Here is a 124,271-nt window from a genome sequence, read left to right as displayed (position 1 = left end):
CACGAACAGTTTTCTCCCTGATACTTTCTCAATTTTGTTTAGCTCAAAATATTGCTGTGTAGATGGGTTTGTTACTGCCGAAAATAAGCCAGGAAGACGATGTTACTGGATGGCATTGTCGGACTGTGCACTCCTCACATACGGTCAGGCACATGATTCACCCTGCTTTGTGTGTAGGGCTCTCTCAATGCTCCACGAGCTGGAAAAGCCAGCGGTGCCAAACAGCACGGGAGCAAGGGAGGTTGCAAAGCACCCAGCTGGATGGAGATCAGCAGCAGCAGGCGAAGAGAGGTGGACCAGTTTCCCAGCAGCAATAATTTCCTCCAAGTCAATTAAAATGTCTGTGTTTAAAAAGTGCCTTTTTTTTTCTGCCAATCTTCAGTATAGGATAGAGAAAGCTTTGTGTTTACATAAAGAGGAGGAAAAACAGATAGATAATACACATTGTTTTAAATTGGCATAGAGATAGTAAGTTGATTTTCCTGTCAGGCCCTCCATGAATTATCTCATTAAGATTAACGTAGGCTGAAAACTAAACCACATTTTTCTTAGGGCTGCCTTTTACAGGAAGAGCTTTGCTCCTGTTTATCATACATTTCAGCTAAAATCTATCAATCTGCACTAAAAAAATTAAAGAGTTCTTCTGAGAACCGGGGAAAGGTTTTAGCTAGTAAAGCTTTTTGTCTAATGAACTTTCCAGAAAAAATAAATAGGCTTTGCTTGACCCGGTCAGATTTTAGGGCCACACAATTCAAAACTAAAATATATAATACAGCATTCTTACCCACACACAGAAATCAGAATGAAGACATGGAATTGCAATGAATTAGTAGCCCTCAGTGACTGCAGGTAACAGTCAACTCAATGTTAGTTTATAAGAGATCTACTGTAAAAAAATCAAATTACCAAAGAGGCTTAACTATTTGGCTCCCAATCATATCACATACCCTTTGGAACTATCCAGACATGCCATATTTTCCCTATATTGAGCCAGAATGTGTAATTCAACTTCAAAATCTGCATATTACTAACTTTATCCATACACAGCATGATATACAACTGTTCTTTTGGTTTACATGAATGTAATAGCAACAAGGATGCAGACACAGATCTTTCACTTTGGATTATTTATTACCACGGAAATTGTAAAACCTTTCTTTACCATTTATTTTTGTTTATATTGCTGGTATGCGTATTGCAGGTATTGTAGATGTGTAGCAGTTGCCTAATTGTATCGGTTTTCAGTAGCACATCGTTATATATCTGCATCTATCCTAAGCTCTTCTGTCATGCCTAACTGCTTCTCAAAATTAAGCATGGAAGATGGTTACTGTAGCGTACAGCAGCCAGAGAAGAACAGGTAGCATGTTGTGTTGCTCCTCGGATCCTTTTCAGCAAAGTGAGGGTGAAGTGTTGATGTTGCATGATATGAACTGAATCTATGTCTCCTTGTGAGAGGACAGCTATTGTGTGAGTAAACAGGTAAAGGGGGAAAAAAAGGATTAAGTTTGTTGTTCCTGCAGCTGAAGCTGTCAAAGTCCTTAGGAAAGGGAAAATCTGAAAGAATTGACAACTGTCAGCTCTGCTCACTTTGGGATGACTGACAGCAAGAAAAGAGCTATTATACTGAGATGGGAAACATTTGGGGCTTCTCCAGAACGTATGAAGAGATACATTCTCTGTCCCAACAGTTCATCAGAAATTAATACACTTCTATTACATCTTTCTGAGGTTGCAAAATCCCTCCCTCACACTGCTGTTTAATTGGAATTATTGGTACTGGGGGAACACCTCAGCATGCTGGCAGCCCCAGCCCTTGTTGTGCTATGTGCTAAGAACAGGAAAAACCCAAAAGCAGTCCTGCCCAGTGAGATTGTTTGCACATGGTCAGAAATGTTTCTTAGAAGCATAACATAAACATACAGTTGCATTTTATCAGTATTTTATATTCGGTAAAAATATTCTGAAGCTTAAGGGCTCAGTGCCCACAGATATGCTGGCACACAGATTTCACAAATCTTGTAAAGTCTGTTACTGTGCTGGTGTGTGCATATGCAATAGCCAATTTTTCAAATAGGCAAAAGCATGCACTTGCATATCTGAGCAGCAGGACTGAGCCAAAAGCATGGCAATGAATTATTGGCTGCAAGAAGGTATTGATGCAGTCCAGCAGACCTACACACAGCACAATCATTCAAGAACCAGAGAGGAAGCTGGCACTTATTGTGATTGCACAGACTCATTTCTGCTTCCGTGGATGGATCATTTTCCATAGCAGTGCACACTTCTTCAGGAACAGCTCTAACTTTAGAGTATCTGCTTCCAACAAACTTCTCTCCAGGCTAAACAGACACTTGCTACTCGCATGACAGTGCATGGGGGAGTGATGCTGAGAAAAGAAGACACGCTGTGGCTAACATCTTTGCTTGTCTTGTAAGCGTAATCTGACTAATGTCGGAATGATTCCATCAACATTGTCAGAAATAGGTTTAAGAGCCCTCCAGGTACGTTGCAATCCTTGGCACAGGCAGACTAATGTGAAGTGGATGCCAACTGACCAGAGGTTCTGAGAAGGTACGAAGCAACACTAAGGACCTTGACTTAGGCTGATGACACTGAGTTTTCTTCTGTGTTCTCAACATTTATTTCCCTATTTCAGATGAACTAGAGAATGGAAGAGGCATTGTGGGATACTGGTTTCATGTATTGCACTCAGAAATAAAACCAAAGTAAGTTTGTGTAATACTGGATGAGCTTGTTCACATATTAGTTGTGTTTGAACTAAATCTCTGTGAATCTTTACACAATAATAACCCTGGTTTCTGCAGGACAGATATGTATTACAAAGATCATTAGGAATTGCCACTACCACTTTGCTCAAACAGCAATTATAAATGAGGACATTTGTTTCCCATCAAATCTTTGCTGACCCGTTTTAATACAGATTCCTTTCCTTAAAAGAATGGAAGAAGGCTGATGTTGTCGTGAGCTCCCTGGAATGGTGTTTGAGACATCTTGCTTCAGACTGTGTTTGCCCTCCAAGCTTGTTGTATATTGACTTGCTGAGTCCCTGAATTTCTGTGTTGCCCTGCTTCAAACTATGCAAAGAAGAATGCATGCTCTTACCTATTATTTCTCCTGTATACTTGGATTAGAAGTACTTTGGGCCAGGGGCTAGCTCTTCTATGAACACAGCTCCTGGAGTAACATAACACTACCTGCCAGTGATAATGGAAACAGATCTGTGTCAGTGGAAAGATTCACTGTAAAGGCCCAAACGTTCTTATCCAATGTACAAACCTGCTGAAGTACTGTAGGTGACACCTTCAGGAAAAAATCAAGTGTAAAATAAATACTCTGATACTTTAGCCTCTGTACCCACAAAAAAAAAAAAAAAAGCAGGACTTTTCTCTAACCACACATACTGCCAAACCTCTTCTCCTTTACGTGGGGAGCTCGCTGTTAAAGCAGCTATATTTGAGTGCATTCCTCTGTTTATCCTTTTGTTGTCATTTGTAATAGACAAAACTGACAAGCCTGACTGACATCTGTATGGATTTCATATACATAGCAACAACATGAATGAGAAAATGGCCTCCTGGGAGACTGCTGGGACTCTTGTTCATTATCATTATCACTGTCATGATTCATGTAGATGGTAAGACTCCCAGCTGTATTATCCTCTTTGTGCACTAGGATGCACTTTGCAGCATCTTGTCACCAAACAGTTGTACCAATAATCAGTTTTCCTGTCACCCTCAGAGTTACTGCGGTGTTGTTCTCCCTGATTCCGCATAGGACACCAAGCTGAGCAGAAGGTAGATGATGTGCTCCAAACATCTGCACAAATTCAAGCCAGGACATGATTCAGCCCCACTAACCCAGGCTGCTGTGTCTGGGGAGAATTCAGCTAATCTTACAGCTGCCGTTCAGCCGTTGGCCTTGCAACACCTACCCAAAGTGGCACTATGGTGAAGCAGGAAAAGAAACCAGACCCGTGTCAAAACTGCTTTGTCTCTTCAATTAAAGGTGGCTGCCTTTTTTTTTTTTTTCTGCCCCACACCACAGCAAACTGTACCAGTGTGCAGACCAACTGAAATTCAAGTAGAGAAGGGGAAGAGAGACCTGTGAAAATCTCATTTCTCTTCCAGACTGTTTTTCCTGGACATCCTCGGGGTTACGTTCACTGCAACTGTATTCATGAAAGGGGAAATAGTAATTTCATTGTTAACCTCAAAATGATTTCATGAGGGTTCAGTGAAATGGGTATGTTAAGGCAATTAAAATGTAATGAAAAATGAGGCACCGTTTTCATGACTTACGCCTTTACAAGAATTTGGATAACGATTGCAAAAGGTTAACACACTTTGTATGAATCTGCAGGTATCTGTCAAAGACCAAAAGCAGTGTGAGGATGCAGCGCTGCATGGCAGGGACATCTGCTGGAAGCTTCTCACAGTTGTCTCAGGCTTCGTGGCTCAGCTCTCTGGGGCTACCAAACCTTGGAGCAGCCCGAGCCGCTCCCACTGCCTCCAGCTGGGGAACGGGTTTCTGGCTAACGAAGAATTCATCATGCACCTGTCTGGCAATGGTCAGTCAGTCACTCAACAGGAGCCAGAAATCTTTAAGCTATATGCTGGAATTTAAATGGAAACTTTTGCATCTAAACTGAAGGTTATACTTCTCTTGCAATTGCCTGATATTGAACTGGCTGTCAGAGAAGACTGGGCACTAGTGAAATCTTTCCCAACTGTATACAGCAGGAGAAGATCAATGTTTTAATTAGGGAAAGGAAATATCAGTGAAGTTCTCTGTACATTTGACAATGCGGTTGCACTAAGGCTAAGAATCACAGAATGGTTTGGGTTGGAAGGGACCTTAAAGATGATCTCGTTCCAGCCTACCTGCCGTGAACCTACTTTCACCTAAGTTAAAACTGAAAATGAGGTTTCAGATTTTAGCATCTAAATAAATTGCCTCCTTTCTCATAGAGACATTGAATACATTCTCCACCTAAGAAGTGGATCCAAATCCCTCTCCCCTATCCTCCTTCACAACAGGAAAACACAGTTTGATCACACTGGGATGCTGGGATCACACTGTGCTTTGACCATATCCCAGCACCCTCTGTTAGTTTTAGACATCGGCTTGAAAACGACTGAGATGGTGCAGAAAGCACTCACTCAGCAAACCCTAGAAAGATGAGGCCCTGTTTTGTATGATGGCAGAAAAGAGGATGTTTTGCAAGTTCCCTTTTCTCTAAGTGCGAGGATACAGCTGATGCAAAGCATTCTACAAATGAAAATGAGCTGTATTTGATTCCACGCATACTGAATGCTTGAACTGTGTTTAGCACATCACAGGTCTACGTTTTGAGCGATACTCCCCAGTGTAGCAGGTTTTTTCCTGCAGACACTAGTTCACATCTGATGGGAGACTGTTTTAGAACCAGCCTCTGCTCTTACATTGTAAGAACAAGTCTCTCCCTCAAGCTACTTGCAGACAAAACCATGTTTACCTCAACCTATCAAAGCACCAGGGGAAAACAACAGCCCCTTGAAGGAAATTAATCCCCTAAACTGTTTTGAAATGTTATAAACAGCTTACTACCAGAGTGAATAGATGAATGAATAAGGACAAACAAGCATGTGGCCCAGACCCTTGCAGGGAGTTAGCTGCATGCCCACCTTCCACTCAGTTCTGCGGTGGGTGAGAGTTGAGGTCCTGGTGGGTGGTGGCCAAGGGCCGGCTGATGCTGCACAGCCAACACAGACCCAGCAGCCAAACCAGCAGATAGGAATTTATCTGTTCAGCCCTAATAGCCCACGTCACCACAGCACCTCGCTTACTCTCATGCAGCTACAGCCAGTGAAGCTTTACCGCAATGAAGGGCTTTTTCGAAGGGGTTGTTATGGGTCTGAACTTGCACTGCCCACCCTCAGGCGAGGATGCTCAACGTGGCAGTACGTGCCTTGCCTGCTGTTACAGGAAGTGGCTAAAGCATGTTGTTTCAGGGAAAAAAAAAAAAAAACAAACCAGCCTTTCAGTGTCTGCCCCTAACTACATTTATGTATTCCCCACATGGCAGCCTGTGGGGCAGGGGCGACCCACGGTTTTCCCTTCTCAGCCAAATAAGCCTCTCCCCTCTATTGACCAATATATTTAATTATTCTGTGCAAAATCAAGCTATTTTCTCCAGAAACACTGAATGTTACCTTGTGCTCCTGAACAACCTGCCCCTGGGTATAGCACCCCAAAAAACCAAAGGCATGCTCACTAGGATTAGTTCTGCCAGTTTTGCAGATGCAAGATGAGTCTGGCATCTCTGTGCAGAGTCCAGGAGTATCCATGAGCAGGTCCTGATAGGTCATGGAGAAGATGTGGGGAAAAAACTGGGCACTTCTGGACTTCACCTGAGCATGGGTGCTGAAGATCACGTTCCCTTCAAAAGACTACAGAGTACGCATGGTGGATCCGATCTTCAAACTTCATCAAAGCCAAAAAGAGCTACAGGGAGAAAGATGCTTCTGAAGAAGTTTCTGGTATTATATACCTTTGCTGCAGGGCAGAAAGCATGCTGAGATGCTCTCCTTGATTTGACTCCCAGGCAGGTGGCCTGTGCTGTGTAATTCTGCGGGGAACAGCCAGGCCTCCGGGGAGTAAGAGTCAGGTGGGGAGACCAGGCCTTGAGTGATACATTGAATTCATTAAGCACCTTTGCTTTGAAGAGATAGAATGGAAGCTATACAGGAAAGGGCATTTTAATTCTGTCCTTCAGCAGATCACCAAGTGATCCCACTATCTTTCCAAGTTTTAACCTCAAGGACAAAAAACAGAGCTTGGCCTAACCTTTAGAAAAAGGAAATGAGGGTTTGATTCAGTATTTTTTAAAAAACATGCCTACGTATCTACATTCCACAATGTGATGTTTCAGATGGTTCCTATGTACTAAAGCATCAGGTTGCTATTAACTATCAAAAATTATGAGCAAAATTCAGATTAATTGTATGTCCTGTTTAGCATAAACCTTTTTTTCTCTCCTCACCACCCACTGACATTTGCATAAAATACAAAGTGCTTGCTCTGGAGTTATACAAGCAAAGAAATACTGTAAACAATGATTACAAGTTTCCCCCCACTTAAATAACTTCAGAATAAGTACAATTACAATGGTCCCACTTCAAGACAATTAAAGTATCCAACTCCTATGTATAGAAAAGAAATGAGTTAGAAACATAATTAGAAAACAGTCAGATCATGAGTCATTAAGAAAGCTGAATGGCTTAACATTCTCTTCCCTTACCAAGGAATTTCCACTTTCTCATGCAGAGAATGAACCACATCACTGTTAACTATGTTAACCATAAATGGAGAATGCTTACATATTTTACTGTTAAGTTAAAGCGGTGCTGCGTTTTGCATATAGAAGCAGCTTACAAGAAGTAAGCTCCTGGGAATTACTTTTGGGTTGTGTCTTTCCATCACTTAGGAGAAACAGATGCTAGAGATGGTAACTACAATAGAATTTAGTCTAACTTTTCTTCCACTACGCTATTTGTGTACCAACTATTCATTTATGATCATTTTCTATTTAAAAATATCTCATTTATACTGCATTAAGGAAACACCAGATTCTCACAATTTCTGCCTGAGACAGAAACCTGATCTGCAAGAACCTGAAAATCCGTTACTCCCTAGGAGAGCAGTGCTTAGCAGAGGAACAGGTGATAAGAAGCAAAACCGCATGGTACTTCACATTTTATTTCTTGGATTAGTAACTACTTATTCTCCTCCAGGATGTGTTTGAGGGGCAGGTTTCATCTGCATTCTCCTTACTTGACTAGATGTAAAGTAGGCAATAAGGAAATCTCCCCTCACCATTGATATAAAGAGGTAAAAGCTGCCATGGCTGTCTCACTGTTGAACCATTGCATTCAAAGAGCACTGTGAAGTTGCAAAAATGCACCAGAGCACTTCAGGGAGAGAAGACGAAAAATTTTTACATGGGAGATTGTAACCTTGGTGCAGGACACCCTGCTGCTCTCTCCAGAGACAGGGTAAGAGAGCAGATGAAATGCAAGTACCCTGCTGCAGTGTAATGTGTTGGGCCAAAACCCCTTCCCAGGTCCCAGATGGTCTCGGTCTGCCATGAAAACTGGCACCGAGAGGAAACGTGAAGCCCCTGAGGAAGGGCTTTCCTTGTGGGTGCCCACAGCCATGGCCATTTCACCACAGCACCCGGCGCTGTTCCAAAAGGCCGTGGCCTCAGTAGCCCCATGTTGTGCGATAGTTGGGGCCATCGCTTCACTGTTTCTGCCCCAGGGCTGACAGGGCAGCTGCCCATTTCGCCTTAGCTAAAGGTTGTGGAAGACGAATGCCAGTAATAACCATAAAAAAGAAATAACAATTGCTATAATTATTTTTAAAGGCCAAAGAGTTCTAACGTGCGCTGGTTTCGGCAGTGCCAGATCTACGGTCTCTAACGCCTCACGCCGGCAGCAGGGTGCTGGGGAGGGGGGAGCGGGGGGCGGTGACTGCAGCGGCGCCTGCCCGGGCCGGCCCCCGCGCCACGCCCCTGCCCGGTACCCCGGCTCACCACCGGCCCGTGCCGCAGGCCAGGAGGAGGCTGGAGGCGGGCGGGAAGCCGGGCGCCATTACAGCCCCAGGCCGCCGCAGCGGCGCCCAGCGCGCCCCACACAGCGAAGGCGGCCGCCCGGGCCGAACTACCGCTCCCAGCAGGCACCGCGGCGCTGGTTGCGCATGCGCCTGGCGAGGTGCCGCGCATCCTCCCTCCCTCCCTGCGCCGCCCCGCCCCTGCTTGCCGCCCGCCTCTTCCCTCAGCCCATTGGCTGGCGCTCGCCGGAAGCAGCGCGCCCCGCGCCCCCTGGGAGCTGTGGTTTTCCCGCCGCCGCGGCGCGCCGCTGCGTGTGAGGGGGCGGCCCGGCCCGGAAGCAGCCGTTAGCAGCCGGCGGCCGGCGCTGCTGCGGGCGGCCATGGCCGGGCAGTTGGCGGTGCTGGGTGAGCGCGGACGGTGGCCTAGGGGCCCGGTCCGCCCCTTGGGCGGCTGCGGGGATGTGGTGACCAGGGGGCGGGCGGCGGTGGGGCCGGGAGAGCGCGGGCGAGCGGCCGCCCCGCCGGTGGCGGCACCCGTCTGGCAGGGCCCGGGTGCCTGTTGTCACCTCTCTTGGGGCGGTGGGCGCCGACCGCCAGCGCCTGGGTTCGCTGGGGCTCTCGCAGTCTCTGCCGGCGGCTTTTCAGGCTGGCGCGGCGGCGGCGTTCGCTGCTCGGAAAGCCGGGGCGTGCGGTGGCGTGTTGCTGAGAAACGCCTTAGAAGATTCTCGGCCAGAAGTAAAAGTTCTCTTTCTCGCTATTCCGTTTGAAGCGTACTTGTGACCACCCTTCCTTGCTGGCAAAAAGTTTACCCAGTCTTTGAAATTTAACCTATTTAGATGTCTCTCAGATTTTGCATGTTGGTGCTTGGTTTTCCACTTCCAAGGCATTGCTTTTAGGTAGACTTCTTGGTTTCTTGCTTTGTCGATTATATGTAAAACTAGAAAAACACAAACAACCCGACAAAACCAAAAACCCTGTTCTGCACTTAAACTAGTCTACCCCTTGGTTTCAAAGCACAGAAGAGATTGAGAGGTGTGGGAAGATGCTCTCTGGGGGCTGTGACTGAAATTGGAGTTAGCATGTCTTGCATCTCCTTATTTTTAGACTTCCATTGAAGTTGGACGAGATGTTTGAGTTGGGATTCTGTTATTTCAGTGTGATTCTGTGCAGCCTCATTAACTAGATGTCCCTTAGGGGTTATTCATAGGCAATTCCTCCCAAAATACTAGTTAGCCTATATTTTTGAAAGACCTTGCAGAAAGAAAAAGAATCACAAGGTGGTGATAGTTTGCCTTTGCTGTGCCTCTTGGGCATTTAAAAATCAGTTTAGTGTTTTGTGCCTAAGATTTTTGACTCTTCTGACCACTTTTTATTGAATTAAGAGACCTGAATTTGCAGGTGCCCGATTTTGAAAACTAAGGAAGTAGCTGAACAGGCTTTAGACCCTGAAATAAAACTGCATGAGCTTTAGTGTATAATACTGTGTAATTTGCATTGATTTCGAAGTTCGCAGCAGTAGGTATTCTAACTCTTACTTTTTAAAAATCTGTGTTTCAGGTTCGGCTATTCTGGCTCTCTGGTTAGCTGGCTATCTAGCACAGCAATATTTACCAATGCCTACACCAAAAGTAATTGGCATTGACCTTGGCACAACTTACTGCTCTGTTGGTGTCTTTCTTCCTGGAACAGGGCAGGTGAAGGTTATTGCAGATGAAAATGGGCACAACAGCATACCAAGTATAGTCTCATTCACAGACAGAGGTGTGTATGTAGGATATGATGGCCTAGAACTGGCTGATTCAAATCCTCAGAACACCATATATGATGCAAAACGATTCATTGGCAAAATCTTTACTTCAGAAGAACTAGAAAGTGAAAGTAGCAGGTATCCCTTTAAGGTAAGTAGCCATCTTATTCAGTTCTCTCCAAGCAGTAAGCTATAGGATGCTTGAAACATGTAGTAGGTGACCAGCTTGTCAGACGTTGAGTCATTTGGCTAAATCTGATATGCTTGAAAACTGTAAGAGGTATCCAGAGAAGGGGGGAGGAAATGGTTGTAGAAGTTCTGTTCCTCTGTGTGAGAGCTGATAGTAATTTTCCAGAGGACTCTGTCTTATACTGTGGAATGTGTTTCTGCATAAACTTCCATCTACTTCTATAAAAGTATAAGTTTCAACTTGAAATTCCAACTGAAACTTGACTTCTTTTATAATATTCTAAAAAAAAAAGTCATGTCTTCTCTATCCCAGTGCATTTTTCCTCTAGTATTTTTCTAGTGCTTACTCGACCAGCAGCAGATCTTGAAAGCTGTTTTTTAAAAAAAGTATTGCGTTAGTTTAGCATAGTGCAGTATTTGCTGAAAAGAGACAAATTCTCAGGTACTGCATTCGATCTTTGCTTTCTTTCCTTGTTAAGAGAAGCTGTTCCAGTACCAACCTGTTTACTTCCTTTCAGAAAGAACCACATGTGGGAAGCTTTATCAGCTGGCTAGACCTAGTCGTTAAAAAGCATTAATTTTATCTCTGAGTGTGGTATTGAAGATTACTACGCAGTTGCTAGGTCTTAACTTCTTAATGTCTTGCCTGTGCATAGTGGGTGTCACTACTTTGGGTACACTCACACCTCTTAAGTAGCATGTTTTGTATAATACTTGTGATCAAGGAACAAAAGTGATTTAGGAAGTGGCAAAAGCACATTCATGTTTTTCCAGAATAAACAGACTGTATGCAAATAAAACACTTAGCAGGAGCAGGGGGGGACAGCATAAGAAAAAGACTTCTTACCTCTGGGTTGTGTTGCTTTTTCCTCCTAGATTTTCAACAACAATGGATCAGCTGAATTTTCTGTGATGACTAATAAAACATTTCGTATCACTCCAGAGCACATTGGCTCTCAGCTGCTACTGAAATTGAAAGGAATGGCAGAAGACTCTCTTGGCATCCCCGTTTCAAAGGCGGTCATCTCTGTGCCAGCAGAGTTTGATGAAAGGCAACGGGAATCTACCATTAAGGCAGCTAACCTCGCAGGTGATGTCTTTTTATTCCAGTGTTTTTGTGGGAAACTTTTAGGTCTATTTCACTCACAGCAAAGTCTTTGGGGACGTGATAGAAAACCTTAGAATGGATATTACTTAGTTTTTTTACAGACCATTGACAATTGTGAGGAGCAGCAGAGACCTCTTGGGTAATGACAGGTGCAGCTACTAATGCACAGATTGCTAGAACAACTAAGTTTTACTTCAGGCACAACAATGGTTTCAGTATTCTTTAAATAGAGAGTTTTTACAGAGTACCTTTGGACAGTAATTTAAGGAGAAACAGAACATGTGAAATAAGTCTCCTTAGCAAGGTTTTCCTGGAAGAAATGTGTTTGAGCAAATCATCATACATTACTTTGCCCTGATGCTGAAGCAGTGCTACTTTAGTAGTACTTACCTTAAATAAGGAAAAGAGTTCATTGAGTATTACGGCTTAGAAGACTGTTTTCTTTAGATCTCATGTTTTACTTTGGGTAAATTTGATGGGGGGGGGGGGGAAACAACCCACAAACCAAAACCACCCAGCTAATGGCAAATGTCATTATGATGTGAGAGCTGCAGGTTCTTGAAGTGTACTGACTGTTGCTTTGTATCTTTGCTCTTTGTAGGGCTGCAGATTTTGCGAGTAATCAATGAACCCACAGCTGCAGCTATGGCTTATGGGCTCCACAAAGCTGATGTGTTTAATGTGCTGGTGGTGGATTTGGGTGGAGGAACTTTGGATGTGTCTCTGTTGAACAAGCAGGGAGGGATGTTCCTCACACGAGCTATGGCAGGTGAGAAAAATGCTTTCTTTCCTCAAGGAGGAGGGGGGAAAGGAAAGGTACACCTAAAGTCACTGTTAGAGGGGCTTTTTTTAAAACAGAATGTGTTCCCAGCTGCCTTTCATGCAAAATTAGGTTTGTGACTGGTGTCAGAGATTAAGATAATGTTGTGGTTTAACTCCAGCTGGCAATCGAGCACCATGCAGCTGCTTGCTCCCTCCCCCCTCCCAACCTGGAGGGATGGGGAGGAGAATTGGAAAGGAATGTGAAACTCAAGGGTTGAGATAAGAACAATTTAATAATTTAAACAGAATAAAAAGGAAAGAACAACACTAACAATAATAATAACAGTTACAATGGAAAGGTGGGGAGAAGGATAAAATCCAAAGGAAAAGGGAGAAAGGAAAACAAGTGATGCATAGTATAACTACTCGCCAATGCCCAGCCAGCCCCCAAGCAATGATCCCCCAGCCCCAGCTAACCCCCCAAGTTTATATAATACCAAGCATGATGTCCCGTGGTATGGCATACCTCTTTGGCTGGTTTGTGTCACCTGTCCTGGCTGTGTCCCTTCCCAGTTTCCCGTGCCCCTTCAGCCCTTTTGCTGGCAGGGCCTGAGAAACCAAAAAGTCCTTGACTTAGTGTAAACATTACCCAGCAACAACTAAAACCATCAATGCGTGATCAGCATTGTTCTCACATCAGAGCCAAAGCACAGCACTGTACCAGCTACTAAGAGGAAAGTTAATTCCATCCCAGCTGAAACCAGGACAGATAAGCTTACAGGTTTTGGTTGACTGAAAGGAGTAAGTTGTGGCTTCCTTTTATCTGCGACTGTTAACTTTTGTGCCCACTAGTAAAGTGCTGGTGAGTATTAGAATTACTTTGACTGGACTTTTGGAGTCTGGGAGTGTTACAAATCTTTCTATTGCCATTGTCCAAGCTGGAAATACTTGCCAAATCATTGACATGTGCCTTAGAACATCCTCGCCTTGTGTTTGGCTCCACCTCAGTTGGGCAGGGCTTGGGAACTGTTAACCCAGAGGTAAGTGTTGTGATATGTATGTGCCAGAGTGTTTAATCACCTGACAAAGAGTTCTGGCAGCAATGTTTGGTAAAACTGTAGTGAATATGCAACTGCTTTTCAGATGACCTGGATTCAGACAGGTCTGAGGTGCAGTGCTGTCTGCGTTGCCTTCAGTCAGCAGTTCTGGATGTGAGCTGCTGTGCAGTCCAGTAAGGGCAGAACAGCAAAAAATACTCCAGCAGCTTCATTCTGATTTATCTTGACAGAGGTTCACTAGGTGAATTCCTGTTTTCAGTCAAAACAAAATGGTGGAAACTCTTGAGAGTATTGTTCAACACAGGTGAAAATCTGCAGGGCGTGTTTTTCACTATTGAATGGAAAGCATGAACAATTGTTGGAAAGGTTTTGAAAACATGGTGCAAAAATAATCTTTCAGTTGAGGTTGGTTATATATTATACTTTTTTCCCCTTTCTTTCTGAAGGCTAATACAAGATACACCTGTTAACAGAGCTTGACGTTCACTGCTTGCATTTTATCATTTCCTTCTGCTTTCAGCAGGGTTTATATATATACTTCAGTAGCGTGTAGCTTTTTGTGTGGGTGCATGAAGATGTTGAATAACTTGAAACTGTTAGAACAATAATCCAAATAAAGCTGTACTGCAGGCAGAGAGAGAAATTTGAAACTGGGAATTTTAATTGGAAAAACAATTTGCTGTGAGACATTGCACTTCAGTTACAGGGTTCCAGCTAGAAATGTATCGGTGTTTTCTTCTATAGAGAGTACCTCTGAGTTAACAACCGCTGCTTTTTTTTAGTTCCAGGGAGAAAATGTTAAGGAAGGTGGATTCTGAAATAGTTGTAAATAAAAACCTGGAAATTACTATCCATCATGTGTTTTCCAGCGGACAAGTTACCTCTGCTCTTGCAGTGCTGTGAGCTCTTGGCTGTGCTTATGGTCCTATTATCACTGCTCTGGCCCCTTGAACACAGTCTCCCAGTAAAAAAGACAGTGTGTGCTGCTTTCTGAAGCTTTGAAGGTGATGTGTGTGATGTCTTCTATTCTGATCTTTCAGGTAACAACAAACTTGGAGGACAGGATTTTAATCAGAGGTTGATGCTGTATTTGTATGATCAGCTCCGTCAAACATACGGTTCTCTGCCAACAAGAAAAGAAGAAATACATCGCCTCAGACAGGCTGTGGAAGCAGTTAAATTAAATCTGACTGTTTATGAGGCAGCTACACTAAGGTTGTTGTTGACTATGCCAGAAAGGAAACTTACCAAAGAACTTCCAGAAAGTGAGGTAAAACCAGACACTATGCTAAAAGGCAAGCCTTCACAAAAAACACAAGATCTGAAAAACTTTGGAGACACTTCAAAAGTAGAGAACAACTTTGTCAAAGTTGTGTTTGAAATGGAAATCTCTAGGAAGCTATTTGAGATGTTAAATGAGGATCTTTTTCAGAAGATTCTTGTGCCCATTGAACAAGTTTTGAAGGAAGGCCACCTGCACAAAGCAGAAGTGGATGAAATCGTGTTAGTTGGAGGTTCTACCCGGATTCCTCAAATACGCAAAGTTATTCAGGATTTCTTTGGAAAGGAACCTAACACCTCTGTAGATCCTGATCTAGCAGTTGTAACGGGCGTGGCCATCCAAGCAGGAATTGTCGGTGGGTCCTGGCCTCTTCAAGTCAGTGCTATAGAAATTCCTAATAAGCATTTACGGAAGACTAATTTTAACTGAAAAGAAACTCTTCCCCAATGCATTCCATCTCTCCACACGTGTACTCTGATGGTGTATACCTGTCTGACTGGCAGTGGAGCCTAATTATAGCTGTATTATACTTCTCTTTAAATCTATTCCAGTTTGGTGTCGCTGTATGCATAACTGTTAAAGTTAGATGTTATTTTAAAGGTACAAGTAATTTTTGAAGTTCTGAAGTGTCCTGTATTTGCTTGTAGATTGGACTGTGGATGAAAATGCTAGTGATGACGCACCCATGTTTTCTTGCTAAATTTTGTTAGCAAATCCTGAAGAGGTGTATGTTTAAAATACAAAGGGCATGTCACCAAAGGTTAGGGATAATGTGGTGTGGTACTGTAGATGTTGCCAGGTCCAATGTGTTTACTTGGAAAGAATGTGAAACAGTGTTAACGCACATAGCACTAGCAGTGTTCAGTTTAAATGTATTTATTACGTTGAGTCATTTGAGCATTTAAACACCTTTCTAAAAGGCATGATGCAGCTTGAATGAGATTTAACACATTCACTTGATTCTTCTGCTGTTCATAACAGCATAATGGTATTACTGAGGCTATATGGCAAATTGTCTCATGTTTCAGCCGAACTATATTAAAACTTGTCCCTTGCTAATGTAGAGTTACTCAGTGTGTCTCCAAGGGCTTATTACTTCCTGATCTGGTTTTGATGGTTAACATAAGGTGTTGCTGTCATACCACTGATGTTCTCCACAGAGAACAAGGGCATATTGCCAGTTATTTATACCTCCCCTGCCTTATTTGAAAACTGCAGTAATTTTACGTGTCTTAAAGCCACACCTGTATATCTTTCCTTGAATTTGACCAACATGAATTTCATTCTGTATCTGCAAGCATGTGATGTCTTACCCCTGGAGTACCCAAAACCATGCTGTTCTCAGGGAGGAAGTGTGGGACAGAAGGGACCACCTGGATGAAGTCTAGTTCCTGTAGTCCTAGTACATGAAAATTCACCCAACTACTTCGTACTTCTTAGCTTGTGTCTCTGGTTTAAGTTTTGTCATACCCTCACTCTAAACTGAATGTGGATCAGAGACTGTAGCTGTTCTTTTGGGCAGGCAGCAGCGTGTGTAACTCGGGATTTGAGGTGGAACTTCTTAGGACTTCATTTTAGGCAAATAGTTTGCTACACAGCTATCTGGCAAATGCATGAGGAGGCAAAAATTAATGACCTGAAGGAAAAAAAAAATACTGGTGACGTTCTGCTCTCTTTGGAATGTGAAATCAGTATCTAAAGGTGGGTTGAATTCTTTTCATTGGAGAAACTTCTACACAGATAAAACACTTTATTCAGCTAAGACTGGCTTCATCATCTATCAACCCAGTCTTAGTCGGGTAAGCTCTAGTGACAGGTGGTTCTATGCATTTTCTTGTATTCTCCGGAATAATTTTGTTTGCATTAAGCTTGCCATGATAAAGCATGGGGCTTAAATTTATTACTTAATCTATGACTCTATTAAAGTAGGCTTATTATTCTCCTGGCGGTAGGCCTGACTTACGGTACTGCCAAAGATCAATTGTGCTGATTCAGCTGTTTGTATAGCTATTGTCTAAAGGTATCTTTGAAGTAATCCAATTATAAACATCTTGAATTGGATCATAGTTCCATACAACCATTCTGTCAGCATCGTTTAACTTCGATTCCCAAAATACTACCAACTAATTTCCTCTATTAAACCAAAGGGACTTTTTTTTTTGAGGATTTTTTTTTTTTTCTCTTTGTAACCTCTTTGAAAGTGACCCTGTCTAAGTCTGTGTGGAACTCCAGGAACTACATCTGCATTGAAACAAGTGCCTCTTCAGTGAAATCATGGCTTAATATGCCAAGATATGGTACGGTTCTCGTACGCAGTTGCTGTTTGGGGCAGATGTAAACATGTATTCAACGTATATTCCAGTGTCTTTGGAGTCATTGTGGCCTTTCCTTCTGCCCTGCTGTAAATTTCATCTCAAAGTCTACTGGAGTTACAGTAGATCTTTAGTCTTCATTTTTTTAATGCACTGTGTAAAATGAGAAGACCTGTATAAAAACAGAACCATATCACAGTGAAGTTTAAACTACTGGAGGCTTTTTGCAGTTTTGGGACTGCGGGTAGGAGTGTGGGGAGTAACTTGAAACTTAAAACTCTCAGTGCAAATAAATGAAGTACTTTTTTTCTTTCATATACTCCTTCACTTGGAGGAGTTAAATCTCCTTCAGTGTTAATCTGTCAATTGTAAGGGAAGGGCGAGTTGTTTATCTTAAATATTTCGCGAAAAGGTTATTTATTCAGATTTCTATGCAGATTATTTTTTTAGTAGAAAAATGGCTGCACATTGGGTATTTCACAATGCATCTGTATTTATTAAGTAACTTTTCTGAATTCTGCCATAAAGTTATTTATTTTGTATCTTTTAATTTTAATACTGTATTTTGGCACAAACTGTTGGATTTTAAGATGAGTCCACTGTACTAAGTGGGTATTCCTGCTGTGCACATGTACTGCTTACCAGAAGTCTCTCTTTAAATTGATATTTGAAGGCTGAAATCTTCCTGCAGTCCTTGAAATCTGAGTGTGGTTGCCTGTGGTGGTGGGTGTGTAACAAATTTATTTAGCTAAAGCTTGTTTCACGAGTTAAAATTCTGAAAGTATAAATGTCTCACCAGTTGTATGTTCCTGAATTGTTTCCAAGTGCAGATGTTGAAATGCATTTTATAAATAACATTTTAGAATATTTTTAATAAAAGCAATTTCTGTCCCTTGGACATTTGTTTCAGTTTTGCAGGGAAATACTGTAACGGCACTATTTCCCTGTCTTCCTGAGATGCCTTTGGAGGTTAGAGGATGAGGTTGTAATCCTTTAACTGGTCAGGGGGTTGCTGTACCCTGAAATAACAGTGCTTCTCTGGGAATTGACGCAGAAGTGCTAGGAAGTGGGGTGGAAGAACAGAAAAAAAACCTCTTCAAGCTGCAGTTTGGGGTGGAAGAACAGAACTGTGAAGAAAAACGCGGGTTGGTGCAAGTTCCCACCCCTCCTGTCCTTCCTGTCCTTGTGCCCTGCCTGCTGGATGACAGGATGTGGGGCAGGAACAGAGCCTGCCTTCCTCCTGTTGTCAGCACCTGCAGGATGGATGTGGGGAATGGCTCCCTGCAGGTGCAGTGTGGAGGATGCAGACAGGTTCACGCAGAATATGAGTAAATGTGATGTCTGACAAGTTGCAGGTTGGGAAGCTTGTCCCAGGTAGGTGCCAAATTGTTCTTTGGTATTTCCAGCTGTGAGAGGCTTTCTGCATGTATGTCATCCTGGCATTCAGGCTGGGAAATGTCAGGTCTAGACAGCCTGGATGATGGTGCAGTTTCATAAATTAATCTTTTAGCCTGCACTATGCATGTTCATGGACTACTGCTGCCCAGAAACAGAGCCAGAGAAAATGCTACAGCGCATTTGTGAGCCTCTTGCTTCCCCAGGGCAAAAGCCATGATGATGATCTCGAAGCCTAGTCCAGCCTTCCCCCAAAAGGCAGCCAGGGGCAGAAATGGGGATGGTCCTGTGGGAGAAAGGCGGCATTTCCCTCAAACGTCTTCCCAGTTTCTCCTGTGTTGCTGCCAGGGAAGTGTCAAGCAAGGGCTAGAAGCAGGACTGGGGGAAGTGGTGCCTGAGCAGGTGCTGCCTGTGGGATTTTCGAATGTTGCAGGGAAGTTGAAGCAAAGCATGAGCAGGTTCTGCTCCACGCTTCTCTGTGAAAAGGAAAAACAGTCATCGTGCCCTTCTGCACCTTGTTCTCCCTTTAGACTTTGCCCCAACACCCTGGCTGTCCCACCCTTCCCTTCCTTAACCCCAGCAGCCTAGCTGGAAAAGGAAGGGAAGCAGCAGCTCCTCAAAGGGATGGACAGTTGGGTCCCTCACGCCATCTCCAACCAAGCGGAGCCCACCTGCCCAGGCAGAGGGCTCTCTGAGAACAGCCCCGAGCACTTTCTCAGCAGCCTCAGCAGTCAGCGGCCCCTGGGGGGCATAGTCTTTCCCAGGGGGTGGGTGCCTATGAGTAGCCCCAATGGGACAAGGCTGGGACCTGACCCCAGGGGTTACTGCAAAATTGCCTCTCCCTGCCTACCCTAAGCCTGTTAGGTCATTCACTTTGGTCAGCTGTTGCTGCATGAAAACGTATCGGGAGCACATTATGCTGCCTCTGTCTCTACTGCGCCTCCTTTTCCAAAGTACTGCTATATGGGAGGACTACAGCTTGCAGAACGACCAGGAATGGCTATTTGGGTTTTGCTGACGCTAGTCCACCATTCTATTTTTTCTAAGACTTTGCAATTACTGTCAGCAGCTTTCTCCAACTGTGGTCTGAAGGTAGGACAAAGCTGTACGGCTATGTCAGCCCACCAGTAAGCACAAAAACCCCTCCTCCCCACAAATAATAATAATAATTAAAGTAAAACTTACCGTGCACTAATGCCAGTCCTCAGATTATTTTCTGTGAACTTTGTAAAAGGGATTGGGTTTTGAGGTACTGGAGTCTCCCTCCCTGGGCCTTATGCCTAAAACTTACTAAGCAGTTTAGGAATAGGACTCATTTCGGTCCTTCCCCGTTCCTCTTGTGATACTTCCAGGTAAGGGTGGGTTTGGAGGGGAGCACGAAGGTGGGTGAGGGATGGGGACAAGGTTGGGGGAAGCAGAGCCCCAGGAGAGCCTGCCGGTGGCACTTTGAATGTCACAGGGAAGTTAAATGTTGGTATGGAAAGGGTCTGCTCTGTTGGGAAGATACTGTTGGCCTCACTTGAGGGCATGGGGGAAGAGGAAAATGAGATGAAAAGCAAAAAGCTGTTCTCTCTCCTGAGAAATGTTGTCATACCAGTCTCTTCCAGACTTGGGTTTTATTTTGTTTTTTTTTTAAAGCAGTTGATGGGGATCTTCTCTCAGATTTTGAAGAGAAGATTGCATTGATTGATTTGGTATTAAATTTAAAGGGTTTCAGGGACTATAATAAAAATTAAAATTAATGTTTGTGGCCTATACGGGTTTAGGTATGTTTAACTCGCACTTTCAGCAAATTTACACAACCTGTCCTGCTGCTGTAATTAGCATTGAGGTTTGCATAAGAATCTACAAGCAAAGAGATAGCCGCACCTAACTCCGTTTTTCTGGGATTCATTTACCATGTGATTTTGTAATGCTCAGTTAGATACATAAGATGTGGGTTTCAGTTACTTGAAATAATTTTTTAGTTATTCAGAAATCACAAGGGTGAAAGGAAAATTAACTTAATGTGGCAAATTTATTGCCTCAAGAATTACCTAAGCGTACAGGCAAATATGCGTGTCCTAAAAACCAGCACCAAATGACCTCTGCCTGTATGTCCATACAACAAGCAGTTCTGTTTTTTTTATGAATTTGCAATTATATTAAGAATGTGTTAACTAAATAGGCATAATGTCAGAGCAACCTAAGTACTATTTTTTAATTAAAACCAGTGTGTGAACAGCAAGATTTATTTTTCAGTCTTTACTAGTGCAACACTTAAAATATGCCATGAAAATCACTGCTTCATTATGTTTTCCAGTGCCAATATGATCAAAATATGTGATTTGTATAAAATCAGAAAGACATTTTAAGAAACTTGATCAATATACACAGATAGTAGTTGTAGTAAATAGCAATGCTGTGAGGAGCTTTTGAGTAAGCTAGTTATTTTATATGGAATATCATATATTCCATATAAAATATGTGGACTGCCAGATATTCCTCGAGTGTTTACTGGAGTAAGGAATTCTCATCTTCATTAATAAATCAGTCATTAGTTGTCTTTATGTTCTTATGCCAGCCTCTGCAACCATTTCAGAAAAGGCACCTTTTCGTTGTAACAAATTATGTGGTGTATCATATTCGAGAATCCTTCCTGCATCCAGAACGAGCACTCTACAATGCAAAAGCACAGATTACAGGAAAAGAAAAACCAGCCCTTCACCCATTATTTTCCAGTCCTTATACAGATGTTTGTGGATACTGGGAACTCTTATTTACAAGAAATATCATTGTACTAGGTAATTCGTTGGTTTCTAAAGCTAGGAACTCCTATATTAAAAAAAAAGCCTTTTGAAACTGGCATTTACGCTTAATTGGTAAAAATGCTACAGTGTTGTCCATTTACTCTGAGAATTAAGTGGTCTTAATAGCAGCTTATACCTCTACCTTAGCAGGAAAAATATTAAATTAATTCTATAATTGGAAGGGGAAAACAGAACACAGTTTATCAATAATTAATATTGCTGCTCAAGTCTTTTGTGATACCTTGGATTGTACAGATACAAAGATACTAAGGATAAAAAGTGTAAAATTTAATTTCTGAAAACTGATGTCTTTAAAGGAAGCCCTTTATTTTAAAAATGGCTTAGCAAAACTTACCTCTCTGAATCCATGACTGTATGTAATCTGTGGGCTACAGTTAATACTGTGCAGTTGTAAAACTCTCTTTTGATGGTGGACTGCACCAAATTATCTGTTTCCATGTCAACAGAAGCTGTTGCCTCATCTAGGACCAAGATTTTTGTCTTTCGAAGCAAAGCACGAGCCAGACAGACCAACTGTCTCTGCCCAACACTGTTAAAAAAATTTTGAGGTCAGGTCAGGCACACTGAGGAAGGGGAGAATAATATAAAGTAGAGATTACTGTAGAGCCTACCTGTTCTGTATTTCCTAACAACACTTTAGACTTCTGGAAAGACTAGTGAAATATAATCAGCTCGTTTTAAAGTTTTTATTTCTTATTGCTCAGCATACCAGTAACAGTTAAGGTGTGACTCTTAAACACCTGTGGCTGAGCTCTGTAGCATAAATGCAGTCTTGCCTTCGATTTCTGTAAGCCAGATTGAATGCTAAAACACTTTTTAATACTGTTCACTGTAAAAGTTTGGATACACCTATATGTTAGCTGTGGTGCATGCCTTCTAGAAACTTCCTCCTGAAAATGATCTGTCAAAAAAATTAAAAGTTGATATTCAGTACACTCCATTTAAGACCCGCCCCTTTGCTGCCAAAAACTTCAGTATTTGCCTTCTTGAGCTTAAGAGTCCTTTTATTCCAAATGTAACCTTCCTTACATAACTATGGGTTAATGTTTTACAAGGAAATAATCGGTTGCTTTGCTTAAGCAAATAAAGCAAAGGAATGAGCTTTCTCCAGTTTTGCCTTCTTTCCAGGTTTGGCATTTTTGGAGGTTTGTTTTGTTGTTGGTTTTTTTTTTTAATTTAAATAAACGAGCACTTTTCTATCTAAATCTAATTAGGTGGTGCACAAATCGCTCCCCTCCCTGCTCCTTGATTTACACCTACTTATATACTTGGGCTGCAAATAGTCTGCTTCTTGGCTTCCCATGCAGCACCAGCCATAGACTTTACAGAGATGTGACAAGTTAAGCCACCTCAAAGAAACTCCTACTACCAGAATAATTCTATTTAGAATGATGGGAGAAGTGTCATTTTTACACTGATACTTTCTGAAGTAAATTCTCTGAAGGAACACACAGTTTTACAGTACAGAAAATAACTGCAATAGCACTATCTTGTTTACGTACCTGAGATTTTCACCGCCTTCTGAAATCTCATGAAGAAGCTTCTTTGGGAGTGACTGGACAAAAACCTTTAAGTCACACAGTTCCAGTACCTCCCACAGTTCAAGATCTGAGTGTTTTCCAAGTGGATCCAAATTTGACTGCACTGTCCCAGAAAACAAGATGGGGTCCTAAATAACAGCAGAACATGAGTGCACAATGCCAACACAAACCTAAAACACAATCAGCCATAAATCCTTATGTTATTAACATAGGGAACTGGGACAAATAATTTTGGAAATGAAGCTTTGCGAGGTAAATTGTAACGTTTTGAAGCTGGTGGATGAAAAAAAAAAATATCTTGTGGAGTCTTTGTGTGCTCAGCTCTTCCATAAAGGTGAAATATGAAGAGCAACAGATTTCTTAGGCATTCTCTGTGCTGCCGGGTCTATGGCTGACTTAAAGACCTGCCTGGCACCTGGCAACTGCAAAACCACATGAATTATTACTGTTGTCAGCTTTGCCAAGCACTGGATGCTACATTCATAAGCACTTTTAAGAAAAACTAGCAGGCTATGATTGTAAGTCAAATATTCTTTATTTTGTCCAGGAAAGGTGACATTCAGCAATAAGAACAAAAGCAATTATTGCATAAATAAGCATCACTAGCTTTTGTGCACTGGATACAGCAGAGAATGTCTGGAACGCTAGACGTAGACTAGTAAATGCCAGGATGCATATGGATCACATCTAGTGCTTACAACCGTAGAAACAAGTACTCTAGAAACAAATTAAGTCTAAAACAACTCGTAGAAACAAGTTAAGTCTAAACACCTTTTTTGGATGCACACGAATTTTTTTTTCTTAAAAAGGCGAATTTAAGAAAACAGTACTTGACAACGTACGAATACCTGCACAGATTTATAAATAGAACCAATGTTTCTAGAGGCAGTGAACAGACACCTTGACTAAGTGCAGTCACAGTCACTGTGACCCAATAGTTAGACTGTGAAAGGCCAACACCATTCACTAGCAAGTTCCGTGCAAACAGAACAGCGGTAATTTTGAGGGAGCTAAGCAAACAAAAAGGACTGTATGAGATCTTGTGCATATTCCTCATTTAAACTGCATGTTACTTGCATTTAGAACAGCATCAAAGTAATTTGCAAATCTGTACCTTTCAATATAATTGTTAAAAATCGTTTGTATGAGATACTTTTTCAGATCAGTCAAGTGAATGTGCACACTGAAAGCTCTGGTATCTTGCCATGCCCTTTTTTCTGTCCCAGACTTTTATCTTTGTACAGCTCCATTCTACTGACCTAGGCAGTTCAACCCTCCACACACCACCTATTCTCTTCAAGCTCCAGTCTCCATTTTTCCACCCTTCCAGTTCTAGTTTCCTTCTCTGGTCCCAGCTTGCTAGTCCACTGAACTTTCCTGTACCTCTCTCAACTTAGTTGCATTAATGTGGATCCGACATACTCCGTCCACAGTAAACCAGACCTGCAACTGCAGTTGAGAAAAATACTGTGCAATTTACAAATGTCAGATGTCATCCAGATGTGTAGGGTATCAGCTGCTTAAAACAAGAAAAAGGTAACAGCCAAGCATGTGTGAATTGTTGTGTTTTGAAGTCCTGCAGCATAATCTCATTTGGTTCAGTATTCTCATTTCTGAACCAAAAGTTGTATCAAAACCTGTAAATTTATCATTCCCCTGAGCAAATATATTTCTCAAAGGGAAAGCAGCAAAGGATTTGAAGGAATATATACGCATTTTTTTCTATTCAGCCCATTCTTAGAAAGACCCAGCCTATTCGGTTTTAAATATTAGCCTTGTCTCCATGCTCAGTCTATGGCAGAGACACATAGGAAATATTACCAGGATTAAAGCTCCAGAAAAGCAAGCAAAAAAAACCCCCACAAAACAAAAAACAAACCTTCCTTTGGAAAATATCAGATAAATTTATTAAAAATTATGTTCACATCACCCATGCACAAAAACGGTTTTATGAATGGCACTCAGGGAACTGGCAAAAAGTCTTCAGGTGACCATTAAATTTGTTTTCTAGGTTTTACTTTACGCTAGAGCATTTGAATGTAAATCAGTGTACCAGCATGAACACAATCCTAATGATATGTGAACATTTTTCAGGAAAGCATTATGCCAAAAGTACTGAAGATTAATGTCTAATCAAATAGCTAAGATTCTCGAAAGTTCAATTCTAAAACCTGATAGACCATAACAGACCTATTTTCAAAGATCAGTAAAGTTCTATTGGCGTTTTATGCCTCTGTCTCTTGGTAGCCTGTGGACTTCAGGGTTATAATTTCTCAAAAAAAACCAAACAAGTGTCTTGTGTTAGTACAGGGAAAAAAAAAAAAAAAAGTTATCGCTAAAACACATCTTACCTGTGGAATAATGTTAAGATTTCCACGTAGGTCATGGAGTCCAATAGTTGATATATCGATTCCATCAATAATTATTTTGCCTTGAGATCCCTCTAGAACTCTAAACAAGCAATTTGTGAGTGTTGATTTACCAGCTCCCGTTCTTCCAACAATTCCAACCTGAAACAAAGTATTCTGATGAAGCCTTTAACATTCCAATGTACATATTCTACATGAAAAATTATTAGTGAATTCAGTTTCAACTTCCAGTTCCAAACATCAATTTCTTTGATCAACATACAACCCTATAGGTGGAAACCCACTTTCGGAACACGTGACTGACAATCAGCTCTCCCTCAGAAGCTGTGGAAGCCTACACCTGGTTCCCTGGGAACCCTTTCTGTTTCTCCTCCCTTTTGTCTAGCACTCCTCAGCTCCATCCAAGGACTCTAAACTAGGTCTTGCTTGGTGTTCCTTGATCCCAAACCCAAAATTGATTAGCACTAATCTGGCAGCGTATTTCTCTACATAAATATTCATCACAGTGGACAAGAGGTTTAATTTCAAATTTGGACTTTCCCTAAAACTACCAAATTCATAAAACATTATCTCAGTTTCTTACAGGGATAAAAATGTCTACATAGTAGAGGAAAATACTTTTCCTTTTCTCATTTGTCTTTTCTTTAATGTCTTACCCACTTAACATCTTCCCTGTTCAACATCATCTTGCCATATCTAGTATTGGAGTTTCCTCATATGAAATCTTTTTGAAGTAAAAAGTTGGAAAACAGAATTTTATACCCAGATTTATCTCTTATTATATACAGTACCTTCTCTTTACTCCGTGTCTGAAAAGAAACATCATCCAGTGCTAAACCAAGATCCTTCCTGTACTGAGCCTTGTAGTTAACAAACTCTATTATCCCTCTATCCGGCCACCCTTCTGGTGGCCTTTTTGACATTATCCATGGTTTCTGGAATTAAAATCATTGGTATTTCAGCATATGGCAGTAAAAATGTTACAAATTAATAAAAACATTAGGAAGATTACATATTTCTTTAAAAATCCCAGCAGGTTTAGGATAATTCCAATGCCACGTAATGGAAGGAGAACCTACTTTCATAAACACAACTTGGCAGAAGCACCCTGACTGGGTTTTTGGTTTGGGGTTGTGTCTTTTTTTAACACCTTATACACATTTAAAAAAGTAAACTCTGTGTAACTGGGTAGTTGCTAATAGTATGGTATTTGTTCCATCAATGGACAGGAACTGAGTTTAATCTGATGCCCAATCTCCCAGATATTTAAAATGCATGGGTTTTGAGAAACATTTTGTTTTAAGAAGTAGAGTAGGAGAGAACAGGAAGATGTGGACAAAGGTTAAGAAACATAAACATGGCAGGAGGGTAAAAGAGAATGACAAAGTAGAAAAGCATCTTGTTTCCAAGACAGACCAAGGCTCTCATGCCTCCCTGACATGGGAACTGCTTTCAGAAAAGCATAATAACCAAGGCAAATTGGTTTGAAACAAATATCTCTCCACACATGAGGTGAGTAACATTTAGGGGTCTGCAAGGCTTATCTTCCTCTCTTCCCCTCTTAAAATGTTTCTCTTGGTGGCACGTAGCATAGAGAATTCACCTGAGCTGTAGCTGCATTAGTCTTACTACAAAATCCATTGCTAAGAAGGATGCCAAGAAATTTACTACTCAAAATAGGAATAAAATTGGTATGACTATATATGTAATGAAGAAGCTACATATTACTCTCAACATAAAAAAAATCAGAAAGTATTTAATAACAAATTATAACCTGCTATTACCACTCATCAATATTAAAGTCAGTAATTTTCTATACATATAAATTATGTGTATAGAAATTATGTTCAAGAAGAATGCTCACCATTTCAAGAAAAATGCTCACCTCTTTATCCATTTTTGCAAATTCACAGATTCTTTCAATTGAAACTGCATTGGTCTCGATTTCACACGCTTTACGCACCCAGAAATTTAGACTCTGAATTATCTGGGGAAATAGTTCCGTCAAAGAACATAAAAATTTTACTCTACTAAAATAAAGCATACTGATTTCAAAACTTACCCAGACTTTAATTACCTCATAAGCTGGATGCTTAATCACAGAAGCAAAAAAGTGTACAGAAAATGATGGTACACCAAATGAACTATCTCTTAGAAAATCACTGATCTGAGCATTCCTCTGAGCAGTTCTTGTCTGCTTTCAGACTGCCCAATGGCTACTGTAATTTTCACTAACATAACAGCTCCAGAAATCTGAAACTACTTCAAGATCAACAGAAAGTGCAAGGTAATTGTATGATACGTTGAAAGGAAAAACTTATATGGCTCATATTGTATGTACATTATTGCACGACTCCCATGTAAAGTAAACCAGCAGTACTTAACAAAGAATTTTTAATGAAGATATTTGTCTACCATGTCTACCAAATTTGTCATCTTCAAGCACTGGGAATGCTTACGCACAGAGAATAGGTACCACTCCCGTGGCACCAATTCTGTGGTTAAATATTCCCACTTCTGTAGGAAAAAAGTGAGCCAAAGAATTCTTGGAGTCAACCATTTTGAGATGCTGTATGTAACTAAATAAAGAATGGCGCCAATTTGACATCAGATGAAGCTGAAAAATTGTGCAGTACCTGTGATTGTCATCACCAAGATTAAGATGATATAAAGGAGATTTTTCTATCTCTGGATAATAGAAAATGGAACTTTTGTGATTTGGGGGTGATGTGGTTATGCCACGACAGGTCTATATATTTTTTTGTATTTCTATTCATCAGTATCTCTCAGCTGCGTTTCTGAAGCACTCACCACAGTGAGAATCTGAACACCACTAGACTCCTGAGTATCACAAGAACATAAAACTTGGATGCTTAGCTTCTGTATACATAATGCTTAGGATTTACTTTAACTAGCAACTTACCAGTACAGTTTACCTTACCTCGAGACACATTTCAAATGTGGCTCTCATTTATTACTTTTACAAGGACAACACCCAAGTAAATGATTTTATTAGTAAGCATTCCTACATAACATTTAGTAAGTGAACAAGAACAAGAAATCAAATATGAAGTATGGCTGTGCATGACTAGGCTTCTTATTTGGTTTATCAGAAAACTTAAAACCAAGTCATACTTAAAAATCAAGTTAACTGAGTATGTTTTAATAGTTATTGTTTCATCTAAATTCAAAAGTGGATAATAATTGATGTGAAGCTTCTCAGAATTAATGGAATGCAAAGGAAAACTCTGTTCTGCCCATGGGGTTTAGTGTTGCTGATGCTACTGTGCATATTCACCTACTCAGCCACATTGTATGTATCCTTCTTTTTTCATATGCAATGTGGTAGCAGCAAAAAAAGAAAAACATTACTTACATTTAGAGCATAGGATATCGATAAACCCACTGTAGAAGAACTCACTGTATTTCCAGCCAGTACTACAAACACTGCAGCAAAGAAGACCATTAAATTTCCCAGAAATTCAAGCCTGACAGACAGCCACCTGTATTAAATCAAGGCAAAGAAAAAATGTGAATTACCTACAAAATTTTTGATAGTACAGCAAACATATTGCTAATATAATGACTCTTTGAGATCATTGTATTAGCCATATACTCACTTTACAAAAGAGATAAGTACTATTATTCCCATTTTACAGGTGGACGGGGGAGGGAATATAACATGTCTAGAACTGGCAGCACTGTTAAAAACAAAATGCAGGTGTCTCAACTCCTGGCTAGTGCTCCCTTTACTCTTCATACTGCTTTCCTGCTCTTCCTATCTGGAAAAAAATCTGGTGTATGACTGAAAACCAGATCTGAAAATCTTCACCTTGCTAATCTCTGCCCATAGCTGAACTGAATCACAAAGGAAGGAGAGGAAATGGACGTATTTCCTTAAACGCAAGATTCCACTCTCTAAGACCCGCCCAGTGCCTGTAGGTACAGACACCAGGTTACTTTCACGTGAACTACCAAAATATAAATTCAATTTGTTCGTAAACTTGTAAGAGGAACTGTTAGCTGAAAGTAGTACACTCCATGCTCATGACCTATTGGTAAACATTTTTTTTTAAATTTTTTTCCTGTTCGTTGTTGTTGGTTTTTCGTAACAGTCTCATCCCAGGCAGTTTATGCATATTTTCTATAAACCTGCTAGTTTCTGGTACATAAAGAAGAAACCCTAGTGCTTAGACATAATCTACCCATTCATTACAAAAAGTGGTGGATAAATTGCTCTTGTCCTCCTTTTTCCCAGTGGGTTCCTCTGACTAGAGGTAAACCCTTAGTTGTGGAATTCTACAGAAGAAAGTCTTAGTCACAGATGCAGATCAGCTGTAAAGTACCTGTTTGAGATAACATTGTTGTAGAAGTACACTAAGTTCTCATACACGACATCATTATTTCTTCTAATGAATCTTCCTTGGTGGCCAAACGCTCTAATTGTTGAGCGGCCTGCAAGAGTCTCACTGAAGTGGGAGATCACAGGAGAATGCGATGCTCCTGCTAGTCGTCGAATTTGTCGTGAACTCGCTATGTAGTATCGCTAATAAAACAGTAGAGACAAAACAGACATTTTAAGTTACTACAGTTTCTTTTACCTTTTTTTGTTTAAAATATTTGCCATATGTATTTCCAGTTAAGAAATCTGTTCAGTAATTCCTGCAAATTTTGAATATGAAAAAGTTGAATGTGTCTACACATAAAAAAAGCTATTCACAAACAGTGTAGAAAAAGAAAAATCTGTCTCTTGGGACACACCAATATTTTAGTGCTGACATAACTGAAATATATAAATTACTGGCAAGTTTAAAATAGGAGACTATTACTTCCAAATTCTATAGAAAACGTGCTATAGCACAAGAGGTGTTTAACAACCGACCAAAACTTTTGTGTAAACTTCAAGTTAGAATGTTCTGTTTCCTTCTCAGATGAAATTCAGCCTTTATTTCATTCATTATTAAGGAGATATTATCTGTATTTAAATTATTTAACAGACTGAATCCAGGCACTCTTTTCCTTCCTCTGTATTCTTATTTTAAGAATCTTTTAAGGTCTTTAATCACAGACCACCCTTTGAGCATGAAGAAACAAGAATGCAGCTGTTAGTCTTCCTGAAACATTACTTTTTGGTTTCTCAGTAGTGTAACTGGCACTCTAGACAAAAAACAGCACAGGTAGTTTAGGCGTTATTCTATTTTACATCTGTTGTTTCAGGGTTACCCTTCAACTTTTAATTTTCACTATTATATACAGCGTTTTTTTCAGGTAACTTAATCAAATTTTTCAGTGGGATCTGTATCAATACTGTATCTTCCTAAGAAAAAGGAAAATATAAAGAGAAAACCAGAAGATGTTAAAATTTCCCAAGCATTACAGGATATATTCAAGAAGAGTTCTAATTTCCTTTTAAGAAGCTGAGGATTTTTTTCTGAAAGCAATTTCACGTGTTCTGTATACATATATATATATATATATATATATATATGTATGTATGTATGTATGTTTGGGGTTTGTTTTTTGGTTTTCGCAATAAAGAATAATTTAAGCCGGTATCCTTGATTGTTTTGAACATTTGATCCACATATATTGAGAAATCCTTATAAAAGCTTAATGCACTTACTTGGATAGTAAAATAAATGCATCCCAGGGGAATAACTACCACTATGAATAGTGGTGAGGCAGATGTGATAACCAGAATGGTTCCAATAACATCTAGTGTACAATTTAGCCAAGTTCGTAGGTAGTAATGGAAACGTATGTCCACTATAAATAAGTCCTGTAACGATGCACAGAAGAATCCATATTTTATGTGTAAATTCCACTAAAAACTTCAAGAAAGTATCTTTAAAAATGGAATAAAACTGAAATATCTAGTAGCATCCCCCCTGATTATATCCTAATGAATGTATTCATATATTATTATTTGCCTAAAAATGAAAAAGACATAATAGCTTTTAGACTACTTGTATGTCAGAGAACAGGCTCAGAGTGTGTAAAGTCAAAAAGAGACAGCTCTTGCTATTTTGTTACTCAATATTATTTAGCTTACATAAAGCATATCAGACTGAAAGGAGGCCAGGAATTCAAATCCTAACTCTGTATACTCCTGTTCATAATTCTGGAAGCATATTGATCTATTACTAATCTCTTACTATATGTGGTAAAGCTTTTTCAAACCCAGTTTATAATATATCACTACCAAAGACTAGGGGCTTTAGTGAAACCTAAATCAACTGATCTTTTAGTGTATTATACAACCACTCTTCTATTCTAGAGAGCAGAGCCACCAACAGTCACTGTATTTGAAGTAATCAGTAATGCATCAGTAATGCAACGATCTAATTATGATGAGAGTGGGAAGTATTAAAGTCACAGTGAATAGCACTTGTATGTGTATTAGAGGTTCCAGTTAAAGCCAAAACACCACAAACAGAAAATAACATCCACTTTATGTCTATACACCTCCAAGAACATGAATTTAATGTATTAATTGGTTTTGACAATAACATTTGATTCTGATATACAGTATACTATCTAAGAAAAATACAGGTTGTTTTTTTTTTAAAAAGATCAGGTTTAGGTCTCGTAAACTCATTGCACTGCAGCAACAGTTTTAGAGGAATGGCCTCCTAATAGTCTTGGATAAGGTCTATACAACTACTAATAATATGGTTTGATGGTTTTGTAAGAAAATAGCTTGAGACAGTTTTTTAAGATTTTATGCACTGAAACAGCTTTCTACTGCTAGATACTGCATTCACTTATTTTGATATCTTTAAGTTTTCAACAATACTAAATGGAATTAAATCTGTAGTCACTCAAGCTTCATTCTCATAAAATGGAAAATACGCATGATTTTTCTCCTTCACCTTTGTGAATCTATTGATGATCTGACCAACTGGATTAGTTTCAAAACACTGAAGAGGAAGGTGCAACACGTCATCTAACAGCTGATGATGCAATGTCCGAGAGGCAGACAGGGATCCCTTGGTGAGCACATAAGCACCACAGCAAATGAGAAGACCTTGTGAATGGATAAATTAAAAGACATTATGAATGGTTGGGGAGGGAAAGGAGATGGAACTTGTTTCTGTCACTTTTCTACCACAGTGAGCAATCCAACAGTTGTGCTTCACATCTTAGTTTTACAAATGCACATTTTTGTATTTTGTTGATACATGTGACTATTTCATAAGTATGTTTTTCCTGCAGTTAAGTCTTTCATGTTAGCATGCCATAACACATCAACACTGATTTCCTTCCTCATTGAGATGCCAACATAACTTCATTTGGTTACGCTTTGATATTCCAAAAATTCACAGAAGTATCATAAAATTAAATAGCATTTTCTTCTACATGTCTGTATATTTCTTCTCTCCCCAGGTTAAACTATTATACTGGTTTGCATACAATTCTGTTTATGAAACAACCAGGACTATTTCTTTACTAATACACATTCAGGCAGATTAAACTCAGCAAATGGTGAGAAAACAGTCAAAAATGTTTATCCTTGCCTTGTATGAATCCCAGAAGCCCATAGATGAGAAGTTTATAGTTTTGTGATTGTTTCCACTCTGTAAAATCACTAATTTTGGCTGTTTCTGCAGTCCAGGTGCTCAGCCACAGATTCTGTCCAATGGCTAGTGCATTTTGTGCTAAATAAGCAGCTATGGTGAGCCACATCCATCGCCAGTTGAAGGCTTGGAGGTATTTCAAAACGACTGATATTTTCATCTAAATACATTTTAAAAAAAAGAATATATTTTTTAAAAAGTTACCCTTAAAATCATTATCATTGTAAATACAGATCCAAGTTATATAATGGGAACGGGATAAATCTAAATTATTTTTTAAATAAATCTGACAACTTAGGTATATGAAGACATACTGTAAAAACACTTCCCCTCCCACTACACTCTGCTCTTTAAGGATACATATCATAGGCAAACTTGCTTGTGGTATTTTCCAGTGTCAAGACTTAAAAAAACATACACATGTAGATTATACGAAACAAACAAACAAACAAAACAAACTAATCCCCCCCAAAACCCAAGGAAACAAAAGCGCAATTCCTGGGCAGTTTGTATGAAGCAAATCTTACTCTATTCATCAATGGGACTAGAAACTTTAGACCTGCCACTCTGGGCTGCCGGAGTCAATGACATTAGTGTCAGCAGGAAAAATCTCATCCTTGGTGTAGATGAGGACTAATGGGACCAAACTCAGCTAGGCCACTGGAAAGGCAGAACTTGCAGAAGCAGAATAATGACAGATTCTTGGATTTCATTACAGGGTCTGAAGTGAAATGAGCTGTAGTTGGCACAAACTTTTCTGTCTCTTCTGCAAACTCCTTTTCTCAAGCGTCTATTTCTACCATCTTGCTAGAAACTCACACCTTCTTCCCCCCTTCTTATTTTAATTAAACTACAGCTTCCCAGTAAGTTTTGACCTTCTCCACACTCCTGTTTCACTTGTTCTTTTTCCCTTCCCTAGCAACTGGCACGTTTTTTTAATGGAAACTGCAGAAAGTGTGCTTCTAACATAAAACAATACTGCAGTAGTATTACCATGCAAAATTTCTACTCCCTCCTCCAGTACACAGGTATTTATAAACTTCCTAAAGGTAAGACAGGCAGAATGTTTTTCTAACAGAGGTAAAAGCTTTTTTCATCTTCTTCTTTATGAAATATGCAAACCAGACTGGAGCTAGATGTAATGTGAAAATACAGCCAGTAGCAGATCATCAAAATAGAAAATCTCAGATACCTACTTTAAATTTGATAAAAACCTGTAAAATTTATTTTAAATTCAGTAATGAGATGTCAGGCAACCTTAACAAGAAACAGAAAACTGTAACTGCAAAATAATACATTTATGGGAAAAAAATAAAGTCAAAGCTTTTTCTATTAGTATACTTACGCCACCAGTGGCAACTTTTTCTTTATTGTTAGTGAGTGTTTTCCATTGATCGAAGGAAGAACTGCAAACAAGAAACACTTTCAAGTCTTCTTGTGAATCCTCATACAAAGAATAATCAATTTATTTCTCAGCAAAAATGGTTACTATAAAATCTTGTAATTTTTTCCTATGGAGACACAAACTGTCCTCACGTGTACTGTTTTTCTTGTTATAATAATATTATGGGCAGAAGACACACTAGGTATGACCTTTTCATTTCTTGTATAATTACGTGTAGAGAAAACTGAGCTTGCCCTGCATAAACATCAGCGAGAGATGTAAGACTGCCCTTTTCTGGGCCATGTAAGTGTTGTGTCGTGCAACTTGGCTCTCAGACCTTGTCTGGGCCCAGGATTAGGGCTTATTATTTGACGCTTCCAGTCCTACTACTTTTGGACCAGGGTGGTTAAGCTTAAGTGTCCTGCATTCTCTGAACTTTCTAGGTTGAGTCTCATCTACTTCATCTTTGCACTACCTTACATAACTGCAAATACAGCACTACAGTGCTTTACAAATCCATCTAGGTGGTTATTCACTATTAGAAAGCCCAGAGGTTTTCTTAAAGGTGGATAAAGACAAATCAATATTACAAAGGAAAAACAAAGAGCATAAACAACTTGTTAATATATCAAAAAGTCAGATTTCTGCCAGGGAATTGTGGTTGCATCCACATCAGTGACCTCAGTTGGTCTTCTGAAAGTCCCCTTCATTCCTGCTTAATGTACTTTGGTACACACTGTGAAGCAGCCCATGAACTGGACCTCCTGAACTCATGCAGCACATTAACGAGACTTCTTTTGTATAAAGTGAAAACAATGTGAGCTCCAGATACACGCTCTCAACTGCTAATGGGCATTCAGGCTTAACCCGTGTTTACACAGTGAAGCATAGTGGTGCAGCCTTCAGCACTTTGTGTTGTTCTAGCACTGCATCACTTAAGCAATGGCTAATTTTTTTTTTTTTTTCAAAATACTTACTCTTTATATTTCAGCAGTTCTCTTTGTTGCAGACTCCTGCCCAGCTGGCCCCCTTCTTTTGAAGAAATCACTGTAAGGGGGGGGGGGGGGGGGGGGGGGGGAATAAAAAATGTATTTTCAGTATTATACCACGAGTAAACAGATACAGTACAAGAAGTTAAAAATAAAAAATGGGAACAAATTGATGCATTGCAATAATTTAAATTACGAACACCTTAAGTCGACCTAGTCTTGGAATAAGTACTACACAAGACAGACACACTTATGACCAAATGCTAGAACTGTGAGAGCAGGTAAATCTCCCCCATGAGCCTAGAGTCTCTTTGGAATTCCAGTCTTGCTTAAAGTATTACTATCCCTGTAAATACTAACGTTAGTGTTTATCTCAAAGTATTCTTGGATCATGGCCTGCATTTCTGTTCTTTATGTGTTAATGAAAGGAGTCAATACTTTTTTCTTCCAGGAATGTATTTTTTTCTTCTTTTCATATTTGATGTTATTTTTGTCCACAGACCTGTTAAGACATAGATATGTTTCCTGCGTCCATCTATCCTGCTGAATGTGCCTCTGCTGTATAATTTTGTATCACAACACATTGCATACCATTTCTTCTCTTCATTGCTTTGGTTCCCCTTCCCTCTCTTTATTACGTTTCACGAATAATACATGTTTCCTTACATGGCTACCTCATACCTTCATCCCAACACAGCTAACTCAAGACTGCCCACTGCTTTCTTTTGCAAATTTGCTATTCTGTCTGTCCACTCCCCCCTGTCAAACCCCAGCAAATATTTGAGAGTGCGGGCTCCAGTACAGGGCCTGAATGCACCAGATTGTGCATTGTACTTTCTACAGGCTCAGTTTAGAGGTGCTAAGCTAACTGGAAACCAGCATTATAAACGTCTGCAGATATTCATCTCTCATAGGACTCCTCTGTGTCATGTGGAGAGATTGCTTCTCTCATAATTAAATAACCACAATTAATATCCTCTTGAAGTACTTGATGAAAACAGGTCAAACAGACTGCATTGTCAATGTACGTGTTCCTTTCCTGCAACTCTATAAAGGGCCCGTATTGAATAACTCAGGTACAGAAGCTGAATCCCAATCTATATGAATGATTTGTAAGTATGATTTTTTTAAGGTACTATGCAGTATTTGTTTGTTTATGCTGTCTACCTGTTGGCTGGAAGTATTTCATAAGAGTACTAAAAGGTTTTGGTTTTGCCTTTTTAGCCTACAAATGGACCATATTCTCCTTCCCTGCTGTGCTCAACGATTACAGCAGTCTAAGGTGATGGAAACAGGAACATCCAATATAAATCAGGACATAATCACTGACACGGCAAGATTAATTTGAAATTTCCATAAGTTATTTATTGGGCAATAAATCCTGAGCAGAATCAGGTAACTTTAACAGGTAATTAATACAGTATGTAAAAGAAGCAAACAGCTGCATAAGGCAGTTTTATCACACGTTCATTAGTTGAAAGAGTAAACCATTTGATCTCAAGACATTAAAGCCTGATTTTTTTTATTTTATACCCTATAATTCTATACCAAAACACAGACAGAAATACCCTACATTTTCCAGCAATTACTGTATTCATTTACAGGAAGAAGAGGAGGAATATTTTGACAAGCTTGAATGAAAACTAAAAATACTAAGCAAACACAGTATACAAATTTTCTCACCTTCCACTGGGGTTGTCTTTTCATTTGTATGCTCTGCACTGAAGACTTGAATAAGCTCAGTAAAATTAGCTCTCTTTGAAATTAGTTCTTGGTAGGTCCCCATTTGACTTATTCTGCCCTTTTCCATTACTATTATAAGATCGGTGTGAGGCAGGAGTGTTACGTTATGGGTCACCAATATACGAGTCTGGAACACAATGTACCATATAAATACAAAGAATACAAAGTGTATATTAGAAGCAGACATTATATTATGATAGCTGGAAAGATATGGAATTTTTCTGGGATTTTGCTCATTTATTTGTCTATTATTATTATTATTGTTACTTATTGCCTACTTTATTACATGAATTTTAATTGTTGATTGTAATATCAAACTTTATGCCTATAGCTATTTGCTATGACTTGCACTTATCTGTCTCTTAATGTGTATCTCCTGGTCAGGAATGGTTTAGATTAGGTTGTAAAGATAAGAGGTAGATATTACAGGTTTTAACATACTACATGTAGTTTCATAATCTCAATAACAAAATCTGCTTACAAGTCTACCATCACTAGAGTTCTTGCTTCTGCCAGACACTTATAACCCATGAAGCAGATAAATTAAGAAAAGGGAGAAGCGAGAGAGGGAACGTGAAAGACATTTACTTTATAGTAAGTAACATATTCATAATAATAAGTATTTCATAGTAATACATGTATTTTGTGGGCATCAGCCAGCAGGAATGATTTGTCCTAATTCATGACACTGAGGAGAGATTTTTTACAAGCTGTCTTACTTTCCCATGTGAACAGCTTTTAAACAGGAGAGTCTATTCCTTCTGATTCTACTTCCCCCTAAGAATTTCTTTGTTCAACAAGAATCCTTTCTTTCTATAACCTATACTGGCTATAACCTATTTACTGCAGTGAGGCATCAACAGTGACCATGATCAAGAGTGATCAATATGCAGATCACAGCACTCCTCAAAAGCTGCCAGGAAAGAAAAATGAGCAAATATTATATGAATCTTCCAGGCTCCCAGGTCAGGCCAGCCCTCAATCTTTTTTTTGGTCTGTGCTATGCCTTCACAATAGGCTTCAAATTGGCACAATCAGCTGTGCTTTTTATTTAGCCCCTTTCTTCAGAATGACTTTCATCAACATGCTAGGTAAGAGATGAGCGTTTGCAGAATGACCGGGACCTCTACTGTTGTATTGTACAAAGCAGTTCATCCCCAAATTGAAAGGATGACACCCTACTTCACCTTGCTTTTTAGGAGACCTGAAGGTCCAATTAGCTTCTCAAAAAGGTGTTTCCCAATGTGTACATCCACAGCAGACAGGGTGTCATCCAGAAGATACAAGTCAGCATTGCTGTACACAGCTCTAGCGAGACTCACTCTCTGCTTCTGCCCTCCACTTATATTGACACCCTAAGAAAAGAAAGACAAAATAATCCACATTTAAATATGAAATACTAAAGAAGACCAGTGTATCACACTCAGTTGCATCATTATTTTTTTCAGGTAATCAAAGTAAATTTTATACTAGATATGAAAATAGAAAGGTTAGCATTTGGATTTTCAAGTAATTAGAGCAAAGCCTGGCCTCTGTTGATTAAATTCCCACTCCAGAATGAGCAAATGCAAATACTTTAGAAAACTACAAAATAACTTTTATTTACAGTCATACAGGCATTTTTAGAGTATAAAGGAAACCTGGAGAACAGGACAGGGCTGACTCAAACTTCTGTATAGAGAAGAGCTATTTTAATAATTATAAGAGTTCAGAGCTTGAACAGAAGTTAAGTTCAAAGTAAGTAAGCTAAGTAAGGAGATGGGCTAGATGTATTTGGCTGAGGACTGATTAATCATCAGTGACAATTATAAAATAGATAATATATAAAACCATAAAAGCCATAACTTAACTTATCGCATCATTTCTGACACCTCAAATTCTTACCCTTTCTCCAATCTCTGTTTGGTCTCCATTCAGTAGCTGTTCCAAATCTGGCAGTAAAGCACAAGACTCTAAAACAAGTTTGTAGTACGGCATATTTAGATTTGCACCAAAAAGAATATTTTCCTGTAAACTGTCATTTTGAATCCAAGCTTGCTGAGAAACATATGCCACTGAACCCTGAAAAGAATAGGAAACAATTTTTTTACTTGGGCTTTCTGAACATGAAAAATAGCTTTTAAGAATACATTTTAAATTCCAGCTTTAGCTCAAAGTAACCGGTAATTACCTCCAAAACTTGAGTATTATTAAACAGTTAAAATTTTGACTAAGTCAGATAATAAAACGAATCAGTTGAATATTCCTGTATAACAGCTTTCCTGTACTAATTTAAGAGCACGTACTTTGAATAAAACTAACAAAGCTGGGACATATATTGAGCAAAGTCTTGCAGGAAAGATGTCAGTGACAAAAAGGCATTGGTTGTAAGATTTACATGCAGCAATACAATTTGATTGTGTTTTTACATAACATGCTGTGGAATGTGTCAGTCATTAGAAATTAAGGTTACAGGACAGAAGTGATAATTAGAAATGCTCCTAGATCTTTTCTTCCATTAAGCTACATGACCTGTGAAAATCTATTAATTTTACAACAACAAATTGATAGCACACACTTACTGGGTATATGCCTTCCTTGTTAAGATTCTACACAGTTTATCTTTTTCCTCTTAATTCCTACTCTCAGATTCAGAACACCTCAACTTCATATTCTTCCCCCATCCCCCAAGAGTGACAGAATACTGTACTAGATTTCCATAGGAGTGGATTTTTATTCAACACTTATTTTCAAGGCTGAGACACTTTTAATGTTGCCACATCCACTTGCAACCAGATTAACCCACATTGTGCTTATCCATTGAAATTTATTGGCTCAAACACTGTAGTCGGTTTTCAAATGTTAACTCCCTCCATATCTATAACCTATAAAAAACTTTCCTAAACTCTTTTCTGGGATGGGGACTTTCCCTGCTCTATGTAACTACAAGACAAGTTAAGCTACAGGGTTTCCTATCACCAGGTAAGCCAGCACCTTAATTCCACCTCTGCATAAAGTTCAACTTTTCCCTCTATTTCCATATCCTGTATCTTCTCTACACATAAGCCATTGCAAGAAACATGATCATCTTCTACAACAGTTTATGACTGCTCCAACTGGGTCATGTCTGTACAGCTGTTCAAAACCAGCAACCATTAGATGTTTGGGCTCAATATATGACTTAAACACTCATGATTTTTGCACTGAATTATACAGATTATAAAAAAATGAAAATAGCTTTGTAATCACTTTGGTTGAAAACAAAGAGAAACTGTTACACCGTTAACAAAGTGTCATTGTGTTGCTTTTCTTTGAAGATTTAGGAAGCTGGAGCTACCTTTGCCAGTATTTATACAATCATAAATAGTTGAGGAGGAAAAACTACACTTTCAAATGCAGTTCTGCTTAATTTAGGTATTGACGAGTGGGCAAAGCAGGGCGACACGGACAGACAATCTTACTCTTCTCTGAACTGTTCCTTCAAGTTTCTCCATTTCTCCAAGAACAGCAGAAAGAAAAGATGACTTTCCAGATCCAACCTGTCCCACAACAGCAACTAAAGAGCCTTCAGGAATGCTGACATTCAAGCTGGAAATATTGAGGAAGACAAGTTAGTTATCCTCTCTGTAAACATTCCATCATGTATGGGTTGTGGTCACTGAAGAAAGAGATACTCTATTTTACTCTCAGAATGATGAGAAACTAGTACTTCAGTTTGCATATCTTTTGACTATATACTGTTCGGAAACTTGCAATAATGACTTCAAGTATAAATTTATTTGTCTGCAAGTTAAGAGATTGTGCTTTCATCTGATCATAATAAAAATCAAATGGGAGACAGTCTAACCAATAGGTGGTCTTATTTCTAAGGCCTGCAGTGCATGTTCCATCTTACTCTGACAATCACCTGCTAGACTTCTCACGTAGCATCTACTGTAGTCAATGAGTGATCCCTCTTAAGGGAGAAAATAGCTGTTTGGGTAAATAAAAGCTGCCCTTCGTAATCTGCAGATTTTGCTGTCAAAATAAGTACAATGTGTACTCATAAACTTTACACAAGGAGAGCCACTTGCTGCATCTGCACCTTATGCTATCTGGATCTCAGTGTGTTCTGATTTGAAGGCCCTACGCTAAGATAAGCATAGTTCCTTCAGACTGGAGCTTGGAGAACAGATGAGGTAGAGAAAGACTGTACCCAGAGACTATACCAGACTTTAATGAAGTCTGTATGTGATGCTGAAGACAGCTTATACCTGGGTACTATATTGCAGGCTATGGTGGCTGAGATGTGGACACTTGAATGCCACGTTACGGGAAGTGATCCCCCCAGCCCTGAGAGGAATAAGGTAGATAATGTGGTGAGAGGGTTAGACCAGCTGGGCTGCAACCTCTTCAGCTGCCTTAGCAAAATTTAACAGCTGTAGAGCCCTTATCAAATAGGTTTCTCATTCCACTTGAGAGCTTTGTTACTCCCTCACCTTACTAACCCTCCAATGCGTAGCAGTTTCAGGAGAGCGTAATTTACACCTAAGCAATACCTTGTTAGGTATTGTCAAACAAAAAGAGAGGTTATTTCAGGCAAAAGAGAAAACTGTGAGAAAAGCGGATTTAGTGTTTGTTTCTTCTTTTCAAAGGAAGTCACAGCCCAATTTTAAGATCAGTATTCAACGCAAGGCTGCATAAACTACCTTAGCTTACTTGTCGGCAATATAAAATGCTACAATGGCAAAAAGGCATCTTGGCAGTTAATGCTCCCCAAAATGCAATTCAGGAAACATTGATATTATAGTTAAATCTCCCTTGTGCAAACTGAGAGGACAGGTGGTAGGAAAGGAGGAAGGAAGAGGGAAGAAGAGCACTGGCTTCCCATAGTACTTATGCAGTACTATGACAGGGAACATGCACTTTATGTGGTTCCTCTTGGAGCATCAGGGAGACCAGGTCAGACTTGATCTTCCAAAGCACACACATTTATGTTCTTTTGGCTATGTAACATCATGAACAATTCTGAATCAGAATATAGTAAACCTGAACAAAATCTCTATAGACATCACATTCTGCCAAAGGAGCACATAGAAATAAGTAAGAAACAGCTTACTTTTTTAAGACTGGCAGGCCATTTTTTTCCCAGCGGAAAGAAGCACCAATAAAGCCAACAGCATGATCTGTTTCAGTAAATAAAAAAAAAGCAAAGCGTTGCTAATCCATCCCCTTAATTGAGTTTCTTAGTGATCATCCATATCAAATGATGAGCAATTAAAAATTAATAGTTACTGCTTACTTCCACTGTAGTTTGTATTGACATCCTCAGGGTTAAGATCCTCAGCACACAGAAAATCCTCTAAACGGCTCAGAGAAACTTTGGTCTGCAAGATGAACATATATATACATATATATATTATTTATAACATGTCTGTGCTGCCTAATTTTTTAAATAATACTTTAAAAATTCTAGATATTATGGAAAGATATATTCCTTATCTGAAGATAGACAAAAAAGGTACTTAGGTATTTAAAAATTATTTTCCTTAAAATACTAAACAATCTAAAGTAATAAATGAGTGGTTTTTTTCTTTGAGGATCTACTGCTTGGTAGTTATAAAGTAACAGAGCATGCTTGACATAATTCAGTGTTAGAAGATATAGTTAATCAGTGAATGTCTGGTTCCTTTGACTCAATTAGTTTGTTTTCATAAACCTGTGGTGAAAACATTTTAGGTGGTTTTGTTTTTTTAAAAAAACAGTGCACAGTAACTCTCTCTTCAAATAATGAAGAAAGACAACATTTTCCTGAATGCATCATGAGATGTCCACTACTGTGCTGTGAAAAACTGAGATGAGATTGTGCTAATTTTTAATCTATTAGAAGTAAACCTTAGCAAAAGACAAAGTTTCGATATTACATTATGCTAACCAAAAATGAAATCAAATCAGGAAAAGTATTTGCTTACAGTGGTCCCCTTCCTTACAAAAAACTGATTTGTGTACATGCTGTGACAGAGCACGTTCATGAGCAGCTCATATAATATACCCAATAACAAAGTCTTAAAAGCTAGCAGTTCCCAACTCATATGGTAACCCTACTGGTGCACTATTAGGACTGAAGGTTGTTGATATGGTATCTCAACAGCTCTGCTCCTTTTTTCTCCACTTCCTTCAGTAATGATTTGACAAACACAGTATTGCAGAGTCCACAATAGGTCTTCCCTGCTTGGTACCAAGGGCTCCAATATGTAACAACAGCTGAGTGATTCAAACGTGTGCAGCCCAAATTGTTCATACTTTGTCTTCAGTGTATTATGAAAAAAAGTTGAGAGAGTAGGAGCAGAAGCTGAGACTAGCCTACTGAAGGAAGAATAGTGAGAAACAGAATGCTCACTTTTTTCAAATAAAATAATAATTATACACATAAAATAATAATACAAATGAAGAACAATTATGTGTTCTACCCAATTTTTATTCTACTTAAGAGACTGAGAGACATCCTTTAAACACAGCCTTCACACTTAATCTTTCCATAAAAATACCGTGCAGTTTCATATCAATAAAATGGAACTTAAAAGAATTAAATTACTTAATCACTCCTAGAAATAAATGAAACATGACTTGAGTATAAATATCAGCCTTTTACAGCACTTGTTCATAATATCTCTACCTGGGCTACAGCAGAGATCACAGATGGTAAATCAAACAAAGGCAGTCGCAAAATGTTAAATAATGAAATAGATGTAAAAACTTTAGTTGCTGTTAAAGCATTCTCTCCGTCCAGATGAAAGAAGACTCCAAACGTAGCCAATGAGACCTTTTAAGTAAAAAAAAAAAAAAAAAAAAGAAGAAAAAGATATATCCACAATCAAAATCACATTATAACTACAATTTATACACAGATACTATTTTTGTTTGCATTTGAAAGGTGTGGGATCCCATTTCTGCTCATGTATAAACAGAGACTGTAACTGCTGCACACAGACACTACTGCATAGCTGCAATACTGAGTGTAGGAACACATACTATAATTTTAGTGAGCAAAAAACATGGGTACTGCATTTGACCCAACCAGATATACATGAAACTATATGAATTAACTTTCCCATCTTAGGAACTGATTTCTTCATTTATAAAACACTCAAACATGACGTTTCAGGAAATTCATATTTTTTTTCTCTTGCTATGATATTGGACATGAAATACAACTATTTACTGCAGGTATTTTTATTTTGATCACTGGATATTTTTTTTTTCCCCAAAATCTAGTCAGTAGTCATCAGAGAATAAGATGGGCTCTCACACAACAGGTAGTCAAACCTTCAGACAGAAAATGCTGAATTTAACAACCTGTCCTATGGGGTCTCTTCTGCTTGTTGAGTTTAATAGTCTTAAACTATACTAGGAATCCTAAACTAAACTACTTATAAAGTATAAGGACTCCTATAAGCCCTAAATAACAACTTGATTATTTCACTGCATTTAGTTCAAACTTTGTATTTTTCTTGCTCACTGCTTCAAATATTTCAGTTATTATCAAGGTCATAGACTGAAGGATGGCCTTAATCCTCCCTTTCACTACTCCTAAGGAATATTCCTTTTCACCTCTGTGTGTTAATGACTAGAAGATGCCAGTTTGTGTAAATGAAGTTAATGGCGGTCATTTATCCCTAAAGATTTCAGTTTGATCCATAGAATTATTCAGTTTGGAAAAGACCTTTAGGACAATGAAGTCCAACTGTTACCCTAACACTGTCAAGTCCATGACTAAACCATGTCACTAAGTGCCACAGTTACACATCTTTTAAATACCTCCAGGCATGGTGGCTCCACCACCTCCCTGGGCAGCCTGTTTCAATGCTTGACAACCCTTTCGGTGAAGACATTTTCCCTAATATCCAATCTAAACCTCCCCTGGCACAACTTGAGGCTGTTTCCTCTTGTCCTGTTGCTTGTTACTGGGGAGGAGTCTGACACCCACCTTGCTACAACCTCCTTTCAGGTGGCTGTAGAGAGCAATAAGGTCCCCCCTTGAGCCTCCTCTTATCCAGATTAAATAACCCCAGTTCCACCAGCTGCTCCTCATAAAACACATGCTCCAGACCATTCTCCAGCTTCATTGCCCTTCTCTGGACACACTCCAGCACCTCAGGGTCTTTCTTTAGTGAGAGGCCTAAAACTGAATGCAGGATTCCAGGTGCAGCCTCACCAGAGCTGAGTACAGGGGGACAATCCCTTCCCCAGTCCTGCTGGCCACACTATTTTGGGTACAAGCCAGGCTGCTGTTGGCCTCCTTGGCCCCCTGGGCACACTGCTGGCTCATGCCCAGCCGGCTGTCAACCAGCACCCCCAGGCCCTTTCCCACCAGGCAGCTTCCCAGCCACTCTGCCCCCAGCCTGTAGCGCTGCGTGGGGTGGTTGTGACCCCAGTGCAGGACCCGGCACTGAGCCTTGTTGAACCTCACACAATTAGCCTCAGCCCATTGGTCCAGCCTGTCCAGACCCCTCTGCAGAGCCTCCTGCCCTCCGGCAGATCAACACTCCTGCTCAGCTTGGCGTTGTCTGCAAAATTACTGAGGGTGCACTCGATCCACTCATCCATACAATCAATAAAGATATCAAACAGGACTAGCCCCAGCACTGAGCCCTGGGGAACACCACTTGTGACTGGCCGCTAGTGGATGTAACTCCATTCACCACCACTCTTTGGATTAGCCAGCCAGCCAGCTTTTTACCCAGCATAGAGTACACCCATCCAAGCCATGTCCAGACAGTTTCTGCAGGACAATGCTGTGGAAGACAGTGTCAAAGGCTTTACTAAAGTCTAGGTGAACAAAATCCACAGCCTTTTCATCATCCGTTACGTGGGTCATCTTGTCACAGAAGGAGATCATGTTCGTCTAGCAGGACCTGCCTTTTATAAACCCATGGTGACTGGGCCTGATCTGCTAGTTGTCCTGCACATGACACATGATGGCACTCGGGATGATCTGCTCCCTAACGTTCCCCAGCACCAAGGTCAGGCTGTAGTTTCCCAGATCCTCCTCCGGCCCTTCTTGCAGATTGGCGTCACATTGGCTAATCTGCAGTCTGCTGGGACCTCCCCAGTTAGCCAGGACTGTTGGCAAATGATTGAAGGTGGCTTGGAGAGCACCTCCACTCCCATCCAGTGGGACTTAGACTTATGTCTAAGTGGTGTAGCAGTTCACTAACCATTTCCCCTTGGAGTACGGGGGCTTTATGCTGCTCCTCCATCCCTGCCTTCCAGTTCAGGGGGTGGATATCCTGAGAACCACTGGTCTTACTATTAAAGACTGAAGGAAAAAAGGCATTAAGTACCTCAGCTTTTTCCTCAGCCGTCATCACTATGTTTCCCCCTGCATCCAATAAAAGATGGAGATTCTCCTTAGCCCTCCTTTTGTTGCTAATGTATTTATAGGATAATTTTTTATTGTCCTTTATGGCAGTAGCCAGATTAAGTTCTAGCTGGGCTTTGGGCCTTCTAATTTTCTCCCCACATAACCTCAAGTCATCCTTGTAGTCCTCCTGAGTTGCCTGCCCCTTCTTCCAAAGGTCATAGACTCTACTTTTCCCCTGAGTTCCAGCCAAAGCTCTCTGTTCAGCCAGGCTGGTCTTCTTCCCTGCCAGTTTATCTTTTAGCAAATGGGGATGGACTGCTCCTGTGCCTTTAAGACTTCCTTCTTGAAGAAAGTCCAGCCTTCTTGGACTTCTTTGCCCTTCAGGACTGCCTCCCAAGGGACTCCGTCAACAAGTCTCCTAAACAGGCCAAAGTCTGCTCTCCAAAAGTCCATGGCAGCAGTTCTGCTGACCCTCCTCCTTATTTCTCTGATAATTTCATGGTCAATATGCCTAAAACAGCCTCAAACCATCACATCACCCACAAGTCCTTCTCTGTTCACACCCAACAGGTCCAGCACAGTGCCTTCCATAGCTGTCTCACTCACCCACTGTATCAAGAAGTCAAGCTGAACATTAAGTTATGAGGAACCTCCTAGACTGTTTCTGCTGTGCTATATTTCCAGGGGACATCCAATAAGTTGAAGTCCCCCACAAGAACAAGGGCTAGCAATCACGAGACTTCTCCCAGCTGCTTACAGAATATTTCACCTGCCTCTTCATTTTGGTTGGGTGGTCTATAACAGACTTCCACCATGATATCTGCCTGTTGGCCCCTTCCCCTGATTCTTACATATAAATACTCAACCCTTTCATCACCATCATCAAGCTCTATACAGTCAAAACACTCCCTAACATACAAGGCTATCCCACCGCCTCTTCTTCCTTGCCTATCCCTTCTGATTTTTTATAACCCTTTTAACCCTTCTGATGGTTTATAGCCATCCATTGCAGCACTCCAGTCATGTAAGCCATCCCACCATGCTTCTGTGATTGCAACTATATCACAGTATTTCAGCTGCACAATGGCTTCCAACTCCTGTTTGTTGCCCATGTGGCATGCATTGGTGCAGATGCACTTCACTTGGGTCACCTGTTTTTTGGGGGGAAGCCCTAATTCCCATGTGATCGTTCTCAGGCACTTCCATGGTTTCTAACACATCAATAAACCTTGTGTCTTTGCTGCCACATGGATCTCCATTCCCTACCTCCACTAAGATGGCAGGCTAAAGGCCCTCGCTAGCACACCCTCCCTCAAACGCTGGCGTGTTGAGCCCAGGCTTATCTCTAGTGAGCCTGGGTTTACCCCATTCCCCCTTCAAATCTAGTTTAAAGCTCTATCAATGAGTCCTGCCAGCTCCTGCACAAAGATGCTTTCACCCCTTTGAGACAGTTGTACCCCATTTGTTGCCAGCAGGCCTGGTGTCCTACAGACCAACCCATAATCAAAAAAACCCCAAAATTCTGCTGGTGACACCAGGCTCAGAGCCAGACATTGATCTGCGGGCTCTTCCAGTTTCTTCCCTCATCGTTCCCTGCAACTGGAAGGACAGAGAACACTACTTGTGCTCCTGATCCCTTAACTATTTGTCCCAAAGCCCTGAAGCCTCCATTTACCTTCCAACGGAGTTTAACAGAGGGACTTAAAGATCCAAAAATCTGAATGCATTCCTGATAGAATTCCACTGAAATAAGGCCAGGATGAATTTGGTTCATATTTTTTGGGTTTTTTTTCTTTTTCATGTATTTAGAAGTTTAGTCTTTGAAAAGGGATAGCTAAAAATTACAGATCAAAAGTGCATTTCCTTAAAAAGGAGTATAAAGAAGGTAGGTCATTTCTATGTAATTGAAACAGTGAAATGAGATTCAGGAGCTTTGGATTTGATTCAACTTTCTAACCGAGGTCTTTAAAAGCTTGGTCAATTCATAATCTCTCTCATTCTTCTCCAGTTATATACATACATACTATTAGAACCTAGAGAATTGGAATATATTGTGTTGATTTAATGTTTACTGTGAGGCAACATTTGTGAGCCATTCAGCTACTAAAGCAACAGGAAACATGAGAAATACTCCTGCATAAATGAGTATTTTTATAAAACAAACCATAAAAGGAATACACGTCAATGTTAGCATGGAGTAAGTCGTCAGGTACCCAGACGACTTCAAAACATCCACTTCATGTTCTCTAATGCTCATGAGCTTCCTTTGATATGCGGGTTCCCATGCATAAAGTTTGAGGATCTAGACAATCAAACAAACATATTTCAATAAAACAAAAAAGCAGTAACCATGGTGCAGAAAATAAGCTTAAGCTCCAAATGTCATTTTCGAATATTCAGCAATGCCAAACTACAAAAATTTAGATGTTTTACAAATGAAAGCAAGACCTAAGATAACTCTGAAGTAGGTTGTTCTTATGGAAGATATACTCTAGTCACTCTTTAATTCTTCAGATTTCAACTTGTCACTTATGTATCATAAATGATGAGCTGGTTTATTTCAAAATGGGATAAACAACAAAAAAGCTTTTCTTCTATGCTAAAATTTCACTCTGCTACAGGTTTTCAGACATCTATTAACACATTTTATATTATCATTTAAAATGTGGTAGTAAAATTAATGCATCATGGATACTAAGATTTTCAGATCAACTTAAACCAGTAAATATTTTCCAAAAACACGTTTAAGCACATTATGTTAAAACATCTTCACTTTACATTTTTATCATTATCACTGAAGTATTAGTCATAAAACTTTAGTCTTTTAAATAACTTACTTTCTATCTTTATGTCCTTACAAAAAAACCAGAACACTTATTAATTGTGGCATTACCTTTATTCCATGTAACATTTCACTTAGTAGCTTGACTCGTTGATCTGAATACCTCATTTGGCTTTTCTGCTTAAAAGACAGCAATGTTTTCATTTTAAAATGAGCAAAAAATTTTGGAAAGTAAAGTATGCGGTGAACTGTAGGCAATAAATACTTTTAATGCTATTTTTACCTTGCTGAATAACATACTATCACTGCAGTTATACCTTTTTCAGTTATACATGCAGGGGAAAAAAAAGATAGGATAAAGAATTAAGTACATCTAAATAACATTTTCTCCCTAAAATATCTTAACGAGTGTATTTTAGGTTTTTGTCTTTTTTATTTTTATTAACCTTGAATTAAAATCTTAAGAGGCTTCCAGTACCCAGGGCATTCAGGAATGATAATATGGTTTTAATCTTCAAGCAGGTAAATACAGACTCAACAACAATACAGTATAATACTATATACACACATATATGAATATATACGTAATAGTGTATGAATATAAAACATTGAATACACTTATATGTACATATACAGGAGCTAGGAGGAGAGTTTCCTGTTACTGATTAATACAGTGTTATTGAAAAAAAAACTAATCAAAGAAACGCAGAAAGTCTTCTCCCTGCTACGCTACACTCAGGCTCTTCTGCATCTCACATTTCGAAAATACCAATTAACAACCTCTTTAATGTTTTGAGTCTTATTCATACAAAACAACAAGTTGCAAACTTTTAGACAGAATGATTTTTTTGTGTGTCCTTTGTGTTTCTTCTCTCTCTCATATCACAGTAGGGATCTAAGTGCATATGTAGCTGCTGCACCTCACCGGCAAAAGAGGTGAGAGGTCTTTGAATTTGTTTTGGGTTTTTTTTCCCAATGTCTCTAAACTGTCACAGCCATACAAAAGAACTAATAAGGACCCACAGCCCTCACTGAATGTTGCACCATCAAAGGCAAAATGAAACAGAGACAAATAATTGGCTTCATAGCAGTGCAAAACTTAGGGTTGTAGCTAGATTTTTTACTTTTTCAGTGGAGCTCACAGAAGTTATCAAAGTAACAGGCAATACAGTGCCAAGAGAACTGTAGCATCAGAGAAGCAGAAAAGAAGTAGGAACACATGCAACACCTCTATGGGAATTCCCATCATCTCAGGAGAACGTGCTAAATTTGAGTGAGCAGCTTAACCTGAGTAATAAAAGTGGAAGAGAGCCGTAATTCTAGAAAATCCCTTATTTAATGGAATAACTCATATAATATGGAAAAACATAGCCGTTTCCAAAATTTGAGTTATACAGTAATTCTTACTAATACAAAAGTATTGTTTCGGTATAATGAAAATTTAGCTATCCAACCTAAATACTAGTTTAGCTATCAAACATACGGCTTTCTTACTGCAGTTATGCTTCCCCCCTCAAAAAAAAACAGTTGCAGCTTGGTATTGCTTTTTCATTTTGAGTTTGATTTAGACGTACCAATATTATTTTATACATGCATAACCTAACCCCCCTCCTTCATTCCTCTATTATGACAGCTTATCCTCTCCTTACTATACTTATTTAAATATCTCACCTTCAGATTTTTTACTTTGGCTGCAATCTGTGCATTTACAGGTATAACCAAAAGGAGCAGCGCAACACCTGCCAGGACTGAGGGGCCAAGCTCTTTCCAGAGAAAGACGACAGCCATGACGATCTGAAAAGGCGCCGACCACAACAGGTTGATGTTTACAGTCATCTCCATGAGTTGCTGAGCATCTGCTGACATCAGGTTAACAATTTCCCCAGTCGTATAGTTTTGTCGTGAGGCATTTGCTAAAGTTAAGGCCTGCAACCAGAAAATACAGTGGTCACAAAAATCCACAGTTTTGATGGGTTTAGCCACCCGGGAGAAGCTAAAAGGGCAATAATTAGAGCAAAGCTGAGCTCAGTGAAACACACTTGCAACTCTTTATAGTAAATAAACAGGACAGCTTGGCACAAGAAGGGCTCAGCAAGGCCCAGCTTTGGCCTAGTTTAGAACCTCCCAGTGCAGGAGCCAACAGCAGGCTTCACTGCAACCACGTGTAACCTCAGTGTGGCAGGCAGACAGCACAAGTCTCAAGTGTCTCGGGACTGACACCCAGACAAACACACACGCACACACATGCTCTCCCCTCTCCCTCTGTGTTAGTGCCTCACAGTTCTCCACTGTGTCACCTGCAACTCCTGCATGTGACAGGACAGTGCTGCAGCAACTCATCCGACCACACACCCCACGCGCAAAGCACAAGCTGACGCAGCGTTCACTGCCCAGCTCAGAGAGAGGGAGAAGCTCTGTCTCTACCTTGTGGATGTGAAAGCTGGCCAGAAGCCACGCCCACCCCAACCGCAGCCTCTACTCCCCTGTTCGTGATCTGATGAACTGACACACCTTGATACATAACTTGAGAGAATGAATTCCTTCAACTGATTTGCAATTTACAAGTAAAATTTCATGTACTGGTTCAGAAAATACCTGAGAAGTCTATGTCAAAAGATCAGTTTGACTCTCTTGAGAAAAGAGGCTGTATTTTAAATTAACAAAGATGGTAATTTATTTCAGATTTGTATTATTTTTTTGCTTCCTTAACTTGTGTTTCATAATTAAATACTGCAGTAAAAATACCAGCGTGCCATGTTCGTAACACAGTAAACTAAAGGTGCAGCACGGAGAAACCAGCTTCATCTCATATGCTACATATTAACAATATAGTAAACATTTTTACGTTTTGCAGGTCAGACAGCTACTTTTACATTACTAGCACCTGTATTTCTTGTAGCTGATAATGCTGCCACCTCAGTATACATTGCTAAGGAGGGATAAGTTATGGATAGATTTCTACTATAGCTATCTTAAACATCTGAAGAATAACAAACCTACTGGGTACTCAACTCAACAGAAAACCAGCTTCACTAAAATCAGGTGGAAAATATCGGCCTCCAAAGGAGACAATCCAGCAAGCTTCAGCTTCTCATATTCACTACTAATAGATAGTAAAAACAGTGATCATGTATACCCTTACTTCTTCCCAGACATGCAACCTAGAAAGTTTTGGCAGTTTATTCAGTAAATTTGGACATTAACCCATAATCAAAATAGTAACAGTTCAGTTTCTACATGTATCTCCAATATTATGTCTGTACGGGTGGCTGACAATGTAATTTCAAGATTAGAGTATTACAATAGAAATGCTGCTGAAATTCGGAATTATTATAAATAAATCATAATGAAAATATAAAGTCAATCTGTTAGCCTGACACTGGTGTATAACATCCTGGCTTTTAATCATGCTGGTAAGCGTAATGTCTTTTAACACTGTATGTTTATTTCAGGTTTTGTTTTGAAAAGTAGAAGAATACATTATTACCTTTTTGTAGATGAGGCCAACAACTGCAGTCTTGATTTTGACTGCAGTTAGCATGTTGTTACGCTGATATAACTGATGGAGAAGAGTTTGTGAGAGACCTACAAAAAACAGGGCAATAGCATAGCCATATCCACTCTCATACGAACTTGGACGATTTTCCCTGACCATTATCATTGCTCTGAAAATGAAGGAAAATAAATTTTAAATTCTGTGCATTAAGTCACCAACTGACAATAAGAAGCGCAATAAACTGACATACTGGCAACTTGTTTAATTAAGTCAATTTTGGATCCAGATATGGTGGAAGGTCACAAAGAAATACAATGTTAAAAAAAGGCAGGTCTTATCTTTGTTTTCCAATTTGTTACCTTAGAAACAATTCTCAAACACTATTCTAGACATCAGTGTGCTATTGCTGACTTCACAAGCAATGGAGTACAAATAAAGAATGGCATAAAAGGAAAAGAAAAAAAAAAAAAAAGAGGAAGATATTCATACTTGGAAAGGTTGTAACTACCAACCATGAAAGTTAGAGAGAAAAAAATCTAGAGGAAAATTCTTATTTTTGTGTAAGTAAGAGGTTATCTTAAATAACCAGCAACTATGATGCCTTTAAATGGATTTTATGGGTAACAATTTTTTTCAGGATTACACTGATTCAGGGTATAGTTTGGAGGTTAACAATAATTATGTTCATTAATCTTTTCTTTATAAACACACAGGTATTTAATAAATTCTTAACACCTCTGTGGTAAGCACAGTTTCCATCAACCTTGTTAAATTAACAAATCATGTTACCAACAACATGATAAGAACAGTCACTGCAGTTTTCCATTAAATGCTGAAGGTATAGACTTTATTATATGCTTAAGTGTTGGGTTTTTTTAAATAGATGTGGAAAAATATTGACAAAAAAGCAGGGAAATTAAATATCTTGGTACTCCATTTTTCTTAACATTTGATTTCATATTAAAGTGTATTAAATGCTTAAATACAATACTGTGGAATGGTTTTGCCTCAGTCCGTTGGTTAAGAAATTCCTGATCTCTTTGAGTTTTCCCTCATTAGCACATTTTCAGATAATCACTGGGGCAGGTGGGGTTAGGACAGGGAAATAAAGTCTTTACACATCTAAGCTGTTGTTCAGTTTGGTTTTGATACTGGTAACCCTTTAGCCTTATTATTACTGTTAGTGTCCAAATATAAAGTGAAACACATTAAAAACTTACTTCATTATTTGAGGACTCATGAAAGCCAGAATGTCAGCTGTAACTTTCAGAAATGCAACTTTAATCAATAAAAATTTAAATGTTTGCCATAATGGCAAAATCAAAGATGGTTTATGGAATTTTTTTTTCTTAAATAGCACTCTTTTGATGTAAGAAGCCTGCAAGATTACAAAAATATGTACAGAATTAAGAGAAAAAAATATTTTTTAACTTCACCCACATTTACGAATATAAAATATGTAACGCTAGAGTGTCCATCTAAAGCCATCACTGTACTTATGATCTGAAAAAGCGCGTTTCCTACAGTTAGGAGAAAAGTTTTGGGGTAAGAAACAAAGTCTGGTTTTATTTATCCTGGCTAGCAGTCTTTCAGGAAAGGATAAATATAATTTCTAGGGCTGTCCCAAACACCCATGAAGATACTCAGAAAATAATTTAATCATCAAATGATTATCACAGGTCAAAAAAACTGTGTAGGAAACACAGAGGTAAGCTTCAACATAAATGCGTTATCATTTATAGCAGGTTCACAATAACCCTTCTATTCTTTCAGAGTATTTTCAGTTGTCAAGTAACTATTTTCTCCAGTTTGAATTTATCTTAAACAACTGCAAATTTTTTTGAGTCCTTGTAAGAATAAAGGTAAACTTTCTTAATTACCAGAGTGATGAAGGACAGGATACTGTTTATATATTACTTGCATAATAAAAACAGTATCTGAATTAAAATTATCCGTATTGAAAAACACTTTGGCAAAAGGGTTGTGGTGTGTATACCATCAGTGGAAGAGAGGGCAAATCTATAAATAGCTAAGAAAAACACTGAAAAGATGCAGTAAGGTCAAACTCTGCAGAGCCCTCTTCTTAGTAAGTCATTAAAACCCAAAAACTACACTCTTGCTGGACTCAGAGGTTAGGTCCTCTCTCTTGTGAACTTCCTAACATCACAGAGCTCCTAGTGTACTTTAACTACAACAACAAAAAAATAACCGTGACTGAAACTGTCAAGGATTTACATGAAAATCACACAGGATAAGTCAAGCAAACCCCCCCAGATATCTGTAAAACTTAATATTGTTAAAATTAAAGAAAACTGAAGCCTGTTTTGTGCGTTCTGTAAGCCAGTTTCTACTGACAAGGAAGCTGAAATACAGATGCAAAGGTAAGACATGGGGAAACAGACAAGTTTAGAGAGAAATTAGTTGGACAAATGATAATTAATCACCAAAGTAAAAGTCATGGTAGACTCTCTATCAGTTGAAGTGTTAAAATGTAACCAGATATCTTTCTAAGAGGTAAGTTTGAACATAAACAATTTAGAAAAATCCTATAGCCACACTAGAGATCACTGATCACAACTCTGAGTGGCCTTTGTGATACACAAAACGTAGGCTGTTTAATAAACAAGATTATAAAAATCCTCTCCAGCTTCTAGACTCCTTAAAACTAGAAAAGGATATTGCCTATTGTCAGAATTATAGCTACCATGAATCCTGTGGTAGACTTCTGGATTTCTTTTCGCCATTGCTTTTCAAAGTTAGGACACACACTGTATGGTGAATCACTTTCATTCAGTTCAAATAGGTCATCCCTTTCCAATGGCTTCTTATAGCCTATAGATATTAGTCTGAAAGAAAGCAATAAATTTATACAGCAAGAAATACAGCAGCCAAACCAAGCAGAACTACTAACTCAAGAAGCTAATGATATAATTTAGTGTATATACATGAACTTTATAATCCCAATAACATATGCAATCCTCCAAAGACTACAAACTACAGTGGAACATACTTACAGTCACCTTAAATACTCTGAAATTCACCTGAAGTAAGAAGAGCCCAAGCAGATTGTCACATCTGAGCAGCAAATTCTGAGGAAACCTCAGAATCTGCCTACATTTATGATCCCATATTTCTTTACAGGAAAATACAATATTGCATAAACAAATGCATAGCATCATTACACACTTACTATTGTGATCTGGAATGAAATACTTTTTCTATCACAGGACTGCATTATCATAGAATCATTGAGGTTGGAAAAGACCCTTAAGATCACCTAGTCCAACTGCTAACCTAACAGTACCAAGGCTAGGACTAAACAATTTCCCTAAGTCCCACATCTACCTGTCTTTTAGATACCTCCGGGGATGGTGACTCACTATGTTGCTAGTCATACTTGTTCAACCAAGGTAACATTAAACTTATGGGTTTCAGCACAAGTACAATGGAAGTTTCCTTACAGATCTTCAGCTGTTAAAATTTTGTTTTTAAAAAGTGCTTTTACACACTTAAGTGTCAACAGAACCTAAAGATGCTCTTAAAAATGGCAAAATAGGGATGACTAATACAGTGAACATGAGGGAACTCTGAAAGAAAATTAGACCATGTGGAATTTTTGACAAGCATGTCAGATTTATGACAACTCAAACTGTGCCACACCATTTCTGAGGTGGGAAAAATGCAAAAGAATTAATGTTGACAATGTTCTCTAACTTACAGGAAGTCCCAAACACCTAGGAATCAACGAGAGACACATGCATAGATGGAGTGCGTGCCCTAATGCTTTCCAGCTGGTGGGAATTTCCTTCCCTGCTGCATGCAACACAAGCGCAGTGTCTGTCTTCTCCAGTGTGCACCTCCAGCATATTCCTCCTGTGCCGTCAGCGCCAGCGCTGGCCCTGGGGCTAACGTGTGCCTCATCACAGGGCAGAAAATGACTCAGAAACACTTTTTTGCAGATTGTCATGTTCCTAGTGGGGGTGGACCTCATTATCCCCAAGAGCCACCCAAATATCTACTGAAACTGTAACATTGATAAAAAGTGAATTTGCTTGATAAATTAAGGCAAAAATAACATAGCTTCTCACTAAAAGTGCCACTTTTTGAGACAGATGAGGAAAGCAAGCCCATTGGTACTTGAGTGGGAACTGTTTAAGAATTCTGCATAACTCATCTCAATGCCAAAACTCACTGCTGCCAGAGGATAGATAGATCTACCAAATGCCCTCGGCACTGTAAGCTCCAGATTGCCTGAATTCCAAAGTAACATAATATAGCATTACGGGTTTATTATGTAACAATTAATTTGAGACTTCCTCATCTAGGCTGCAAGCACTTAAGGTAAGTATATATTAGCCATAATATATTGTGTTTGCTTGTGTGACTGCAAAGAGGGAACATATCTAATGTTCACAATATTAGTTCAGTTGAATCCAGTTATTTCATAGCCAAATAAGCTCTAAGCAGAACCAAAATCCTCCCCCCCCCCCCCTTTTTGTTAAACATTGTAGAATTTGTTAAAAAATGCAAAGGATAGCCTAGCTTGGACATATGGGCAAACAATGACATAATAAACACATAAATATCATGTAGAAGTGTTGCACTCAGTATGCTGCATAACTTTTCTAGAAAAAACTGAAAATTTGTATTTATGGTGTAGACCATAAGGACTGGTAAATAAACAAAGCTACTCTGAAACTGACAAACTTCAAGGACCAGAGTTCAACTGAATACTCTGAATCTTTGAAACAATCTGATTGTTTTGTCTCAGCTTCTGAATAGCAAATACCATTTCCTTTCTTCCTTAGAATTAATAATATTGAATAAAGCAAGAAACAGTTATAATAGTTTCAATTTTTTTCCTCACTTCTAGATTTTTGAAGTGTGTATATATCTGATTCAAATGGTTTTTAAAGCAGAAAGAAAAATATTAAAAATTAGTAACGGTCACAAGACATAACACATGAAATTGTTTGAAATAACAACCAAAATACTAAGTGACAGGAAGCTGCATGAGTTGAGCTTTCAGTTCCTATTTTTCAGAATATTTTCCAAGAATCATTGTTGTTTATGAGCAGGTGTTCTACAGTAATAACATGTGCCTGCCATAAAAGAGGGAGAAAAATGAGCATGAAATTGGCTACTTGGAAAATACCTTCAATGTACTACTGAATATTTGTTCCTGGATATCTAGCAAATTTTTGTATCACTACATGGAGTATAAAGGAAACCTTATATTAATTTTTATCTACTGCCACTCTTTACACAGTCAGATAATAAATAAAAAAAGATAGCCTAATTTGTCTTTTTATATCCCACTGTCTAAAAATATTGTCTATTGTGACAAGAGAAGTGCCGGGTCCTGCAGCTGAGCAGTAACAACCCCACGCAACACTACAGGCTGGGGGCAGAGTGGCTGGGAAGCTGCCTGGTGGGAAAGGGCCTGGGGGTGCTGGTTGACAGCCGGCTGGGCATGAGCCAGCAGTGTGCCCAGGGGGCCAAGGAGGCCAACAGCAGCCCGGCTGGTATCCAAAACAGTGTGGCCAGCAGGACCAGGGCAGTGATTGTCCCCCTGTACTCAGCACTGATGAGGCTGCACCTCAAATCCTGCGTTCAGTTTGGAGCCCCCCACCACAAGAGGGACATTGAGGTGCTGGAGGGTGTCCAGAGAAGGGCAGTGAAGCTGGGGAAGGGTCTAGAAGTCTTATGAGGTGGAACTGGGGTTATTTAGTCTGGAGAAGAGAAGGCTCAAAGGGGGACCCTATTGCTCTCTACAACTGCCTGAAAGGAGGCTGTAGGCAGGTGGGGAGTACGTCTCTTCTTTCACACAAGTGACAGGACAAGAGGAAACAGCCTCAAGTTGTGCCAGGGGAAGTTTAGCTTGGATATTAGGAAAAATGTCTTCACTGAAAGGGTGGTCAAGCATTGGACCAGGCTGCCCAGGGAGGTGGTGGAATCACTATCCCTGGAGGCATTTAAAAAATGCGTAAATGTGGTGCTTAGGGACATGGTTTAGTGATGGACTTGGCACTCCTGGGTTAACACTTGCATGATCTCAAAGGTCTTTTCCAATCTAAACGATTCTATGATAAGAACATTGTGCTCAGTTATCAAAATATTAATGTTCTATATAATGCCATTAGATAACATACAAAATGACTGCTACTATGTATAAACAATACTCCATAAAATATTTGAGTATGAGGTCTAAAAGTTGTAAATTTTGATTTTTATACAAAAAGCTAACAGCAATCTCAGGCTTAGGCTTTGGCTCAAGCCAGAATCATGGTGTGAAATTTAAGTGGGTGCTCTGTAATTCTGTGAGCATCAATGAACATCAACAAGCAGTTTAAATTCTCACCTGCTAAACCAGGAATATGTTAATTTACTGAAGAAAAAAGCATTCTCTTCAGGGCTGCGTTTCTGTTTAGAAAAAAAAGGAAAAAGTATCAATGTTACTTGAAAGACTGGAAAAAAAGTTGGTTTGGGTTTTCTTTTTCTTTTACTAAACACGCAGGGTTTAGGAGCTATTTAATTCTGAGGTATAATAAGGTCTATACTTACACTTACTTGCCTGGTATCTTCTCCCACCAATACACTCTAACACAAGGTATGAAGAATGAGAGATCTACAGTCTTGTGACTAGATGAACAACTTAACTTGCTGTAAAAGGAGATGAACCACCACCTTGGCTTGATTTCAGTTTACACATAAACCTTGAGTATATCATACTCATACATGAGTATGATCATGCCAACAGTACAGCACAGGAGCTGAACTTGATGATCCTTATGGATCCCTTCCAACTTGAGATACTCTGATTCTGTGTCCAACACAAGCAAACCCCTCTTACACCTCTGACAGTTAAAATCCTGCAGTGTTACCCCCCTCCCCCATTTGAAAACCTAGCTATCGGAAGTTATCAACTGCTAATACCTAAAGAACAGCAAACTCCTTTCAGGCGCGGAGAGATGAAGTGCTACTAACAAGTTCTGTACACACAGATGAGGAGAAGAGCATGAGGCTGGTGCACTGCTGCCGATGTTGTAAGCCAGCGGAGGTAAGTGTAGCAGAGGCGAAGAAATACGAACTCTCTCACACTTCTCGAGGAATGTGAGTCCACACCCAAGACCGACCTCAGCACACCTAGGGAGTAAATTCTCCTCCTCAGTAGTTAACAGCTTTAAAATCGTTTCTAACCGACGATGCAGTTTCGGTGCCTTTCGGTAGGTGGTGGAACAAGCCCAGCTACCGAACCCCTGTGCGGCGGGCGCTGCCAGACCCTCGGTATTTTCCACAATTTTTCTCGTACTTTCAGTAAAAAGCCAAATAACTAAACGATAACCCAAGAAACAAATACAAAACAGTACGTACGCCCTCCCGCTCCAACACCCCCCCGCCTGGGCACCCGCTCGCCCCACTGCCGGTGTCCGCTCGCCACGGCCGCGATGGTGACACCCGCGCAGCGCTGCTGGCTTAACTGTCGCCTTTTACTAGTGCTATCGAAGGGCACAGCAGAATCGTGGTCACAAACACGCCCTGCTTAAATCCTACTCCTATCTGTGGCAAAGTTCCTATTCCCTCCAGAAAAGAACAAGACGTACTGAACAAACCCCTGTTCCCCTCCTCACGAACCGAGGCCACACCCGGGGCGTACTGTCACCTGCGGGGGTTTGGCACACCCCGAGCACGAATCCTACACTACGCCCCACCGGCTCCGAAGCAGGCCCCCGCCGGGGGAGCAGCAGCCCCGGGCGGCAGGTACCCCCGCCCCCCCGGGACCGCCCCCTCCCCCCGCCCCCACGCGCTCTCACCTGCGCGCTGCCGGGACGCGGGTGCCGGTAGGAGCCGCCGCGCTTCCCGCGGGAGGCGGCCATGGCTCCCTGCGGCGGCGGCCACCGGCTTAGCGGCTGCCCCGCGGGAGGGGCCGTCGGGGGAGCTGGGGCCCGGCCCTCCTCCCCCCGCAGCCGGCGAGGCCCGTGGAGCGGCCCGGCCGCAGAGCCGGCGGCGAAGGCGCTGTGCGCGCAGAGCGGCACCTGCTGCCGCCGAGGCGGCCGGCCCGGTGGGCGGTGGGCCCGCTGCGAGCCGTGCCGGCGGGCAGCGCCGCGGCAGACTGAGGGGGCGGCCTGCGGCGGTGTCTGTGCGTCCTGTCTTGTGACTGTCTTGTGTAAAAACCCTTGGTTTTCCCCTTCCCGCTAGCTGCCCGCTGGATGTCTGCTACCAGCACTTCATCCGTGTGTCAGAACGTGCCAAACAACCGCCCTTGCTTAGCAGTGGGCCCACAGCGAGCCCTGGCACCAGCCATGACCCACAGTGCCGGCGGGTCGCTGCAGGCCGTGGCTGCCCCACACATCCAGCTCAAAACACCCTTGGACAAAACCGAGGAAGCCCATGTGTGCTGTGGGGCCGGCAGCTGAAACTGGCCTGTCCCTGGCCGATGCTGTAGCACTGGGAACACTGGCAGAGTGTGGACCACATCAGCAAGCTTTGACCTTTCTTATTTACCAATACATTTTAGTATTTGCTTTTTGGAGGATTCATACAGCTTGCTCGCTAGTATTTAGGTGTAGAGATAGGAAGGAGTGAACCTATAATAGCAATTTCCATTGCTGTAGTTTTCTTCTTGAACGTAAAGTTTTTTGAAGTTACTAAAGATCAGTATCTTGATTTTTTACTCTTTAGTTAATATCGCACCTCCCCTTTGGCTGTTGTTGACCTGGCACGTTGCCACCTTAAATGAGAATGCATCACTGACCACAGCGATGCTGATTTGTCCCACGTTTGGGAGATTGTAACGGAACTAACCATGCACTGTGTTCCCTGTGATACATACATACAGAGAAACAAGTATAAATGCAAGACCTTGTGACAGCAGGGAAAGCAAAGTCCTGCGGCAGGCTAGTAGCATGGGAAGTGAAAGACCAGGGCAAAATAACAATAATTTCAAATCACAACTAACATAGAAAACATTAATTTCATATTCATAAAGATTTTTTAAAGTGACTGAAACAGATAGGGGTTTGAGGCCAAATTCAAATGTTTTAGGGTTTTTTTTCCAGTATTTTATTACCTAAACATGGTGACAATGTGGTTAAAGTATCAACAGGGCCCTCACTAAAGTGCTGTCTTAAGTTACAGATGTGCAAAAGAAATTTTGTTATAGCTGAAGTAACTTAAGCACATTGCCACATTCCCAGCTTTTCTGCATTTAACACCCCGATGAGTTTTAGGTAAACGGATATTGAGAGGTGTTAAAATCCGTACATCCCTCAGGAAAAAAAGAAAAAAAAGACTGGGAAGAAAGAGAGTAAGAAAAATTGTTTCTTTAGAAGAACTGTATTGATATTTTACCAGCCATATGCAATATGATCCTCCTTGACATTCCTTTTGTAGAGTGTAATTGCATAAAACAGATTATCTTACTATCCACTAGGGAAGTCTGGAAGGACACATTAGCGTAGACCTGACTAAGCATCTCTTCCTGTTGGCTAACTCTAGTTTGGGCATGTGTTTTCTCTTCCATTTGATGAACTTCACTTATAACTTAAGCTACTGTTAACATTCTTCCTCTGCTTGATTAAATTTCTTTAACATAGGGAACAGGTTTAAAGAACTCCAGTGTATTTGTTAACTTTTTCCATTATTGCGGGAACTTTTGTGATCAGTGACTTACTGGTATAATGTCAGCATTGTATCTTCCAACAGAAGTTAGATTATGTCTACATAGCTTAGTCTTGAAGATACTAGTGGGGAAAAAATGGGAAAAAAATGAAAAAGGGGCACATGTTTGTGTGGAAGGGTAGAGAAGAAAAGGATGGGGCAGACTTCTCAAGTTTCTTAAAACATAAGGTATAAATCTTACTTAAGGCACAACTCTTTGTTACCCCAAGTTCTTTCTAGAGAAGATTGAATGCAGTTGCTGATGTCATTTCGTGGTTGCCATCCTGTGGCGTTATAGGAATGTCTCTTAGGCTAAAGAAGTAATCCCTTTGGAAAGTTAAAAGCAGCATCTAGAGAAAGTGATTTTATTAGCTGTGATTTATCTTATTCAACAAAAGAGAAATCATTGCAAACTTAATGTTCTTCCACTTCTGAAACTCATTTGGGCTTGTAAAACACATCACCTTTAAACCAGTAAACTTGGATATTCTTTCTCAACACCAGTGTAAGGATGAAAAGTATTCCTTTCAAGCAACCAATATTGTAACCAATAAAACTGAGTTTAATAAAACCAAAATCCCTTTTTTCTTAACACACACTCATTTGAGTATTGACATTGCAGTTATGTGCATTTGCACTATTTTACCTCAAATTTATTACTGGAAAAAAACAGTCCGAACAACCATACAAGGGTGATCCTATCTGAAAGTAACAACAGAGCTAAATCAGAAAAAAAGTTACAGGTGTTGATACTTCAGTGATGAGTACATCTCATTTACAATTTCTAGCCTTCTCACCTCTTCAAATGGCTCCAGAAAATTTTTACACCATTCACAAAAATACATTCTGTAAGTGATAATGATACATATGCTTCATGAGTGGCTGTAATTATGTATTTTCATACAGTCCTATGTTAGTGAAATAAAGGCCTTCCATGCTTCCTGCGGGGGGGGTGGGGATGGGATATGAACAGGACACCAACAAGGTTTTTTCCTTTATTAGGAAAACTTTAGCTTCTTAAACATTTCCTATACCTTAAATAGTACTTTCCTTTTTAAATAGGTTGAGACTAAATAAAGTATCAGTATACTTTATGCAGAACACATTTCAAAAATAATATGGATCTTGAACACTCCTTTTTAATAAAGTGCAAAGATGAAAGATTATATTTATCTCAAATAAAAATAGCAAATAATGAAAAAAGATTAATCCAGTTACACAGTATTAATGCGCCTTTTTCTTAGTTTTGCACTTCTTGTATTTTTGGTCACGCTCTCTTTGTTTCATTTTGTCATCCTCAACACTAGTGTCACTGTCACAACTTTGCTGTTCTCTCTTTCTTTTAGAGGTGCCTTCATCCACCTGGTGCACTTGACTGTCACTTGCATGTGGCAGGGCCAATTCAAAAGAACTCTGTGCAGACTTAAAATTTGCAGCTTGATTCTGATTGGGAGAAAAGTATAAATTTGAAGGCAGTAGTGGAGTCATCTGATAGTAAGGAAATTGTTGACCCATTGGACTCTGTACTGCATACTGCTGTGCTAAAAAATGGTTCATCTAGAGAAACAGAAATCTGAGTTAACACTGTAAATGAGGAAGTTCTGAAGAATTTAAATTTGCATGCATTATGGCTTATACAATGAAAATACCAGTAAGTTATAAAATAACATAACACAGAATGTTTGAGAATAAAGCTTTTATGTTTTATTGTATCAACTAGTATAGCTGGAAAAAAGTAGACAATTTTTTCATGGCAAAGTTAGAACAGTGACATAATCCAATTTAAGATTAACCTGCTAGTTACTCGTTGTGTAAGGTAATCAAACGGCATTCCTTTCAATTCTACATCTATGTATTTTATAAACATTTGTAACTGCAGCACCTACTGTTAATGTAAAGACATAGACGTCTGCAATTTTTTTTTAACCTGGGTAAACTAATCTTAATATGGAACAAGGCATTCCAACAAGGTATAGTGAATCCATAAATCAAAGCACATGGGACAACACAGTAAGTGCCCAGCTTATTGCTGCAGTCCCTAAGTATCCCAAGAGTACCTCTCATACAAAATGCACAGCCTAAATACAGGCATAGAATTACAAAGGTCAGGAAAGATCGGCTTTCTACCGACAGACAGTAATGAGAGTGACGGGGAGCATCTCTGAGTATGTTGTATGAGCAGGCAGACTGCGAGTGAGTTACCTGCTGGGCTAACCCAAATAATGGTGAGGTAGATGTGTGAAGGCACACTGTGACAGTATCACCTCCTGCTGAGGCTGCAACAATCTATCACTGCAGACATACTGCATCCCTTCTAGCAGTCAGAAAAAGGGATGAAGTTGGTTGTGTGTGCTGGTCTGCTGCGTTTGGTCTCTCAGTGTTGATGTAGTGCATTGTTAGTGAGGAGTGGGTTCACTGGCGAGCACAGTGGGGGAGAGGGTACACTCCCAAGCTTTCCAGCCACTGTGGAGATGGGAGAGTTTGTGCTAGCACCAGCTCCTCTCCGAGGGCACAGCCTGGGAAGAGGGGAGGCAGGCCACCGCCACACCTGTGCAACACAGAATAGACCTTCTCCATTTTCCTGCTGGGACTGCAGCTAGCAAGAGTAATCTGTCCAGACTTCATCCCTTCCACAGTTACAAAGGGCTGGCCATTCCCCAGTCAGACTGGGTGGCAGCAGTATTGTCCACAGCTGTACCTCACATTAAATGCTGGGTTTCTTCAGTCTTACCAATCCATACTCATCAGATTCAGAAGCTTCATGATGTGTTTGCTGAGTAGGGCTTGGCCCACAGGTTGCCATCTGAAGAGACCAGTTCCCTTGCCTTGTGGAGTACCTCAGACAAAAGATAGGAGGACAAGAATGGCCAGGTGTGATGGGGTCTGTTAGAGGGTAAGTGGGATATGGGTTCTTGCCATCTACTGCTGTGAAAGTAAATCACGAATGTGAAAACTGCAGGGGCATGTAAAGGTCCAGGCCAGAAACCCGCAAACTGCTGTTGCCCTAACCTGGGCAGTGGTGATTTGTTGGGTACGTTTAGGTTTGGTTTTAGGACATTTCAAACTGTCGCTGGGAAATTCTGAGTAGAAGAGCTAAAAGGTTCCTTGACTGAATTAGCTGTATATGAAGAAGCTATTGCTTGCATGGTTTCAGTTTTACTAGGTTAGCTTGTCTCATCAAGGCAATTTGATTTGGAACACAGTACAGGAGAGAGCTCCGTCTGTAGACTTCGACATTTCTAGCCTTCCTAAGATATATACCGTTAAGACATTCCTGGAGTAAGAAAATAGTTTGGTTTGGTAGATCCCCTGTTACAGTACCCTTAAGTGCTAAAATCAATAGACCTAACACCATAAATGTTAGCAGCCTAAACTACATTTTGAGACATTAAATAAGGCACCATTGTTTGCAGAAATGCAGAATACAATCAACTTCATAAAAAGCTGCCAAATTTTAAACTTTTAACACAAACTCACCATCTTTTGAAAGCCTGAGTATTCGTGAGGTAAACTATTGTTCGCTGGAAAAGGAGTAACAGGAAATGGAGGATTTCCATAAGGCTCTTGACACCTAGGAAGAACAAGCAAACGTACAAATACTAGAGGTCCACCACATACTGCTTACCAGAGTGCTGAGACTTAACTCTGGGGCTATAATGAGAATATCCAAGAGGAGAATTGAGATACTAACAACTGCAACCATGAAAAAACTGATAAAACAAGGAAAATACACCCAAAGGCTCAATTAATGAGCAATCCTCACAGGTACTTAAGTGCAGATGCAAGAGTTCTGGATTTTTACCATGGGACTTTAGCTTCCATAGACAGTTCTGTCACATTTGTACATAAAAACATTGAAACATTGGAAAATACTGAATCCGAGATCCAAGGTGTTCAGACTTCCATTATAACAGGTTTATAACTCTGTATTCATATGTGCATGACAGCTGCTTGCACATATACATACAAAAAACACAGATATAAACTCAGTGGTGTTTGAAAAGATTATTTCCATTGTCATGTTCCCGCCCCCCCCCCCCCCCCAGCTACAAGCTCTCTTAGCACAAAACCCGTATTTCAGTATTTTCTCATAGTCCTCTATCTTGCAGAAACAAATAAAGAATGGGACAATCAAGCTAAATGAACCTCTGACAAGCTAAACAACTAAACATTAAAATTAACTACAGCCTGTTGCAAGACATCAGTAAGTATGCAATTAAAGCATGCAACAGCTGTTTTAATGAAAAGCCTGAAGATTGGTCTACCACATCAGCTCATTTTCTTAATAGGATATTTAAAAAATTATAATCATTCACAGGTGATCTTTGTTACCTATACGAAGGTGAATATAAGTCAATAGAGTTCTCAAAACCATGTGTAGGGCTGTTTAGTTCTGATGAGTGAGAACTCCCTGTAAATAAGACAAGAGCATAATGACTATTCAGTTACAATTGTTCAATTAACAAGTTAAAAACACAGAAAGTGTTCTGTGTCACCTGTAGTGTGCTAGTATATCTAAGGTAGTATATAAAGGTAAGGTGCCATTTTATTGTAGGTGATCTATAGAATAATTTTAATAATTGCAAACATTCATTTATCATTTATTCACTTACAGAAGCATAAATCAGAGCTGTTGAAGTAAAAGAATAGTTCCCATTCAGTTACAGGCACAGGAGATGCTTCTGATTTTAGGAACCTCACCCATTCCACTTAAACCCAGCAACTGCTCTGTACAGCCTGTGAAGGAGCAGCAGAGTGCACAGCAGTACACGAGTCTTTAATGTTTGGGTTGCAAACACTGCCCAATTATTAGCTAGCTAGAAAGTTTATTTTCATAAACATAACATGAAGAATGTGCCTCTGATTTGACTGTACTTTTTGATTACAATCCCTTCCTGTTAAAACAGCTCAAATAATTCTGTGGCTTTAGTATAAAAACTATCAAACAGCTTGATAGTTGCTGCACTTACCGAATCAAATTTTCCTGCCAGAGTGCAGATTCAAGCTACACCCCGATTCCTAAATGTAATCTGGTGTGAAAATCTATGCTGCTGTATTTTCCATACAGTGTGGTCTGAGCTGGCTTGCAAGTTATGCTGTCCTGAACCAATGTACTGTATTCTCTTTGTAAACAAAAAAATGCAAAGATTGAATCCTTCCCTATGCAAAAGCCACAAGAAGTTTTTGTTTCTTAAAAAAAAAATTAAGTGCAATTTGTTCCAACTATAAATCTTCATCTTTTTAAAATCCTGTAGGATTCAAAAATAGTAATTAAAACCCAAAAATTTACAAAGACATAAATAAATCATTGACACTACTAAACATACCAAACCGATACTGCACTTTAATTGGTCTTCCATACAAACGGATTCCATTCAGCAAAGCTATTGCATAAGGCACTGATTCTTTGTGCTTAAAGCAGACAAATCCAAAAGACTTAGGTTTTCCTTCTTTGTCTTTACAAATTGTCACTTTGGTTAATGGTCCGGCCTGAAAGAAATTTGTATTATTTTCTCACAGAAATTAACAGAGATTGACACTTTGTTCTATGTTGAATATTTCAGGATGTGTATTTTGCCAGTCAGAGAGAGTGTAAGTTTCTCACTGTAAGAATCTTTACCTAATTTTGAAAACGTCTCTCCACATTCCCCAAGCTCAAATTCTGAGCCTTCTACAAACAAAAATCAGCTCCACAAATGTTAAAAAGGAACTAAAGCATCACTCTGTAAGTGATGTTTAGTTTTTAATAATCAGATTTTTTAATTATTCTTTTTAAAGTATAACGATGATAGCTGCTAAGGGGGAAGACTACTTTATGGACTCCATAGCAAAAGTTATCTTACGCATGTACAGCTGCTAGTACAATTATTGCACAGGTTTTTTGTACGGCTAACATAAAAAAGCAAATTGATAATATCAGCTGTGTAAAAATGACCTACCCTATTAAAATGCATCTATTTTACTCTTCCTTAAATTCCTAAAATAGGCAGCATCAACACTGTGGGAAAGCACATCTGAATAGAGTAGTGCTTCCAGAACCACCACAAAAAGTTTTCTGTACTGCCTGGCCCTCATCACAACCGCATGGCAAGGAATCAAGAGACCCTATCATCTATCTCATCAGCGATAACATACCGTTTCTGTCCCATCCCAACCCCCAACCCCCCCAAAAAAAGCTCCCCCAAACCCCACCAAAAGAAAACTCCAAACCACACCCTTTGGCTGAAATATCTTCACTGAAGAGTTCCATTTTAATCCTTGCATAGTACATCTAGAACCAAATCAAAGTAGTGATATTCCACAAATACTGGCTCCACTTTCGAAGAAACTGTCATGTTCATAATAGATATCAAAGATGATGAATCTTCTCTACACAAGACTGAATCAGTGTATTAGTCACCAAATGAACACTTTCTCATCAAAACAAACTGTGCATCTACATGGCTGATTTAACAGAGTGAAAGTAAGTGGCCAACAGCTACCTCCTGCCACAGCTCAGGAGTGTTAAAGATGCAACAACTTACACTAGGTGGATATAATATCCAGATAAGCAATGAATGGAACATAAGTGACAAAAAAATTAATCAGTAAAAAAATTACTGTCTAAATTACTGTAGTAGATTAATTCATTGTTCTGAATAAAAAGCACTCATTGGTAGAACTGGCTTCTGTTACTACTACTGATAAATACACTGTACTTTTCAGCAGAAGTCACTCAGGAGTCATCTATAGCTTCAGGCAAATACAAGCTAACTCACAGCAGCTTTGAAGCAATTAAACAGTATAAACAGTTAAACATTCAAAGAAACCAACACACAGCATATGCTCAGATGAAGAAAATAAACAATATAATCTACTATTCTGCATTTTCAATGATTACTGTCAAACAAATCTGCAGTTTGTCTGCTGTGAGCATTTAGTGATGATGTGGAACCATCTCCCTTCTTATACCCTCAGACTGAAGATACTGAGAATTGTCATCTGTGATAATGTCTAATTGCTGTATGCTTTTGCCAGCTGTGTATAAACTAATCCTCAATTAAATATGATGCTTTTGCTGAAAAATAAAACACACCCCACCCCCCATAAAAGCAGGGAAGTCATATAGACAAACACAAAGAATCAAAAATAATGTACCATTTTTTATTATTGGTGCAGGTGATCAGGCTATACAGCAATGGATACTACCTAGGTTGTCCTGTGCAGGAATCTTCAAAATGTTGATCTTGTCTTTCCAAATATCTTGAAGTTCGCTGGTTTTTTTTGTTTGGTTTTCTTTTGTTTTGTGTTTTTTGGGGGGAGAGTTTGTTTGTTTGTTTTTAAAGGGATTTCAGTAAGATTCTGAACATGTCTGGTTTTGCTTCAGTTGGCTCCTTAAGGCATTTTTGTTGTTGTCCTGCTCTACACTGCAGATTTAAAAGAAATTACACATACCCAGTCTTCTGATTATTTGCCTAACGAGGCAGATCTGGTTCCTCAAGAACTAGAAGCAACACACTCAAGTCCTTTGCAGATCAGTTTTTTAAATATGTAGTCTTCCTGTTCATAAATAAAAATATTAACAGTTTAGAAGTAATAATAGGTACTTGCTTATAATTTGATGAGGGAAATAGTACAGGTCAGGCAAAACTGCATCTTTAGGACTATGACACAGCAGGAATATAGAACTGTATACTTTTCAAGAAAGGACAATACTGCCATGAGAAGCATAAGCTGTTGCAGCAAAAGACAGAGAAACCTGAGTGAGAACAAGACGATTAGAAAGAAAACCATAAGTAGGTGTTACTGGGATGACCTAAAGACCCAGGTAAGTGTCAAGAGTTGGATGACTGCTGCAGATTATGCAGAGTCTGGCAAAACTGCATTCTGAGAACATCCACTTTTCTCACTTTTGTAACACAAGATATATGGTATTACTCATGTCCCCTGGTAAGATAAGCTTTCTTAACCTAATATTTAGTTTAACAGACGACTGCATAGAAAATAAGGAGGTGAGGTGGGGAAGAAGAAGAAACAACTGTTTCTCAGCCAGTTTTAGGGAAAAGTTAAAAACTGAAACTTAGGAAGAGATGGCAACAGCTAAAAACCCTAAGGACTAAAATATACCAGACAGAAAGGCCTTTTGATGCAAATGGGGTAGCACGCTGAGGTCTTGCCTGTATCAGATTATAAATATCAGATTAATCAGTGGAATAAAACTGGTGAGTAGAAATAGTTCCATTTAGCAAATGAAATAGGAAGAGAACAGATTATTCTGCCCACCTCGGTTTTTGCACTCTTTATTTTGCAAACTCACCAAAAGGAAGCAAGGTTCATTCTGAGACTGGGGAGAAATTAGTGGACTGGTAGAAGCAAGTTTGTCACCATGCTATCATCTAAACTGTCTGGGTCAGAGTCAGGGACTTTTTAGCTTGACAGAGGATGACTGGATCACACCAGGAGGGAAAAAAAAACCACCCAAACCCCAAAACACAGCATGAACAAATTCAGGAAAAGCCCCAAATCAGCAACTACTGTCAATAAATCTTGTCACTTGAAGCTTGCATTAGTGATAGAATGGTCCCTCCCCTCCTTTTTTCCTACTTTCCAGTTAATAAGCCTGGCTTAGCCAGAGATGTTGTCAAAGTGAGAGCAGAACTGAAGCCCAGTCAGTGTCATTAACGTTTGCTGTCTTTGCTGTTTTCTTTCCTCCTTGGCATACCTTATTTCCAAAGAAAGAGAATTAAGCTTAGGTTTGAAAGGTCCAGCTGCTTAGAAACTTCCCAGCACCTCCATGAAAATCTCACCGATGGAATTTCTAGTATCTTCTCAAGCATTAAAACATAAAAATATTTTGATACAAAGGTCATTTATAGGTGGAAGAGCCCCACCTGCGGACAGATCATTCCTACTGCCTCTCGTGCTCTGTTAATGACTTGAAACCCTGCTCCACGCATTTTCAGGTTTTACACTAACTTCTCTTAATCAAATTATTGATCAAAAATTTCTTCCCCTGAACATATTTAAAATTTTTAAAAAAGATTTTTTCCTTGGGGATTTTAAAAACAATTTCAAACCGTTTAGCTTCCTCAATAACTTGGGGCCCGTCTGCGGCACCACAACTTGCACAACCGGGAGGGAACAAAACCGAGGCAGGGGAGACGGGCGGGACGGCGCGGCTCCCGCCCGCTGCGCACCGAGGCGGCCACCAGGCCCAGCGCCCGCAGCGCTCCTGCCCGCCCCGGCCGCCGGCTGCGCGCCTCCCGGCCGCCCGCAGCGCTTCGCCCCGGCGGCCGCGGCCGCTCGCCGCAGGCCGGGGCCTCGCCTCACCCCTGCCCGGCCCCGGGAACAACAGGGCCGCCGCGCCCGGCTGGGGCTCGCCGAGGCCTCCGCCCTGCGGCCCCGTCCCGCCCCTGGGAGCCCGGCCTCCACCTGCAGGAAGAGCTCGTAGAGAATCTCCTCCCGCACGCGGCTCTCCAGGTTCCCCACGAACAGCGTTCGGTCCGCCTCCTCGCACCGCCCCGGTGAGGACATGGCGGCGCCGCCGCCGCCGGCTCCCACCGCGGGAGGGCTCGGGCGAAACGGCCCCGCTGCCGTAAAGCGCCGCGCCGCGCCGCGCGACGGGGCGCGCTGCTCGGGGGCGGCTCGGTGTCCTAGCAACGCGAGCGCGCGGGAGCGCGGGCGGGTGCCGCGGCGCTGCGTGCGAGGGGCGGGCGGGGCCGTGGGGGGACGGGCGGGGCCGTGGGGGGACGGGCGGGGCCGTGGGGGGACGGGCGGGGCCGTGGGGGGACGGGCGGGGCCGTGGGGGCTGCCGTTGGCCTCACGGCGGGCTGGGGAGGCGCTGAGCCGGCGGCCAGTTGCTGCCAGGGTGGGCAGGCACCCTCTGTGGGGGCCTTCAACGTTGTAAGGCGCTTATTTCAATTTTTTTTTCTTCTTTTTTTGTTGTTGTCAGACGTACGGAAACACGGCCTCGCCCCGGAGGGTTTCCTTCCTGCCTGGGTGAGGCCCCGGGCGAGCGGCGAGGACGGAGCAGGGGCCGGTGTGGCCGTCGGGCCAGGAGCCGCAGCCGCTGGGCCCTGCCTGCCCCCGGCAGGGCCCCTGCGGGGCCTCGGGAGCAGTTGCAGGGCCCTGGAGGGATCTGGGCATCCCTGCGGTGAAGCGTTGTGGTAGTTACTAGTAAGAGACACGTGTAGAGTGTCAGATGGTGTACGGTTCGCAGTGTTCCAAAGGGAACTGGGATAGGATTGCAGCCTTCAAAGTTGAAGTTATACCTGCCTCTTGACCCGTTGTTGCAGGGTTCCTGCAAACTGGTTTCCAGCATGTACGTTTACTGTTCAGTATCTATTTTTTTTAAAGTGCTGTTTTATGAAGGAGCACGTTTCAGAAGTTACCCTGATGACGAAAACATGTTACTGAAGATTTTCCCCCTTGCCCAAGCATAGATTGTGTGCTTTGCCAACGTGCCCATTATTTTCTAATGGAGGCTTACTTAATGTCTTGTCAAATCTGTTTAGAAAGGGGTTATCAATTTACAGGAGTTACAAGCCTCAGTGTAGAGTACACAATGAGCCTTAAATTTCTTCCTGCATTTTTCCCTTTGTAATCTTCAGACAGCTTTTATTCATCATTAAATATACTGCATTGCAAAAGCCAGGTGTGATTTCAGCCTGCCTGAAAGGGAGCAGTGCTCTTAAGCTAGCAGTTAGGATTTTTTCCAGAGAAGTGGCTTGATTCTCAAGAGAAGTGAGAATTGTTAAAAGAAAGGGATTTCCCAAGATTACGAAATCCCTGGGGGCAGAGAGAAGATTAGAAGGGGAAATACATGTGACCACAGATCAGGATATCAAGGCTTGCGTAAGAATCCGATCTTGATCTTGAAAACCACACTGTAATGTTTTTAGCTGTTACTTTATCAGAAACTTTTGGGGATTAACTGAATTGTAAAATTGCCATTCTATTACCTGTAAATGATAATAATCTTGTGCTGTAATAAAATGAAGGGTTTATGTGTTTTTTTCAACTTAAATACTTGATCGGTCTTGAAGGGTTTTTAACAGTTGTCAGACTATAGGCTCCCCTGAAAGCATCAGGGTTCATCCAGGAGGTACTGCTGCAACAGTCCTGAGCTCTGGGGGGGACTGTCAAAGTCCTGAAGAGGCTGTGCTAGCATCCTCCGCTGGTTTGCAGAAGGCATTTTCAGAGCTGGTAATTCTGAATTCCAGTTGGAGAAGAAGTGTACCCTTGTGAGAAAAGCAGCGGACATAATATGCAGTGAACCGGAATGGGCAGTAGCTGAACTTTGAGGGTCTCGCATCTTTTTGATAGTGCACCTGAAACTTGGAATCACCTTGAAGGTTTTACCTGACAGTGGGATGTCATTAGAAACTACAGTGTAAACAGTGGCAGTTGTTAAGATTTATGAATTTCTAAGTGGCATAAGTGCCACTGTTGGTGAACAAAGTCTCTTTGTCATACGACAGAGAGGTGAGTCCAACAGGCACTAGTTCAGCATCCTGATTAATACACAGAACTTTATGGACATTGGTTTAGTAAGGGAGTTCTTTCGTGACACTGGTTTCAGAGGGCATTAAATCTGTTTCATGGATTGTTATATCAACATGGGTGGTGCTGTATTTTACTTACATGTAAGTTGACCTTACCGATTTTCAGTTCAAGAGGGAACCTAAAATTCCCTTTCTTTTCTGCATTCATGTATAGAAGAACATGCAGTTCATTCATAACTAGTGGCATTAGGTGTATGTAAAGGTACATATATAAGATTTCTTAGAAGATAGGTGACTGGCTCTTGGCTAAGCACAGCAGATGTACCAGGGCTATTACTGCTTCATTTTTAGTGGTGTTGAGCTCTGCATACTTTTAACTTGTATATGAATGCATACTGTATGCTGAGTGCATGCTGAGGCTGCCTAACTGGTGGTTGCTTGGGTGCTCTAAGTTTTTGTTGTAACAGTTATCTATATTAAAAGGTAGGGAGGGGAAAGAGCCAAATTGACACTGCACCATTACTTGTTCTAAGTAAAATGGAATGTCAGTAGGGCTGTACTTTTTAATAATAATAATTGGACAAAATGTCAAAGATTTGAGATGAAGAGGGAATGCAAAGGAATAACAGGAGCTACCTTAGTGAACTTTACTCAGAATAGGGTGACAAATTTGAGAAATGGAAGCAAAAAAATAAGAAAAGGTCATTGATGAAGCTGAATAGATTTTCATATGAGTAGGTACACTCCGTCATCTTTTTCTTATGGCTGCATTCAAAGCAGAAAAGCCTTTGAAGAACCCTCCTAAAGGCTATCCACTGCAGAAGCTTGTGTACTGCAGCTTTGTTGAGCTGCTCAGAATCATAAGGCTAGCTGGAAAAGACCAATCACTTAAAAGTAGTAACAAAACACACACCATCACTACCGTTAACTGTTGTGGAAGGAAGAGAGGGAGACCTAGACCTAATGTTTAGAAGGACTGTGAAGGTTACACTATGCAAGAAACATTTCTGGTATGTGCCTGCATCATATTTGAATGGTTATGTTATGTTTTTCTTTCTCCTGCAGTGGAAATAATTGGGGGCCAGATATAAACAAACTGAGCATCCAGACTTCTCACTTGAATAATGCAGAGTTTATCTGCATTATTAAACTCCAAGAAACTGAAGTTTGTCTTCTTGTATTTACCCAGTGAATTGGTTTGTAAATAAATGAGCTTCATAAAAATAAATGTTTCTTCATCTGTTTTGTAGTTGAGGACACAGAGGGAATGAATTTAAGGGACATACCCAGAACACCCAGCAAGTCATTCTCTGGGTGAGCTTTGTGGGTCTCTAAGCTCCATCTCTCTCCTAGGTAAGTGTTTTCACAGACTTTCTCTGCATTTAGATTAGAGGATGACTTCTTGGAAAAAGCTTAGAAGGTAATTTTGTGCAAAAATAATCTATGTAGATACAGTTCTCAGAAGTATTTTCAAGTTCTTATAGAAAAATCCTTCTGTCACCAGAATGACTTCTTGTTCTAAGTTTCTTGTGCCCATCTCAGTGCCTCTAACTGCATTTGAGTGACAATAAAAAAAAAGACACATGGTGGGTCGGGTCTTGAATGTGTACCGCTAGTTATTCTGCTTCCTAAATTCCACACATGTAACAGAGTTGTCAGTAATACATAACATTGATTGCTTCTGTGTAAATCTGCTGATAGCCAGAGCGGGAAATGGATTAAAACCCAGTCCCAACCCTTAAAGACCAGAAACTACCCTACCTACTGAAGTCATTCAATAGGAGGAGTCATGAATTGCAGAAGCTTAAACACAGCTTTGCTTTCTGCTTCCTGCTCTACATGTCACTTAGTTCATCAGTGGCATTGAGTTAGGTTAGTAGTCTAGCATACTATAAAGAAACACTCGGTTTGCCACTTGTCTGTGGATTATTACATATTGCTTTTCTCCATTTCCACATGCTGAAATTGTGTCTCTTCATCTGTTTGATACACTGGGTGAAATCAGGTAAGAACCATTAAGCTTATTTGTAATGTAGTCTCTCGGCTTTATTCAAGCATCGAAAAATGAATATTCCTTCATTTAAATTAACCAAAAGATTAAAACTTTTAAATTATGCCTAATGGAGCAGATGATTAGTAAAGAGAATTTGATCACTTTGAAACTAGGACGTAGGTTTTCATTTTAAAGTAAATAGAAGAAAGCCTGATACTTTATCTCTGGCTGTACTTTGCACAGAGACACACTCAGGTATGTGCACTTAGTACCAAGTAAAGAGGAAATTGTGAAATAGTTTTAACGTGTTAACGTAAGTTTATTATTTATTGCTTATTTGATAGGTTGACAGGTTTTCAAGTTACGTGTTATGCTTTAAATAGTAATTTTTTTTTACAAAAAAAGTGTGCACTTACGGTGTTCCCCTTTTAAACCACAGAAGATACAACGCTTACAAATGTACATAGGAAAGTTAAAATATTAACTGAGTTAAAATGCACATGTAACATCCCAACACATATCTGTATGTTCTGAATGTACAGAAAAGTGTATGTGACTACTCCCATAGGTGTGCAGAAAGGGCAGCTGGGTATTCCTTCCAGTAATCAATCAGAAATAAGAGTTTGAAAAACTTCCCTTAATGACTCCTTGCTAAACAATTAAAAGTACTAAATCTGTAAATCTGTTTACTGTGGAATTAGGTAAATACTGTAAAGACATAATATTTTTTTTTCTCTATTTACTTTTCAAAGAATAACTGCTGTCATTTCACAGCCATTTGTAAATGAGTTGTTTCCCTTTGACATTTGCTAACTATTAAATAGGTTTCATCAGTTAAAATAATTTCCTTGGAATTTTATTTTATGTATAAGTGATTTCTCACTTCCATGAACCAGACTGTGTCTCTGTTTTATGTCCCTGTCATTCCAGTAGCTTTAGAAGAATTCTTATTTCTAGCAATCAAATGTTAAGAAATCAAAACATTTGAGTGGATATGGAGGAACACTTCAACAATATCTTACCATGAATCTTTATATGTTAGACGTGTAGGAGTGAATTATAAGGATCAGCGCTTAAACATGGATTTAAGAATAATATTTGGCAAAAATGAAATAATTTCCTGTTCTAGCTTTGCATCTGAATAGCAAATGTATTCAAGTAGCTGGTTTTTATTTTAGCTTTGTGTATGACATTTGGGTAATAGAATTTGCGTTCTAGTTTTTTCATCCTAGATCATTAGATGAAAACTAGAGATTAAATGCGACACATTCTATTAACTTCTTAATATCATGTCACATGTATGGCATTTTACCAGGGTCAGGTTATTAAAATTATTTTCATTAAATTCAAATTGCAGCTGAACAGCTCTCAGTTTCAGAACTTCTTGGATAAGTCTGAGAAATGAGATGAGTTGCCTTCCTGTTAGTTAACTTGTCCAGTAACCTCAGTAAAAGTTACTTACATTATTCAGTGTCTAAATTAGGAGAATGATAATACTTACTTTTAAATGTAAGTAATTCTGACTTTTCCCACGTGTAATAATTGCAGCTATTGTGATAAGGTAATAATAGGCATAAAATTTTTGTCTGTTTGATTTCAGACAGGCAGTTTCAGGTCATTTCTAATGCTCTGTAACTTCAACCCTGCTCCAGTTTGCAAATACACATCGGTTTTATCAGGTCTAGTCCAGAGGTGACTGGTTTAATCATCGTAGATATATGGTCTTTCCTTGAGGTCTAGATTCCTATGTGAATTTGTGTCTTTATTGAACCTTTAAGGCACCCTAAGTGCTGTAATTCACATTGTTTACCTTTGTTTAGGTCTGCACTATAGCATCAAATACATTTTTCAGATACCTTGTACCCCCTGCCCCTGCACTTGCCCTTTACTAGTGAGGGCCCACTGTCTGTCTCAGATGTGCAAATGTAGTGGATTTGGTTCAGCCTGCTAGCCCCTTGCTGGGAAAAGGAGAAGAGCTAGAGCTGCTTCTCCTACAACTCAAAAATTCTTGAGAAATTCAGCACTTTTAAAATTAATTTTTAAGGAACTGAGTAGGCACTATTTCTCTTCCTACTTTTGCTTTCTAGAAGTTGACTTGTTTTAGAAAGTTGTTAGCAACAGAAACATTGAGAAAGATGCCATCAAATATCAGACAAAAGCCTTGTGTAAAGTAGCACAGTCCACTAGAAGTCAAGAGATGGGCCCAAATTTCTTTGGCCGTAAACCAGCTAATACCATAACGAAGGCGAAGAGGCCATACAGAGCAGCCATGACAGGCACTGGTGGTGTCCTCAGAATGCTGAGGTGGCTTATCCATGCAAGGCGACCTTAGCAGCCAAAGGATACATTTTAAGCATTAACTTTTGATGTTAATAAGCACACTGAGGGCGGGGGGGAGGGGAAACCAAGTCTTTTTTAAACCTTTTTGAAAAATCTCAACTCTTTTGTCGATCCTGACCGAGCTACATCTTAGCCTTGTGTACCATAACACTCTGAGTACAGAAATGCTAAATACTGCAGTTTTTCTTGTGCCATTATGTATGTTGACATTACAGATTCTTACTATTTCAAACTCAGAACAGGTTCCTGTGTTTCTTCTTTCTTTCTTGGCAATGGTGTCTTTATGGTGATCCAAAACTAGGGAAGGGTTCTGGGTCATCCCTGTACTACCAGGCAGCCATTTCTTATCACTTGATCAAACAATAAGGCCTTAGGGACTGGCAACTTTGCTACCCTGGCCAAAAGAGGAAGAACGAACTACAATGGTCTTCTGTCACAGCACTTTCTAAACTACCCAGCTGCAACAAGGTCTTTTACCATCTCATACCAGCATAGGTGTCATATAGTCCCTCTGCTGCCTTCTTCTTGTCTCGCCTCATCCAGGGCCTGCTCTCTCTTCTTCTCTTCCTCGGCTCTCAACCACTTAACCAGCCACACCTGCACCTTATCTTCATCAGCCAACCCACCGCCCCTGAAGCCAACCCACAGCTGTATATTATCAATGTTAATTAACCCAGCTTTATTCTTCTACAATTCCTCCTTTTTTTTTTCTTAAAATTTCATACCTTGTGTTTTTAACAATCATTACAACCTTTTTACAAATAAATTTTTCATACAGTCCTCTATAACTCCTCTACAAAGCCTCCCTTTTTTTTCTTTCTCATATTTCATACCTCATGTTTTTACCAACCATCACAAACTTTTTACAAATAAACTTTTCATACAATTCAGACAACTTGTTCCTGAACTCATACTCATATTCCTTCTTCACTTTTATCTTGGACTTTTCATCTTCTGCAGGTTGATCACCTTCCTTCTTATCTGCTTTCTTAGCATTTGGGATTTTGATTTCTTCAGAGGGTGGCTCTGATGAACTTATAATGCCTTGTGCTTTCACCTCTTGAGTCTCACTGGACAGCAACCTGAGTGAGCTTTCAGCAGCAGCAGATCTAGAATACAGCACTAACACATCATTCTGTGTCCTGAAAAATTTCTTAACATCCGTGTTGTGGCCCATTTCTTCTTCAACTGGTGACACCTTCAACAAGCACATAAACACCGGCAAGATTACCACCAGGCGGAGCAGCAGCAGAAGCAACAGCAGGAGCCACTCGTGGCACTGCACTGCTCCTGCACCTTCCCCTGGCACAGCCGTCACCGCTGTCTGGCCAAACCCGCTCTGGACCTGCCACCGCTGCAGGCTGCTGCCACATCTGGCTGTGTACTTTGCCACTATCACCCATTACCCTCAGTCTCTCAACTCCTGGGCGATCAGGCTTCCTTCTCTTTGATCCCAGTAGCTCACCTTTACCAGTATCTGATCTGAACCCCCAGGCTCTTCCTGCCTATCTCAACACGATCTGGATCGCAGGCTATTCCTGCCTGTCTCCGCTACATTGGATCACTACCATTACTGTTTCAAACATCCCCCAGCACAGCCATCACCACTGTCACCACTCAGTACACTCAGTCTCATAATTTGAAGGGCCTCACACGGGGCGCCAATTGTCACAGCACTCTCCAAACTATCAAGCTGCAACAAGGTCTTTTACTATCTCATACCAGCATACTCTTCGTACAGTCTCTCTGCTGCCTTCTCCTCACTTCATCCAGGGGCTGCTCTCTCTTCTCTTGCTTCTTCCTCGGCTGCTCTCTCTTCACTGGTTCTCAACCACTTAACTTAACCAGCCACAGCTGCACCTACATCTACATCGGCCAACCCGCAGCCCCTGAAGCCAGCCCACAGCTGTATATTATCAATGCTAATTAACCCAGCTTCATTTTTACAGCCTTCTTGTTCATGCAACACACACTAGTTGTGACAAAATTCTGAGAACCTGAATTTGATGGTTAAGCAGAGAATCTTAGCAACACCGACTACTAATTTGTATTTGTTTGCAGAAAATACATTGTTCAGGAACACTTAGAAAGCTCAATTTTGTATTTGAAGAGTTCAGAGGAGCATAGTGGTTTCTGTAGAGCTATTAGTTAAACTGTGGCTCCTCATTGTTCACTGTATGTTCTGGCGCTTCATTCCAAAGGTCTAGAGTGAACAAAATGGAAGTTCTTCACTTTTAGTGCAAAAATGTGGAAAGAAAATTGCAGAGGTGGTATTTCAGGTGGTCTAAAATGAAATGACTGTACTGTTTTAATCTTTTTCAGATGAGGAGAAAAAATGTCCTGAATTTACAGACCTTAATATAGGCAATGCTTTGTCTGGAACAGAACTCCAAGTCCAGCTACTACTGTACACACGGGAAAATCCAAATTGTTCTGAGAGACTGATTGAAAACAATGTTACTGCATCTGAGTACCTTAATAACTCCAAGAAAATTGTCTTTGTTATTCATGGCTTCAGACCAACAGGATCTCCACCGGCATGGCTAGGTGACATGAAGGAGCTTTTACTGTCTTCAGAGGACATTAATCTCATTATAGTTGATTGGAATCGTGGTGCTACAACTGTGAATTACATAACTGCTGTTGAAAACTGCAGAAAAGTTGCAGAAATACTGAAAAACTATGTTGACCAGATGCTGGTAAGGCAGAGTTGCATCTGTTCTGAATAAGTTTCAATAGCATAGTTTGAATGGGAATGGATATTTAAAATATGTCTAAAGAGAAGCCCAGTGAACAATATCAAATTACTGAAGTATTTACAACTTTGCATGCAGTTATTACTGCATATGTTTAACTCCACCTGAGCTCTTATTTCCCTTTCACTGAAGTATGCCTGAGAGAGCATCTGATTTCTTTAGGCAGCTGGAAGTTTTGGGTCTTCTGGAAAGAGTGAATGCACCAGTGGGGAGGTGAAGTGAGAGATATTCAAATGGTATCCAGCATTAAAATTTTACAAAAGCATCACACTACTATTTTTAATATTAAACTATTATATTTAAAGATTTTAAATGGCAAAGAAATCACAGGCAGAGATATAAATATTTGTTCCAACATGATATAAGCTTCTTGATTCTAGAGGGAGTTGCAGAAACAGTTGTTGATGCCAGTGGTTTTAACTGGGCTTTAGATTTATTGCTTAAGCAAATGAACAAAGCATGTTATCATCTCATTTATGCTATTGTTAGATTTATCACTTGACTTTTCTTCTGTTCTCATCACTTCTTTTCCCTGCTATTCTCTGAAATTTTCAGTGCTGTGCAGTAAGAAAATACTCATGTGAAATTTGAGTAAAAACCCCAGCATTCTAAGAAATGCTTGGGTGAAAGAAGAGAAAGCATATCAGGATCTGTCCTCTGAGACTAGATACAGTGATAACAAATTGCAGTTACGACAATAAGTTTATTGTTATGGGATTGCAAAATGAAAAAGGTCTATCAGAACAGTCCCCAATCCAGAGTGGGTTAAAAAGGTGTATTTTGCAAATTTCTTGATACAGATTTTTGGTGAATTGCTGGTTACAGATCTGCCTGGCAAAACAATGACAGCAGGGCATGCTTAAGCCAATCTTTTTGTGCGAGTCATCCAGGTGATGGTGGTGGGGTATGTTGTGTCCCTCAGCTATCAGTTTCATACTGATTCATGGCAAGCTGCCATGAGGCCTTTGTTAATTCATTTTGGGACATATCAATATGTCAGACCCACATAGCATCCCATCACTTTGCAGAGATTCCAGCAGGCCTGTTGAAATTGTTTCAGAGTTCTTCAGAGTTTTGGGGTTTTTTAAATACTGCCTGCTTTGTAGAATGGGCATCGTAAGGCTTTCCTACAGGTGTGCATTTGGCACCATTATTCAGTGGTTCTGTGGCATAAGGCTTTGTTAATGGTATGTTTTTAATTTATTTTCTTTGAAAAATAAGTCAGAGGGAGATTTTATATTTTTCCTAGTTCATAGTTTTGATTCATCTTTCTTGTATCTGGTGAATTTCTTCCTTTTCTCTCCCTTGCTCCCCTTCTAGTATGACATTTGGGAAGAAATGTGATTCAAGCTTCCTTTTTAAATTTTTCTAGTCAAAGAATTTCATATTTACTACACTTTTTAACTAGTACAGAATGGCAAACTGAAAAAACTTTGGAATTTACATTTGTTTATGAAGTTAGAAAGTTAGAGATATAACTTAGAGTACTGACAACAAATGAAAACTAAAGCAGTCTGGTGATGTCTGTTCAATTAACTATGGTTGTGGCTTTGGGTTTTTTTTTCCCTGATAGGTGGATGGAGCTTCTCTTGACTCTGTGTATATGATTGGAGTTAGTCTTGGAGCTCATATAGCTGGTTTTGTTGGCCAGAAGTATAATGGCAAACTTGGCAGAATTACAGGTAAGGCTTTTAATCCTGATACATGTATTCTAATGTACCTTCTATTGTTGTAGCTACAAATCACATAGATGCTAGCACTACTGACAAATGAGAACTGACTATTTAGTAACATACAGGAGGGAAAATGTATCCCTGATAAAAGTATCTCTGTGAAAGTCTGCCTTCAGGATGTAAGTTACAGATGACATTTTCCAACCTGCTTACCTCTAATCTCTCAAATGAGAATTGAGTGCTACATCCAGATGCCATGGAAGCTAAATGATATGCTACCTGAGTTTCTGTCTGATTGACAGAGCAAGTCAGGTCCCTGTGAAGGGAAGTTCAAAAGCTCTTGGTCAGACCACAGTTATCGGGCACAAGGATTTAGTTTCAGTTCGAGGTATCTGAACATGATGTAGGCTTTAGTACTTTGAGCTGTCTCATACAGAAAGCTTAGATCAGGTGTGCAGCCTGTGTATGGATACTGGAAATTTTACCTCATCCTTGTTGCATCATCAGCATTGCCATCTGTGGGAGTGATGCGTACAGTGAACACTGAAATACCCTCATGGGGGTACAATTTTCAGGACCACACAAAGTTTAGGATTAACTTTTAGATGCTGGTTCCTAAGGCAGAACGCACAGCACTGATTTGAGTGCACAGGCTCCACGTACTTCTTGTGGTGAAAGCAAAACTCGCTGCAGCTAGCCTGTTGAGAAGGAAGCTGACTAAGCTAAGTATCAGAAAAGGTGCAAAGGGGAGAAGATTGTTGGATCCTGATAGTGTTTAGGATTTAAAAAAGCAGCTGTTTCCAGACTGAAAGAAGACAGTTAGCTCTCCCCGAGATTCATACCTCCCCAAACCCTCTCTTTGGGTACTCAAGTAATTTTTTCCCCCAAATGTAAGAGGAGTCAGTGGCCAGCCTTAAGAAAGGGAATTAGGGACTCCTCCCCTTTTTGTACAGTAATCTGAAAGTCAGGGCATTTTCTAAGAGTATGATAGGCTCCAGCTATATTCTGTTTGTTAAGAATATAATTTCCACTTTACACAATTTCCTAGAGTTGCCATCACTGGTTGGGGACAGTCTTGACTGCAATGCTAGGCTAGCAGGTCTGTGTCCTCTCTGTACATTAACTGGGAGCCTCACAGATCTGTATCATTTCTGAACTCAGATGCTCACAGTCTAATGGAATTATATGAAATGTTTCAATCACCTTCTTATAATTACAGATATGGATGACTAAAGACAAAGACTGAGTAGTCCAAATCCACAAGGCCCGTAACCTCTTATGTGACTATTTTGATACTTTTTCTTTCAAACAACTTGTGCCAGTGTCCCAAGCTGATGTTGCAAAAGTGAGATTTTAAAAAGGAAAAGATATTTTCTTCATCACTGTTTGGAGGTTTTGGAAATACAAAACTAATTATAAACAATTAAAACAATGACCTTTGTCACCTGGGGTACTATAAACGTGAATTCCTGGCATTCCATGATACTTTGTGGTAGTCTGGGTCTTGGTTATCTCAATCTTGAGAGAGAACCTTCCTAGACTATTCCTTACAGCACATCTGCCAGTTAAATCATAATACAAGTTTTGATAGTCTGAGGTCATACACTGTCCCTTTCAGTCCATGAGAATGTAATTAGGAGTCATTTAAGTGTAGGAATATGTTTTGCATTGACAGTTGTATTTTCCATCTTTGCTGCTTTTTCTTTTCCTGTCTTTGTGCTTTTGTTGTCAAGAAAATAGGAGCAGAGCAACCCTCGGCTAACAATTTTGCTTTCCTGTGAAGGACAGAAATTACCATCTTGAAAATTATCAGGCTTCAGGGCTGCACAAAAATAATTCCCTATCCCTAAAATGAATGACAATACGCAGTGTTTATACTTCAAATACTTTGTCACCCAAATCCCCTCCTCCTTATATAAAGTGCTTTTTGTGGATCTCAGTTGGAATCTCTTGTCATAGTTGAGTTTTGATGTAAGTGTAATATTTCCAGACCTCCCTCAGGTGAAATTGTGGTCAAAAGCTAGTGTTTCACTTAGTTGTATATAACAATTGTTTTTCTACAAGTAATTGCAACAGCAGCTGATAAAATGATGGAGGCATGTTTGAAATTGTCTCCATCCAAGATTTCTTCATCTTGTGTTTTTTGTGCATTTTGTTTTTAGGAAGTACATAACAGCTATGACATTTTCTAGGGAAAAGAACAAAATTAATTCTTCCGAATTGATCCCTAATGCTTTTGGCTTATATTCATCTGGAGAACTGGGAGATGAGCACAACTACTTAGGGAAAGAGAGAAATTCAAAGATATGGGTTGATCAGTTTTGTGGTAGGGACCCTTGCTTTGCTTAGCAAGTTGAAGAATAGAAACTTCAGTAGAATTGTGCTGGTTTTTTCTTTCTATTATTATCCCAGGAAAATGAAGTCTTTGACAAATAATGCTCAAATGTTGGTCTTGTATATATCTGTAGAAACAGAGCCCAGGATTTGTAATGCTATTGTTATTTTCATTCAGGACTTGATCCAGCGGGCCCTTCGTTCACTCGACAACCTCCAGAGGGGAGACTGGATCGTACTGACGCACAATTTGTAGATGTAATCCATTCAGATAGTGATGGTAATGACATAATCTTAACTTTCCTATTTCAACTCAAAAGCAGTAAAGCAAAAGAGAAGGGACAAACTATTTCAGTAACATCAAAACTGTGCTGCAGAAGTATATTTTGTGTTATTAGATGGATTCCTGTGCTGTTGCTTTTTAACATTACCTGTACTTTTTAAACTGTACTGTATGTTATTATACCTATTCATGAAGAAATTGAAAGTCAGCTTTGCTAATGAATTAAACAATAATGAACTGTTTTGTTCAGTTCTGACATAAGTAGCCATGTTATTGAGTTAAATTTCATGACTGAACCTGAAAATATCAAAATAACTTTTATGTCCAACACCTAACAGAAGGCATATGTAGATAACTGTATAGTCATGGGTCCATTTATTGTCATGCAAAAATAGCAACTACACCACTGTCATTTATGTCTTGTTATAGTATATTCCTTCTGAATACAAAAACCTGAAGTCTGCACATTGGATAAGGTGTGCCTATTGCATTCATTTATGATACTGTTATTTGAGAAATAGTTCAGTGTTAACATTGTTTTGTTGTGCTAGTGTGTATGAACATAGCAGTTGTAAGGACATGATTATCACTGATTTGGTCCCTTTTGAGACAGACAGTCTCAGCTGTATCACATTAGTACACTACAAATCCACTGCTTAAAATTCTAAATCGCATTACTGTAGCATTAAAGTGAAGAACATTGTGAAGGCTGCTTCATCCATGCTATAGTCTGTTACTTTTTTTCTCTCAAAAGCATAAGTAAACCTTTCAAACCTACAAGACATGTCCTATTATTCATGTAATTTCATATCAGTTTCTTGAATAATATTAAAAATTAAGCATTTTACTATACAAATTTATATGTGAAGCTGTAAAATACCAATTTTTGTAATGCTCCAGTTATGTGAATAAAGTGTGGTAAAAAGGAAGGTAGGTGAGACTGAGCTAAATCTTACTCATGGTCTTCCATAGGTCAAATACTGATTTTTCTACTTTGATATGCTGCTTACTTTAGCATAGCTCAGAATCCAATGTCACATGCAAAAAATGGAAAATATTACTCTAATGAAAATTACATTGGGAAGGAATTTTGGTTACTGGAGAGAACATGAACTTCATAAATTTCTTTGTGTAAATAATGCCTCAGCTACAGCACTGAATAGTTGCTTCTGTTCTTTTTTTTCTGTGGCAATAGGAATCTTATGCACATTTGTACACGTTTGTGTACAGCGTTTTACATGTGTATAATTTTCTCAAAAAGAAAAAACCCATGGTTTTTAACTCATAACATGACTTGCATTTACAGAACTAAAGAACAGTATGATTGCGAAAAGAAAAATTAAGACCTTTATGTTATTTTTAATGAATGTAATGATAAAATTATTGACTGCATAATGTTGTTTATGGTTTTTTTGGTGCATAATCTTTTTACTTTAGCACTAGGTTTCAAGAAACCTTTAGGAACCATTGATTTCTATCCAAATGGTGGAATGGATCAGCCTGGTTGTCCGCAAACAGTATTCAGTGGTAAATAAAAATGTGTTCAATTAATGAGAAAAGAGTTTGAGATCAAATCAAAAAAGATTAAACTGAATTCAATGGACAATGCACGTATTCAATAATATGGCAGCTGAGGCCATTGTATACTTTATTTTTCATCCCCACTCAGCAAATAAGAAATAACAAAGACATTTGACATCTTTTATTTAAATAAAGATCTTCCTATAAGCATACGTACTCCATCATACCATTATTATTGGTATGATGGAATTATTATTACATATACAGTCTGCATACAGCAATCATTATTTTTGTGTGTTTATATATGGCTAGGCATGGGGAAAGATGTTTGTATCCAAGTGGTCTGGACAGGATCATTTCCATATGATGTGGAAGGCAAGGCTTTCAAGTCTTCCTTGTGTCTTAGGCTCCTCCTGGTTGGCAATGATGAACTAGGGTTTGGACAAGTCTTTTAGGCTCTGGGATGAAAGCAGTTTTACAACACGATCTTTTGTTGTGGAATTTTTCTTATTTCAGCCTCCATAAATCTTATGCAAGGTTGCTGTCCATTGCTTTTGTTTACTTTTTTTTGGATATGTTTGTGTCTGTCTGTGTTTCTGTTTCTAGTCAGCACAGTGCTGCTACAAATTAGAGCAGCTGTAAAAGCATAGGGCTTCCACAGGCTTGCCGTGAGTATGGGAGAATCCATTAAGACTCAGGATCAGCTTTATCTGTACAATTCTCATAGTTTGTTTTGCTAGGAGAGGAAGGAATTTATATATAGAGAATAATCTCTGAAGTGTTCTTCATGGTAATTTTTCTGCCAAAATATTCTGCACTGGATGCAATGTGGCAAATTTTAACTCAGACTCAGGCTTTATAACAAAAAAAATATATGTTTGCATTTTATATATCTATATACATATAAAAAAAAAATTGATGGGATTTAGTACACTATTTCTTACATATAAAACACTGTAACTTTTTGCTTTACTTGTAATATTCAAAATAGTCTTCAATTTCTTCTTTTTCTGTGTGTACATCCAGTTTTTACACTTGGTGGGCAAGTAGCCAAAGAATAAAGGCATGGGTAACTAAGAACGATTCAGCTAAATGGGATTACTGGATTGCTTTGACAACACCTCTTCTTTGATGAAGAGAAATGATTACATATTCTTTGTATATTTTGTTTTTTCTTTCCTGAAGGACTTCAGTATTTTAAGTGTGACCATCAAAGATCTGTTTTCCTCTTCTTATCATCTTTGAAAGGAGAGTGTGACATAATAACATACCCTTGTGACTCTTACTTGGATTACAAGAGAGGAAAATGTGTTGATTGTCAAGCTTACCAGCCAATGTCCTGTCCAGTACTGGGTAAGTGTTACTATATCTGCTCTGGGCTGGGTAAGATTTTCCAGGGAATCCAGATTAGCTCTTTCTGGGCCTTCTCCAGAGATCTGTAGTATTGTGTTAAGGGATCTGTAGAGACTGATCACAGGCAGAGCTGCATACTGCTTAAAGTACTTTAAAGTTTATGTCTTTGTCTGCTTTATAGTTATCATCTAGACACAGGCTCTGAATGTTCCTAACCTTTGATCATTATGCTTTCCAGTCTGAAATGGGTTCACAATGGATCTCCTTTCTATAGAGAAACTGCTTCTACTTGGTTCATCACTTTAGGCTTTCACAGTGTGTTATCCTCCATAGAATACATGTGGTTTTTATTTAACAGTAGTAGTGGTTACAGCAACTTCATGGTTTCTCTGGCTTTTCTTTTGGAATCAAGCTTTTATTTGGAGGGGGTTTTAGGTGTTTGGGGTTTTATCGCTTTTAGAGAGGAATTGGGGACAGTTTGAAAAGAGCTACGGTAGTGTGAGCATTTTCTAGTTGTCAGGGGTTTCTCAAGAACGAAACTTTAAAAATATTTAATTAAAAGTTAACATTCAGTTTGTACCACATCTTTTTTACATCTTTATATTGGGATTTACACCCTATTTTAGTTAGATCAGGTTTGAAGAAAAAGCATAGATAGATCTGTATGCTATTTTATAATAAAACCCAACCATAACGGGACCTTATAATATGGCAGAAAGACTCCAGAACTTCCCCAGAAAGGTTATTAACCACGCCTGATGTACTAGTACAGAATGCCCAAGCTAGAGGTGGAGAAATCTTTGACCAGTCAGATGCCACTTTTTTTTTTTTTTTTTTTTTTTTTTTTAAATAACCATAAAACCTATGAGGAAATGGCATGCACCTGAATCCAGGAGCTGGGAAGAGAAACAGCATCCTTTTGCTGCAAGCTTTCCTGCTTACTGGCGTGCAGTGACAGCTCTGCAGTCTGGAATTAGCCCTTGTTGTCCAGTCTAGGTAAAGAGATCAAGAGGAAGAGAATATGATCAGCTGTTTTAGAAACAAGGACTAGTTGTCAAGTCCCAAAGACAATAAGCATGGAACTCAAAAGTTCTTTCTGCATTACGTCGATAAGGTTAGGAAGTTTACAGAGTATCTAACATTTTATTAAATAATATCCACAATTATACACTAAAGAGTTTTAAAATACTTACTTTAATGATTAAAAAAAAAAAGGAAGAAAGAAATTTTACCTAATATGAAGATGTTCTGTAACTATTCTCTGCAAATATATGGGCTACTTCTTTGGGTTTGTTTTTATTAACTCTGCAGGAGTTTATAAGCACTATTTTTTGGAGTTAGTACTCTAGACTAAATAGATTCCAACTATTACCTTATGACAACTTTAGTGATGCTAAAATATTAGAAGAATGAAATACTTAACCTGCTACGTTCTACTATACTCAGGGGATTCCTGCGTTTTCCAAGTCAATTTACTTTCTCAGAGAATATTTAAGAAAATTAAAGCCAAATCTGTCACTTTGGATGAGATTCTTTTTTGTAATTGTATGTGTGTCAAGGTTTTGCTAAATGTCTGAAATGAAATATTTAAATTTTGGATTACAGGTTATCATGCTGATAGATGGAAAAAACTGTTAATCCCAAAGACTTCACCAACAAAAGCTTATTTTGATACCTCGGACCGACACCCATTCTGCAGTGAGTGACTGAATACATACATACCAAACTTCATGAATTGTTATGGCTGTTATTTGTTAGCTGATCTGGAGTGAAAGCATGTTTAAAGTAGAAAGTTATTGTTAGCTGCTGTGTAAAATGGTGTAATAAACCATGAGTGTCAGTTCACAGACTGGAGGAAGAAGAATGATTGTGGCAGAGTAAGCAATAAGTGAACTGAGAAAGAAATGTGACTTTAAAAGTAATGGGATGAACTACCAAGAAGTCCAGGAGGGAAGAAGGAAGCCAGAAAATGAGGATCAAGTGATAGGAAAAAACTGGAAGTGAGAGAACCTGTTTAGACATGATCATTGCTGCCATTTTCCAAGAGCAAAAATGGGAAGTGAGACTGCCCTAGCGGGGGGACAAAAAAAAAAAAAAAAAAAGAAACCTGTCTTTCATTGCTGTTTCTTCCAAAGGGCCATGGAGAGGTTAACAAAGATGTGACAGATTTTACATAACTCCTATTCCCAGTGGTCTATCAGCTCAACCCAAACACGCTACCACTGTTCTCCCTGGCTCCTGTCTGCTTGGGTTTTGCTTTTTCCTGCTCTCAAGGCTGCACAGGCCGCTAGGTCTGTCTCTTCTTCGTTACTTTGACAGAAAAATGCAGATTTGCTTTCACTCTCACACATACTAAAATCTCGGAATTCATCAAAATTCCAACCAGGAAGAATCTTGATGACGGAAGAAGTACACTGCAGAAGAAAAAAGATTATGTATGGTATTCTGGGACAGGAGTGGTAGACGAGAGAAAAGAGGGGGACAAATATTATCAAACACAGGAGGAGGCCCATGGAGAGGAATGAGACACCTTGTAATGACAGTGTAAGTTTAAGGGAAAATATGCAAAGTCAAGAAGAAAAATGAGTCTACTAAACCAGCCTGAAAAATAGGTCCTTTGTTAACTAAACCCTTACTTTAATTCTCAGTATATAAAACCATGAGGGGAGAGAAATTAACCAGAAGTCTTAACTAAGTGAAACTGTAAACCTGAGCAGGGCAAGTTTTTCATACAGGGTGAGGCTTGGTCTTTTAGAAAAGAACGTTAAAAAGCAATATAAAAAACAAAAAGAAATTTTGAAATTGGCTTCCTTACTTTGGGAGTAGTAAAGGTGTGTTTCCTCTGGGTAGCCATAGCACAGTTACAGTGTTGGTGGTGGTTACAGAAGTGTGGTGGAAGGCCAGGTCAGGGTTTCTGAGGGCTCAGCGGGGCAGTGCCCGCCCCAGGTACCCAGCCTGTTGTCCTGAGGCCGTGGGCCCTCCAGGAAAGGGGGAGAAGGGGCTGGAGCATGGGAGATCAATCAGATACCTCTCCTCTTCCTGAGTCTTCCCCATGAGTGTCTAGTATCCACACAGAGGTTTTGGTAAGTTGACTTCTCTGAGGGAAGGGTGCTTGGAGGACCTGTATTGTTGCACCTGCTTAGGCTGGGCAATAGCAGCAGGGAGAGGGGAGGAACAGCATCGGCACAAGCACGGGAATAATGTCTCTTCAGCTTTACTGCCCGATTAATCTGCTTACCTAGCTAACTGCCCACTTTGCCTATATATAAGGCTTGTGCCGATGCTGTTCCTCCCCTCTCCCTGCCAATGTATCTCAGCTGTTTTCTGGACATGTCTCTGGTGGATAATGTGCTAGTCTTGCCACGCTAATGGCTGTAATATCACCTCTTTGCAGAGCTTGCCAAAACCTGAAGGTGCTCGTTAGGGCTTAATTCTGCTTTTTTTCCTTAGGCAGGTCAAACTTTTCATGCTACTTCTGATGGTAGCTTTCTGATGCAAATCCTTTTTATGTAAGAACTGGAGGAAATTATACACTAATTACATTCCAAGCAGCCATTTGGTAGAAGCTATTTTTTGTCAATAGCTGCCTTATTCTGCTTTGAGCTGGTAACTTAAATGTAGAGTCACTATTCCTGTCATCAGTCACTGAATGCTTTTAACAGGGTGATAATAACAACTGTGTCCTCTTAAGGTCATTCTTTGAATCTTGTTATTTCCTATTTCTTTTTGCAGTGTATAACTACATACTGGATATTACTACTTGGAATAAGAACATTAGGAGAGGTTTCATTAAAGTTAAAATAACAGACTATGCTGGAAACACAGTAGAATCAGAGATGAATAGGTATGTTGCGCTTTGTCTCTGAATCTCTTTTATCACTTTATAAGAATAATTTTCTGAGTTTCCTGAACTTTTAACTTGTTAACTTGTAAGTAAAAAAATTATAATGGGGTTGTTAAGACTTGGCCATGGCTCCTGTTCATGGAGATTGCTCAGTGTCAGAGGCAATGCTCCTCACACTGAAATGATCCTCTCTCCATTTATGAACTAGCCCAGGTTCTTGCACAGTACTCATTTGAATCCACTTCAAGGTATCTTTGTTCTGAACAATCAGAGTTGATATATCTTGCAAGATTTCTGATCTTAATAATGCTGCTTAGCAATAATGAATATTACTCGGCTAACAAAACCCTGACTAGCTATAATGTTTTTCTTCAGTGAAGCTTCAACATTTCAGCAATACAAAAGAGTCAAAGTACTAACTGGATTTTACCAAGACCTTGACAAAATATCAAAAATTTCCTTGACCTTTTCTACGAAGACTTTACTAAGCCCAAAACACAAGCTTAGGATTCTCCAGATGAGTCTGAAATCTCTTAATAATCCAGAAAGGTAAGCATTTGTCACATATCAAAGTTGTGTATCGACTGAACTGCTCAGCATGTTTCCTCAGAAATATGTATTTCCCTCTATTGATTTTTTAATAACATATTCCTAGATGCATGAATATCCTTCTCATCCTACCCAAGATCAAATTTATCATGGGGAAGTCACGCAGGCTGCTGCTGCTGGCTGGTCACAATGGGTTTTCAAGGACCATTTACGTAGACCAGCCTGACTTACACCTGTATGGTTAAGTTCTCCTCCAGAAGATAAATTTTAGTAACACTTTTCTGATTTTAATCATGTGTCCATACACAACTTTTCACACTTGGTTATGAAATTGAGCACTTCAGCTACTTGTGTGACTAGCATAGGCTTTTGGTCTTGTTGCTGAAAGTAGAGACCTTCCAAGACCAAAACATAGTCTATGCTTGCCTATGCTTAAAATTAAATCACCTGCATTTTTTAATAATTAAATATCATTGTTAAGCTTTTATTAATTATTGCTGGCTTAAAATACATTAGCGTTATTGCCATATGTTCATTTTTTAGATCTCCAGAGTTACTTGTACAATAGCACTAGCAATTAAATTTTACTTTTGCGTCTTGTTAAAGTAACATATTATATGGATTAGGTAAGAAATATCCAGGAGCAGCAAGAGTACTTTATTTTAGAGTTGTTACATTTATTTGCTTCATATGAATGGCAGACTCAACAAGGTCAGAATTTAAAATAAAACCTAGTAATGGTTATCAAATAAGTAATGAGTGGGAATAATATTACAGTAAGATTAAGTCTTAAGTCAGTCTATTTTATTAACTTGAGAAATAACATTTAAGGCTTTCTGATAATAGCTTAGTAGAAATTGGGTATGGTGCTTTGTAAAAATTATGAAACCTTGTTAAATTAATCTATTATTTCATATTTACTGGAAAAGAGGAGGAGATGGGTGGGAGAGGCTTAGGAAGAAACAGAACACTTAGTAATCCAAATAGTACCCCAGAACGTATATCCATTAGACTTTATTACCTTGTTGAAGGCCATAAGTCTCAAGCTTTCAGGTGAACTGGCATGATTTTATTTAAAAGCATTTGGTGATGAGAGATAATCAAAGCTCTAAATCATGTTAATTTTTTTTTTTTTCTCAACCAAATGGTGATAAATCAGAAAATATATTTCGTGCAAGGCTATCAGCATTCAGGACTTTTTCAGATAATGATCTAGGAAATAAAGAAGATTTTCAGTGAACAGCCCTTATTGGTTTTGGGTTTTCATTCCCATTATTCTAATTCCTGTTAGTTTTAAAGTAAGATGCTCTTGATTTGCTTTAATATAGAATACACTAAAGTCCTTCTTTGTACAGAGCCTCATCAGATGGCACTCATATAGGCACATTAGATACTTTTAGATAGCAGTGGAAAATAGTGTATTGAATCACCATGTGAAGGTAATTTAAATGCAGATGTTACAACACTATTGGTTGCTATAATTACATAATTGCTCATTGTAATTATAACTACCTATATTTACCTTATTTAGTTACATATAATTACAACAATTACTTGAATACAGGATAATCAACTAGAAACCACATTAAAAATATTTAAATTATTCATATAAAAACTAGTAGGTAAAAAACAGGGGACAGGTGCAGGGATAAAAGACAACAGGGTTCTCAGTCTCCCCAGATCTGGGTTAATAGCAGACAGTGGAAGTTTGGGGAATATCACTGACAATTGTCTACTGGGCTGGGCCGTTGTTCATGCAGATGGTGTGGGAATGTGGGAGTGCTAAAAGGTACATATAAATCTGAGACTCTCTTTCTGGTCTCTGAGATAAATCATTCCTGCTCACCCATAAAACCAGAAAGCTTTCCTAACTTGTGTGTGTCCAGGTGTCAGCTCTTCCAAAATCTTCTGAACCTGTCAGTCAGTTCAAATGCAATTTATGGGGAGGGTGAATGTCTCAAAGATATTTAGGCCAGCCACCTTTGGATTTTTTAAACCAAAACAACAACAGGAGTAATAAAAAAGAAGACTTTATTAATACCGCTACTGAACAAGAGAGTCTGGCATGCCCTTGCTTTTTAGTAGAGAGCAGAGAAGGCACACGGGGTGGGGGCTTACGAGAGCCTTGCCTAACAAAAAAATTATTTGTGTTTTGCTCCTTGTTGGTGAACTGGAGAACCTGCTGCTTGCTCAGGGCTACTTTCCTGTAAGGCATTCTGGGTACTCAATAATCACAGGCTTAGATGGATTGCACTTCACATGGGATCAAGTATGTTGGAAACCCTATGATTTTATTTCTACTATTCATCATTATGGTCTGTTGAAGTATTGTCCCCCCTGTGGTTAGATAGAGCCCTTCCCAGGTGATGACCGCTGTTTGAGAATGACCATGCTAACACATTGTGCTGCTGTGTTGCAAATACGGTTGCAAATGTGGTAAAATACAGCATCGTACTGTTAGGTGAGATATTGAAAATCAACTTGGGAAATGGATGCATGCAATAATTTTATATTGTTATGGTCAGAAATTTGTCCTGTGAATTCTTTCTTATAAGGATTTTTAAAATGCTGGCAATTTCAGTGCTTTTATGTCTCTTTTTTCTTCCTCTACAAAAATAATATAATAGTAAACCATTAAATTCAAACCAAAAAAAATTGTGCATGAAGGTTTGGATGAAATTCTATGGTTTGCATTATGCTGAATACCAGAATTTGTCTTGATCTTCTTAGTCATAAAATCTACTGTCTTATCTTTGTGGCGACATTAAAAGGCCTCAAATTCTTACACAGAAATCCAACAGTCCTTTCACATGTAGACAGGTGGAGCCGTGACTGGCTGGAAATCTTGCACTAAACGGCAGCAACAGAAGCGCCTGGTGCAATGTTCTTTCTCAAGCTTTGTCCTTTAGCTGGTCCACTGTACACTACATCCCAGTCTGAGGTGGATTGTGTTGTATAGCCATATCTGTGAGTTCAGAGAAATATAGAAGATAATTTTAAATAAAATCATAGCTTGTACCCCCTTAGAGGGGACATTAGAGGGTATGCTAGTCATTTGTCTGTTCAAACCAGCTCTCACTGTCTATAGTAGCTCATGAAGGACAGAGCTATGACCTGTCTCTGTCCTAAGAGGCAAAGCACCTATCTTGATGTCAAAAAGTAAGATTTTGTGTGTGACTCCCTGTGTGACCTCTGTGTGTGTATTCATGTAGTATTATGCAGTTCTGAGTTTTCTAGGTCTTTAGATGACAAATTACTCTTTTGCATGAAACTTTCTTATGCGTGCTGTCATTGCAACTGAAAGAGTTAAAAGATATTATGATGTGGTTTTCTACTTTCCTCTGTGGGATGAAAGCAGAGAAACTTTCATATCTAGGGAACTCAAAATAAATTATTCAGGCCCAGTGTTAACAGGAATTGAGCTGTTCTTGGACCATTGTTATAAAGAATTAATTTGAGAATTAATGGATGAAATATTGCATCTTTTTAGTTCAGACTAATGTGATACACTTCTTACTTGTGCCAGTTTGCACCATCCAGCTGATGTCCTGGTTGTTGTTCACAGTCTAGCAAAACCACTCAAATGATGCGTAAAATAGGGTGTAAACTTAAGAAGACATTTCTTCCTGTCCTGAGTACTGTCTCTGAGAGGTGGTAAATACTGGAGGTTTAATAATTCAAATACTGAGGCTTTTTTTCTATTAATGTTAACTTTTTCTGATGTGCACATTTTTTTTTTCTTTTTCTGTATTTCTAGGCTGCAGCTGTGCAGATACGATTTTGTACTGATGGAGAACATTGAACTGACCTTCAAACCTATCCCTTGTCAGGAGAGGGGGTACATGAAGAGAGAGCTTCTAGTAACTTAATTTCTCTTATAGCAGTGGCATTTTGATTCTTCCTCAGGATAAAGACTGCAATGAGAAAAGAAATGAGATATGCTAGATTTATTTTCAAGAGTCTACCTGGAGATACTGGCTTTGAGTGCCTTAGGGTGAAATTAATTGAAAAGTACAGATATCTATGTATCTGGGAAATATGAATAAAGTAAATGTATGATGGTGGAGAACATGCAATGGTCTATTCATTATTATTTGTAGCAGTGAAGCAACTGCTGAATTAAATATGAATTATCTGCATAATCCTGGCACGTTATTTGTCAAGTCATACATATATTTAATTATTTATTATTTGTAATGGCTTTTACATGGGAACAGAATTATCTGTCTACTAAGTGAATTTAATATACTGTACATGTGATCTACAGATCTAATACACAGCAGTTTTGCTGTACTATGTTCATTGGATAATGTTTTCTCATTAGATAATGTCAGTCTGAGAATTGGAACAATAAGATTTGTGAGCACATATGTAAATTTGCTATTTAAATTAATTATCTTTATGTTCATTGTCGATGAATATTATTGCATCTATTCAGATTTTTTGGGAAATGGACAGGGCAGCGATGTTTCAGATAGGAAGTAATTCTAAAGTCTGTTCTGAAGATAACAACTTGAAGATGAAATAAATGCATTTTCATTCTGTTTCAGTTTGGGCTTCTTGGAATTAGAGCTGCTGCTCAGGTTGAGGTCCATGACAGCTTTGCACCTATTGGAGTGTGAGCAGGAGTAAGTCCTACATAAAGAATTCTTCCTCCAGTTCAGTAAAAGGTTTTCCAGTGCCAGACTACCTTTGCCTTTCCTGATGGTAGTGATTGAAGAAGAGATATGTGTATTTTTCTTCAAGGTTGTTTTATGTATTTGACCCTGATTTCTTGTGTAAATGTGTCCTATGCATGTTTTCCTTTTCCTTTCTTATGTCCCTGCTGTCTCTGCTCTTGACAGCAGTATTTGGGTGAATCTATTAACCGATTTCATCTGAGTGTCAATGGAGCGGGATGTCGAAAACTTATGAATTGTAAGTGTTACTGAAAGTCAACAGTTGGGTTAGAAGGAAGATGGAAGACATTGTCCTAAGGAAGGGAAAGCAAGTTATAACTTCGCCCTTTTCATTGCAAGAACTAGCTCCAGCGTGCTGGTCAGTATGTGCAAAGCTCTGAAGCAGCCACTGCACATGCTTTACTTGTCAAGACACACCAGAAAAATACAGAACGGTGGACAGACTTGCTCATGGACTGACTTTTTTAAAAAAAATATTTCTTCTATAGAAATGGTAACTACTTAACCATAGGTTTTCTCAGGTGATACCTTACTCAGCTTTATTATTTTATTGTATACTTCTTTGTTCCTTTCCTCTGAGGGAGCCATTAGGAGATGCACAGGAAAAGATGCTTTTATCTGCTTACATGCATGTGTATGGAGGGGTTGCTGTTTTGTTCTTATTTATCCTCCTTTTTTTTTTTTTTTAACAAAAAAACCCTGCTGTTGTTCTGCTTGTTTTCATTCTGCAGGTTTTTTCTCCAACCTTGCTCTGATCAACCCTAGTTTCCCCTTTCCAGGTCTCTGAGCCTCCTTTCTTTCATCACCTTGGCTCCAAATACCCATTTCTTATATCACCTTAAAAAAAGCGTAGAGACCTAAGAGTACATTTCAGATAACTTGAACTAGAATCTTTTAATGGGTGACAGATGTTCAGGCAAAGAAATGTATCGGATGGCTTCTTAAATTTCCTTTTAATGTTGCTTTCTGCAATTTCTCTGAAGTTTTACATGTTTTTTAAAACCCTTTATATTTTTTATGTTTTATATTTTTGCTTTTTTTTAATTGATTTTATGTTCTCCTGAGAAGAACTGAAGTGCAGAGGTGTGAGTATGATTTTTGACTATAATTTTTTTTTTGCTTGATATACTCAATTGCAAGTTTATAGATAGAAAAATTAATGAACTTGTATTAGCTCTAAATTGGCAGCATAAAGGGTAGATATACTGCTCTTTCCAGTAGTGGAACTGAGTGCTTGTTTATTACCACAGCTATTATTGATGTAGTTGTCAAACAAGTGGGTTTTTTTCCCCTATTTTGTGAATGTAACCATACAAGCTTGATTTTCAACAGCTTACTCTATTTAAAGACAGAGACACATAAAATTCTACCTTTTCAGCATTTGCTGGTGTTGGCATTTTCACCCTTTGCCATTTACTTGCTCCCCAGATTAGGGTAGAACTCTGGTAATGCAGACCTTGGAAAGGAAACTTGCACTAATATATACTTGTAGGCAGTAGTCAAAACTCATGTCCCATGGATTACAAGTCTCCTGCATCCTTTATCTATCATACAAACATACTGACAAAATGATGGCTAGACAAGCAGTTGTGATATATTGAGTTGTGGGGTAGAACAAGACACGAACAAGAAAATGTGCAGAGCTGAGGACTGAGATACCTTCCTGGAATTTTTGTTACAAATGCTGGAAATGTAAGGTAAGATGTGTTGAAAAGATACAAGGAGGCATACAGACATGACCAAGTGTTGCACAGTGGTGCAGTATAAAGGTAATGATAGTATTTTCATATTTAAACATACCTACAGAAAGGGTCGGATAGGAATAGTGACTTGTTGCCTTGATTTGGGTAAACTTTTGGTAAAAAGGAAATAAGCGTCAGGGTTGATAAAAGAGGCTCCAATAAGCAATATGAGGCAGAAAGAAACTCCCCCCCCTGCCGCCCCCACCATTTTCCTATTTTAGTTGGTAATTTCCACTTCAGAAGAGGCAGTGCATTTCCAGCTCATAATTGCACTTCTCGAGTGGCTAAGCACTTGGACTGTAGCCTTGTGTCCCAGCACCAAGAAAAATGTGCTGTAATTGTTCGGGAATGCAGTGCTTTTTATGGGTCACTGCCACGTGCTACTTTTTTACTAATTCTTTCACCTCCCTCAAGCTCAGCAGAGGATGCCAGGGTCAGGCAGAAAATGAAAATCTTTCAGGGGGTTCCCTGCTCTGAGGCAAATGATGATGGGTAGTTCAGTAGAGCACACTTCTGCATCAGCTGTAGAGAAGCTGCACTCATTGCACTACTATTTTGCATTCTCTGTCAGAGTACAAAATATCATTAATATTTCTCATTTTATTACAAAAAGGTGAACATATGTTTTCATTGGGAAAATTCAGAATGAGCTGAAAACCCAAAATCAATTTCCATTGAGAAAATCTAAAATGGAGAAATAGGTCATTTCAGATCAGTTTGCCTTGGAATGAAATATTTGCTTTATACAACTGCTCCAAATGCTCCAGTTCTTTCTTGGGTCAGTATTTGGCAATAAGCACTGGCCTTCTGGGTGGCCTGGTGGTACCATCGTGCTTTGGTTTTCTCACCTGTAAAATGGAAAATTGTCCAGTCAAGAAACACTTCCCAATTTGTAACAATAAATTTTATTAACTTTATTTTAGAAGTTTGCTTTTTATCTAATGTGTTTAACTGTAAGGAAAAATCTCTTTACGTACAAAGAAAGGTATATCCCATGAGTAAATGAAGGCTTTTTAAATAACCAGTATATGGTAGTAGTACCAAAGGGATCTCATTAGTATATACTTGTAGTAATGAACTCTAAGTTATTTCTATCAAATGCAACAAGATATGGAGATTTCATCCAGTGTTTATATTTAGTGTTTACTCATGGGGAGATGAACTTTTTAAGTGCCAGGTTTATAAAACTAATATAAGCTTGCTTTTCCTGTGTTTGTGTTAGACCTGATTAGTATTTGATAAATTCATCTTTTCTTTTAACTATAATGTTTCAAATGATGTGGCAGTGAGGTTATGTCAAGAAACTCATTAAGCACTAGTAATCACTGGCATAAGCAGTAGCTTACTTAGATGAAAGACTGCATAATTATAATACAGGAGATGTTCACTGCATCCTCTCTTAATTCACAATAAGTTGAAGTGGTCTAGATTAAATATATGTAGAACAATACCATTTGCTAGTTGAATTTGGGATGGCTTTATTGATTTCAGTGATGCTATATAGAGTTAAGGCTGTGGTTTATGATCTCTGCCTCAGATAAGGATTGATTTCACATTGGGATTATTTATTTGTATAAGGTGAAGTGCAGCTGTATGTTGGTGGAATTAATGGCTAAGTTTATATGCAGCTGAGTGGAAAGCAATTTAGTAAAGAGATGCTGAAAGGAGGTCAGGTATCTTTTTAGGAAGAAGAAAGCCCTGTAAAAAATCTACTCTTTTTATGTGAATTTTGTAAATAAGAGTTATAGGTTACTTCTAAAGGAGCATTTCATAGTAATTAATAACCACATGAGACATTAATGTCTGAATGGCAAGTGATGGACTAGTACAGTGCAGCTGATATGAGTGAGGAAGGAAGGATTCAGACATGGGGACCTAAAAAGGTACTAAATCAGGATTTAGGCAAATTCCAGAGTTACCTTCTGCATTTGACAGCTGCCACTGAGAGTACTCAGTGGTGAGTGGGTGCCTCGGCTTATTTTTTCACATTGAAGTTTCTAAGTTTTCTTCTGAGCATATCCCGATGTGTGCATCAGTCGTAGTGCTGAACAGTTTGACACTGCCTCCTCGCTAATCAATATCCCAAGTCTCAGCAGGTTTTTCACCTCCCGCTTTAGTCTGGTGGGCATGCCTCCTGCACATCTAATGCTTTGAACTGAACTCCACACAAAAAGTTGAGATAGAATCTGCCTTCTGTTAAAAAAGTGTAAGGAAATTGTTATGGTATTGCTCCCTAGCAGATACAGTTTATAGTTAAGACACCCTGTTTGGAGCACAAGTTGGTCGTCCATGGCATAAGGGAGATTTAGGTCTACATCTATGGTTTCCCAAGGCAGCACTGGTGCCCTCATGCTCTAAGCCATCCTGGGCTGGACCAATTTTCCCCCTCCTCTTGAATGTGTGCTGGTGTAAGAATGGGACCAAGATTGGCTGGCACAGAGAGAAAGCACAGGTGAGCCCAGCAAAGGGAGTACTCAGTGGGAGAGGAGCTCTTGGGTGACAGAGCTGTGAGTATATTTTTTACATTAAATGTTCAATGTGTAAAATGAGCTAACCCTTAAAAGTCTGTGTTCAGTTGTTCTCAATTCCATCTGAACTGTCTGTCCTTTCTTACAAGGTGAAGAAGCAGCAGCCTGTATGCCTGCAGAGCCTTGGATTTACTGCAGCTGCCAAAGAGGCTCTGCACTGTTGCATCAAAATCCAGCCCTTGCATCCTTCTGTGTAATGGAGGAGTGCAGGAGAGAAATACTAATTCAGAGTTTTATGACCTAGAAAAGTAATGTGGTAGCTTTTAGATAAGCTTAGGTCCCTGACCTGTTGTGACTTCAGTGCAGCTGGAGACAGTGGTTGTGGCCGTCAAGTAGCACAGCTCAGGAGGAGAGGGTTGGTAGCCTTAACTGTTGATGTGAGACTTGATTACTCACCATGTGCTCTAGCTCTAGCAAGTCCTCAGACAAGCTCTCTTCTGGTCCCACTGACTGACTCTCCAGTACTGATCGGAGTGCATTAGGTGTGCTTCTAGAAAGCATCTTTCAATTTCATTTAATTTGAAAGCAACCCACTCTGCATGCTCTGAGACCGCTCAGGGATGCAAGCTAGGATGTAGTAAGTCAGGATGGTCCTGACTCAAACTGAAAGGCTTATGGAAATACTGCCAAAATGCTGTGGATAAAGGTATCCATGTGTTGTGGTTTAACCCTGGCCAACAACCCAGCCCCACGCAGCTGCTCGCTCACTCCCCCTCACCCAGAGGGATGGGGAGGAGAATTGGAGTGTAAAACTCAAGGATTGAGATAAGAACAATTTAATAGGTAAAGCAAAAGCTGCACACACAAGTGAAGCAAACCAAGGAATTCATTCCCCACTTCCCATGGGTAGGCAGGTGTCTGGCCATCCCCAGGAGAGCAGGGATCCAGCACGTGTAACGGTTACTCGGGAAGACAAATGCCGCAATGCCAAATGTCCTCCCCTTCCTCCTTCTTCCCCCAGTTTATATACTCAGCATGACTTCATATGGTGTGGAATACTTCTTTGGCTCAGGTTTGGACAGGTTCAGGTCACCTGTCCTGGCTGTGTCCCCTCTCAGTTTCCTGTGTCACTCCAGCCCTCTCCCTGGCAGGGCCCAAGGAACCAAAAAGTCCTTGATTTAGTATAAACATCACCCAGCAACAACTAAAACCGTTAATGTGCCATCAACATTGTTCTCAGACCAAATCCAAAACACAGCCCTGCACCAGCTGCTAAGAAGAAAATTAACTCTGTCCCAGCTGAAACCAGGACACCATGCAATGGATGTGTCCAAAAAAATGGCAAGGTGACACCTCTTTAAAAAGTGGAAGTGTGACATCTGTGGCAGTTAATATTTCCACCATGCCTCAGAATACCAGACATCCACTTGCCTTCTGCTTGACTGAGTAATGGAGAAGTGGTGATTTTTATCATGTTTTTCAACTGCATGCAGTTTACACATTAATTGCATAGTGTATTTAACCTTCTCATACCTATGTTTCTTACATTGTTCTGAATATGAGTGTAAGGAAAAGGGATAATGGTCCTACTAATACAATGTACAGAGAAACAAAGGATAAACTATAAATGGAGATGTAGGATTACAGAAGAAATGAAAAAGTTGTCAGAAGAGGGCAGCCTTTTCACATAAACTATAAAGCAAAAACAATGCAGACAACATCTTAAATTATTCCTTTCACTAACTATTCCTTTCACAGTTAAACGTGCCAGTGTGGGGTTAACCTTGTTAAAGGATCTACAACATGCACAAAACTCATCACAACAAGAACGCTTCTCTTTTGTGCTACCTTCAAAGGACAGAGGCCTGGCTTTGTAGTAGTAGTATTTTTTTTGCTGTTATGTTCAGACAATAGAGTTAGAAATTATTTTAAGACGAGTCAAAGGGAAGCGTGATCGTCTTTTTTTTTTTTTTTTTTTTTTTTTAGTTAGGGACAAATGAACTTTGAATACTTTGGGTGTTAAGGTCAAAATACACTTGCTTAAATATTATTGCAGAGAGTTAAGCCAATATTTAGATTAGGAACTAACAAAGCACTAGTAAATTAAATGAATGATGCTTTATTAATGTATTCTTAATCATATCAATCTGTCTCAGTATTTATTCAAATACAATATGTAGTCATGAAGTCTGTTGCAAATAGTGGAATTTATATCATAAGCAGTTGGCAGACTACACTGGTTTTATACAGAGCTTCTTGCAGTCAGTAGACTCCAGCTGCAACTAGTCTGTAACTATTCCAGTGAATATATCACTGCAGTGGAAAAAGAAAACCCCTAAAATTTGAATGAACATCATTTGTGAAGTGATACAAGAGATTATGAAGATGCGTTTGGTTTAATTTCTGGTTCCTGAGTGGAAGGAGTAGCCTTGTGGCTGTGTCTCTGCACATAATGGAGTCCAGAGTAGGTCAGGGCAATGGAGCAGGATCTCCCGAGGTGGCTAGGTAAGGCGTTATGAAGATCGCCGCCAGTGTAAGTAGTTACGTGTACATGACAGTTACATGTGCTATGTATCAATATGTATTGGAACTTTTCCACTTTAAGACCTTTCCTCAAATCTCAAATTAAAATGTCCAGCATCTCAGCAAAGCTTATTAACTCGGCCATTGCTGCCAAGAGACTTCAAGACCAGAGGCACCTCACAGCCAGCAGCTCAGAGCAGGAGCAGAGGGAGCTCTCATCTACCTGTGCATAATCTATGGTCTCTGGACAGGGTAAAATGTAAAAGATACAGGCCAAAGAAGAAGACTAGAGTCAACTCTGTAGCTATACCTTATATCAGCAGAGTTCCTTGAACTTGCAGGGATTTACACCCAAAGTAAAAGTAACCCAAGTGTTTTGGGACCCCCTGTTCCAAACAGCATATGCAGAATATATATCTGTTGTGTTCTAAGGATGGGAACCCAACCTACTAGCTATGCAAGACAATGCAATTTGAACACATTTTGTCTGTTCAAAAACAGAAAGGAAAGGAAAAGCAAGGCAACTGGAGGAGTTGGAGTCTTGACTTTCCAGGGACTTAATATGCTTGTGTATATTTAAGATGGGAACTCTGCCCATTTTGAAGTGCTTCTAACTCAGGTTGGTGCTTTATTTTAGTTGATGTGTCAATGAATTTCTGCAAGGTGTAAGATGACACAGCCACTTCTTTCAAAAATCTTTAGTGAATTAGATTCCGAAGCATTTTAACAAAATGGTCTGAAATTAGAAGAAGTAGGTGGAAGTAGTTTGGTTTCTTTTTTAAGGACTGAAAAGCAATAGCTCCTGTATGTACTGGTATTAGGTTTTTCCTGTATTCGAGAGGAATCTATTGTACTTACCACAGAAATAATCTCTAAAAATATATTTTTAAGTTGAACAAACTAGGAGTCTAATTTAACTGGCTTGATGTTAAACCTTATTTTCTACCTCAGAATGCTTTCTTTATAAATTAGGAGGAAAGTTTCATGAATCAAAGTAGATTCTTGAGGCCTTCTGATAGGTGAGAGGGAGTGACAAGTGATTTCCAAGAATGAATTGAAAAACCCTAGGTAGCTGAAATAAAGAAATGTATGAGATCAGTGCAAGGCTGGTTTGGCTTTCTGTGTTTCAAAAGAGTCGGATATCGGCCAAGCGAATGTGAGGGACCCCAGACCTCTCACTTTTAAAAATATAAATCAGACATATCTCCAGTGAAGGAAATTATAACCCTAGAGTTATGTTGTTGGAAAGGCAGTAGGAATGAAGGAGGTGAAATCAGAAGAATCATCAGCCGTATATCTGAATATTTATTGATGCAATTCTGTAACTCCAAGTCTATTTTAATACGTGTCAAGTGTCAAAAAAATCCCCAAATCTCCTTAAGGTTTGGAAATCTATTTTGAGTGGAAATCTAGGTCTAGGCATTTGGCTGAGTGAGGACTCAACTTCATTTAATGAAGTTTTAGACCTTAATTCAGTAAAGCACTTAAACTCCAGGTGATTCAAGTGATTGGTTAAGATGAGAATTAAGTAAACACTTAAACAGGAGCCTACCTAATTGCAGTCTCAAGCAATTAAGTACGTTTTACTCAAATATCAAAGATTTTCTTAGTGCTCAAAACTGTCATAAAATATTTATTGTGTGTATAACATGCATGTTATGCCTTTGTTCCGGTTAAGAAACAAATACACAGCATAAGGAAGGAGCAAACAGTGTCTAAAGGCTCTTTCAGTCTTCTTCCTCCCATCCACCTACTCCATGCTCATGGATGCTTTTAGTCCATGGTTTCCAACCTTCAGGCATGTGTAAGGGGAAAGTGGGGAGTTAATCATAGCATGGCATACTGCTCAGCCTGCGGTGCATGCTTTGTCATGTATTGGATGCCAAGACATACCCCTATTCCTATAAAATATAGCAAGATATCTTCACTGTGGATGCAGAGCAGATGGGGCTTTAGCTTTTCAGTTCTTATTCAAAGCAATTCTTTCACTTTAAAGCATTTGATTTCCAGCTGATTCTCCTTAAAGGAACAGAGGGCTGTATGAAAGGTGTCAGGAATGGCGCTTATGGTTTGAAGGTGGTGTGGTATATATAACACATATTACCGTATTCTAAGATAGCTGAATGTTGGATATTTCCCAATGTTTTGACTAGCAAAACACATGGGATCCTGGTAGGTCCACATTATTGAAGACACATACAAACTGGAATTTTTCCAGAAACAGTACGACTCTGCCTGTCTGTTAAGATCTGTCTCCTTCAGAGCCTGGTTGAATTGGAGGTAGTAGGCTTGTGTACTTGTCTATGTATATGCATGCATGATGGGTTGACCCTGGATGGATACCAGGTGCCCACCAAAGTGGCTCTATCATTCCCCCTTCTCAACTGGACAGGGGAGAGAAAATATAATTCAAGGCTCATGGGCTGAGATAAGGACAGGGAGATCACTCACCCATTACAGTCATGGAAAAACAGACTCAACTTGGGGAAATTAATTTATTACCATCAAATCAGAGTACAGCAACTTTTTCCCCTTAAACACACCCCCACCCAAGGCGCTGCCCCCGCGGCTGCCGGGCTCGGCCTCGGCCAGCGGCGGGTCCGTCCCAGAGCCGCTGCCACGGGCCCTGTGGGACATGGGGGCAGCTGCTGGCAGCTTCTCACAGGGGCCGCCCCTGCAGCCCTGCACCAACACCTTGCCACCCAAACCCAATACAATGCAATAAAAGCCTCACCTCTCATATAGGTTACTGTCAGTGTGTCAATAAGATCCCTAGGCCACCCTTGATTATCAATAGTTGGATCTAATTAAAAGAAGTGGGATATTTTTCTTTCTCATTTTTGCATTCCTTTCTTTCTGAACTAAAAAAGGAGAAAGACTTCTGGCCAGCAAAATTGTCAGATTTACTTTGAAATCATATGTCCTTATTGGGGAAAGAATACTGCAAAAAAATTTCTTAAACTAGAACCATTTTTAAAACAAATATAAAACCCATATAATATAATATACAACGGTATCGTGTTTAACTCTACCAAGTGAAGGATTTCTGCTGATTTATGTTGTATCTGGTCCATCTGCCCTAACTTCTGCAATCAAAAAATATATATATTTTAATGTCTCTGAATCAAAATTTTTTTTTGCCATGCTGTTACTGTCTTTCTAGTTCTTCGAAGTACCTACTTCTATATATTAAATATGATAAACTGATGAAAGACAAAGAATATAACTGGGTGAAATGAGGCCAAGGGTTTCACCAGCTGTTCAGCAGCCAGCGCAAAAGGATTGTGGGTTGTTGGAGATCATTTTGAGTGGGGAGGCTCGGAGAAGTCAGGGGGCAGGGGATAGGCAGATCAGCATCTTTATTGTAAAAAAAAAAACAAACCCAAAACATTTGTCCCATATGTGCAAGTAGGTGTCAAGACTTGAACAGAAGCTGACTGCAAGTGCTTCCCTGAGGACTGATAGATGATGCAGAGCGATGCAGACAAAATGCAATCAGTTGCTGGGACAACTGGCAGATCCCTGCTGGCAACCCTTTGGACTTTGGCCTTTCCTGCAAATCTAATTGCTACCCAGTCTACCTCAGTGTATTTTGATTGGTATCAAAGACCTACTGTTTAAATTCCTCCAGCTAAACTGTGTCACCTTCATTGGGATAGGCTAGAAAGCTTGTAGATTTGAGAATATTGTAAGTACCAGAGCAACAGTGGTGACAAGTTGCGAAGAATGGAGCCAGAAAATAATGCAAATCTTCAACCTGATCAGCAGTGTAAAGTGAGAGAAATAAAGAAAACTGTAGGAAGTCTTTCAGAAGGAGAGAAAGTCAAAATAATGACAAAAACAAGCTCTGGAACATGCTCTGGGAAAAGAGGGCAGGTTGTTTGGGTGCAGTGTTATTTGGGAAAAGAACTTCAAACTGCTAAGAAGGGACCTGTCCACTGAGGGGACTTTGTTCATAGGACATAGCTGCGTTCTGGGCTGAGCCAGATGGGGTTCATTCTGGTTCAGATGAGCCAGTTTTAAAGTCAGAGCTGGATCCTGAACTGTCAGCTGAAGTGCTGCCTCAAGCAAGTGCTGCTCTCCACCCTGGTACACTCTTTACTGGGAGCTATGCCACCCAAACTTGGCTCAGCAGGCAGCTCCTCCTTCCCCTGCCCACTCAAGCACAGAACAAGAAGTCCCCATCCCTGGAACTGCCTGCAAGTCTGGCAGCTCACACGTTCCTGCACCTCCCTCCAGCAGCAATTTTTCCTCCCAACAAAAAAAAACCCACAGGACCACAAAATCTAGTTCACTGCTTGGTTCTCAAGGGTGATGCTTAGTGACAGAATAAGCTTTGTCCTTAAAAAATAAAAGTGTCCATCTCACAAAAAGCAATCCCAATCAACAATAACATTATTGCCAATCTTCAAAGTGCAAAGGCTGAAAAGAGAAAAAATTAAGCATTACAGTATCTAGTCCTGAATGGTTTTCTGGTCACAATTGAAGGACTGGAGCAGTGTGATAGCTAGTGCCAGGATGCCTCACTCCATGCCTTCTCTGAATATTATGCAGAAAGCTCCAAGTTTGTTAGCTTGCAAGGTACTGTACTTTAGTTTGTTTGTTTGTTTACTAGGTCTTGAAGCATTCAGCAGAATCGGTGGAAGGATTCTTGCCAATTGCAATGGCCTTGGATCAGCCCCACCAAAAAAAAAAAAAAAAAAAAAAAGAAAAAAAAAGAAAAAGTAGAAAAGATTATATCAACATCAAATCTAAAGCCAATGAAGGGTAAAAAAATCTATAAACACTTACCTACATCAGGTACAATGCTAATGGAACTTTGAAAATGCAATCCATTTTAAAAAATAAATATAACCAGAGCTCTTTCAGTAGTTTTATCACATAATCTACAGGGCCATAAACATTGCACTTTGTTTCTGTCTCATGCAAGACTTTGAAGAAGAGATAGTGCTTTGCAGCATACAAATCACTAGAAAAAAGATCCAAGATTGAATAAAATAAGCTTGAAATGATTCTTTAGATGGAGATGCAGCTTTTGCCTACAGCGTTAATATATTACAGTTTGGCATCTCTAAAATATAGCTGTGAAGAATGCTGTGAACCTGCTAATTAATAAAACTCTTTTCCTCAGACATTTCATTAACCTAAACTTTTTAGTTTTCTGTAGATTGAATGTATGCATGCCTGTTTTTAACCTTTGTACAATGTCTCCTAATGTTATAATTAATTTATTTCCACTAGCAAGAGGAGACCATTGGGTTACAGAAGTAATTCAAAATGAAGCATGCATTATTTATAAGGATCAATATTATGAAGTATAATATTTTATTTTCTCTGATGACTTTTAATTTTATAGAAATGAGTCCAGAGGAGACATGAACTTAAAGAGTTAAAAATACCTTGCTTGCCCAGGTAAGATCTCCAATTACCCAGGCTATGTCCAGTATCTTCTAACAGCATCCTATATGGATGCCTTTTTATTTATGTAGTCCAAAAACTGCAGAGGGGTAACTTAATCCCTCTGTTGCACATCTGCCTGGAAAGCGAGAATACTTGGCTGAGGATATTATCCAAGAGCTAGAAAAAGTCACACCATGTGCATGATGGGGGTGCAGTAACAACTACACCCGGTTGCTTTTCACCCTGACGCTCCACGACTGGAAAAGGCCGGCTTCACTCCTCACTTTCCCCACCTATTTGATCACAAAAGGAGCATGTTTGGCAGTTCGTGCTGAGGACTGTTGCACTCCGTGGGGGATTGAAAGGAAGCAAGGGGGAAATTTTCCCTTCTTGCAAGACGGGGCTAGTCAGTTTTCTTTGTTTCATTCTGCTTTGATTTCTCTCCAGCTGTATCCATGGTAGAGGAAGAACCACAAGGGTTTTGTTGTCTGGTAATCCAGGCGGGAAGTGACCTGACAGGAAAAGGGTGAAGGGCATCAAAATACCTATTCTCTGTGAGGCCACAGCATAGCAAATAACAACCATCAGCTCTCCTTTCATTTTTAGCCAAGGAGGGACTGAAGGACTGTCACCATGTCCGTGGGCTGACGAGCACCTCCTAAATAGATTGGGGCAATCATAGGAAGAACGATTTACTGCTGAGAAATTATCTCAGATTTAATGAAGCTGCAGCCTAATTAAAATATATCCTTTGCATCTTGTCCTTCTTCCCTTTTAGCCTATTTTCTTCCTTCCTGGTGTCATTGCTGATGCCATCACTTTGCAGAGCTCCAGGAGGAGAATTTGCTAGTTTGTTGGCTACCTGCATTCACAGGCACCCAAAGGCTGTATGTCAGGTTGCAACACTGATGCTAGATGAAATGGAAGGAATACTGTTCTGTAAATAACTCACCTGTGAAAAGCTGTCAGTTAATTCACACATTTTTCATTAATGTTTAAGGTTTTGTTTCCTGTGACAGATGCAGTACCAAATATAACTAGCTGGGTACTTCTTCAGCGTGGATATCAGTTAATGTGAATTTTACCACTGATTTAATTCCTTGTGAAGTTAGATTTAAGTCCCCATGAGAATGAGGCCTTTATTTAACAAGCGAAGGTGACAAGAACACTCCATGTTTGGGAAAATAAAAGACACTGCTATAGCAGTAATTGGTTTAGGTATGGTAATTAGGAACGTAATATTTTAGTAAAAAGGGATGTGAAGGAGGTGGATTAATACTGGTTAGAAAAAGGGTGTGGTAACTGTTGTGGATGTAGGCTGCTGCTCTCTGTGTTTTGCATACCTATGTAGGTGCAGCACAGAAAGACTTCAGTAAAACTTTGCTGCTGAAATAAACCCTGTTTTTCTTGTTAGTGTAGCAGGTTCATATTGCAGTATTTGGGTTTAATCTTGCCAGTAAGCAGCCTAAACATCTTATTTTAAATGATTGATTGTGCTCTTACTCTATTTTTTTCTTTTTTTTTTTTTTCTGTATCATCTTTTACGAAGCAATTTCTCATGTGGTGCCTATATGTTAATGTCATCACAGCTGGAAAAATTTGATGAAAAATAGGTTTTCAGGTATTCAGTTATATGCAGACTGGTTTGAATTCATGGTGTTCTTCGGTGTGCAGATGGATTTGGTTTTGCTGCTGTATTATTCATTTTGTTATTCTCCTTGTGATTGTTCTCCTAATTATATGCTTGCATATTACAAAGTTTGGGGGTTTGAATATCTATTATGTGCCTATTCTGCAGCTCTTCATACATTTTTTCAATATGCTTTGACACCACAGTCATTGCAGAGAAGATCACTAAAACTATCCTTAAATGTCTTTTAACTTGTTAAGGGTGGCACTTCAAGTTTGTTTTCTTTGTCATTCTTATTCCGTGTTTTCCTGCACTAGCATTTTGGCAAAGTGAAATGAAAACTGCAGCATGGCAAGAACAGCAAGCAAGCCAGTAATTATCTACTTTGTATGCTTATGTTGTGAAGTATTCCATCCTGAGTGTTTTGAAGATTTATATGGATGAGTGCTTATTCAGAAACTCGTAGGATTAAATTTTTTTTTTTCTCCAGAAATGGTCTTGTGCCTGCATCAATCTGCTCAATTTAGATCTTGTCGCATCCTTTTTTTTTTTTTTTTTCTCTTTGTAATTAAAAATGAAAGAAGCTGAAACTCCTGTCTAAGTGATCCTCAAACTCTCATTTACTACATGGCCAAAATGTAATTGGAAAAGACTAGCTTGAAAAGAATATCAACAAAAGCAGAAAAGAGCTTTTGCAGACCTAGCTTAATTCCCAGATACAGTTCACAGCACACCCTCAAGGACAATCATTCTGGCTCAGTTGAGACCCTGGCTGCTGTGGCTCCAGTTACCTGTCCCAAAGCTAGCTAGTTTCAAGGTCATGCTATCACAGCTGTTGAATGCACTGTAATCCTCCTGGGAGTTGGGAAATCCCTGCTGTGGTTGGAGCAGTTTGCAGTCTTGCTAGTTGAATCAGACTTTCAGCAGATCAGTCTATTCAGCTCTTAACCTTTCTGGTCTGACTGCTTTTCTTAAATTGAGAAGCTCATCTGAAACATCCAGTCACAGCTTCTTTTCTTCCCTCCTTCCCTCATTGTGATTTATCGGTTTCTAATTTCTGCCAGCACACTGTTAAAGGGGTGAACCAATCAATGGAAAAATCTGTGTGGTAAAAATAAGCTAAAAGACATCTCTGAAAGATTTTTATTTTTTTTTAACCCAGCAAATTACAGAAATATGTCTTACTGAACTGACTTCCAACCAATTCTATGGGATAACTCGGGAAAGATTAAATGAATCAGGAGTATAAGAATGGTCTGGCTTTACCACAAGAAAGAAATGTGTTTTAAAGCACACCTTTAATCTGTATTTTAAGTTTTCTTTAAAATTGTTACAGCTAGATTGTAAATGGTAGTTTTGTGAATCAGTACAAAGATGGTTGGGTACGTGCCTGTTGCCGTGTTTTCATTAGAGCAGACACAAGAGGCATATTTCCAAAGAATATAATGAATCTTGTCTTTAGAAGTGTCTATGCTGAATAGTTTTGCAATATTTTTTTTTCCATCTGAAGGTAACATTCAATTGTTCATGTTGGCTTTAGAGAGAGAATATGAGTAACAGAATGTTTTAGTTGTTATGACATGTCAGTAGGAGTTATTGCTGTTTGGATGTCATGTAATAATGGGACATAAATCCAGAAAGAAAACAAATTAAGATTTTAATTTTGGTCTACTACAATATTTTAGCATTTTCTGAAACAAATTAGAAAACTTACCCACAGCAAATTCCAATTTTTTTAAAAATATCTATAGGAGTTCTTATCGAAGCCAATATAATGCTACATAAACATTTGTTTACTCTAAACACTTTTTCAGCAAGAAAACTGTCACAAAATAGCTACATGTGTAAGTGAACAACAGCATTCAGCAATAATCTCAGAATTTTCCAGTTCAATGTACTTCATTGTGCAGGTATTTATGATTGGTTTGGTTATCTATTAAAGTAATCTGGTAATTTATGTAAGTTATGATCTCATGACATTTTTCTAAACCCAGGGCATTGCAGTTAGTAGAGACGACTGCAGGTCTACTTCTCCCTGAATTTCACTCTTTCCAGTTGGATTCCTTATTAGGTGCTTTACTTGTTAAATAAATAGCCTTCATTCCTATGTCCATGCTTTCCATACGTGAAAGCTTTCAATATTGAAGTACTCAACCCTTCTGTAAACTTCTATTAAAAAGAGGAGGAATTTTGTCTGATTGCAAAGCACTGAGAAGGACCTTATCTAAATGCTGCCTAACAGCTGCTCTTACAGTTCAGACTTCCCAGACTGAATTGCTCTGCAAGAGTTTTATTTTTCGAGTTGAAAACGAGGACATAATTTTCATTTTTCATTTATCTGTAATGCATTGGAGGAGTTTTAATTTCTGAAAGAGGAAGAAAGCAGAAAACTTTTTTTTTTCAAGCAGGCATTCCTTTTATCTTATTAGAGCCATACAGAGTGCTAAAAGGATCAGAAAATATAAAACAAATTCCAAGAGACTGATCATTATAATCAGTTTTGTTGAAGTGCTAAAATTATCAACGCAAGCAATGACTAGCTCTGATTACATCCACTTGTATTAAGAATTCAGAAGCATTACAGGTTTTAGAACATGAACAGTTCAACTAAAGAAGTTCACATGAGAAGTAATGTGGTTGATTCATCAGATTTTTATGCTTTTGCTTTATCTAGTAGACACACTTTTAAAAGATAAAATATTTTAACCTACAGACAGAACAGATGAGAAAGAATGCAGTAGAGCTGGAGAAGAGTTCAGAATTTGGGAGTATAGGAAAAATATGATCTATGCAGGCATACTATGAATATGCATGTGTATGTGTTTGTGGAAAATACCATTCAATGGAAAATGCTGCAGGAAAAGGCAGTGGAAAACTCAGAAATGTTTCAGTTGTGTAATCTTTTTGTATTATTTTCTTCTAAGTGGAAATTTTTTTCTGTATTCTGGAATGAAGTAGCATGTATTTGGAAGGAGAAAGGAATTCAAGCTCATTTACAGAAGGCCAGAAAAACATAAAATGCAGCATTTCTGGGAACATATTCTGATTCTCTATAGTGCTGGTGCCAAGTTTACTTTGATACCGCTGGCTTAAGACATTAGGGCCATGGAAACTATAAGTAACTAAGGGTTTGTATCATTTTTTTCAGGCTGCTCACCAGGACAGTTTTGTGGCAAATCCTGCAGAATAAATCTTGGTTGACTCTGTTCCCTTCTCGTGATGATGACACCTGTTGACAGCCATAAAAAGCGAGTGGTAGGAAGCATTTCTCGGTATTTAGGGCAGTGGCCCAGGAATCCAGGAAGTACAATTCAAACTGATGGGTATGGTCAAAGTGTTCCCATTCCTCTGCTTCAGTTCTGCATCTGTAAAATGAAAAATAATGGTATTCCTCTGCCTCCCAGAAATGTTATAAATGCATTAAGGCTTGTGAAGCACTTGCTATTTAGTGATGAGGAATGTAGAAGTATAGAAGATGGAGTTCTTTGTGAAAAGAGCTTTTTGCTGTTAAGAAATTCTCTGTAGCATTTATTTTACCCCTAACAATCAGTTTTAGCTGACAGTGTTTTAGTACTAGAGCTTTCAGACATGTCTGCTTTTTTGTTTTATTTTTTTAAAAAAAGTTCTTTTTATTACAAGTGTCGTTGACACTTCCAAGTCAGACCAAGCTGTGCAGGACTCAATGAACAATTAAGACTTTTACCTTACAAGATTCCTCTGAGTTCTCTGCCTTTTGCAGCGATCAAGCTTTTAATGAGTCTGGACATACTGTTAACATAGCTGACTTACCCCAAAACAAGCTTACCCCCAAAAAACACTTGCTTACCTGTAATCACTGCAGTGTGGGTTTAACTTCTTGCGGCATTGTATTTAACGACTAATGGGAATAGTAACTTGGAGTTAGTTACCTTCTGCTGTTGGTGTAAGTTCTTCAATTGAGCTTTGTACTAGGAGGAAGCGAATCGGCACTGGCGATGGGGAACTTGAGCCCGTGGCCATCCTGGCCTCGGAGGGGAGAGTGGCCGGGCTCAGGCCAGCCCCGCTGAGCTGGCAGGGGAGCGCTGCGATTCCTCACCGCCTCTGCTGACAGACCGCTGTGCTGCGGAGCACAGCGGTGTTAAGCTGGCGTGGACAGTGCAGAATCAAAACTTTAAATGATGCTGCGCATCGGCAGGTTTCAGTTGGATGAAAAATCAGCACCCAGGCCCCGCGTGCCTGGGGGCTGCCATCAGCCGTGCCCCTGCTCCCTGGGCCTTGCTGGGCCAGGCACCCCCAAAGGCCGACCTGGTCCCTCCCTGGCTGGGCCGGGGCCTGCAGTGGGGCCTGGGGGCGGCTGGGCTGTGGCAGACCCCTGTTGCCTTCCCTGGCCTAGCTGAGGCTGGGGAGGGTGGGCACCTCCACCTCTGCCCCCGTGTTGCCTGGCACAGTTCAATCCACCATGTTTCATACTGTTCTCATGAGTTGTAATGTCACGGACTCCTTGAAAGTCATGTTCCCAAGTGTTTGATGGTTTAAGGATATATTCAGCCTGTTGCCTTGGCGCCAGTGCATTGACTTTTTTTTTTTTTTTTTTTTAATATATTCTGGTATAGGGGGTAGATGGCAGTTAGCAGGTAACGAACAGCCCCCCCAGCCCCGTGTGCCTGTAGCGGTAGGAGCAGCATTCCTGCCACGAGGCCCTGGCACAGCAGTGCCAGCAGCGGCACGCCGTGAGGTGTGAGCAGCCTGGCTCCCAGCGCTGGCAGCGGCTTGGCAGCCGAGAGCGAGGCCATCTCAGCTGCTTGCTGTGACAGCGCTTCGTGGCATGTTCACTTTCCAAATCCTTTTGTGAAGAAATTCTCTCTATGCGGGAAATGAATTGGGAACAAGAACATGTCTGTGTCTCCGCGCAATTACAGAGCTGCTTCTCTACACGGGTGGCAGGTGTAATTTTTGATGCTTGCAGGATCTGATGGCCGCTCTGATGGCCTCTCATGAAATCTTTATGATGGGAAATTCCTGATTCCATTAGGAATACTGAATGAGTAAAGTTGTCAGGGTTTGCTCTGGTACCACATGGGTTTAAAAGTGAAATTGTACAATCAAATTATGGCTTAAGACAGGAGTAATTGTTTTGAGAGGATTGCTTTGGGCCTTGGAACCTGGTTTGGTTTTGTGTCGTGTTTTAAGATTTAGTAAATTATTTCACACACGTGAGACTTTGTAAAGCAATGGGCACCCTGTAGTTTATACAATGAAATAAATAGATCAGAGACCCAAATATGCTGAAATGCTTCTCCAAACAATATGCGGTCTAATACTTTCTATGGAATTAAATAAATGTAGGCCTGTCACTTTAAATATATGGAAATCTTTTGACTTTAATGATACAATTGCAAGACCTTCCTACAGCTGCAAAGCACATGACTCATCTGGAGTAAGCCTTTGAAGTGCAAATTGTACATTTCCCACCAAACACTTGAAGTAAAAGATTGGGAAACATCAATTTACGCTACTGACAAAAAAAGACTCAAGTTTGTCACAAGAAGAAAGGTTTTAAATTTGCAATTTTCATCTATAAGATAAGGTGTTAATGAATTTTATATTTTATCCAGATGGGTATGTAAATGTCTTCTGAACTTTGTTACAGAGCATCTATTGTGGAGCTACTGAAAAGCATGGAGACTAGGCAGTTGAGGAGGAAAACATCTAATTTACCTTGTCATGGGTTTTTTTCCTAGTTCTTTTGTGGGTTCTGACATGGGAGCCTCGTCCAACACTGGTTGAAATCAGTGGAAATACATCTTTCTTTCTTTCTTTTTTTTTTTTTAATATTATTTTTTTTAAGTAGGTTTCAGATCAGGCCACTATTGGAAAAGGCAGAAAAATCTCCTTTTGAGTTTAGTCAGAGTAGACAATGTTCAACTCTCCTACCAATTTTTTTTTCTTTAGATAATAAACATTCAATAAATTAAAAGCCATTTCTTGGGGGAGAGATGGAGGCTTCCATATAAATGACCTTGATTCTGTGGTCCATCAATGGCAAATAGTGAGTGCTCATCTAGTTTCTCTGTAAAAGCAGAATAAGTGCTGTAGAGCAAGAGTTAATTTCCTAAAGACAGATCTATTTTAACAGCAACGAAAAAAAAACCCAAACTGTTGATCTGTGATGTACAAAAGATTTTGTTATAAGGCATGACTTTTCTATAAGTTGAAATACTGCTTTACGCCAAGAGTGGCCAAGTAATTTGCAACAACCTAATAGGAATCTTAAGTATCCACAGTTAGAGGAACCAATGTCTAAGTGGAATATCCTGTATTTCCATTTGTGCTGCCTGTTGCCTCTTGTCATGTCATTGGATACCCCTGAGAAGAGTCCGGCTCTGTCGTCATTACACCCATAATGCCTATGTAATTATGATGAATGTGTTTTAAGCTTGTAGCTCCAGATTAGAGTAAGTTGAGCAACTGATTTTGTTCTGGATTTATTCCATTTCCTCCTTCAACTCTGTCTCTTGTATTATGGCTTTTGTTTTGGTGTATGAAGTTGTATTACAGATACAGGAATTATGCGACATGAAGTTAAGCCTTTGTTAGAATGTCAGGAGCAATCACCTTTACAGAACCATTCCTTACAGCTAAGTCCAAAGAACTATTTCCTATCTGAAACGCACGCTTAAAGTCATAGGTGGCTGCATATATCTGACTCTTCATAACAATGCAATCCCTGAAACATTTAAAAAAATTTGTTCTGGAAACACTCCTCAAACACAAAATCTGTCTTCAATTACTAGGAATTTTTCAGCTACAGACCATTTTCTAAGTGCAGAACTGAGTCCAACCTAGATCTATCTCATGTATGGAATAAATCACTGGGACGAATTTCATGCTCGGCTACAGCAGCCTGAATGTAAAATAGATCCATTGAAGTCAACTGGGTAACTGCAGATTTATGCTGCCATTAGTGAGAAGTGATTTGCTGGAAATGTTTGCTTTTTTTCACTCCTTGATTGCTACAGTTTCTATGCCAGTAAGATGTGTAGTAGCTATTATTTGGCCTTAGTAGCATTCTAACAATTAAATTACAAAAAGTTATAACTTACCCAAATCGGGCTTAAACAGTTATTTTAAGTGCTTCCTTCCTGTAGGTAGTAGGAAACCTGAGTTCCCTGCGAGCATGTAGGTTATGGTGTCAGGCTGCTTCTCTGTCCAACTGTTCCTTTGAAATTTAACTCTTCTCTTTAATGAAGATACTATAGAGACAGTAGCTTTTGCATTTTGTGACAGTAGGTGCTGCATAAGAGGCAGATACTATTAGCTCACCCTGAGGGAAAGAGGCTGTGGGGTGAACTTAATGCTAAGTACCAGAGAAGCCATGAGGGAGAAAGATGTTACCAATGCCCCACTCAGAGGAAAACTTTTTCCAGAATTCACATGTAGTTATTACACATCAGAGAGCTCAAATAGGAAACAACATCATACAACACGTTTCATGAGCTTTGTTGTTCCTGTAATTCAGCAGACTGGTAAATAGTAGCTTCTCTGAATTAATATTATCTTGTGTAAACAGGGGAAAACAAAAGCATACTGGAAAGGCGGTGGGTCACTGCAAATTGCTAAAGGGCTGTTTGGGTAATCCATTCTTGCAAAATTATTCTCCCTATTCCAGTAGTATGTGAAAACTGTAGGTTTCCTAGCCACCAGCAGCACCAGATCTGGAGGTCTGTTGCAAGATGGGGTGATGGGGGAAGAATTCTAAGAAACGTCAGCCTTCACTTCTTTTTCAGGCCCATGATTATGGCAGTGGCCATTAATGGTAGACTCCATTGGAAGAAAAGGGCAATGGAAAAATATTTTTCAGGCCCACCTGAAATAAGTTAGACATCAACTTTGTCACGAGCATCTCAAGAATGGCCCTGTCCATTAGCATTTATCACCGTAATAGTTATCAAGCCTGGTTAATGCTACATTTTTTTCTGTGACAACTGCTATCTCTATCACAGCAAATACAATGTATCAAACCCTCGGCATTAATTCAACAGATTGATAGTGTATTTTAGTTTATTTCAATCTTACTGGTCTGCAATGCATGTCTTCCCTTGTGGCTACCTTCTCGTCTTTGGAAAAACACTTTCAATTTAGCAGTTTATTGCCCAATGCTCTTCTTAAAATGTCATACAAAATTGAATTTTAATAGACACAGTTGGTAATAATCAATGACCTTTTAGGAGATATTGTGCCAATAAGTGGTTACAGACTATCTTACCTGAAATTCCTCCAGGAATTTAATGAAAACTTTGCAGGCTAGTAGACAGGGCAAATAGTCTCTCTTGCCTTGTGATTGTGGTGTCTGGAGAGAAGGTTTTTGCAAACAGACCAAATGTGTAGACTAAATTGTAAAATATTGTATTATGAGAGACCATATACAGAATCGTCACATCTAATATAGGTTGTGGCTGCACTGAGATTTTTAAAGTGAAATTCCCCTTACCCCAGCCACCTCGCTTGGAGTGGGTTTGTCTGGCTATGCTGAGCGAAGCTACAGGTTTGTCTGGCTGAGCACCTCCCCTGAGGTCCCAGGTGAGTTAATACAGCTAAAGTTTAAGCCTGCTCTGCTATGGTTAGATTGTTACAAATACCCAAATTAGCTAGATTGAAGTTACACACAGTGCAATTACTGTTTGGATTGTGTTTCAGGTGGACACTCGAAGAAGGATTCAGCTATGGGTGTCTGTACTAGAAATATCAGTTTATGTGAGTGGAACTAATTGTGTGAATTTAGCAGCAGGTAACTGCCTTTCTCAGGGAAACAGTTCCATTAGTTTAAAAATTGTTTACTAAAAGGGTGACACTAGGATCAACTTATATCATAAGCTGCCATCTGCAAAATGTTAAGCTTCATTAAAAGCTTGGTGTCCTGTGTAGCACATTTGACTGACTTGGTGTACTATGAGACAACTTAAGAGGAGGGAATTGTTCTCGATATGATGTCCTTCAATTCTGTCCCTAAGCAAGGACCTTGATCAAGCCTGGGGAACAGGTTGCTGGGCAGGCAAGAAAGGACACAGGGAAAGAGAAAATACATAGAATAACTTAGGGGGTGGTGTGGGTTGACCTCAGCTAGCAGCCAAACACCCACACTGCTGCTCACTCCCTCTCCCTCTCCCTGTGATGGTGTAGGGGAGTGAATGGGAAGAGGAAAAAAGAAAGACAGAAAACTCATGGGTTAACATAAAGACAGTTTAATAGGTGAAGAAAGGAGGGGGTGCAAAACAAATAAACAAGCAAAAAGTGATGAATGAGCAGTCATAAACCACCTCCTGCTAGCAGACCAATGTGCACACAGTCTCTGAGCAATGGCCATCTCAAAAACCAACTCTCCCTGCTGCCCTCCTCCTACTCTCACCACAACCCCCTCTTCCTGTACCCCATGATGTTATGGGGCATGGAATATCCCTTTGGCCAATTTGGGCCAGCTGTGTCGCCCCTCCCAGCTTCTTGCCCATCCCCAGTTTACTCACTGTGAAGAAAAAGAGGAAGGCTTGACTCTGTGGAAGCACTGCTCAGCGACAGGCAAAATATCAGTGTGTTATCGACACTGTTTAGTCACAAATCCAAACCAAGGCATCATACAGGCTGCTGTGAAGACAGTTAACTCTATCCCAGCCAGAACCAGTATAGGAAGAAAACATGGTCAGTAAAAAGAAGAGCTGGTTATCTATGATGAGTTTTTTATGTTCTATAAGTAGGAGAAACTCAGTGATATTTGTCCCTAATTGAGTCCTGTATAAATAAAAGAGAAGTTCAATGCCCAGTGCTTGATGTTTTCTAACTCAAAATTATGAAGCAGCCAGAATTTTAATTGTCAAATGTTCAAGAGAGGATGACTTACTGAAAAACATCTGAAAGGTGCTTTTGGACAGTTTCAATCTTTTCTGAATATTTTTAGGTTTATCTGTGGAGATAATTCTTCATGTTCAATACAAAGTAAAACAGCAGCTACAGATGCAAGACTGTTAAGAAGCATGGCTTAACCTGCCTATGAGGGTAAAGATTTTTTCTTTTAAAGGAAACAGCCAGATTTATAACAGTGTGCCAGTTAAGAAAAAGGTGCTTAAAATAATTTTTACATAGGACATGCAGGGTTTCCATTTAGGATTGTGCAACGAAGTTTTCAGTGGGAAAGCTGGTCAGTAGGTTTTTGCTATTTAGATATAAAATCTGTTTATAGTGCTACATCCACTGCTTATGACAGTCTGACACAAATAATTGTGTGATAATTAATGGCTTGCCAAAAAGCTTTTCTTATTTTAAACAAAAATATATTCAAAGGGAATTTTAAGCAGGCACTTTGAATGCTCAATTGAAAGTGTATCTTAGCAGACACTATCTGCCCCACTGCTTGAAATGTAACGAGCAAAGTTTGATACACTGCAGAGATGGAACTGAAAAGGAAGTGCAAAACACTAAATAGAAGTATCAAAATGCACTGAACTCAGTGAAATGCTTTGAAAGACATCATATTAACAAAAGGTGACAGTGGAGGGAGGGTTTCCTAAACCAGCAATAATACATTTGTGGCCAATGGAATACCCATTTTCCATTGGAGACATAATCATGTGCTTCAGGAGAGCAATAAAAATCCAAATGAGGCTATGTTTGCTAACCACAGACACTTCTGAATGGGGAGAGGTTGCCTAAATGTACTCCAAATGTTAAGCCATTGAAGTTATTTTTAGTGAGGTTGAATCTTGGTGTAGAATTGAGGTGAATTCATTTATTTATTTATTTACATGATGAAATCACATTGAAGCTTAAGGAACTCTATCAGGCTACATTTGATATGCATGGTAGCTGTGACCTGACAGTAATGGTTTGGTCGGGCACCCCACTGAGTGAATAGATTTCTCTTAGTTTAATTACAGTGAATGATGAAAACAATTACCGGGATCAATTCTGTCTACCTCTTTTCTTACTGTCATGGTTTAACCCCGGCTGGTGACTAAGCCCCATGCAGCTGATTGCTCTGTCCCACCACAGTGGGATGGGGCACAGGACTGGAAGGGTAAAAATGTGAAAACTCTTGGGTTGAGATCAAGACAGTTTAATAGGTAAAACAAAAGTTTTTTCTTCCCCCAGCTTTATATACCCAGCATGATGTCATATGGTATGTAATATCCCTTTGGCCAGTTCAGGTCACCTGTCCTGGCTGTGTCCCCTCCCAATTCCCCGTGCCCCCCCAGCCCTGTCCCTGGCAGGGCCTGAGAACCTGAGAAGTCCTTGACTCAGTATGAACATCACCCAGCACCAACCAACCCCATCCGTGTGCCATCAGCATTGCTCTCACACCACAGCCCTGCACCGGCTAGTGAGAAGAAAATTAACTCTGTCCCAGCTGAAACCAGGACACTTACATAGACAGAAACTTCTGGACTTCTGCTGTTTGGGTGAATATCATTCTTACCATGACTGACAACTGGAGAATGTTCTTTGTTTTCTCCATTTTTATTCAGATAAATTGCTGGGTTTTAAGTGGCAGATCAGCTATCAGGAATTCTAAGTTCCATGACAGCTTCTGCTAGTAATGTCTTTTTTTGTTTTTCATTTTTTCCCTTTAACTTTCACTGAAACTCAGCAGCTTTGTATTTCACTTTCTTGTTTAATAACACATACCTGTTTTAAGGTTGAAATTCTTAACATACATAAAGCATTGTGTTACATCAGTAAAATCACGGAAATTATTTTACGTTAGTCTAATAATGAAAGTAATGGCATCGTAGAAATAGAAGCCTCATTATTCATTGGGATTCAGACTTAGATTAATTGGCATATCAGTTAGGCTTTCTGAGTTGAAAAACCTGACCTAAATACTTTTCCTGTATTCAACCTTATCAACTCTTTAAAGCTCATCTTCCTGATTTAAGGTGTGGATTCCTCATTATTTGGCAAAATGTAAGAGAATTAAGAGGAGGTGTGGATGGTTCCGGAGTGTCTGGAAAGAGCTCAGGCAGCCTATATTTGACCCTCATGTATATGAAACTGAAATGTCACAGTAAGAGGAACTCAAGCTGAATATGAAAGTGATAGAGAAGTTGCTTAACAAACATCTCTCTGATCTTGCCCTACTTTAATAGCAGAGAGATCAAGGTAAAACAGGAACCATTGCTAGGAGTGTAAAACTTAAATTGCACAGCTCCTTAAGGAGCAAAAGATTTAATATACCATCCTGTGTCTTCTATAAATAATAGTAACAGGTTTCTTTTTCCTAGTATGAAGTAAGAAGATAGATGCAAATAACAGAAATAATTGTTACTTCTTCTGCTGCAAGCTTGATTTTTTAAATTTTTGTTATTTTCTTTTTAATTGATCAATTAATGTACGTAAGTGGTATGGACACTGCCATACCTAGTGTAGTAAGTGGCAGGTACTTGCTGAACTGTGATTAATTTACCTCATTCAGTTACATTTGCAGCCAATACTTTTACCTTATGTTTCTCTTACTAGCTGTGGTTTTCAGGAGATATTTTCTTTGCATGGCCTTCTACCTTTTCAAAACTGGGAAAATGACATGCAGAAAAAGACTCTTAGTAAGTACTTGCTGCTAAAGCCCATATCCTTTTAAAATTTTTGTAAAATATAAGCAGTGAGTGTTAGAGACCATACTTGAGAGCATACATAATGCTTCACAAGAGGCAGAAGTAAGTAAAATAGAGGTTTGTCTGTCTCTGCAAAATCCTTTTTCCCCACACCAGCTTTCTGCTATTACTATGAGCCTTGCATTATAATGATAGCGTACTTGAAATTGAAAGATTAGTTCCCTAGTAGTCGTTATCTCAGTACAGCATTTTTAATAAAAAAACATTCCTAATCACTGGAATATTTTACCATTCTGTCATTAGCAGCTCTCCTTTTGTAGGGCTGTTCCTAAGGTAATGTTGAATAAGGAGTGTTTTGAATACAGCCTTTAGGAAGGCTTATGTGTCTTATATGTGTTTGTGCTAAAAAACCAAGTGCAGCTGTCTCCTGCTTTGTATTATTTTCATACTTTCATTTGTATAGGAAATAGTCATGTCCATCCATACTCACCTACCATTGCTGTAATTTATACAACAAAATAAGAATTCTGGCATATTTTTGGACACACATAGCAAAACTAAAGTAGCAGCTTCTGTGCAGCTGAGAGTTGCATGAGTCTGTCTGATCTAATTTCAGAGTTCCAGCTGCTCTGAGGTCAAGGAGAATGGTGAGTAAGATGGAAACAACAACAGCAGCAGCAGAAAGTGGGAAACCATTAACTAATTGGAAGAGAGAGGTGTCCATCCTTTGGTCAGAGAGAAACCTTGATTAAAATATGTCAAGGGTACAGCTGAAGAAGTTGTTGGGAAAAGGAGAGCAAAATGCCTTCCTAAACATTGTGATGTGAAAGGGAAGGTTAGAAAAATTGCCTGAGGCAGTACAGAATTATTTTTGACATAAGAGGAGGCAATATTGTAGACTTATACGATATAGCTGAACACTAGCTATAGATAGTGACATTAATATAGGTATAGGCCAATGTAAAAGGATGAAAAGAAGACATGAG

The 124,271-nt window shown here is 39.6% G+C and overlaps 4 protein-coding genes across 10 annotated transcripts; 2 read left to right on the top strand and 2 right to left on the bottom strand.

Annotated features, from left to right (window-relative positions):
• The first annotated feature begins 8,917 nt into the window (after nucleotides 1–8,917).
• On the top strand, nucleotides 8,918–17,967 carry HSPA13 (heat shock protein family A (Hsp70) member 13). The gene is made up of 5 exons (XM_055801441.1): nucleotides 8,918–9,018; nucleotides 10,171–10,511; nucleotides 11,426–11,639; nucleotides 12,259–12,426; nucleotides 14,518–17,967. Exons 1-5 carry the CDS (start codon nucleotides 8,994–8,996, stop codon nucleotides 15,186–15,188), a joined length of 1,419 nt encoding a protein of 472 aa, XP_055657416.1. The 5' UTR covers nucleotides 8,918–8,993; the 3' UTR covers nucleotides 15,189–17,967.
• Nucleotides 17,968–20,641: 2,674 nt separating this feature from the next.
• Nucleotides 20,642–71,793, bottom strand: LOC101923728 (multidrug resistance-associated protein 1). 7 transcript variants are annotated; one of them, XM_027790379.2, is made up of 32 exons: nucleotides 71,010–71,691; nucleotides 69,277–69,678; nucleotides 67,467–67,629; nucleotides 66,472–66,550; nucleotides 65,617–65,710; nucleotides 58,841–58,902; nucleotides 55,184–55,325; nucleotides 53,700–53,857; nucleotides 52,471–52,648; nucleotides 50,655–50,909; nucleotides 49,095–49,163; nucleotides 48,366–48,503; nucleotides 43,514–43,660; nucleotides 42,140–42,224; nucleotides 41,957–42,023; nucleotides 40,320–40,446; nucleotides 38,764–38,940; nucleotides 38,067–38,234; nucleotides 36,820–37,006; nucleotides 35,125–35,194; nucleotides 34,109–34,169; nucleotides 32,704–32,923; nucleotides 32,059–32,213; nucleotides 30,810–30,965; nucleotides 29,533–29,732; nucleotides 28,563–28,689; nucleotides 27,072–27,173; nucleotides 25,978–26,121; nucleotides 25,169–25,327; nucleotides 22,779–22,945; nucleotides 21,611–21,805; nucleotides 20,642–21,124 (listed from the first exon to the last, which is right to left on the bottom strand). In XM_027790379.2, exons 2-32 carry the CDS (start codon nucleotides 69,277–69,279, stop codon nucleotides 21,013–21,015), a joined length of 4,167 nt encoding a protein of 1,388 aa, XP_027646180.1. In that variant the 5' UTR covers nucleotides 69,280–69,678; nucleotides 71,010–71,691; the 3' UTR covers nucleotides 20,642–21,012. The 7 variants fall into 7 exon arrangements, with proteins under 7 accessions (XP_027646180.1, XP_055657412.1, XP_055657410.1 ...); XM_055801437.1 differs by having other exon boundaries at nucleotides 71,551–71,684; XM_055801435.1 differs by lacking the exon at nucleotides 69,277–69,678 and having other exon boundaries at nucleotides 71,551–71,793.
• Nucleotides 62,491–65,618, bottom strand: RBM11 (RNA binding motif protein 11). Its single transcript, XM_055801443.1, has 2 exons — nucleotides 64,871–65,618; nucleotides 62,491–63,696 (listed from the first exon to the last, which is right to left on the bottom strand). The coding sequence occupies exons 1-2, from the start codon at nucleotides 64,940–64,942 to the stop codon at nucleotides 63,364–63,366; spliced, it is 405 nt and encodes a 134-aa protein (XP_055657418.1). The 5' UTR covers nucleotides 64,943–65,618; the 3' UTR covers nucleotides 62,491–63,363.
• A 3,580-nt stretch (nucleotides 71,794–75,373) lies between the features above and the next one.
• On the top strand, nucleotides 75,374–96,812 carry LIPI (lipase I). Its single transcript, XM_027790424.2, has 10 exons — nucleotides 75,374–75,627; nucleotides 80,278–80,654; nucleotides 82,285–82,393; nucleotides 84,897–84,998; nucleotides 86,439–86,528; nucleotides 87,708–87,875; nucleotides 89,481–89,573; nucleotides 91,608–91,719; nucleotides 92,095–92,268; nucleotides 96,026–96,812. Exons 1-10 carry the CDS (start codon nucleotides 75,579–75,581, stop codon nucleotides 96,135–96,137), a joined length of 1,386 nt encoding a protein of 461 aa, XP_027646225.2. The 5' UTR covers nucleotides 75,374–75,578; the 3' UTR covers nucleotides 96,138–96,812.
• Nucleotides 96,813–124,271: the final 27,459 nt, after the last annotated feature.

The sequence above is a fragment of the Falco peregrinus genome, chromosome 4 (genome assembly GCF_023634155.1).
Source record: "Falco peregrinus isolate bFalPer1 chromosome 4, bFalPer1.pri, whole genome shotgun sequence".
NCBI lineage: Eukaryota > Metazoa > Chordata > Aves > Falconiformes > Falconidae > Falco > Falco peregrinus.
Note: the sequence above shows the minus strand (reverse complement) of the source record. Positions and strands in the feature narration are given on the sequence as shown.

What these genes read in the sequence shown, in the direction of transcription:
- HSPA13 (XM_055801441.1), top strand. Translation starts at nt 8,994, where the DNA reads ATGGCCGGGCAGTTGGCGGTGCTGG. An exon ending in CGGGCAGTTGGCGGTGCTGG is followed by an intron (nt 9,019 to 10,170) that starts GTGAGCGCGGAC and finishes TCTGTGTTTCAG; the next exon opens with GTTCGGCTATTCTGGCTCTC. An exon ending in GTAGCAGGTATCCCTTTAAG is followed by an intron (nt 10,512 to 11,425) that starts GTAAGTAGCCAT and finishes TTTTCCTCCTAG; the next exon opens with ATTTTCAACAACAATGGATC.
- RBM11 (XM_055801443.1), bottom strand. Translation starts at nt 64,942, where the DNA reads ATGGCAACCTGTGGGCCAAGCCCTACTCAGCAAACACATCATGAAGCT. An exon ending in AATCTGATGAGTATGGATTG is followed by an intron (nt 63,697 to 64,870) that starts GTAAGACTGAAG and finishes CTGTTTCTCTAG; the next exon opens with ATGAACCATTTTTTAGCACA.
- LOC101923728 (XM_055801435.1), bottom strand. Translation starts at nt 71,652, where the DNA reads ATGTCCTCACCGGGGCGGTGCGAGGAGGCGGACCGAACGCTGTTCGTG. An exon ending in TCTACGAGCTCTTCCTGCAG is followed by an intron (nt 67,630 to 71,550) that starts GTGGAGGCCGGG and finishes AATTTCTTTCAG; the next exon opens with GCCGGACCATTAACCAAAGT. An exon ending in TCATCAATAGATTCACAAAG is followed by an intron (nt 30,966 to 32,058) that starts GTGAAGGAGAAA and finishes GCATCGTTACAG; the next exon opens with GACTTATTTATAGTGGACAT.
- LIPI (XM_027790424.2), top strand. Translation starts at nt 75,579, where the DNA reads ATGCTGAAATTGTGTCTCTTCATCTGTTTGATACACTGGGTGAAATCA. An exon ending in GATACACTGGGTGAAATCAG is followed by an intron (nt 75,628 to 80,277) that starts GTAAGAACCATT and finishes AATCTTTTTCAG; the next exon opens with ATGAGGAGAAAAAATGTCCT. An exon ending in AATCCATTCAGATAGTGATG is followed by an intron (nt 84,999 to 86,438) that starts GTAATGACATAA and finishes TTTTTACTTTAG; the next exon opens with CACTAGGTTTCAAGAAACCT.